The sequence below is a fragment of the Carcharodon carcharias genome, chromosome 16, assembly GCF_017639515.1.
Source record: "Carcharodon carcharias isolate sCarCar2 chromosome 16, sCarCar2.pri, whole genome shotgun sequence".
NCBI lineage: Eukaryota > Metazoa > Chordata > Chondrichthyes > Lamniformes > Lamnidae > Carcharodon > Carcharodon carcharias.
The window spans coordinates 57,654,357-57,798,535 of record NC_054482.1 but is presented as its reverse complement, the minus strand read 5'-3'; the positions used below and the strand labels follow the sequence as shown (position 1 = coordinate 57,798,535).

General features: G+C 45.1%; 1 protein-coding gene across 2 annotated transcripts; it reads right to left on the bottom strand.

Annotated features, from left to right (window-relative positions):
* Positions 1–30,138: 30,138 nt before the first annotated feature.
* Positions 30,139–143,810, bottom strand: LOC121289239 (interleukin-23 receptor-like). 2 transcript variants are annotated; one of them, XM_041208471.1, is made up of 16 exons: positions 143,641–143,810; positions 123,104–123,193; positions 121,371–121,664; positions 119,633–119,750; positions 109,990–110,159; positions 108,734–108,885; positions 101,038–101,197; positions 99,481–99,563; positions 84,759–84,966; positions 83,599–83,829; positions 82,981–83,082; positions 74,505–74,660; positions 57,125–57,256; positions 45,948–46,047; positions 43,090–43,180; positions 30,139–31,929 (listed from the first exon to the last, which is right to left on the bottom strand). In XM_041208471.1, the coding sequence occupies exons 2-16, from the start codon at positions 123,171–123,173 to the stop codon at positions 31,291–31,293; spliced, it is 2,706 nt and encodes a 901-aa protein (XP_041064405.1). In that variant the 5' UTR covers positions 123,174–123,193; positions 143,641–143,810; the 3' UTR covers positions 30,139–31,290. The 2 variants fall into 2 exon arrangements, with proteins under 2 accessions (XP_041064405.1, XP_041064406.1); XM_041208472.1 differs by lacking the exon at positions 123,104–123,193.
* Positions 143,811–144,179: the final 369 nt, after the last annotated feature.

Below are 144,179 nucleotides of genomic sequence, written 5' to 3'. Positions count from 1 at the left end.
GATTAACCACATGAGCCCTTCTCAGGCAGGTCTATTCCCCTAGGAGGATGGAGGTTTGCAGCATTGAGTTGGCTGCCATTCATCCGCATGCCCCTTCGTATGCATCCACCTCCCTCCCACCCTTCTTCCTTAACTCTGAATGGGGCCAATGCCAAATGGCTCAGTGTGAAGGGCAGGTGTACACCTTGCTGGGATCTCGCTGTAATGAGAACCCTCTGGGTCAGACCTGCTGCCATGTGGGCTTCACCAGACAGTGAGCATTTTAAAAGAGAAAAGCTCTCAGACAGTCTCCACATGATTATTAGGGTTTCCATTTCATTGTCCAGTCGTGCTGATGTTCAGCTCCAACCACCTGAGAAGATCCTCCCCACACCTCGCTGTTTTGCAGTTGGACATCGAGGGTGTTGTCTTGTTGGTGAACTGCCTTTCTGCCGTGACTGTTCGTGTGACTTTTCAAACTGTCTCCACCTTCCCCCTATCACACATCAACCTCCCCCTATCACCATTGATTCCCCCTTCCCTTGTTCTTTCAACCTCCCCCCTCATGCCTTCAACTTCCCTCCCCTCGTGCCTTCAATGCCCCCCTCCCATTGTTCCTTCAAACCCCACCTCGTGCCTTCAACCCCCTCCCCTTGTGTGTTCAACTACCCCCTCGTACCTTCAACCCCTCTCCCCCCATCCCTTCAAGACCCCCCTCTCCCCTATTCTTTATACCTTCAACCACTACACCCCCCCCCACCCCACCCAACACTCCACCCTTGCTTACCATCTCCTGTGGTCCTCATCAATGGTTAAGACAGTGTCGACTGACCGGTAGACCTAGAAGTCTCTCTCCCTCACCGGATGCACGCCACATATGTCAGGTTGGGTAAGTGAACAATGTAAGTTACTGCTGGCGGGGCAGTAGATTTGATGACGTGATGTACAGGATTCCGATCTGTTGCCCTGTCAATGAGCATTCATTAGATGCAAAATGCGTCCTGACTTTCACCAGCGGGAATGGCGACCAGCCATGAAAGTTGGGTGAGGAAGATTCTCACCTGATTTCCTGATGTCGGGAAACTGATTTTTGTCCTCCCGCCACACTTTCCACTGCCACCAACCACAATTCCTGCTGCTAGTGGGAGGGGAAGATTCTGCCCAATGATAGGGAGCGGAAATTATAGTGTGATAGGTAGATTGATAGAACCCTCCATATAATGCTGACATTTCTAACGCTCCCTTTATTTAAGCTGATGGAAAGGAATAGTACAATATTCAGCATGGCTCGAGTACTCGTTCTTCTCCATACCCTCAAATAGCTCTTACACACTCAGCTGGTAGTATATGTTACAAGTCTCCCATCTACACAGGAGGATCCTATGTCAGTTTCTGATTTCCAGTGCTAGAGGCAGGCCTCCCAGCATTGCCCACTACTGAAGTTTGTCTGCAATGTTAGGCAGCACAGGTGATCTAAGAACCTACTAGATGACTTGTAAGGAAAAATAAGGAGGCAAATTTCTACAGTAATTATATAAAATCCATATCTCTCAATGTTTATGGCAAACTTCCTCAGTGATGAGCTTGGATAAAATTCTGAATCAGAAGGGATTTGCTGGCTTATGGACCGGGCAATGGTTTTGCACCTCTGTAAATCCTGCCAGATTGATGGGCTGAGCGTCTCTTAGGTCTGTTGGCTAAAGAGTGCTATGAAATACTTCTGGACAGTCTCAATCAAATCCTGGTGGGCATGTGACCAGAATTGAAACTAATGAGAAGTTCAGCTTGTAGCTGCTTGTGAAATAGCGGACTGGAAATGCTAGACAAATGTATTCTACCCACATCACTAATAAACTTCACTTTGACAAGTGAAACTTTCCTCTCAAAATGAAGAGGCAAAAATAATATGGTTCTATATTTTCATTAGATACATAAATTTGGAGAAAAATATTTAATTTGTTGAGGATGTGATTAAATCTTCCAAGGTATCATTCAAAGGAAAAAAATTGTTATTGGCAGCGACTATGACTGCCAGTGTGACTGAGGGTGGAGAATGTGTCAGATGACAAACTGTCCAGCTCTGTGAGGCCCAGGAGATTTTAACTCCCAGGCTTCACCTACATGGGTGCTGTGAGTCTCTGATCTAAACACGGTGAGAACCATGGGACTCATCAGATACTGAATCAGTCTATGTCCAAGTGCAGCAAGATCTGGACAATGGGCTGAATTTTCTAAGAATGCACTATGAGTGGTAGCGGGAGGGTAAAATGGAGTCCTACGCACCGGTGAAAATGGTGGGTTTTCACGGCATATCTTCCTGAGCCCGCCTCATTATATATTCACTCCCATGAAACACGCTGTATCCATGGCGGGCGGGCTCTCATTCGCCCGCATGCCATCACCCCGCTGTTGCATCACGCCGACTGCTATCTTTAAAAGGCAGCTGCCAAAACGCTCGTCGCCACCAGCTCACCACCGCTGCCTGGGAGACATGGCTTGCAAAGGAATAAAGACTGCAGCCCCCCCACTTCAACGATGCGTCCCTCGAGCGACTGCTGGATGCCGTGGAGGCTCCACCGGGATGTGGTCTACTTCAGCTCTGGCCGCAGGATGGGCAGCAAAGTCACCAACAAGGCTTGGGAAGTGGTGGCAGTGGTGGTCAGCGCCAGTGCCCTGCAGGGGAGGACAGCTACCCAGTGCCACAAAAGGATGAATGATTTCCTCCAATCCGCCAGGGTAAGTCACTCTTTTCATCCTAACTCACACACTCACAAACCCATCACATACCCACAGGGCCCTGACTCACTGCCATTGCAATGGACATCACCATTCACTCTCTCTCTCACACACAGCGTCATTGTCCTCATCCCATCCATGGGACCACTCACCACCCTCACAGGCCAGGCATACTTATCATCTGGCCTGGCAGGTGTCCTGATACATTCTCCCCAACTCTATCCATGTAGGACAAACTGGCTCACAACAGGAGGGAAAGGCTGCAGACAGGAGGAGGGATGCTGGAATTCAAAGTTCTGAAAGAATTTGAAAACAGAGCTATCCAGCTGACCGGTGATGACTGGGACCGGTCCTATGCTGATAGTGAGGTCGGCGCTGCTCTACCAAGTGAGGGTCCAGCAGTTTGCTTTCACAGGCACATCTGGGAAGAAGCAGACAGAGCGCACAACCCAGGGCTTCACCATCTGCAAGCTCTGAAGAAACCTCCGAAGAGAAATCTGAAGACACCCTCCCTGAAGTCCCATCACAGTGCTCACCCACACCCTCCAACAGCACAGAGACATGCACCTCAGTGGTACCTAGCTTTAGAGTACCCTCAGGATCACAATCTGGTGAGCACATTGCACTGCCTGATCCACAGCAGGCGGAGGCAGGGACTTCCAACGTCCCCGGCACTCGCTGGAGGCCAGAACGTTGCTGAGTCTGAGTCAGATGACAGCCTCTAGATTCAGTCATGTCACAGTTGCTGGAGCTGCAAAGGCAAGCTACGGACAGGAAGGGATGTCCGCTGCACTCCTCAGATTGCAAGGCACGATGGAGGAGTCCGTCCGTCTTCAGGTTGATGTGATAGTGCCGGCATTGCAACGCACCGAGGTCAACACTGGCAGGATGGTACCCACCATGGAGATCTTGGTCCAGGACATTGCTCCTTCACTGCAGCATGTGCTTAACTCCATCACTGATGCCATAGTTGGCCTCTAACAGTGTGTACACGAGAGGGGTGCAGGGCAGCTGAATCGCACCTCAGCTACCCCTTCCGCTCACAGAGTCAGCCTCGGGCAACCATAGGGAGGAGGATCATCAGGTGCACACACCAGGGCCATCCAACCAGGTGACTCTGGGAGTGTCCGACCCATCTGACTCCCCTCTTCCTGTGACCTGCACAGATCCAGCTTCACAGGCCAAGGAGGGTGCCACTGCCACACAGCAGGACCCCGAAAGCAGGCCGGAGCCCTCCAAGTCTCAGCCCTCCAGAGGACGCCAGCCAAAGCCACCACAGACATGCTGTCACAGTCAGGAAGCTGCCTCCATCTCCACTGTGGATGTCCAGGGAGCACCAAGACATAGCAGCGGGATTAGGACAGTTAAGGAGAATTAACTCTTTTGAGTCAAACCAAATAAACTAAATTAACAAAATGAGGGATAAAATAAAACACAGCCCCTGAATTAGGATAGCTGTAAAACCAAAGACAAAGTTTAAAGAAAACTTACAAACATCAAACCAAATTGTGATTATCAGGGTTGATAAAGCACCCTAGACTCCGCGATGCCCACTGGGCACGGAAGGCCTCGAGAGTGCCGGCAGACACCGCATGCTCCCTCTCCAGGGACACCCGGCCATTAACATAGCTGCAGAAGAGGGGCAGACAGTCGGGTTGGACAACCCACTCGATCACCCGCTGTCTGGACCTGTTAATGGCCAACTTGGCCAGGCCCAGGAGCAGGTTCACGAGGAGGTTCCCCTCCCTCCCAGCCCCCCTCTGCACCGGGTGCTCATAGATCAGGAGCATGAGACTGAAGTGTAAACAAAACAACAGCAAAAGGTTTTTCATGAAACTAAAAAGCAGGTGCAGCCTACAACAACCAACATATACGTAGTCCACAGTCTCCACAAGGCTGCAAAAGACGCAGGCATCTTAGGAGTCTGTGAAGCGACCCAACCTACGGTTGTACGGGACTGCTGCAAGTAATACCCTCCACTCCAGGTCCCCGATGGAAAGTGGGAGGACACCTCCGTAGAGGGCCATCCACTGCTGGATGGCAACAAGGCACGCCAGGGCATGTCCAGGCGGCGGGCGAGGGCAAGGAAATGAAGGGTGTGCAGCAGCAGCCCATACAGGAAACCCCTCCACACCGTGCCAAAGGACACGGAGGGCATTCCTGCGAGGCTATTCAGGTTGCGGAGCACCATCCCTCGAGGAGGGCTGGAAGCCAATGTGGAATACCATCTGAGTAGGGGTACGCTTGGACGGAAGACCACCACGCACCTGAGCCATCGCAAGAATGAGATCAGGGCTGAGCACAACCATCCTAAGGTCTTGAATGGCATTGGCCGTGAGCCGATGCCCACTGACGCGCAGTGCGCCAACTCCTGAGGAAGCATCCAGCCCACTCCTCCGCCACCCAGCATGTCCCTGGTCCTGGTCACCCCGACAGCCACAGCTCTCCTCTCCACCAGCCACTGAAAAGGGCGGAGGTGTGGATTCCTGAGCAGCGGCTCTCTGATGATAGCCGCTATTCCTGACGGGGGAGAGCCGTGCTGTGAGGCGACCATGTTCCAGACTTTGATCAGGCCTTGGTAAAAGATGGGCAATGCCTGTAAGGAGCCACGAAGGCCCCTCTGCTCTATAAACAGGAGCTGCACGTAATTCAGGCCGTGCACCTGGCAGAAGAAATATGTCGGCAGGGCACAGCATCTCGGAGGGGGCTCGACGTAAAGAGCCGGAAGGCAAAAAGTCACCACCTGTGTGCGTAGGCACTCCAGCGCCTGACCACCCTCCCTAAGCTGGAGACTCAGAACCTCAGCAGCGACCCAGCGCAGCCTTTTGTCCCAGAAGAAGTCGACGAGCATTCTCTAGATTTTTGTGACAAAATCCAGGGGAGGGATCAAAGTGACCAGCCGGTACCACAACATGGCGGCAATCAGCTGGTTTATAACCAACACTGGACCCCAGTAAGACAGCACTCGGAGCAGTCCTGTCCAGCGCCACAGGCAAGTGTTGACTTTGGCCTCCAGCTCCTGCCAGTTCGCCGGCCAGGATTCCTCAGCAGGGCAGAGATGGACACCCAGGTAGAGGAGGCTGGTCCTGCTCCAGGTGAAAGGCCTGAGCTCCTTGGGTAGGGGATCTATCTGCCACTGACTGACCAGGAGTCCAGAACATTTACCCCAGTTGATCCTGGAAGAGGATGCAGCAGAGTAGACCTCCTGACACTCGCGTATGCTCTGCAGGTCAGCCGGGTCGCTAAACATGAGGAGCACGTCATCGGCATAAGCCATAAAGACCACCCCGATGCCCAGACCACGCAGAACCAATCCCAACAACCTCCTCCGCAAGAGGCACAGGAAAGGCTCCATGGAGATAGAGTACAATTGGCCAGACAGGGGGCAGCCCTGACGTACCCCTCTCCCAAAGCAAAGGGGCGCATCAGGGTCCTGTTAACCTTAACTAGACAGTTTGCGGCAGCGTACAGAAGTGGGATCCGGGCAACGAAATGTGTCCTGAACCTGAATGCTCACAGAGTCCCGAATAAATATTCATGATCCACCTTATCAAACACCTTCTCCTGGTCAAGTGACAGGAAGGCGCTCAACAGACCAGTCCTCTGGGAAAAGTGGATCACATCCTGGACCAGATGAATGTTGTCACAGATGGTACGGCCCGGGATCATGCAGGACTGGTCAGGGTGGATCATGTGGTCCAGCAGGAAGCCAAGGCGAGAAGACATTGCCCTGGCAAAGGTCTTGTAATCCGTGTTGAGGAGGAAGACCAGGCACCAGTGCTTAATTAGGCGGAGATCCCTTTTCTTAGGCAGCAGGGCAATGATGGCCCTGTGCCACGAGAGGGGCATCTCCCCGGTCATGATACTCTCCCCCAGGACCCCCGTGTAGTCGTTCTCCAGGACGTCCCAGAACACCCTGGGTCAGCCCATCCAGTCCCAGGGATTTGCCCCTGGAGAGGCTGTCGAGGGCGCCGGTCAGCTCCCCCAGACTTATAGGGGAGTCAAGCTTTGCGGCGCCCTCCAGGCCAACCTGTGGCAGGTCCTTCCACAAAACTCTGCAAGCATCCTCGCTGGATGGATCCGGAGAGAACAGGACAGTGTAATAGTCTCGGGTGATGGCCCTCTTGCCCTCCACATCGAAGGCAAGGGATTCTTCGTCGGCCAGCAGCGTAAGGAGCTGCTGATGGACTTCCCAGAAAGTAGAAGAAGGGGGAGTCACAGTCCAGGTCCCGGAGGAACTGGATCCGTGACCTCACAAATGCACCCCGGGACCCAACGAGTTTGCAGGTCCCGCAGCGCGCCCTTCTTCTTATCGTACACCAGCCGCAGGCCCAGGTCTGCATCGGGCTGAGGGAGACGTGTCTCCAGGTCGAGCACCTCCTTCTCCAACTCCTCGACCCTAGATTTCTGCCTCTTTGTTGACCCCCTCGCGTACTCTTGATAGAAGATGCGGATGTGAGTCTTTCCCACATCCCACCACAGCCTCAAGGAGGGGAGGCCTCCCCGCCTCCTTCTCCAGCCAACCCAGAAACAATGGAATGAGTCCAGGAACTGCTTGTCCTCCAGCAGGAGGTTGTTAAAGTGCCAGTACGCAGACCCCGTCTGAGCGCAGAACAAAGTGAGCTCCGCCCACACCAGACGGTGGTCCGAGCACGACACCCACCGCACAGAAGTACAGAAGTCGGGATGGAGATGTTGCCGGACGCCCACCAAGTCGAAGGACCCAACCAGGTCCTGCAACTTACTCATACCTAGCAAGCGGTGCTGGGCACCAAGACGGCCCCAGGCCTTGAGGGTACAGTTGAAATCCCCCCTGAGGATGATGCACTCGCCCACATCAATGAAGCCTAGATGAGTGGACACTACCTCAAAGAAGCTCGGTTGCTGCTGTGTGCCCAGGAGAGCGTACACATTCACAAAGTGAAGCGCTGCACCCCTTGGCGCACAGTAAGGCGCAGCAACTGGCCTGGCACCAGCTCCATGACCCCCAACATCCCTGGCTGAAAATGTGGGGCTAACAGGACAGCACCCCGCCAGAATTGGAGGCTAGGTAACTCATGTAGACCCTCCCTCGTCACTCCAGGAGCCACGTAGCTTTGTCTCCCGGAACGGTATGGGTTTCCTGCAGGAAGCACACCGCATACTCCCTGTCCCGGAGGAATTCCGGAACCTGCATTGTGTCCCCCTGCTGCCGTTGATGTTGAGGCTGGCTATGTTAGTCTTCATTGCCAGAAGTAAGTGCTGCCATCACCCAGAATAAGTGTGAGAAGGAGAAGACTTTTTTAAGTCTTCCTCGTGTGGACCTTCCGCTCGGCGTTCTGGTCCAGCTTGGGGGCTTTTAGGACCTCGTGGGCAGACCAGAACACCAGCGGATACAAATTCCACCGGTCCATGGCCAACTGGACCCTGTCTCGGTGTCCGCGATTGCTCCCAAGAAAGTCCTGGACCTCCCCAATGGGGATGAGGGGGGAGTCGACAGCGGGCACCAAACAGCTCACCTGGCTCCAATGACTCAAGGTTGTCAGTGGTGCTCTACCGAAACCCCATCCTCCTCCTCCCCAACATCGTCGCCTCCGGCATCCGACCCCTCCCCCGCATTGAGTGCGGGGGCTGATCCAGAGCCGCCAGCTGGGTCTACCCCACCTCGATCCCACCTCCAGGTTCAAGGCCAGAGGGGTCCTCTCTGGTTTCCTCTTAGGACTCTGGGTCAGAGGGTGGCAGCGGCTCAGAGACCCGCTCCACCTCAGGCACCACAACACCTGGCGAATCCGGAAAATGTTCCAGGCCCAAAACAGTAACGCCCGGCGCCAAAGGCTGAGACAGAGAGGGGAGGCCCTCCTCACCACCACCACCCAATGACCCAATTGTAGGGGCCATGAAGGGGCTGCTGCAGTCCCCAGGCGGGCCTGATGGCATCTCAGGGGTACAAGTTGGCTGGGGGTGGGGCACCACCGCAAGGGTGATACCCTCACTGACCCCCGAGGGGCCCTGCTCAGGGGACCGCAGCAAGAGAACAGGGGTTTGGGCTCCCCCCAGAGGGCAGAGTGAGGACTTACAGGCAGTGATGCAACCACCTCTTCACTCATGAGTTGGAAGGTCCTCCCCCTCCGAGGGGTGACTTCTCTTTTGGGGTAGGCTGGGGGGGTTGGAAGACCTCCATTTGTGAGGTCCCCACTGCCTCATCCAGCACCCCTGGATGCTCCACCCTCTGGGGTTTGGGCAGGTCTGCCCTTTCTAATAATACCACTGGCGTGGGGTTGCGCGCCCCATTGCCACCGGACCTGGGAATCCGGGTAGGGACGTCGCTGAAGCGCGGACACGTCACCGGGGCCGGGGCTGGATAATTTCTCTCCCGCTGAACTGGTGTCTTCTGGCAGTTTTTAGATCAATGGGGTTTTGGGAGGCTGCCCCCAGGTGATGGGTCTTCCTTCGCTCCTTCTTATGGCACGGGGGCTCTCCCTCTGTGTCGCCAGCAGCCCAGATGGTGGTAACTACCAGCAGCAGCTCCCCTTGTAAGGAGGGAGATGGAGTGGTGGCGGGGGGAGGAGCGGCAGTGCCAGTTGTGGCTGCCTGGATGGTGCTGACGACCTTGGAGGTGGAGCAGTTCTTGTGAACGTGCCCCACCTCCTTGCAGGCATGGCACTGCACGCCATCCACGGTCCAAAAGACCCTGTAGGCGGCCCCCTCGAGCTCCAGATTAAAGGCCCCCTCCAGGCACTCCTCCTGGGCCAGGTGGATGAATACCTGGCCGCGGAAGGAGTAGATGTGTCAGAGGGCCGCATCCTTGAGGCCGAGCAGGATCGGCTCAGCCCCTGACCTAACCTCATCCAGTTGATGGAGGTGGGGGAGGAGGAGCTCACTGGGGAAAAAGGCCGCAACATTAGAAATGGTGATCCTCTGGGCCTCCAAGGGTTCCACCGCCAGAACCAGACCACCCACAGTGAGCCCCTTTTAATTGGCGTCAGGTGCACCGCCCGATTTTTGAGGCTGCGACGATGGTTGAGGGGCCGACAACCCCAGCATCACCTTCCCGCAGGCCTCGATTGTCATATCGGGGTAGGTGTAACTCTTCACCCCCAGGGCCTTAGTCAGAAGGTGGAAAGGTGACGGGGCCGCAGGCGCAGCTGCTCCCGCGTAGGTTTCCTCAGGGGGCCCCATCACCGGTGTCAGCACCGCCTCCACATTCATCCGAGAAGGCCCGGTTACAGGTGACTGTGTCACAGCCATAGGGGCCGAGCCACATTCACCCCGAGAAATATAGTTAACAATATCCCTCCCTGGGGAGAGGGGGAAAGGATGGTGTAACCTCCCACTCCAGGATGACAAAAAGGAGGAGAGAGAGGGGTAAAGGAAAGGGAGACACAGGAGGGAAAGGGTAAAGAGTAGGTGGGTGTCGCTCAGTGGAGTGGAGTGTGTTTGGGGGCCTCAACATTCTTCCCGTAGGGGGAGGGTGATGTCTTCATCAGGCAGCTGATATTGCCTGGCACACAGGAATCAGTCCTGTCCCTCTTCACCAGGCAGCACCAGCTACCTGGACTCAGACTCGGCTGAAGTGAGGAGGGGTGGTGGCAGAGGTGGTGGTGGCAAGATTTCAAATCACACACCCACACACCCACACCCACACACACGCCCACACTCACTCACACACACACACACACACACACACACACACACACACACACACACCCCCCCAACACCCACACACACACATACACATACACACACACACACACCCACACATGCACACACACCCACACACACGCCCACACTCACCCACACACACACACCCACACACACGCCCACACTCACTCACACACACACACACACACACACACACACACACAGACACACACACACACACACACACACCCCCCCAACACCCACACACACACATACACATACACACACACACACACACACACGCACACACACCCACACACACGCCCACACTCACCCACACACACACCCCAACACCCACACACACACCCACACACACGCCCACACACCCCCCAACACCCACACACACTCATATACACACACACACACCCACACACACGCCCACACTCACCCACACACACACACACACCCCAACACCCACACACATACACACACACACACACCCACACACATGCACACACACACACCCACACACACGCCCACACTCACCCACACACACACACCAACACCCACACACACACAGAGACACCCACACACACACATACTCACACACACCCACACACACCTGCACCCACACACACACACCAACACCCACACACACACCCACACCCACCCACACACACACAGAGACACCCACACACACACATACTCACACACACCCACACACACCTGCACCCACACACACACACACACCCACACACCCTTTCTCCCCCAAGTCTCTGCATTGGTCTTCTCCCCTCCTCCTGTAAAATACACAGCTGTCTTCAGCCCCCAGTGAACAAAAGTCCAGACACCCACCTCGGATGTTAAACCAAAACAATCTTTGCCTCCTGGCCTCCCTGTCCTGCAGCAGTAGCAGCAGCACCCCCGGTCTCTCTCCTCAGGCGTCAGGCCCTGCAGGCTCCAGGTCCCCAGCAACATAGAAGGCTTGAGGGAAGGCAGCAACACAATAACAGGAACAGCAGCAAGACCAGCCACCAGGAAATCCCACAGCCACAGGAAAACAGCCACTGGAAAACCAGCTACTGGGAACCCCACAGCAGCAGACAAAAAGCTACCAGTCAGCAACACACCCAACTCTCAACTGCAACAGAGGTGCTGAAGGTGGACACAATATCAGATGCATCTAAAGTTTCATGCCTGCGTCTCTAAGATGGCCCTGATCACAGAGCACAAGTGAGCTACCCTCGGCCAGACAGGAGTCAGACATTCTCAAAGATTATGTGAAGATCTATGGAGTGTCCTTGCTGCATGTCATCATCATCCTCCTGCGATCGAGCGACTGTTGCGGCCTCCACTGCTTCTCCATGACAGGAGGATTCTCTCAGAGGGTATTGGCGCTGAGATAAACCAGACTGGATTCAAACGTTCCCAACTGTGATGTAAGGATCTATGGGGACACCTCACCCGTATGTCATCATCATCCTCCACAAATCTGGCAGTTATGAGGGCCTCCCAAGCACGCCTGCCTCATCTAGCCAGTGTGAGAGCCTCATCCCCGTCATCGTCACCACCAAGGACCCCCTCACCCTCATCCCTGTCAGCGTCCTCTTCATCGGAGGAGACATGCAGCTTCTCCATCTCCTCCTCAGCCAGCTCCTCTCCCCGTTGCAGAGCCAGGTTGTAAAGCATGCAGCAGACGATGATGATATGTGACACCCTCTGTGGACTGTATTGCAGGGATCCACCAGACTGGTCCAGGCACTGGAACCTCATTTCCATCATCCCGCTGGTCTGCTCCACCACGTTGTGAGCTGCTGCATGAGCCTCATTATACCATCGCTCTGCTGCAGGCTGAGGCCGCCGCATGGGTGTCATCAGCCACGGCCTCTGTGGGTAGCCCTTGTCCCCAAGAAGCCAACCCTGCAGCCTCTGTGGACCCTGGAAGACTGCAGGGATTCGTGACTGACTCAGGATGTAGGCGTTGTGCACACTCCCTGGAAACCGTGCGCACACCTGCAGGATGTGTTTCTGGTGTTCGCACGCCAGCTGTACACTCAGTGAGTGGAAGACCTTGCGATTAATGAAGTCCACCGAGTGTAGCGATGGAGACCTGAGTGCCAGTGCAGTCAAATACACCCTGCACCTGTGGGAATCCACAACGAATCCAATGGCCCTTGCATCCTGGCTGCCCCGGTCCTGGGCGAAATACACAAAGTTGTGTGCCATGGAGAAGATGGCATCTGTGACCTCATGGGTGCATTTGTGGGTGGCGGATTGTGAAATCCCACAGAGGTCACCTGTGGAGCCCTGAAAGGAGCTACTGGCATAGAGCGCTTGGTGGCCCTTTGGTGCCTCCGTGATGCTTGCCTGGGCGGGCAGGCTAGGAACCTAACCCCAATTATATCACTGTGGCTGTGCCTGATCTGTCTCAGTTGCAGAAACATGGTCAGTTTATACAGGTGTCCCTAATGCGTGGCCATTTCCCTCGCCTAACCTGCCCCCCACCTCGATTGCCTGTGGCAGCACTTGACCCCTCCCCACCCTCAGCAGTTGCTTCCGAGGCTGGCCAGCACTTGTCTCCAGATACTCCCCATCCCTCAGCAGTCGCTTGCAAGGCCGGGCATCAGTTTCCCCCACCCCTCGGCATTCCTGATGCCTGTAAACAACAGGCAAGCTGTGGAGAATGCTGCTGCTCACTCACCTCAGTTCCCCCAAAGTGAAGGCTGCCAAGTGCACGTCACCTGCGTGCTGTTGTGAAACATGTCGGCGTGCTTTCTGCTGACGTGGATGGACAATACGGCGGGGTTCCAAGAGCCTGGCGGGATGGCCTTTTAATTATATGCTAATGTATTACAATTAGCTCCCTGCCAACCGATGGCAGGAAACGTGGCCCTCCGTCAGCGGTCTGAGCGGAAGACCGTGACCTGCCTTCACACCGGCATGAAGTAGATCCTACCATATTTGCCAGTGGGCTCGGAGAATTCCTTCCACTATCCAGGCTTAGGCTGACAAGTGGCAAGTAACATTTGTGCCACAGTAGTGTCAGGCAATGACCATCTCCAACAAGAGAGAATCCAACCATTGCCCCTTGAGTCCACCACTATCACCATCCTGGGGGTTACCATTGACCAGAAACTGAATTGGACTAACCATATAAATACTGTGGCTACAAGAGCAGGTCAGAGGTTGGGAATCCTGTAGTGAGCAACTCACCTCCTGACTCCCCAAAGCCTGTCCACAAGGCACAAGTCAGGAGTGTGATGTAATACTCCCCACTTGCCTGGATGAGTGCAGCTCCCACAACACTCAAGATGCTTGACACTGTCCAGGACAAACCAGCCAACTTGATTGGCACCACATCCACAAACATTCACTCCCTCCACCACCAACACACAGTAACAGCAGTGTGTACCTTCGCAAGATGTACTGCAGGAATTCACCAAGGCTCCTTCGACATCACCTTGCAAACCCATCACCACTACCATCTAGTAGGACAAGGATGGCAGATACATGGGAACACCACCACCTGGAAGTCCCCCTCCAAGTAACTCACCATCCTGACTTGGAAATATATCACCGTTCCTTCATTGTTGCTGGGTCAAAATCCTGGAACTCCTTCCCTAACAGCACTGTGGGTGTACCTAAACCACAGGGGCTGCAATGGTTCAAGAAGGCAGCTCACCACCACCTTCTCAAGGGCAACTGGGGATGGGCAATAAATGGTGGCCTAGCCAGCGAAGCCCACATCTGGTGAATGAATAAAAAAAAATTTTGAAAGATGATCCTTGGCAGTCAGTTATATGTTTGAGTGGGTGGTGGGACCATAATGAAGATTGTGATGGCTACATTGTCCTTGAAGTGTAGCCTAGGTCTGGGACTCAGAGGATCACTCTCACTCTGCCCGACTCTCAAAAGAACAAAAAACTTTGGGTGGGATTTTCCAGCCCCACCCCCTGCTGGGATCATCCTGTCAATGGAGTTTTGACTGAGCTGTCGAACATCCTGTGGCAGGTCCCACCATGATGGGGCTGGAAAATCCCGATCTGTATCTTTCTGGACCTCTTTTGGATTTGGATTCTCTTGCTGCATGGTTAACTCTCCCCTATTTCTTCCACTTCTGTCTCTAACAATAAATGCAAGGAGCTCATGGACATCTTTGTCACTAAGGTTGAGACCATCTGATCAGCTGCCTCTGCTGCATGCCTACTTTCCACTAGCCCATTGGGCCAAACTTCCTCTCATGTTTCTCTCTGCCCTAATTCTGAACTTCCATTGTTCTTCAGTTTCCTTCCCTTCTCCCTTTATGCCCACTCCAAGCTCACCTTGTGTATGAGGCTGACATTCTGCTCTTTTGACACTACTCCCACTAAACTGGTGACGGTCTACTTTCTCTTCCCGGCTTCCATATTAGCTAATATTGTTGATGGTTCTCTTTCCTCAGGCAGTATACCTCTGGCATCCAAATCTGCTGTCATCACGCCTCTCCTCAAAAAAACCCTTAACCTCTGTGTCTGTGCTATCTACTGTTCTAACTCCAACCTTCGTTTCCCCTCCAAAGCCCTTGAACCCTTTGTCACCTCTCAAACCTGTGACCATCTTTTACAGGACTTCATGTTTGAATCCATCCAATCATGTTTCCGCCCCTGCCACAATACCAAAATCATTCTTAGCAAAGTGACAGATGATATTTTAAGAAAAAGGCAAACAATCCCTTCTCGGCCTTCTTCACCTGAATGCAGCCTCCAAGATAGTTTACCGCCCAATTCTCCTCCAATGCCTCTCCACTGTCACAAAGCTGGGTGGGCCTGTCTCCTTTTTTACCTCACAGCCAGAAAAACATCTTCAGTGGCTTCTCATTCCATTCCCACATAGTTACATCTGGTGTCCCACAAAGAATCTATCCTTGGCCCTGTCCTATTTCTCATCTACATACTGCCCCTTAGCAACACCATCTGAAACACAATGTCAGTTTCCACATGTATGCTGACGACATCCAGCCTTACCTCACCTGTCTTCACCCCTTCATTTGTCTAATTGTCACACTGTTGCTTAATATTGTATCCAGTACTGAATGAACAGAAATTTCCTTCAACTAAATATCCAGAAGACTGAAACCCTTGTCTTGGGTCTCTCCCCAAAATCTCCAATCCCTAACTACAGACTCTATTCCTCTCCCTGCAATCGTCTGAGGCTGAACCGGGCAGTTTGCAAGTGTCATATTTGATCCTGAGATTCCAAACGCTAAGCCATCCTTAAGACTGCCTATTTCCACCCCATAACATTGTCCAACTGCACCCCAATTTAGATCATCTGCTGCTGAAACATTCATATGTCCCTTTGTTACCGCTAGACTTGACTATTCCAACGTACTCCTGGTCAGCCTTCCATTTTATACCTTCTGTAAATTTGAGGTCATCTAAAACTCTGCTGCCCATGTGCTAACTTGCAGCAAGTCCTATTTATCTATCACACCTCTGCTCGCTGACTTACATTGGGTCCGCATTAATCAACATTTCAATCTTAAAAATTTCATCCATGTTTTCAAACCTCTCCATGCCTCAGGGAATTTCTTCCCTGAACACCCCTGTCCCTCTACTTTTCTTTCCTCCTTTTGATGCTCCTTAAAACTTACCTCTTTGATAAGCTTTTGTTCATTTGTCCTAATATCTCTTTATCTGGCTTGGTGTCAAAATTTGTTTGATAATGCTCTGGTGAAGTGCCTTAGGATGTTTTACTATTTTAAAGCTGCTGTATTAATACAGTAGGGGTTATTGTCTGGAAGGATATGCAGGTAGAGTTAGATGTAGGGTGGAAAAAGACTCATGTGGAGCATAAATATTGATCAAATAGCCCGTTTATATATTGTAAATTCTATGTAATTCTATGCCTATCAGAGACTTGATGATGTTACTAGAGCCTGATCTGCATATTTAAAACAGGACTGCGCAGTCTTTAAGCAGGTGTCCACATCAGCAGGTCAAAAACACAACCTGTGGAAGGCAGCAGGCCAGCATGGGATAAGTCACCGCCTTGGTTGTCACAAATCATCCATCTGGGGCAGAAATTTTTGCTTGGTGGGCGGGCATGCGCCTGGCCCGCTCGAGTGTGAAATGACGCACATTGACGTCGACCGAGCATGCCCTCATCAATGTGCAGTTGAGCAATAGTTCGGTCAGTGGGCGCGTGCTGGAACCCGCAGCATACCCGCTGACAAAGAAATGGCCTGTTAAGGCCATTAGGTTATCAATTAACGTAAATTTTTCATTGCTCATCCAACCTAACTGTTGGCGGGCAGGCACAAAGCCAAGTTTGTTTGGAAACCTCATCTATAGGCAGGATGAGGTTTCCAAAAGCAAATAAAAATAAAATAAAAACTTTAATTTTTCATTAGGAACATGTCCCTACTCATGTGAGAGTCATATGAGGGGACATGTTTCATTACATTTTTATTTTCTTTTTTTAAATATCTCTTCATCTCCCTGAGGCAGCTCTGTGCCTCAAGGAGATTATGCAGCGCTCACTCGCACACATGCGCAAAGTTCGCGTTCAGCAGGCTCGCACTCCCTCCCCCTCCTGCTCAGTGCTGCTGCTTGTGTTTCACACTGGAAGGCCCACCAGCGTGAAATCGCAGTGCAGTGCCCATTGCGGGCAGCAGTCGTTTTCCAGAACACACCCAACCCCCCACCCCCCCCACCGCCCCCACACCCCCAGCTGCTGAGCTCACCCGCCAAGGGAAAAATTCTGCCCCTAGTTTTCTGACAAGTAGACAGGGTTAAAATTGGGGCTATTAGTTTACATATTGGCTACAACATCCTTCACATTGATTAAACTGAGAACAATAGATAGTTATTCAACTGGATGGTCACATTCATTGTCAAGCAGTTTAGCCCATTAGAGATCACTTCTATTTAATATTGAAGAATAATTGTGTTGGTTAACTTAGTCATAAGCGATATGTTGTTTAAGTGTCAACTTTGCCTCATGTGTTTTACTCTCTCCTCTAAGTAAGAAGGTTTGGAGATAAGCTCCAGTCCAGAGGGGTACTTAATCTTGGCTGACACTCCAGTGCAGAACTGAAGGGTTACTGCACTGTCAAATGTGCTGTCTTTTGGATTAGGCATTAAGCCAAGATGTTTCTGGTTCTGAAAAGCGCTTTATAAATGCAAGCTCTTTTCTCTTTTCTTCTGCCTGTTGCCTTGGTTTCTGGAGGGTTGGAGAAGCGTATGCTTCAATTTGCTCAAATTGCAATACAGACCCTATAGACCCTATCTCGAATGGTGAATTCCATTGCTAACTAGTTCTGAGTCCTTCGAAAACCGTCCACTGGTTAATTGGAGCCTCCTGATTGACAGTTCAGTGAGCAGAGACTTTGCCTCATTGATATTAGCAGTTCTCTGTAAAAAAGCTAATATATATAAGCTGTGAGGTTCTTTGTGTAAGGCTTCATGTTATTTTAATTAATGAATTCAGCTAGTTTGAGATTGTGGTCAGGAAGCATTTGGTTACAGAAAATGGGGGTGAAGTTCATGTTTGGTTGTAGGCCAAAATGGACAATAATCAGTGGCCTTTAAGGTCTCTTGCCCCAGGTGCTCCATGCTCAGATCAACTGGGCAGAGTCCAGCGGAACATCACGGAATAGGATTGCCAACTTTGGTTAAACATATTCCTGGAGGTGTCATCACATGACCTCCACCCCACACTCCCGCCATTGGTTACCCTAGTATCCAACCTTGAGCTGATTGGAAAGTGAACACATTTACCTGATTGGATAAGTCTTGACTGTCAGTCAAACAGGTTTTTTTCTCATGTCCAATAACAATAGCAGTAAACAAAAGCGTTCAAAGGAAATATTTAAAAGGGTGCAACCTTTTTCAACATTTGTATGAATTTTCTTTTCTGTTGCAGGTAACAGTGTCTTGTAGATTAGTCTTTAACTCCTGGAGACTCCAGGGTAATCATTGTTTGCAGATTTCAGTAGGTGTCACCAGTTTCAGGCGGGAATATTACTCGTTTGTATCCTGAGACATTCCAAAATCATGATGGGCTGGATGTCAGAGGGAACAAGGCAACAAGTGTGCCATGATTTTTGACACATTATTGCTCCATTCAACTGAAAAATTAGGATGAAAATTGACCCCAACATTTTGTATCTATAGAGCCTCTAATGAAGATAAATGTCAAAAGGACATTGGGGAAAAAATGGACAACGGGGCAAAGAAAGAGATATTAGGAGGGGTGAATAAAAGATAGTCAAAGTTTTAAGGAGGCTCTTAAAGGAAACTTCACTCTGCTTCTAACTCATTCTTACATTTCTATTACATGAGATCTTTTCTGAAGTCTAACAAACCCTAATATGTGACATAAATGTGCCGCCCACCTAGAGAATCTTTAAAATGAACTGAATGGTTTGATGCTGGATTTTTTGAGATAGGATCTCAATGATTCTTGTGGTTGTGATGCAATTCCTGCTTTGCACAGTAAACACCACATGTGCCTCTATCTTAGCTCTCAATCTTTTCTACTGCAAAGCACAGCCATAGTTAAAGGGATTAGAAATGAGTGGAAAATGTTGATAAATATTATAGGGATTTTTTGCAAAACGTGAAGAAACTGGAAAATTCTTCTCATTTTCACATTCACGTCAATAAAACCTGGTTAACTATTTTTTCGAAAGTATATGCAAGATGAAGTCAGCAGATTTAACAAACCATTGATGTAGACACCAGTTTAAGGGCCAATCATAATGTTTAAGCTCTTCTGAAATTTGAAATAAAACTGAAAATAGTCATTTTGCAGTATAAAACTTGAATGTGGTTGAAAAAAGAGACATGTTGAAGCTTTTTGTCTTGCATCAGGACACTTTGCAAGAATATCAATATAAGGGGGAAGCATCAATTTATACTGTATGAAAAGAAAGTGCTGTTGGTTGGCAAGTAGACTCTGATTGGTAGAAGGTTGCCATGCAAAATGCACCAGTGATGGTGACTGACAATTAACTTCTTGCAAAGTGTCCTGATGAATGCAAGATGAAATAAGTTCATGAAACTCTTGGCAAGATCCCAGCACTCTCAGATCCTGGGACCCTTTTCAATTTCACTCAGGAGACTCTCCCCCTCCCCCTGCAATACTATCAGACCCAAAGAGTTCCCTCTGGTGCTACTGAATCCCAGGATCCACCTCTCAGCTCAAGCAACACTCAAGAAGGTCAACACCATCCAGGATATAGCAGCCCACTTGATTGGCATCCCATCCACAAACGTTCAGTGCCTCCACTACCGATGCACAGTGGCAGCAGTGTGCACCATCTACAAGATGCACTGCAGTACATACACTACATGGAGTGCAGTAGTTCAAGAAGGCAGCTCACCACCACCTTCTCAAGGGCAGTTAGGGATGGGCAATAAATGCTGGCCTAGCATTTATCCTGTGAATGAATTTTTTAAAAGTTTTCAGTTACCAATTTTACCAGCACCTGAATTTTTCAGGTGGCGGGCGAGCTTGATGGGAGCGGGCAGGGGTGGTCATGGAGCCAATCGCCGCGCCGCCATTTTATGCAGGCGGGCCGATTAAGACTCACCCAGCATAAGGCGTGAGTCATAGTGCTCAGCGGTACCTGTGCGGGCAGGTGGAGGAGAGAGAGTCGGGACATGAGATGGGACATGTTTTTATATTCGGGAAATTTTTCAAATTTAATTAATAAAAGCTTTAGGAAACCTCAACCCGCTCGTGGATGAGGTTTCCTAAAAAAACACAAAGGCCGCTTGGCCTTTTTACCTGCCCACCATCATTAAGGTTGGACAGGCAGTGTTAACAATTACCTTAATCACTTCCTTTTTGGCCTTAATAGGCTGTTTACATATCGGCGGGCATGCAGCCGACTCTGGCTTGCACCCATCGAACAAAACATCGTGATGACATCGGGACGCACGCCTGACATCATTGCTCGTCATTTTATGTGTCAACGCTTCGAGCCTGCCCCCACTTGCCAACTGAAAAATCCTGCCCCAGATCTCTGGGCGGAATTTTGCTCCTGGCGTGCAGGCTCAGCGGGGGGCAGTCAGGAAGGCGACCACCGCCCACGATCAGGAACGGGCCACAATTTAAAGCTGGCGGGCCAATTAAGGCCCACCCAGCATGAAAGGCAGCTGGGGAAGCTCCGAGAAAGGGTGGGCAGGGGCAGGGGCATGATGTCTACTGGGTCCAATGGTGACCCGGCGGCTGATTCAAAAGCGACCCAGGCAGCCCCCGGTAGGCTGCCACGGAAGAACGCTGAAGTCTCCATAGATTCCAGTGTGGCTGGACACGGCAGGCCGGAGGGAAGCCCTTGCCCCAGAGACGGGAGGAGGAGGCCCTCACACCTCACCAAAAAGGCCTGGGAGGAGGTGGCATCCAGGGTGAGCAGTCATGACGTGGTGAGGCGCACATGGGGCCAGTGCTGGTTGCGCTTCAACGATCAGCTGTGATCAGGAAGGGTGAGTACCATGTTGGCATGGGTCAGTGGGCAGAACAGTTAAGGGCTGGCCATCCCCTCTTGGACCTCAGGGGTGTTAGAGTGTGAGTGGCAAGTGTCAATGACGCCGGAGCTGGCCAAAGGGGTGAGCCCTGGCTGCTTGGACTGAGTGCCTTGTGGCTCGAGGGTCACGAATCGGCTGAGTCCTGCGAGATATTCCTCAGGTGGGGTTGGCCATGGTGCAATGGCGCTGCAGGTAGAGGGTGGACTAATCAATGCTCTCCTATCCTTTCAGGAGAAGACATCCCATAACAATATTGAGAGGTCATGGACTGGCAGGGGACTCCCACACCTCCTCATCCTCACGCATTACGAGCAGGAGGCATTGGAGCTTGAGAGGCGCCATGCACCTCGGTTAACCGGCTGAGGTGAGGTTGGGGTGCCAGAGGAAGGTAAGATGCAGCGCACTGAAGTGAGAATGTCAGCTATTGCAATCAATCTAGTGTAGTTTCTATATTGATGTGAGCCTCGAAACTGGAATCCCCATTGATAATTGAAAGACAAGGGCACCATGATGCATATCTCTGTCTCACCAGGGGGTCTGGCATACACAGTGACAGCATCATGACTTAGATTAATGATATGTCCTTCTTCTCCCTTTTAGGTTCACTAGCAGGCAGTTACAATAAGGACCCTGAAGGGCCACCCCTGACCCCGGAGGACCAATATGCTCCCCATGCACCTGTGTCATGCCCACTATGTCAAGCAGGCACCAGCGCAGATACCAGCACCTCGGTGAGCATTAGATCGCCGTCTAGTATCTCAGTGCACATTAGTGAGGGCACTTCACACTCGCTTGAGGTGCAGGCAGAAGCAGGACTGCTGGAGACCAGGACGATGCTCAGTCAATGGCTGACGATGAGCCTCTGGAGTCGGCCATTAGGCGGCAGAGGCTCAAAGTCCAGCGGGGTGTGCGGGTGGATATGGCGGAGATACATGAGGGAATGCGTGCCACTGCATTGACCCTCATGGCCAAGCACAATGCCTCCTCCATTGAGAGAGTGGCGGCTCTCATGGAGAGGCAGCTCCAGGAACAGAATCAGACGTTCCTGGGGTTGCACTCGAATCTGCAAGCTCTCACAGAGGCACTGACCTCATGTGGTCAGTGCCAGTGTGGGAGATGGACGTGGCACCCAATATTCCGGCTAGGTGCCCGTCCATAAATGGTGAGCAAGGAAGTCCAAAGTGACCTCACGTTGGTGCACAAGCTACTTGTTGTCTCTGTGGGCTCCTCTCAGGGCACTCTGGATGACGGCAACAGCTCTTCCGCCCCTCTGCCAGTGACTGTGGCTTCTGATGAGGCTGCAATGACTGGGGAGATGCCAGCCGTGGCACTGGCTGCTCCCTCCCAGGCAGGGCCAGCACAGGCTCCATGAGCCAGAGAATGACCGCCAAGGTCATTAAGGCCAACAGAGTCAGCAGGCTGTCTCCAATGCCAGTGCCAGCGAGGGGGGAGCACCTAGACGTAGCACCTGGAAACATAAATGTAAAGGACCTTAAGCGCAAGATGGCCTTATCAGGAATGATATTTTGTTCCCCTATTTTGCTTTAACTTTTTTAATGGTGTGATAAACAACACCGGTTAATGTTCAGTTCAGCTATGTTTCACATGCACAATTAAATGAGATTTTATTTTGTGCTGTTGGCCTCTGAATGCTTCATTTGTTCTGTAGGTGCAGGGAAGTCCATTTTGTAATGATGGGCGTGTGTCTCCTTTGCAAAGGCACAGAGTGTATATTGTTGGCCAAGGAAATGGTCCTGTCAGGAATTGGGTATGGAGCCTGCAGCCCTGGCATGTGGTGGTGGTTCTTATTTGGTAGGCTAGCTGAAAGAGCATTGGATCAAAGTGTCCCAGATTTCCCTGCTTCCCTGGAGGTTACCCAGGTCAGCCTCCATCCTCTCAGCATTCTCCTCACCATGCTCATCCTCGGATTCACTACTGGACCTGTGGCATGTGCAGCTGTGTCAAGATCTTCTTCCTCCACTGTGTCCCCCCTTTTCAGTGCCAGCATGTAACTAATATCAGTGACATACTTTCTGGGAGGTATTGGAGTGCGCCCCCGAACGGTCCAGGCATCGGAAGCGCATCTTGAGAAGTCCGATAGTTATCTCTACCACCGCCCTTGTGGAGGCGTGGCTCCTATTGTAACACTGCTCAGCCTCTGCTCTTGGATGGCGGAGAGGGGTCATGAGCCACCTTTTGAGGGGATAATGCTTGTCACCCAGCAGCCATCCATCCAGCCAGGCTGGAGCACTGAAGAGCCGCGGCACCTGGGAATGTCTGAGGATGTAGGCGTCATGGGAGCTGCCTGGGTACCTTGCACAGACTTGTAGAATCTGCATCCTGTGATCACACACTATCTACACGCTCATGGAGTGGAAGCCCTTCCTGTTGACAAAGGCACTGGGCCACCTGCTGGCGCCTTGATGGCCACATATATGCAGTCGATGGCACCCTGGATGCGGGGGAACCTGGAAATCTCTGCAAAGCCTCGGGCTCGCTCTGCTTGGCTAGCCTCGTCCATATGGAAATGAATGAAAGTCAATGCACACCTGAACAGAGCTTCTGTCACCAGTTTGACGCAACTGTGGACAGCTGATTGGGAGATTCCACACAGATCCCCCACTGACACCTGGAATGAGCCAGAGGCATAGAAGTTGAGGGCCACCGTGACCTTCAGAGCCACTGGCATGGGGTTTCCACCCACACAGTCAAAGCTGATATCAGGCCCAATCCTCTGACAAATGGAGGTCACTGTCTCCCTTGAGAGGTGGGGCCTCCCTTGTCATTACCTCAGACATATTGAGGTAGCTGCATCGCTGCCTGTAAACCCTGGCAGCAGGATAGTGGCATCCTCTGTGGCCCCTTCTGCCTTGGACTTCCTGTTGGCCCTGAGCCCCTTGTGCCTGCGCCCCTCCTCCCACAGGACACTCCCCTGCAAGCTGCATTGGGAAACCTGGCCTCCTCTCCCTTCCGTCCCACTCCTCCTCAGAGGAGGAGGAAGTGCCACCAGCAGAGGTCACACTCCCCACTGCCAGGGTTATGGAAGGCTGACTGATACCTGGGTGGACCCACATAGTCTGAATCCTCCGGGGGCCTGGAAGACAACTATGGGTCTGAAATTAAGCCTAGAAACGCTCAGGATACAGCTCTGAAGCGAGGTGAAGCTGTCCAGTTTAAATAAGCAACCAGCAGCACACGGTCTCCACAACTCTTCACAACTCACATTGACAATGCTGCTGACCCGTCTTATCCCGCCCGTGGATGAGCTTTTGCAAATTATGGCCTGCCCGTTTTTCCCATGCAGCGACCGAGAAATCACACGAGCTACATAAAATCGCCAACTATTGGCGTATCAAGGGCCTTAACTGGCCTCTTAATTAATGGCGGGTGCACCTCCATCTCCCACGCGCGCCCGCCCGCCCAGCGAAATATCGCAAGATGATGCGGTGACGTCGGCAAGCTCGGCCGATATCAACATACATTATTTCACGCTCAAGTAGGTCAGGTGCGTGACCGCCCTCCAAGCAAAAAATTCTGCCCCTAGACCTTCCTCAGTGCCACCAAAACCAAAATGTTCCTTTGCCAGTGCTGCCATAACTCAGGCACACGCCAACAAATGACTAAGACCCAGTTACCTCCCAGGGCTGCTAAATCCGATTATGATACCATGCTCCAGAGCAGCAGGAACTTCCAACTGGTACCTTGTACCAACTGCAATATCACCACAATAGGGCAAGAGATAAAAATTGAACACACTCCTAAAAGACAGTATAATTATGATCAAGTTCACTGAATGGAGGAGTCCTAGCTTTATGCAATGTATACAATTAATTTCCAGTTGCAAAGCAGAGGAAAAGACATGGAGACCCATGACATACAGGTTCTAGGGGTCTTCCAGAGGGTGGTGGAGTTCTTGCTGCTAGAGCAGAATTTAAATGAATTGTTCTTAGGGTTGTGTGACATCACCTTCCGTCTCATTTTCCTGGGTCTTTGTATCAGAGCAGCATCCATAGCAAGACTTGAAAAGGAGCAGGTCTTAAACACATAGGGCAGAATTTTATGTCTGGGGGTGGGCATGCGCCCGACCAAATCAGGCATAAAATAGCGCGCGATGACATCAGGTGAGGCCACTTAAGGCCATTAAAAAACCAACTGACAGCGATTTTTCGTTGCCCGTGCGATTTCGCACTCGTCACACGGGCAAAATGGGCAGGCAGCCAGCTGACATTTTCAAAAACATCATCCATGAGCGGGATAATAAGGGTCAGCACCATTGCCAGTGTGAGTAGTGAGGAGATTTGGAGATAGTTTGCTGCTGGTGACTTATTGGTACTTGGCAGCTTCGTCTATGTTTGGGGCTTCGTTACTAGCTTTTCCATGCTTCATTTCAGGACTTATGGGTGTCTCCAAGGCCCCGGAAAGATTCCGACTGTGTGAACCCTTCTAAGTATCAGACAGCCTTCTAAAACCCTGGTAATGGGGATTGTGGATTCCACTGGTGGCATCTCCTTCGAGGAGGAAGAGAGGCAGAAGGGAGAGGAGGCCACATCTCCCTATGCAGCTTCCAGAGGAGCAACCTGTGGGAGGAGAGGCACAGGTACAGGGGGGCAGGGCAACAGGAAGCCCAAGGCAGAAGGGGCTGCAGAAGACGCCATTATCCTGCTGCCAGGGTTTACAGGCAGCGATGCAGCTACCTCAATATGTCCAAGGTGAAATGCTGAAGGAGGCTCCACCTCTCAAGGGAGAGCGTGACTTCCATTTGTCAGATGATTGGGCCTGAGATCAGCTCCAATTATGTGGGTGAACAACCCATGCCAGTGACTCTGAAGGTCACAGAGCAACTTCTATGCCTCCAGCTCTTTCCAGGGCTCAATGGGGAGTATGTGTTGAGTTTCCCAATCAGGCGTCCACAGTTGCATCAAGCTAGTGACAGAAGCTCTGATCAGGCGGGTACTGAACTGTATTCTTTACCATATGGACGAGGCCAGCAATTTCTGGGGTCTCCCGCGTCCAGGGTGCAATCGACTGCACACATGTGGCCATCAAGGCACCAGCAGATCAGCCTTCATCAACAGGAAGGGATTCCACTCCATGAACATGCAAATAGTGTGTGATCACAGGATGCAGATTCTGCAAGTCTATGCAAGGTACCCTGGCAGCTCCCATGACCTTATATCCTAAGGCATTCCCAGGTGCCAAGGCTCTTCAGTGCTCCAGCTCGACTGGATGGATGGCTCCTGGATGACAAGGGCTATCTGTTGAAGAGGTTGCTCATGACGCCTCTCTGCCATCCAGGAACAGAGTCAGAGAAGTGTTATAATAGGAATCATGCCTCCACAAGGTCGGTGGTAGAGAGTACCATAGGTCTTCTCAAGATGTGCTTCCGATGCCTGGACCATTCAGGGGGAGCACTACAATACCCCCCCGAGTGGGTGTCACTGATAGTGTTTGCATGCTGCGCTCTCCACAATCTGGCACAAGCAAGGGAGAGGATCGTGATACAGCTGCAGAGGCCCCAGATGATCGCTCCAGTAGTGGGTCAGAAGAGGAGCATAGTGAGGAGAATGCTGAGGGCGTGGAGGCAGACCTCTGTAACCTGCAGGGAGGCGGCGACACCAGGGATGCCTTGATCAAACACTCCTTCAGCTAGGCTACCAAAGATCAGCTTCAACCTCATGCCTGGGCTGTCACCTCCATCCCAGATGTCTGAAATGACCCTTTCATTTGAACCCAAAGAACACTCAATACCTGTGCAATAAAGTTTAGAGCCACTCATGTCCAGCCTTACATACTGGCGTACCCTGCAACAAAAAAATTAAAAAGGTGAAGCATACTCAGGCCATTACGACAAAAACAAAATTTATCTCATTTTGACAAACCACAAAAAATTACATAACCTTCTCTGGTCTTCATTCCCAGACCAGTAAAGATAAACCAAACATAAATGAACAGAAAATGAACTGTCCCTCGTGTGCTCTTGTTCCTTTAACTTATGCTTGCGAATGCTACGTCTTGGTGCCCCCTCCTCACTGACACCGGCATTGGGGACAGCCTGCTGGCTCTGGTGTCTTGTTGGCCTTGATGACCTTGCTGCTCGTCCTCTGGGCAAAGGAGCCTGTGCTGGCCCTGCCTGGGAGGAAGCAGCCAGTGCCGTCACCCAGAACGCCCTGAGAGGAGCCCACAGAGACAACAAGTAGCTTGTGTGCCAACGTGAGGTCGCTCTGGACCTCCCTGCTCACCATTGATAGAGGGGCACCTGGCTGGGATACTGGGTGCCTCATCCATCTTCCACACGGCACTGACTACCTGAGGTCAATGCCTCTGTGAGAGCTTGCAGGTCCGAATGCAACCCCAGGAACCCCTGATTCTGTCCCTGTAGCTGCCTTTCCATGAGAGTCGCCACTCTCTCAATGGAGGAGGCAGTGTGCTCGGCCATGAGGGCCAACACAGTGGTCATGCTCCACATGGACTCCTCCACAACAAAGACCATGGCATTAAGACCCTCATGGATTTCCACCTGATCGTCCCACATATCTTGCTGGGCATCCCGCATCTGCTGCCTAATGGACGACTCCAGACACTCACCATCTGCCTTCAACTGAGCATTGTCCTGGTCCCCAGATGTCCTCCAATTGCCGGCGCCCTGGGAACTCTCTGCCTCCGCCTGCACCTCAAGCGCATGTGAAGTGCCCTCATCAATGTGCACTGACATTCTAGCCGCCAATCTAAAGCCCACGAGTTGCTGGTATTTGCACTGGTGCCTGCTTCAGAGAGCTGGTGTGACGCAGATGCAAGTGAAGCCCAGTGGTCCTCTGGCGTCAGGAGTGGCCCTTTGGGGTCCACAGAGCGAGTGTGTGCTGGTAAACCTAAAAGGGAGAACAAGGACATGTCATTACTTAAATTCACCACACTGTCACTTTGCATGCCAGACACCCTGGTGAGACAATGGAGATCTGTGTCACAGTGCCATCGTCTTTCAATGATCAATGGGGATTCCAGGTTTAAGTCTCCCATCAATGAAGGGACTACACTAGACAGGTTGCACAATCCGAAACTCTCGCCTTTGCGCACTGCGCTCTTAGCTTCATCTGGCACCCCCGCCTCTCCATGCCTCCGTGCCGGCTCTCCAGTTTGAGGTCATCCTGCTCGAACCTGCTGAGCAGAAGGAGGTTGGGCAGGCCTCCGCCCATACGTGCCCCCTCTGCTTGGTTATGGCTCATCTTCTCCTGAAAGGACAGAGGAGCATTGTTTAGCCCACTCTCTACCTGCAGCACCATTGCAGCCTGGTCAAACCCAGCTGAGGACAACCTTGCAGGACACATCCGAGTCGTGGCCCTCGAGCCGCAAGGTACTCAGCCCAAGCAGCTAGGGCTCATCCCCTTGGCCAGCTCTGGCGTGATTGACAGTTGGCATTCAGACTTTAACACCCCTGAGGTCCAGAGGGGCATGGCCAGACCTTAACAATTCTGCACACTGACCCATGCCAACGTGGCACTCACCCTTCCTGAGCACAGTAGGTCTTCGAACCGCTTCCGGCACTGAACCCATGTGCCCCACATGGCATCTCACCAGCGCTGCTGTCTCCTCCCATGCCCTCTTGGTGAGGTGTGGTGACCTCCTCCTCCCATCTCTGGGGACAGGAATGTCCCTCCTGGAAGTCACTTCTTCCAGCAGGACCACGACGCACTCATCCGAAAAGCAGGGGGGGGCCGAGTGCCCACCCGACCTACCCTCCCACCTGGCATCTCCAGCCACACTCGACTCCATAACTTGAATATTGGAGGCACAGAGGAGATGTTCTTCCGTGGCAGCCTTGCAGGGGCTGGCTGGGCCGTGTTTAAATCAGCCACTGGGACCTGCTGCACTCAGGAAGGGTGAGAACCGTATTGGCATGGGTCAGTGTGAAGAAGTGTTAAGGTCTGGCCGTCCCCCTGTGGAGCTCAGGGGTTTAGAGTCTGAGTTCCAATTGTCAATGACACTGGAGCTGGCCAAGGGGGTGAGCCCTGGCTGCTTGGACTGAGTGCCTTGCAGCTCGAGAGCCACGACTCGATGTGCCCCGCGAGGTGTTCCTCAGGTACGGTTGGCCAGGCTGCAGATAGAGAGGGGACTAATCAATGCTCCTCTGTCCTTTCAGGAGAAGATGAGCCATAACCAAGCAGAACGCTGCCTCGGCTTGGCCCACCCAACCTTCTTCTGCTCAGCAGGTTCGAGCAGGCTCCTGCCCCCGCATGGCCCTTCCCAACCAGTGATGAGCCACGTTTCACGCTGGGCGGGCCCGCCTGCGTGAAAACATGGTCAGGGCTGACTGCGGGCGACGGAACGTTTCCTGGCCACTCCTGGGCCTACCCACCGCACCCACCCGACTACCTCAAAATCCTACCCATAGAGGCATGGTATATCATTTACTTTCAAGTGTACCACTCAGAATCTTTGGGGGAGAGGCCTTCTAGCTGCTGATTTAGAACGTTAGGGATAAGGTACCAATAGGCTGGTGACCATTGTACCTGTAGCTATTGCTGGCATTGCAGACCTGCAGTGGAGGTAGACTAGCCTCCTCTGCAACTTTGGGGTGTAACCCTTTTTTAAGGGGCATTCGTAGCTTGCAGCCAGGTGTGTTTGTAGGGAGTGGAGTTGGTTGTTTGAACTCATCACCATTCACCATAAATCAGTAGGCCTGATAATAATACCTTCCAGTAATTGCCTGCAATAATAATTCCAAAGTTATAAAAGTTAGATCACAGAAGAGTATTCTGACCAACATACAAACATACAAATAACATTGGACAGGAAAAGACCCCCTGGGTCATCAAGGCTGCCCCACACAGTTATGTTGCCTTGTGCATCACAATTCTATAGATACAGTCTGCACCCCAACCAAAACCATGCAATCTGCTGGGAGGGGCATAAAACTAGATAATTACCCAAGTCAATTATAGGGGAATAATTTACCAAGTACCTTCTCTGAAGGAGCTTAATGAGTTAGTTATGTCTTTACAACAATCTAAGAGCTTCTGTGAAAGGCATTGGGCTACCATAACCTCTCAGACTTACCCCTTTAAATGCAGGAGAGTACAATAGTTTTTACTATGGTAGTTTTCGGTGAACCAGAAGCCATAATTAAACAGATTTAGTGCAACATAAAAGACATTTATTAAATTGCTGGCTAGAATTTGTCACAATCAAATAATAGACGGGATTTTCCAACCCTGCCCGCTGCCAGGATCGTCCAGGTCCCGTCAAAAGTCAATGGATTATTGGCTGGGCTGCCAGATCTCCCACGGCGGATCCCACCGTGATGCAGTCAGAAAATCCTGGCCAAAGATTCCAATTAAGTTGTGTATAATACTATATTCCTTTTTTAAATCTGAAGGCTCTAAATACTACAAACAGACTGCAAGTTGAAACAAGAAATTCGGAAACCATTTAACTATTGACAGTCTGGGTATAAACCTTTTGTATTATTTAAACATTTTCAAACTTAATTTTTAATAAAGGGAAAATACATACATTAGTTTTTAAATTGTTACCGTGGTGACATTCATTCTCAAATTGGCATCTCTAAGACTGGACGTTGAGAGCATTAAGAGTTGTGTGGTGTGAAAAAAAAGTAACCTTTCTGAAATCAGTATTTTCAGATATATTGGTAAATTTGGTAATTGTATATTATTTATGTTTAATTGTATGGAGGTGGTGGGTATTAATGAGTGATTCAACTGAATCCCTACAAACAGTGGATATTGGTTGGGAAAGTATACGCTTGTAATGTGTAACTCTGTATATAAGTATAACAGTGTTAAAGATTGACTCCAGTTCTATCCTTTGCAAACTGGCTCTCTGGCGTATACTAACAATAGCATGAAACAATATCATAAGTTGTCACAATCTTCAAACTAACAACCTTGACTTTGCTCTCTTAGATTCAGAAGGATGATCCAATTTAAAGGCATATTTTAATTTGTTTGAGAATGGTTATATTAATATATCAAATTCCAGGTAATTAGACAAAATTTCAGGGATTCTAATCCAACTATACAACCAAAAATATTTAACTGGTTACATTCACATTTAACTCACTCATGGACCCAAAAGCACAGTAGGCATCACATTCTTCAGAAATCTTGACCACTTATTTCTTTCCTGAACCTTAAAATCTTCAATTCTGGTCCAAGTCAGACAAATTTTCTACTTTTTTTAATACAAGGGTTAATATAACATTAATTGCTTTTGTTAGCAGCTCATTCCACATATTCATTCTGTGGGGAAAAAAATCAACTCTTGTTGGTAATTTATAGTTTTCTTGAGGCTTGGTGATTTTATACTCAAGCCCCTACTTTTGTGAGCACAGCCGGAATCAAATAGCATGTGTGTATCTCACAAACTTACAGAACTTCTGAAGATTTGAAAAGCCGAGAAACAGATGTTGGCATCTGCTAAAGCAGTGTCACTGAATGGCCACAATCTGGGGGAAATAAGATTTTATATCAATGGAGTCTTCTTCTAAGTGCAGTAAACAATCAACAAGTTCATCCGGTAGTAGAGTTTGTTCTTGAAACAGTCCCTCTGTTACATATATTCTGTGATGCTCATCGACTGGGAACTGATCTTCTTTCTTCTTAAGGAGATACTTGTCAGAATCGTCTTGTATCCCACTCTGGCTAGATGCCAAACCTGTGTTCATATCTAAGATTACACCAATAGTGGAAATATCAGCAATCCTGTCAAAAGTTGGGATGCTGAATCCTTTGCATTCTCTAGCTTGATTACTTCCAGCCTTTTGAATTGATTGTTCATCATTATGTGATAAATTTGCCAGTTGGCAGCTGCTGGAGATTTGAGGCTTGTAACCAACGGTTTCTGCATCTTCGTTGGGTTGAGACAGATCAGAATTATGAGCTTCTGGAGTATCTGGAATTGAGTTCTCAAACCCTAATTGTTCTAATTGTTGTTTAGAATTTCTATGCACAGTCTGGATCAAACTTCTGTTGTTTTTTGGCAGCAAAGTATCTTCTACTTCTGTTATTGGCGGATCTTTGTACATCAAGAGCACTGCAGTGTGTAGAAAGGGAACTTCATCCTTCTTCTACAATGAAAATAAATGCAACACTTGATGACTATCATGAAAATATCGTAGGTCTTTCAAAAGGTTTGCTGAATAAGATATTTAAAAACCCCTCGTATCTTCTCTGTGGGTATGCTTCATTTACTGAATAGCTGACAATTTTCCACTCATGAATTCAATAGTTTCATTTTCATTTCACTTTTTCAAACAACATCAAACATTTTATAACAGGGAGGCTGCTTAAGGTTGCTACTCCAAGAATTTTTTATTTTTTACTTTAGATCAATTGAAACCAGTAACATGCCAGCAAGTAGCAAAATCCCTTGAGATTGGATGGAATAATCATGGGTACTGGGGTAGTGCAGTAGATTTGCAAGTTGTCTAGAATGTGGATTAAAGCTAGCTCAGACTGATGGGCTGAATGCTTCCCCACTCTCTTGTCTATTCCTGTGCCAACATGCTACACCATAATTAAGCTGCAAGTTTGTGCCTACATCATTGTGTATTCCCACTATCAGCTGAGTCTACCTACGGGAAGTGCTGAGCACCTAAGCAGATAAGTGTCAGAAAATGTTCCTTAAGAGTAAAGCAGATTTTCTTCTAACCTTTAGCTGTAAAAAATCAACTGGGCATATTAAATAGCATAATGAATTGTCAGCTTGGATTTCCAAAGCAAAAGTCTTCCTAAACAAAAACAAAAATACCTGGAAAAACTCAGCAGGTCTGACAGCATCTGCGGAGAGGAATACAGTTAACATTTCGAGTCCAAATGACTCTTCATCAGAACTTACTGATTGAATTCATGCTTGATTCATTGAATTCTTGGAAGAGGTAACAGAGAGATGATGAGTGTAATGTAGTAGTTGTAATATATTTAGATTTCCAAAATACCTTTGATAATGTAGCACTTAATAAATTAATGGATAAGGTCAGAACATATGGGATCAGGGAACAGGTAGTACAAGTAGCTGCAAGACACATTGCAGTGAGAGGAGCAAAGGGTAGCTTTTCCTGGTGGCAGAAGGTGGGAAGTAGGCCCCCCACAAAGGTCAGTGGTGAGAGACTTGCTGTTCACTATTTATATTAATGATTTAGGCTTTAGAATCAAAAATGCAATTTCTAATTTTGCAGAGGACACCAAATTGGAAGTAGGGTGAGTGGTTGGTGGAATAGTCAATAAGGAGGACTGCAACAAACTAGAAAAGTACATTAATACACTTGTAAAATGAGCAAATTAATTTCAATATAGATAAATGTGAGGTATATATTCATAACAAATAAAAGAGATCACAATTTACTTGGAAAATGAAAATCTAATTTCAGCAGAGGAGCAAAGGGATCTGGGAGTACAGATAAACCATTAAACACAGGTTAATGCAACCATACAAAAGCAAACCAAGCACTATTTCTAGAAGAATAGAATTGAAAAACAGAGAAGTTTTGTTAAACTCAAAAACAAAAACACTGGAGATATTGCAAATGCTCAATAAAGAGAGAAATTTTTGGAAATACTCAGTAGGTCTGGCAGCATTTATTGAGAGAGAAACAAAGTTACCATTTCATCAGAACCGTAGAGATATAACAGGTTTTAAATGAGTACAGAGGACAAGAAAGGAAGAAGGGAATATCTGTGAAAGGGATGATGATGCAAGACCAAAAAGAGATGCTGTTGGGGCAATAAACAAACAAAGATTGGTCTAAAGGCAGTGTAAAAGGGGAACGATGAATCAATAGTTCTTGTCCAATAAAATATTGCAGATGTTATAATCTGATGCTGTTAAACTCAAAGTGTGTCTGGAAGGCTGGAAAGTACATAATTGAAATATGAGGTGCTGTTTCTTGATCTTACGTTGAACTTCATTGGAATAATGTAGGAAACCAAAGACAAAGGGATCAAAGTGAGAATGGAAATAACAGGTGACCAGGATCATAGTGTCGCACTTGCAGGGAGGGTGGAGGTGCTCCACAAAGCAGTCAGCTAATGAGAGTTTGGTCCCTTCAATGTGGAGGTGACCACATTGTGAGCAGCGAATATAGTATACTAAATTGAAAGAAGTACAAATAAATTGCTGTTCACCTGGAAGAAGTGTTTGGAAACTTGGACGGTGAGAAGGGAGGATGTAAAAAAGGGAGGTGTTGTGTCTCCTGCAGTTGCATGGGAAGGTACTTTGGAAAGGGAGGGGGTGTTGGTAGTGACTGAGGAGAGAACCAGGGTGTCATAGAAGGAATGGTCACTTTGGAAAATTGAAAGAGGATAGGGGATAAGGCATTAGGCAAACTTGTATCAAACCTTGGTTAGGTAATAGTTCTGGTCCCAATTTTATAAAAATAATATAGAGGGACTAAAAAGGGTGCAGAAAAGATTTACAAGGATGATACCAGGAATGCAAAGTTATACCTAGCAAGAAAGAATGAACAAGCTGGATGTTCTTTCTTTTAAAAAGAGATGGCTGAGAGGTGATTTAATAGAGATCTTTAAAATTATTAAAAGTTTTGAGAGTGGGCACAGAGAAAGGGTTTCCACTTGTGAGGAAGAGCACATCTATAGGCCATCAATATAAGATAGTCATCAACAGGAGGTCATCAATATAAGATAGTTATCAAGAAATCCAATAGGGAATTCAGAAGAAAGTATTTTACTCAGATGTTGTTGGAGATGTGAACTCAATACCAGAGGGAGTAGTTGAGGCAAATATTATAGATTTATTTAAGGAGAAGCTAGATAAGCATATGAGGTAAAAAGGAATAGAGGATGTTAATAGAATTAGATGAAGAAGGATGGAAGGAGGCTTAAGTGGGCATAAACGCTGACATGGACTGGTTGAGCTGAATGGCCTATTTCTGGACTGTATATTCTATGTAAGTGCATAAATGAAAATAGAATGGGAAGGATTACAGACCCTTTACTAGCCCATCTGATTTAAATGCATCAGTTTATACCAGAGGTCATAAGCCAATGTTGAATTGATTACATGACCCGATGCCTTTCTAACTGAATATTAATGCCCAATCAACACACATACTGCTAACACAGATTAATCCTCTGTTGTGGATGAAGCAAAGAGTATGAGCACAAATTATCAAATAATATAAGTTACTTATAAGTGAAAAAGTTGATTTGTGTTCATCTTCTTTTCTCAACCCAGTTAGAAGGTACTATTTGATACAATAAAAAAACATAACTTTGCACCTTGCAACCATTATTTGTGAAGCACCAGGTTTCATTTTCTCCTAAGAGGACATTAACACCAAACTGTTTCACTTTGTCACATGCTCTTCTGCCTGAAGTGTGCAACATTTGAGCCTGTTCTTTTAGGGGGCTAAGGTGCTATCATTGAGCTGTTGGCTTAAGTAGTTTAAAACCCAACAATGTCCAATATTTTAATGCGGAAACAAATATCAACGGTAAATGTTGAGAGTTCTAAATAACACTACTTGAGGAGGGATTTCATCACAGGAGAAAACAACATATGTATATGTCTTTTGTCAGCTAATACAAAAAGTAACATTCATGTAAGCTCTTGGAACACCACCACCTGGAAGTTCCCCTCCAAGCCACTCATCATCCTGACCTGGAAATATATCGCCATTCCTTCACTGTCGCTGGGTCAAAATCCTGGAACTCCCTTCCTAACAGCACTATAACTATACCACATAGACTGCAGCAGTTCAAGAAGGCAGCTCACCACCACTTTCTCAAGGGCAATTAGGGGTGGGCAATAAATGCTGGCCCAGCCAGCAAAGCCCACATCCCATGAATGAATTAAAAAATATATATAATTATGCTTTACTAGCCATAAAAGGGTGGTAATTGAAGTATGGAAGTTGACAAAAAAGATAGATGATGGGGATTACACTTCAGACATGATAAATTATACCCTTATTCCAATGGTTGACTGTGAGTATAACGACAGCAATTTGTATTTGTATAGCACCTGTAACATGGTAAACATCCCAAAATGCTACACATTAGTGTAACCAGACAAAAAAATGACATCCATTGACAACCTTTTCTGTTTGGTCAAGGACAAACATGCCAAAGACTGACCCAGTTACATGGAGGACACAACAAGGTCATTCTTACAATCTTTGCCATTCAATTGGCTGATTCATCGACCTTTATTAGCCAATCAAATAACACTTTTTTCACTATTACTGCTATTTTCAAAATGGACAGTAGGGGCAGGGAACTGAAAGATGCAATGCCAGTAAATGACTTTAAATTTTACAAAAATGGGGAAAAGCTACAATAGATAGAATTGAGTATGGAGTAAATGTTTTGACTCCTTGCTTGTGGTGAAGTACTTTTGCCTGCGCAGATTGGAAAATTGCATACATGCTGTCTATGATTGTCCAGTCTGTGCTTGGGCACACCAGATGCTTCATTGTGGTCTAGAAAAATCTAGAATTATACATTAATTAATAGTAAAATTGAAGTTTAAAAAAGGAAAGGAGAGAAAATTGGATACAAAATTATTCCAGTGTAAACAAAAATGCTTACTTCTGCAATTTTAGTTTATTTTTTGTCATACAGGGTTTAAGACGTAATTATAATATTAGTCACAAGAGTATAGGGATATTCACAATATTTGAAATAAGACCACAAAACGCTAGCACAAAACAGGTAAGCTAGCATCTGTAGAGAGAAAAGATGGGTCATAGCCATTTATATGTGCACTCTTCGCTAGACTTAAGTGTCAGCCATGGCTCGGTTGGTAGCACTCTTGCTTCTGGCTTTCAAGTTTCTGCATTCAAGTACCACTCCAAGGCTTGAGCAAAAAATCGAGGCTGATGCTAAGTGCTGCAATGTTGGAGGCGCTATCTTTCGGATGAGGTGTTAAACAGAGGCCCCATGACACTCTTTCAAAGAAGAGCATTGGTTGTCCTGACCAGTCCTTATCCTTCAATCAACATCGCAAAAACAGGTTATCTGTTCATGATCAGATTGCTAACTGTGGGAGTTTGTTGCGCTCAAATTAGCTTCTGCATTTCCTTCATTACATTTCAGAAGTACTTCACCGGTTGTAAAGTGCGTTGAAATATCCTGTGGTCATAAAAAGGGATAAATAAATGCAAGTCTTTCTTTTCTTTTAGCCTGGAGGCTGAAAGGTGAACAGGCATTTAGTAGGGTTAGAAAAATAGAAAGAAAAAGGAAGGTTGAGGGTCAAAGAGGAACCACCAAGTACTCAATCACAAAGAGGGAGTTAATATGTTAAATAGCCTGTAAACTGCTGAATGGAAAATGTGTGATGTAAAAGATCAATAGTGAGATCATGCTGGCATAAAGATCAAAAGAATATGTAAAGAAAAGAGAAAGAAAAATCAAATCCTCTATCTAATTTTATACCATTTAATCCCTTCTTATAATATATTCATGGTACCTTGTCAAAAGCTCTGCTAAAGTCTGCTGCTACTCATAGTGGTCATTAGGATATGTCACTCATATTCAATCTGTTGACATGATTTTCTTTCTTGAAGAGGTTGAAGAGGGCCACATTTTGAAAGGCTGAAGGCATTGTGACACTCTCTCACATTTCTTTTGAATGCTGTATTATACAATCTGTACATTCCAGAAGTGGAAGCCTTTCTTGTTGAGGCAGTTGAGGGGGTTTGCTGTACAAGTTTGCAAAGCAAAATGGGTGACATTTACTGCCCCCTGGACCTCGGGAAAGTCAGAAACTCAGTAAAACTGGATGACTCTCTTTCGCCACTGTCTTTCAGTGATCCCGAAGGTGATGACTTTTCCAGTTCTCGTGCAATGTATGCCCGTCACCTGGTGAATGCACGTCCATACTGTAGCTATAATACTGCACTCTATAAAGAGTGGCCAGGCAGCCTGCTTGAAGCTGTGCATCGTGACCACTCAGAGATCAAAAAATGTTGCATGGAGGGCAGAGGAGGAGGAGATGGAGGAGGAGGAGGGCAGGCTGCGGGAGAAGCCAGCAGGGGCCCACTGTGCACCCAGATTTTCGGACTCATGCCTTGCTGTCCTCCTGGAAGAGGTGGGCCAGAGATGTGATGTTCTGTATCCTGAGGATGGGAGGAGGACAGCCCCCCATGTTACCAGCCTTGCGTGGGAGGAGGTGGGCGAGGCTATAAGTGCCCCTGATGACGTCAGACGCACTGGCACTCAGTGCAGAAAACGATTCAATGATTTGCTGTGTTCCGGATGGGTGAGTACTATGTCTGCCTGGCTATTTGAGGCAGAAGGCAGCCTTAGCCTTTGCCCCCCCCACTGCCCCCCCACCATGTCTTGCTGTCGTTACTGCAAAGGCATCTGTCGCACACTGGGTGGGCAAATGGATACTGATAATGCTTATATCAACCTTAGTAGTTGAGGAGAAGAAGGGCTTTGTGAGCAGCATATGTTGGTTTCTGTGGCATTTGAGTAGTCTGGGGACAACCTGAAGGGGAGGCCTGTAGACACATACTCAGAACTCTAACACATGTCATATTGATGGTAATGACATGGTGCAAGGGGTGCCTCAAGGTCTTTTGGGCAAGTCCCATCTGCTGGCATTGGCGCCGCACCTATTTGATCCTCCTTTCCATGGGCACTAGGACCTGTGTGCTCTTCAAAATGATGGACGCCGAAGGTGGCCATTGGGGGAAGGGGTTGGGACCAGCCGTACTATCTTCTGGGGACTGATCACCAGTAGTGTGGACAGGAACCGCTGGGCCTCAGATGGGCCACTGAGGTTGGGGTGCGGCATGTGCGTGCAGAGTACATGAGTGATCTGCCCCAATAAATCCTCTTATGTGTTTTGCAGGCAAAAAGTAACCATAATTCCTGGGAGCACCTGAGGACTGGAGGTGGGTGCGCCGTCCTCCAGCGCCTCACCCCATTCGAGGAGCAGGCCATGGAGCTGGGCAGGAGTCAGGAGGCCAGGGCGGCCAGGGGCGGTGAGGCTGGGGTCCGGCGGCCACATATTGAGGTCCACAGTCCCATTCACTCAGTGTGTCCACCATCCAAACCACTGATGTTTGCTGCAATTGTTAATGCTGAAACAATGCTCATTCACAGACTGAGACATTCTGACGTCTTAGTCATACAGGAGGGACCCTCATCCCCTTGAGGAATAGCCTATCCACCACCTTCCAAAGTCACCTTACCCCATTTGTGACCCCTATCACCATGGTCTAACATGCCATTGGATCACTGCTGCACAGCCAAAGACTTATTCCATTTTCGAGGGTTTGGGACCTCCTGCACCCTTTCAGCCAGTGCTTTGTCCAAAAGGTCCTCAGCACCTCAGCTGTGAACCTCATGGCACTCAACTTAGATAAATGCCACCACGTTACTCATCCCGTCACAAGGGGAAATGTTGCCTTCTGGCCACCCGGTCTATGCCCCTCCTTACAGAATGAAGGGCAATAATATGACCTCTCAATCTCCTGAGTTCGGCGGAAACTGACACAACTGTTTGAAGTGTTTCCTCAGCCGCGCAACTATCCAGGCAACAATGCATCCACATCAGATACCCCTGCACTCTCCCCACTCCTCTGCTTCTTTACAAGCCCATGTGGCATTCCTGAGGCCATCTAACCAGCCTGTTTGCATGTGTGTTTAATGCTTGGGGCTCGTCTTGACTTATTTGGACCTCACCAATGTTCTTTTAAGGGTCTTTAAGGGTGAGCGACTTATGAGGCTGGGGGGGAAAGGGATGAAAGGTTGAACTGATTGTACGCTAACTGATGCACTGTCCTTGTTGTTAATTTCAGCATCACCACAGAGCGACCCGCACCTCGACCCTGCAGCCCCCCTCCCCCCCGCCCCTCCACCTCCACACCTGAGGGGCAACAAGTGCAACTTGCGGCACATCATTTCAGCCAGCCAGGCACCAGCGCAGACACACACACCACACACCTCGGTGGGGACTTTACCGTCGGCTAGTGCCCCGGGTCACAGTGGAAAGGGTACATCAGGATCGCTGGAGGAGATGGTAGGGGCAGAGAGTGCCGATGGCACCAGCAGCCGGAGTACTGCAGGGGACGAGGTACACGCTGAGTCCGGCACTGATGACTTGCCTCTGGAGTTGTCCCCAATGCAGCAGCTGCAGGAAAGGCGGCAGGAAGTGCGTTTGCATCTGACAGGGTTGCATGAGAGAACGCTTCAGTTGCTCTCTGCGACGGAGGAGTCCAGGCAGAGTGCACATGAAGGTTTGGCCCTCAGGGCAGAGCATCAGGATTCCTTCAATGAGAGATTGGCGACTCTTCTAGAGAGGGGCTTCCACCAATGGATCAAAATATGATTGGGTTATGCTCTGACCTGCAAGCCCTCACAGCCGTTCTAGCCACAGGTGGTGTTTTCCATTGTGGGGGATGTTGTGGACACCAAGCGCTGGTGCTCGGTGTTCATGCATTTGTGGTGAGCAGGGAGGTAGATTTGGACCTTACGTCGGTGCAGTAGCTGCCTGCTGTTGCCGTGAGCTCCTCTCAGGGCGCTCCGGATGAGGGTAGCAGCTCCTCTGCCCCTCTGCCAGTCAACGTTTCTTCCATTGAGGCTGCTACAACTGGGGAGTTGCCAGTTCAGGAACTGGCCATTCCCTCCCAGGCGGGGCCATCACAGGCTCCATGGGCCAAAGGACGCCCGCCAAGGTCATCGAGCCTAATAGGACAGCAGAGTCAGCAGGTTTCTCTCAAGCCACTCCAATTGATGGGGCGGCACCTAGACATAGCACCCAAAAACGTAAGCATAAGGCACCTTAGGCACTTCCTGGGTATGTCACTGGTGATTTTGTGTTGGCCTTAGATAGGGACCCCTTTTTGTAACATTGTTGAATAATCATGGGCTCTAATTGTGGACAGAATAAAGTCCACCTTTGTTACCATGGCTGAGCGTCTTTTCATTGTGATGCTTTTTTCATTTTCACAGACATATCATGAGTGTTAGAGTGAAGATTGATGTTTCTGTACTAAGTCCTTATTTACAGCTGATCAGGTGGAAGAGGTAGCACCTAAGTGCCACATGTGGAAGTGCCAGGCAATGCTGCTCCTGCTGATCCATGTGTGTGGAACTAGCTGAAGTTTCTTTGGATTAAATTGTCCCGGGTGTCCCTGCCTCCTTGGTGTAATAGCGGGTCGTCATTGTGGCTCTCATTATCGCCCTGTGCTTCCTCATCCTCTGAGGCACTGCTGGATTCATCATATGCAGCCTCATCCAAGGCGTCAAAGTCAAATGCATTCCCTCCTTTCCAGCGCAAGATTGTGCAGGGCCCAGCAGACTACCACGATCAGGGAGACGCAATCTGGCGGGTACTGGAGTGCGCTCCCTGAGCAGTCCAGGCAATGGAAGAACATCTTGAGAAGACCGATGGCTCTCTCCACCACAGCCCTTGTGATGTCATGGCTCCTATTGTAGAGCTGCTCAGCTTCTGTTCTTGGACGACTTAGTGGTGTCATGAGCCACCTTCGCAGGGGATACACCTTGTCACCCAGCAGCCAACCATCCAGCCGAGCCGGAGCACTGAAGACCCCCAGCACCTGGGAGTGTCTGAGGATGTATTTATCGTGGGAGCTGCCTGGGTACCTTGCACAGACTTGTAAAATCTGGATCCTCCTGTATGTTCGTGGAGTGGAAGCCCTTCCTGTTGACGAAGGCACTGGGCTCACCTGCTGGTGCCTTGATGGCCACAGTCTATTGCACCCTGGATGTGGGGGAAGCCAGCAATGGCCCCGAAGCCTCTGGCTCGCTATGTCTGACTTGCCTGGTCGCAGCGGAAGTGGATAAAGGTAGATACCTGTCTGAACAGAACGTCTGTGACCTGCTTGACACAAGTGAGGACAGCTGATTGGGAGATACCGCAAAGATCACCCACTGAGCCCTGGAAGGAGCCAGAGGCATAGAAGCGGAGGGCAACTGTGAGCTTCAGAGCCGCTGGCATGGGGTGTCCACCCACACAGTTAGGGGAGATCTCAGGGCCAATCATCTGACAGAGATAGTTGACTGTCTCCCTTGAGAGTCAGAGCCTCCTTCGGCACTGCACCTCAGTCATATTGAGGTAGCTGCTTCGCCGCCTGTATACTCTGGCAGCAGGATAGTGGCGTCATCTGCGGCCCCTTGCACCTTGGATAACTTCTTGGCCCTGTGCCCCTTGTGCCTGTGCCTGTGCCTGGCCTCCCAAAGATGCCTCTCTTGGAGGCTGATTGTCTAGTCCTGGCCTCCTCCTGATTCTATCCCTCCCTTCCTCCTCAGGGGAGCTGCCTCCACTGGAGAGGTCAGAATCCATGGCCCCAGGCTAAATGGAGGCCTCCGGAAAGCTGCGAGGCCAACAAAGAATGCTGTCTGCAGAATGCTTTCACTTTACACAAAAACCTCTTGGACTTCGATGAGAACTACTAACAATCACACAGGTATGTTTTAAACACTTTCATCAATTATAACTTTGTGAAAAACATGAACAACCCCTCTGAGTCTACATATCCCGAAATTGCAGAAGTTTTCTTAAATAATCTCCTACCCACCTTCCCATTGGGCCTGTGCGCCGACCCAACATTCACACGGGCCCCTCAAAATTGTACACAATTAGCAAGTTAAGGGGCTTAACGAGTCCTTCAATTAATGGCGGGCGAACTGAGCGCAGCTGCCCACCGAAAGATCATGATGGCGTGCGCTGATGTCAGCACGCTCGCACAACATCAGTGTGGGTCATTTTACGTGCTGACGTGTGGGCTACGTCATCCATAGGTCAGCCGGAAAATTCTGGCCAGTGTCACATGAGCTGGGACACGTTTGTGATGTTTGGAAAATTTATTTAATTATTTTATACAGGCTTCAGGATGAGGTTTCCTGAAAAACGTGAAGACTGCTTGGGCTCCTCGCCTGCCCACCAACCTTAAGGTTGGATGGGAAGCATTCTAAACAGGTTTAATTATTTTTTTATTGGCCTTAATAGGCCGTTGACAGTTTGGCGGGCACACAGCCGCCTCCGGCGCGTGCCCACTGGATGAAATGTCGAAATGACGCGCGATTACATTGGGGTGCATGCCCAATGTCATCGTGCGTCATTTTACGCTTCTGAATACCAACAGCAATATTCTGCCCTATTTCTCTTGAAATAAATTTTGTTGCTAAGTTTAACTTCCCTGGGAATGCGCTGGTTACTGCACTTCTTTAAAATGAATGGGATAACCATTGTGTTAAAATGATGAACAGAGGAAATTCAGCCCCTGATATTTTACCTGCAGTTCTTTAGCCACATTGCTGTTTTCCACATTGGGAAATTCTTCATGAGTCCAGCCAGGTAAAAACATCTTGCACGTTGTTTTAATTCTAAAAGGAAAGTAAATAATTCACATGGATACAGAAAGCATTAATCTGAAAAAAGTTAAATTACACTTTGTTTCATTATTCGTTAACTGGAATAAAAGCAAAATACTGCGGATGCTGGAAATCTGAAACAGCAATTTTCCAGCAATTTTTGGTTTTGTTTCATTAACTGGAAGTTGTGACCTAAATTGTAATACTATAAGAATGAGAAAAGGCTATTCATCTTATCCCACTCACTCCAGCTTCCAATTTTCCGCCTGAAACCTCAAAAATCCCCTGTAAGTATTGTAGGTGATTGTGAATTCCTTAAGCCAACATAAATCATAAAGAACTTAAACTTGTAGCTTCTTTAGCTGATAGTCATGTCCTTACTTATCCATGCACCAATTGTGCATAAAATCTCTTCCTCCATCCAGTGTATTTCCAGACTGATAGTAAAAGCTTGAGTTATATCTGTCTCTCTAGTTTTTTTTCTCTTTCCTTCAATGGGAATGGATTTGGCTTCCTTTGCCTATTCATGCCCTAATATAACCTTTGTGCAGACACAAGCATTGCCCATGTAATCAGCAACACACTGTAAAGTGTAATGTTAGGAGGTTCTTTCTCAATACATATTATTATTATTCCCCCATTTTGTCCCCTTCCTTTCCTGAAAGTATTAACTCATGTTGGGATATGGTGCTGGGGTTAGACACTGGCCTGTTATCTGTGGAAATGGCTTCAAATCAACTCACACTGATGAGTTGAAAGGCCTATTTGTCTGTTATCTGTAAACTTATGTCTTCTATGGAGTGATAGCCCAAATAAAAAGAAAAAAAAATCAAGAATACTGGAAGTCTGAAATAAAACAGTGGGTCAGTCAGTGTTCAAAAGAGAAAAAAGGTTAGTGATTCAAAAGAAGCCTTTCATCAGAAGTGTTCCTAAATCCAACTGGCAATCCCACTTGGGCATGTGAGGTAGAATTGTCCCAGCCCCAGGCTGGTAGACTTGAAGGCTGGGGAAAAAAAAGGGAGATGGCTTCCCAATGCATTCCCAATGCTGGGGGAATTTCCCAGGGGTGGGCAGGAATGTGGATTTAATTTAAATAATTAAGGCCCCAGCTAGGGGTGATTTAAAGGGCCTGCTAGCAAGTTGTTGGCTGCAGACCATCCCCCAGTCACATGTGGAGACTACAAGCTTAATGGAGGCTGCCTCCCTGTAGCAGGTTGGGGAGCCATTGGTACCACTGCCTCCAACCCCAAAAAAGGGGCTGCAGGCATCAAAGGACAACTTTGCACCTCCGATGATCAAAGTAGAGGGGTTTCCCCTCCAATTGTAGGGCTCTGCCTTTTTCTCTCCTCTTCAATAATTATTTATTTTGACGTTGAGGTGCCTTTTTGTTCTCCTACCTGCTCCAGTAGAACCCACCTCTCACATTGGGGCTATCAAGGTTCTAGAGTGTCGGCCCTGTGATTGGGCCTTGCAGCATCAAGAGCCCACCCATTGTCCTTATTAAGAGGGTGCTTCCAGGAAAATAGCTCTCCCAGTCTGGCTCCTCTCAAGTGCAGGCTCACGACTTCCATTTGGTCCCACCATCAGGGTTTCGAAGCCTGTGGGAAAATCCTGCCCATGATGTAAGAATTGATGTGGACAATGGAACTGTCACATAGATACAGAACAGATGTTCTCAGGTTCAGGGTAAAATAACCTTTACTCTGTATATAGGCACCAGTAAGTGCTTGCTGTAGTCCTGGAATGGCTAAGATAGGGAAAATTTCCATTTCTGCTCACACTTCTCACCTTCATGAAGAAAAGATTTAAAAAAAAAGTTGAGAACTAATAACTTCCATTGTTGCTAAGTATCTTATTGAATTTCCTGTTTCCTGTTGCGCTTCCCGTCCCCAGTGCTCTTTGATACTGATAACAGAACCCACAATAAACAGACAAACATTTAAGGTAGCACATTCCATTATTTTAGGTTTTAATGAATTGTAATGTTGCTCTGGAAAATATAGTACACCAGTTATAGATAGTCAGAGTTAAGTATTTGGAATAATCATCCACTGATTTAATACTTTCCCTGTCTAATGTGCAAGCCCTTGATGAAGTACGATCCCTAGATACTGGGTGTAATCTGGTTTCTTGTCTGAGCCACCATTTTTAATGGCAGGCCTGGGTAATAAATTTTACTGAGGACAATCACAGCTGAGCCCATTACTCCTGGTCCCATAAAGGTGGAACTTGAGAGATTTGCAAAGAAAGTATAGAGCATTTGTTTCTGGAAATGACAAAGACTTGGGCCAGGGGAGAAATGGGAGAGGGGGGTGAAATTTAAACTTTTCCACCTTGTGGGAAACATTTGGGATTGGGTTGAAATCATTGAAAATTAAAATCAAGTTGGGTGTAAAACAGGTATTCCATCCAATCCCATTTGCTTCTTGCCTGCTGAGTCAGGTTAACGTTGCACCCACTTCCCCATTCCCTCCACCTCCCCAAATTTCGGTGGCAGTAGGTGTGGGATAGGGATGGAGGAGGTCAATGTTGCAGAGTAGAATTATGGTTTCTAGACTGCAGTTAGGATGCTGGTTTCTAGCTCAGCCAAGCAGTGGTACCATCATCCCAGCTGAGATCAACTAACTTAGCACTGATTGAGGATGTCGTCTTTAAACTTCTTGGTCTATATGGCTCAGTTTCAACTGAGCTAGAAGGAAATATTTTCTAAACAGAACAATTTTTCTTTTAATACCTTGTTCAAGTTAAAGATTCTGTCTGATCAAAGCAAGTAACTTACCTTCTCCTGATCGACTTTGCAAACGTCAGAGTTAAAAGAAAGGCTGACGGAATGGTTATCCCCATGCTTAGCTGCAGTGGAAGAGCAATGCTGTAATAGTCTAAAAGTTCCAACAATGAAGAAAGCAATTCAAAATAAAGAATAGTTCTCATGTTCCATAAGTATCATTATTGCATTTTTAAAAAATAAATTTAGGTAGAATAAAACTCATCTATCAGAAGATTCATTTCAATGAGATTAAAGATACTAAATGACAACAGCAGAATATGTTGGAGACACACAGTGGGTCAGTCAGCAACTAAAAAGGAAATAAAAGCAAAATACTGTTGATGCTGGAAACCTGAAATAAAACAAAGTCTTTGAAGAAGAGTCATGTTCGACTCAAAGCGTGAACTCCATTTCTCTCTCCAAAGATGCCGCCACATCTGCTGAGTATTTTCAGCACTCTCTGTTTTTATTTCTAAAAGAGGAAAACAGCTTAACATATTGAGTGAGAGTCTTCTTCAGAGCTACAACTAAAACATATTTCTTTTCTCTTTCAGGTGTTTATCAACTCATTGTGTCTTTCCTTCGCTGTTTGCATTTATTTCTGATTTACTAGTATTTTCATTTAAAAAAAATCTCTCATAATTTAGAATTTCAGTCTGCCAGCTTGGATTTTGTCTGTAGTATTACACTTTCAAAATGTTGGGTTAAAGAGAGAGGACTGCAATCCTGTGAACTGATGGTAACTCATCTTGGCTCCTATTTTTTTAATTTGCAGTTGCAACCTACCATATCAATGGTCTTTTTGTCATCTTCTGAGGGATTGACAGTTACCATCCTCCATCCTCCTAACACCACACACACACTTTTTAGACAGATCGTATTGGAGGTATCATTGGGAATTCCCTACTATCTTCCATTCTTGGTAAAGAGTAGAGGCCACAAATGCAGGCCAGACTGGTGAGGTTATAGTGCAGGCTCATGACACCCAGTTACCAATAACCCCAAACTCAGGTACATCAGCAAAAGCTCCTACCTCCACTTGCAAGAGGACCATAAGATTTGCTTTCAAAACAAAGCAGTTACTGGTATGTCAAATGCTGTGGGTGGACAAAGGCCCCAAGGGGAGCAAAAAGCATCTGAGCCATTTACCTAATAATATGGAAAATTACCCAGTTATGTCCTAGTTACAAAACAAATTCTAATCTTGATCATTTTGCTCTCTTCTGGATCAGCAGCAAGGTGATGCAAAAAGTAATAGTGCTGTCAAGTAGAACTATTGCCCATTAACCTCCTTGTCAATACTCAGTTCAGTTTCTACCAAAACAATTTGGTTCCTGATCTTGTCAAAATCTTAATCCAGACAGGAACAAGAGACCTGCCAGAAGAAAGGTAAGATTTGCTGCTCTTAACAACAAAGCAACACTCGCTCAGATGGATGCAGTCACAAAAATATTAAAGAGATTGACACGTTCAAGAATAAACAGTCTGTCTGATTGGTATCCCAGCCTTTGACCAAATATACATTCCCTTCATGCTGATGCATATGACTGCATGGTGTACTATGCAATAGGGGATACAACAGCAACTTGCCATGTCTGCTTTGATATCATCTCCCAGGCCTGCAATTCCCACCACCGAGAAGATCAAGAACAGTAATGTTAATGGAACACCACCTACTCCAAGTTCCTCTTCGAGTCACACACCACCCTGACTTGTGCATACCACAAAGCCCGTAATGATTCTAGGAGGACACCACCACCACCACCACCTGCACCCCCCCATCATTTTAGGGAAACTAATTGGGAATAAATATGACCTGGCAAAGTTTATCCAAGAACAAATGCAAAACATTGTTTGCCTGTGTCCCTACATTACCCCCACTGCCACTGAAACCCCTTTTCACACCTCTGTCACCTCTAGCCTTGCCATCTCTAACATCTTCCTTGCTGACCTTCTAAACTCCATTCCAAACCATTCAAAATTTCACTGCCCACATGCTGTCATACACTATGACCTGCTTGACCATCATACTGGACACCAAGGTGATCCAGAGCAAAACACATTAGTAGTAAGTGTTTGGAGCTCGAGGAACTTTGGATCAGAGTTGAGCAGCTGGATTCTGAGCTGCAGACATTGCTCCACATCAGGGAGGGGGAAAGTTACCTGGACACTTTGCTCCAGGAGACGGTCACACCCCTCAGATTAGGTAATTCAAATTTGGAGGGTATGACTGCAGGTGAAGCAGGTATGGGTATCCAGGGGGTGGCGTTCGAGAAGTAACTGTCCAACAGTTACAAGGTCCCTGCAAGTTGTGTGGATGAGAGTGAGGACTGTATGGAGGATGAGCAAACTGATCTCGGCACCATGGTACAGGGAGCCGTTCAAGTAGGGGAGGAAATGGGAGTGTAGTAGTGGTAGGGAACAGTATAATTAGGGGGATAGATACTGTTCTCTGCAACGATGAGCATGAATCCCGAAGGCTGTGTTGCCTGTCCAGTGCCAGGGTTAAGGACATCTCCTCAGTGATAGAGAGGAACTTGGAATTGGAGGGGAGGATCCAGTTGTCGCCGTCCACGTTGGAACCAACAACATTGATAAGCTTAGAAAGGAGGTTCTGCTGAAAGAATTTGAACAGTTAGGAGCTAAATTAAAAAGCAGAACATTCAAGGTATTAATCTCAGGATTACTATCTGAGCCATGGGCAAGCTGGCATAAAGTAAATAAAGTCAAGGAGTTAAATGCATAGCAAAAAGATTGGTGCAGGAGGAATGGGCTTCAATTCACGGGGCACTGGCACCAATACTGGAGTAGAAGGGAACTGTTCCAGTGGGTTGGGCTTCACTTGAACCAGGAACTGCTGGGACCAGTGTTCTGGCAAATTGAATAACTAGGACTGTAGAGAGGGCTTTAAACTAAATAGAAGGGGGATGGTTCTGGAGAGAGGTTATGTAGGCTTACAAAACAAAAGGATGTGGCAGCATTGCAGGGCAACTATTTAGGTAATGATACCCAGGGCGTGACAGGAAGGGACAGAGTGTACAAACATGAAAAATACAACAGCAAATAGGGTCAAAGGGGGAAAAAATGGTAAAAAGACAAAACTAATCACCCTTTACTTAAATGTGCATAGCATTCGGAACAAGATAAATGAATTAACGGTACGAATAGAGGTTAATGGGTATGATCTTATAGCCATTACAGAGGAATTGTTACAAGGAGATCAAAGCTGGGAACTAAATATTCAGGGGTATGTGACTTTACGAAAGGACAGGCAGGAAGGAAAGGTTGTTGGGTATCTTTGTTAGTATGAGATGGAAGTACAATAGCAACAAATTACCATGGATTGGAAAATGTAGAATCCATATGGATGGAGCTAAGAAATAACAAGAGGAAGAAGACACTGGTGGAAGTAGTCTATAGGCCACCTAACAGTAGCTATATTGTAGAACAGAGAATAAATCAGGAGATAATGAGGGCATGTAAAAAAGGCAGCACATTAATCATGGGTGACTTTAATCTTCATGTAGATTGGGAAAATCAAATTGGCAGAGGAAGCCATGAGCAAAAATTCATGTGGTGTATTCGGGACAGTTTCCTAGAACAATATGTTGTGGATCCAACCAGGGATCAGGCTATTTTGGATCTGATAAAGTGCAATGAGGCAGGTTTAATAAATGGTTTCAGAGTAAAAAATCCCCTAGGAAACATGGTGGAATTTAGCATTCAGTTTGAGAGTGAGAAACTTGGGTCCGAAACAACTGTGCTAAACTTAAATAAGATTAATTACAAAGGAATGAGGGAAGGGTTGGCTGGAGTGGACTGGGAAAGGAGTTTAGCAAAAAAGACAGTTGATGAACAATGGCAGACGTTTAAGAAAATAGTGCATGACTCACAACAAAGATACATCCCAGTGAGGAAGAAGGATTCTAGGAAGGGGATAAACCAACCCTGGTTAACCAAGGAAGTTAAGGATGGTATCAAATTGAAAGCTAAAATATACAATGTGGCAAAGATTAGTGGTAAGCCAGAGGATTGGGAAAGTTTTAAAAATCACCAAAAGATGACCAAAAAAATAATAAAGAGGGAGAAAATAAACTTTGAGGGTAAACTGAAATAGGGTAATATGAAAACGGATAGTAAGAGCTTCTTTAAATATATAAAAAGATAGAAAGAGGCCAAGGTGAATATAGGCCCCTTAGAGAACAAGGCTGAGGAAATAATAATGGGGAACCAGAGGAGTTGAATAAATACTTTGCATCAGTTTTCATGGTAGAAGACACAAATAGCATTCCAAAAATACTAAATAAATGAGGGACAAAAGGGGGGAAGGAAGTAAGTACAATAACTATCACTAAAGAAAAGGTACTAGGAAACTAATGGGACTAAAGGCCGATAAGTCCCCTGGACCTGATGGGTTGCATCCTAGGATATTAAAGGAGATAGCTACACAGATAATGGATGCACTGGTAGTAATCTTCCAAGAATCCTTAGATTTTGGAAAAGACCCAGAAGATTGGAAAACTGCCATTATTCAAAAAGGGAGGGAAACAAAAAACTGGTAACTATAGGCCAATTAGCTTAACATCCATCATTTGGTAAATGCTACAGTTTACTATAAAGGGTGTATTGGCAGAGCATTGAGAAATGCATGAAATAACCAAACAGAGTCAGCATGGCTTCATGAAGGGGAAATCATGCCTGACAAACTTATTAGAATTCTTTGAGGAAGTAACAAGCGGAATAGATAAAGGGGAACCAGTAGATGCAGTATATTTGGATTTCCAAAAGGCGTTTGATAAGGTACTGCCCATAAGGCTACTTAATAATATAAGAGCCCATGGTGTTGGATAGAAGACTGGCTAACTAATAGGAGATAGAGAGTTGGGATAAGGGGGGCATTTTTAGGATGGCAGCCTGTAACTAGTGGAGTGCCTCAGGGATCAGTGCTGGGGCCACAATTATTTACAATATATTAATGACTTAGATGAGGGCAGTGAATGTGCTATCGCCAAATTTGCAGATGACACAAAAATAGGTAGGAAGGCAAATGGTGAGGATGACACAAAGATTCTACAGAGGGATTTGGACCAGGCTAAGCGAGTGGGCAAAAACTTGACTAATGGAATATAATGTGGGAAAATGCGAGGTTATGCACTTTGGCAGCAAGAATAGAGGAGCTGAATATTATTTAAATGGAGAAAGCTGCAGCACTGAGGGATTTGGGAGTCCTTGTGCATGAATCCCAAAAAACTAGCGTACAAGTTCAGCAGGTAATAGAGGAGGAAAATGGAATGTTGGCCTTTATTTCGAAGGGAATGGAGTATAAAAATAGGGATGTCTTGCTAAAATTAGACAAGGCACTAGTTAGACCATACCTCGATTACTGTGAACAGTTTTGGTTCCCTTATCTAAGGAAAGATATACTGGCATTGGAGGCAGCCCAAAGAAAATTCACTAGCTTGATCCTGGGTATGGAGGGATTTTCTTCTGAGGAGAAGTTGAGTCGTTTGGGCCTGTACTCATTGGAGTTTAAAAGAATGAGAGACAACCTTATTGAAACTTATAAGATTCTTAGGGGGCTTGACAGGGTAGATGCTGAAAGCTTGTTTCCGCTTGTGGGGGAGTCTAGGACCAGAGGACATAATCTCAATGTAACGGGTTGCCAATTTAAAACAGATGAAGAGGAATTTCTTCTCTCAGAGGGTAGTGAATCTTTGGAATCCTTTACCATAGAGGGCTGTAGAGGCTGGGCTATTAAGTTTATTCAAGGCTGAGAAAGACAGGAAGGGAAGGCAGGAAAGTGGAGTTGAGGATTATCAGATCAGCAATTATCTCACTGAATGGTGGAGCAGACTTGATGGGCCAAATGGCCTACTTCTACTCCTACATCTTACGGTCTTATGCCAATCCTTGCTGATATTGTTCTGCTGGAAGGGGTTTCAGCATCTCCAATTGGCTAGCTAGCTTTTGTCAGTGTTTCCAGTGTTTTTAGCTGGGGCTGGCGCAGACTTCCTCAGGAAACCTATGAACTTCAGCAGGTCAGCAATGGAGTTCCAAGGCAGGTGCAATCCAGATCTGGCTGTCAGGTCACCTTGTCTGTTACTGGCAGCAGATCAAAACTAGAGATCAAATATTAAAAACTTCCTTCTGTTCAACTTTAAAAAGAAGCCTACAGTATTTTCCAACAACTTTATTTTTGTAGCAATACGACAGACCTGGTTGAGGCTTTGGTCTTGGATGGTGGAGTTCACTGTCTTTTCTGGGAATGCATCATCAGGCTGCAACTAGTGACTGATCCATAGGCATCACTACAGAAATATAGGGCCCTGATATTAATTGGGAGGCAGGGTGGGAACGGGGATAGCTTTCAATGGAGAGGGAGCTTGGAAAGTCCAGGGATGCAGATGTCCCATAACGGATCCCAAATCCCACAAGCCGGCTGGCCAGATTGACAGATTCACCAGCCGCTGGACATGAGAGGCAATGGCAGGAAGCTGCAACTGTAGACCACTGAGACCATTTGCTGGCAATTGGGAAAGATTGTGGCCTGGTGTGTTGTGGAATGGCAGCCCAGCAATCAGGAGGGAGAATTAGGGCCCAGGGCCAGGATTTGGAGGGTGGTTGTGGGAGCGGGGGACAGGGGCTGGAGTAGTGTGGTAGAGTAGAAGGGTGAATAAATAAATCCCTGCAGGAGACTTGAGCTCAAATCTTGGTGAATGGACTTCGTGATCAGGAGTCATGAGAACTATGATCAGTGGAAACAAAAGCAAAGGCTTCCTGGCCCATAAAGAGAGCTTTAAAACGATTTGCCTTTGGAGCTCTTGCCTTTATTTCACTGCTGGGTTTCCCAGGCACTCGGAAACCCAAACAGCTGTTAAATTTAATTTACACTCCCAATTACACTGTTGATTTAAATATGACAATGAAATGTTCCACTTTTCCAAGACAGGGCACATGCCGACTGGAAAAATGGGGTCACGTGTGTTTGTGAGGGTTGGACATATGTTCTCTGTTTATTAATTTTTGAACTGCCCACAGGCCCTCTCCTGCCTATCATGGAGGGTCAGGGAGGGGGTGGTTAATTTCCAGATCAGGGAGTCCAAGAGACAATATGTTCAATAAGTTTTTTGATAAGATAACAAAGAGTTGATGAAGGTAATGCAATTCATGTGGCATATATGAAGTTCCAAGAGGCATTTCATAAAGTGCCACATAACAGGCTTATCAGCAAAGTTAAAGCTCATGGAACAAAAGGAACAGTAATGGATATAAAACTGAATGACAGGAAACAGAGAGTAGTAGTGAATGGTTGTTTTTTGGACTGGAGGGTGGTTCATAGTGGAGTTTGCCGGGGTCAGTATTAAGATCCCTGCTTTTCTTGATATATATTGATGGCCTAGACTTGGGTGTACTTGGAATACACTGTCTGGAAATGTGGTAGAGGCAGATTCAATCAAGGCCAACAATACAGAATTAGATAATTACCTCAAGAGAGAAAAAAAATCCAGGGCCACAAGGAAAAGCTGGGACAATGGGACTAGATGACTTGCTTTTGCTGAGAATGGCATGGACACAAGGGGCTGAATGGCCTCCTCTTGTGTTGTATCCATTCTGTTATTCTACTCTATGATAAAGAAAAGTGATTTTAAAAATTTTCTCTTGTACTTCACCTTTTTAGACATTTTGAGGAAGTGAAGAGTTGCACTTTATTGTTCTATTTGGTTGCATGATCGATGTTGTGATATTTTGTGTATTACTTTCCTGAATCTATCTCATCAGAGATAAAAAACAATTTGTGTTAGCAGTGTCTTATATTTTTTTAAATGAATTATTACATCAGTTGTCATTCTTTAATTATGAAGATATTAGGCAGTTTGGTGTTACTAGAAAAAGACTGTAGATAAAAATGGATCCCTAAGGTTTTCTTTCATGTGAAAGCACTTTAAAACAACCTCAGTATGCAAATTGTGATATTAACAGAGGTCCCTGCACACATTTGCTTTTGACCACAGACCAGCACAGCACAGGCAGTTCTGTCCTCATCCAATGCACATATTACTGCAACGTTCACTGGGTTGTTGTCAAGTGCATGAACTGTGATCATCTTACAAGTTTACATGGCTCAGTTCTGCACCAAGCAGTGTATTAACCAAATTATCTTTTGGAGGAGCTAGCAAAATAACCACTTCACTGTATTTGATTTATACATTGTACACTTACTAGCTCTGATATTGATCAGAAGGCGTTTTGAGCTGATTGGTGGATGGGGTGGTGAGAGTGGAATTGCATGGGGAAAACCCAGAGGCCAACTTGGTGTGTCGAACTTTGCCATCACAACTCAGTTATACCAATTAAAGCTGACTTCTGGGTTTTGCATCTCCAAGCAGTGTTATGGGCACACCCACATGACGCGATCTCAGCTCTAGTTAAGGCATAGCCCACAAATGGAAATTGCAGAATGGGTGGTGAACATGGAACAAGGTCAACACCCAGATTCAATGATGCCTCACTGGAATTAGTGCTGAATGCAGTCAGGAGAAGGAGGGATACTCTTTTCTCCAGCAATGAGAAGAAGAACCTGCAGCTCTCGCCAAGCTAGTGTGGCTGGAGGCTGAGGAGACGAGTAACAGGAACGTTGTACCCAGGTATTAGATGCAATGTTGGAAGCAGTTTAATGGCTTACCCAGGTCAGGAAAAGTCAGCACATTTGCTGATTCAAGTATATTGTATGGTTTAAGCCCCCCCACTTCATTCTATCTTACTAAGCGTTTTTCATCACATCAATCTCAGTCAACTTGCAGCAGCACCCAGACTTCACTTTTTATGCACTTCATTACCTTCATATTTATCCATCCATCTTTTACATTCTGCCAAATCTTTTCCAACACATGTCTCATAGTCACCCTCACTGAATGCACTATATCCATTTGGTGAATACCTCACCTTCACTCATTTACAAGTCTGTTTTTTTCACCCCTTGTAGAAGAGAGTGCAAAACAAAAGGCAGTGAGTGAAGACTGAAAGTGAACTGTCGGAAATAGTCTGTTTACAGATGCAGAGTAAGGTGCCCTGGAAATAAGTGGTCCACTTGCATGCTCTCATTCTCAGATGGAGGGACAGGAACATTCAGTTTACTGGAGAAAAGAATTACAGACATCTCTGACATGCATGTGATGACTTCATTTCATCAATGGCTGAACTGTAAGCATGGATTGTCAAAATTGTGTTGCAACACACTACTGTTATTTTGGAGACTCTTACTGGTTGAGTATTGAGGGGCGCCTCCAGACCAATCTAGGTACCTGAAGCACAGCTTCAACACGTGAATGATTTGATGGGTGACAAACCTCGTGTCATATAGTTCTTATTGAAGTGCTCCTGTGTCTCATTGACAGAATTCCTCACAGATATCATGTGCAAAGTTTCTCCTGTGGTTGCCATGGCCACAATATGAGCTGGCCCTGAAGTCTGCTCCCTGGAACAAAAAGGTCTGGGATTTTGGTTGGGTGCAGTTTGAAAGCATCTTGGCAGCTCCTAAGGAATCTGCTACAAATTTGCATGAACCTCTTCTTGTGTTTGCATTACAGCTGTGACAAACAAATATCCCTTGTGGTTTATAAAAGCACCAAGGCCAGAATCTTCGGGCTGGTGAGCGGGGGCGGGGCCTATTCGTCGATACATAAAATGACGCACGGTCATGTAGGGCGTGAGTCCCGACATCACCGCACGTCATTCAGAACTTGAGCTTGGCAGGCGCGCAATGGAGTCGGCTGTGTGCCCGCCAAACTGTCAAAGGCCTATTAAGGCCACTTAAACAACAATTAAACTAATTAACTGAGCTGCCCATCCAACCTTAAGGTTGGTGGGCAGGCGAAGAGCCCAGGCATTTATCATGAAACCTCATCCACGGGCGAGATGAGTTTCATGAAAGGTTTTAAAGTTTAATAAAAATTTTTAATAAAATCCATTGACATGTCCCAGCTTATGTGACACTATCACATGAGGGGACATGTCTTAAAATTTTTTTTTTCTTTTATTAAAATTTTCAAGAATCAAACTAACCTCTCTGAGGCAGCTCTGTGCATGGGCGAAAGAGCGCAGGCCCTGACTCAGCCTACTCCACCCGCCCGCACAGGAAGCACACAGTGCTTCCGGGTGCACGTCACGCTGGGCAGGCCTTAATTGACCCACCCATGTAAAATGGCAGCGTGCCTGCCTGCGCCCACTCCCAACCAACCCCCCTGACCCTGTACATGTGGGAATCTAACCAGAGAGGTCTATCCTGGTTATTGCCATCAGAAGGGAAGTTTACATAACACCAAGACCTGGCAAACAATCTATCCTTTAGCTACCTTATGTATTTATGTTCAGCTGGCTGTGAGACCCTCAGAATGTCCCCGAACCATCCTGGAAGGAACCAGAAGCAAACAAATTGAGTGTGGTGGTGATGTTCACAGTCATTGGCAGTATGTGTATGGCAGGTCTGGCAGGCCTTCTTGAGGCTGCAGATGTCTGTCACCACCTGATGTGAAAACCTCAGCTTACAGAAGCAGTGCACTTCTGAGAGGTCAAGGAACTGAAGCCTCTGTCTGTAAACCCTGTGATGTGCATAGTGTCTCCTGCAACCTTTGCCCCCTTTTGTGCAATTACTGATCCCACCACAGCACAGCATCACTGCCATGGATAGCAATGGTCTTCCTCTTGTAGTGCACTGTCAAACACCTTACACCTAACACACCTCTCATCCTGATCTTGACAATTTGAAAACCTCCAAAGTTGAGAAGAAGCTGCATCTACACAAGATGTCTGCCAAATGTTTACTTGAGGGAACTGAGACACCAGCTGGAATAAGTAAGGCAATGCAGATGGGGCAACCACAAATTTAAATATGCACCTGAACTGTGGCTCAATCTGACCCCTGGGGAATCAAGGCTGGAGATGCTGGAATTTAAGCCTGTTAAATTCAGTTTAAAACACATAATTAATGTCACCAAGGGATGCTGTTTACAGCAATAACTACCCACTGCCTGCACCAATTAAAACCCTGACTTTGGTCAGGAGGTTATTTGCAGCCATCCAAAGGTGCCTGTTAAAAAAGTGAGCGCGTTGGAGCCAGGTTGAGAACCAAAATCTTATCTCCTCACCCATCAGTTCTTAGGGGTTAAATGTTCCTGCAATGAGTTACTTACCTAGTTTGATGGCTGTCTCTGCTCCCTTTGCCCCTTCTCCAGCAGCTGTTGTGGCAGTCATATGTACCATGTAAACTGTGTCAAATTCAAGCGTCAGCCAATAAGTTCTCACAGTGGCATTTGTGACATTATCTAACAAAATAAAAATAAATCTTTTAATATACAATATAGCACTGTTTGATCAGTGCAAAATACAATTCTATATTCATTGTTTCCAATTAATTCTGATAATGTTTGTGCCAAGAAAGCTGCCAAATCTCTTGGAATATTGAGTAATACTGAATGCTGCAATCATTCACTCCTCCTCTGGACCTATCTTTTCTTCCTACTCTTGTGTCATCATCACTTTTGTCATGTAATCATTCTTGCCACCCATCCTATCAGAGACATCTTTTTATTCCTTTCCAGCCCCCATGTCCCAGGCTCTTTTCTTGCTTAAAAGCTGTTGCATTGACCTTAAATGTTGAGGGCAATTTTCACCTCCTCCCCACCAAAATATATGTTTTTGAGTGGGGTGGGTGGGAAATTAAAGTATAAAAAATTTCAAACTCAAACCCAACCTGTCTCGAATCTGCTGACTTCCAGTTTAGACATAAGACAATAAAAAATAGGAGCAGGAGTGGACCATCTGACCCCTTGAGCCTGCTCTGTCATTCAATACAATCACGGCTGATCTTCAGCCTCAATTCCCTTTCCTGCCTGCTCCCCATATTCCTTGATTCCCTGAGTGTGTACAGTATACAAGATGGACTTTAATAACTCACCAAGGCTCCTTCGATTGCACTGGATGGGGTGCAGAGGAGATTCACCAGGATGTTGCCTGGGATGAAGCATTTAAGTTATGAGGAGAGGTTGGATAGACTTGGGTTGTTTTCGTTGGAGCAGAGAAGACTGAGGGGGAACCTGGTCGTGGTGTACAAGATTATGAGGGGCATGGACAGGGTGGATAGGGAGCAGATGTTCCCCTCAGTTGAAGGGTCAGTCTTGAGGGGACATAAGTTCAAGGTGACAGGCAGAAGGTTTAGGAGAGATGTGAGGAAAAACTTTTTTACCCAGAGGGTGGTGACAGTCTGGAATGCACTGCCTGGGAGGGTGGTGGAGGCAGGTTGCCTCATATCCTTTAAAAAGTACCTGGATGAGCACTTGGCACGTCATAACATTCAAGGCTATGGGCCAAATGCTGGTAAATGGGTTTAGGTAGGTAGGTCAGGTGTTTCTCATGTGTCGGTGCAGACTCAATGGGCCGAAGACCCTCTTCTGCACTGTATGATTCTGTGACAGCACCTTCCAAATCCATGACCTCTACCAACCAGAAGGGCAAGGCTAGCAAATGAATGGGAACACCACTATCTGCAAGTTTCCCTCCAAGCCACATGTTACCCTAACTTGGAACTATATCACCATTCCTTCACTATTGCTTGGTCAAAATCCTGGGGAACTCCCGTTCTAACAGCATCCGAGATATGGACTGCAGCGGTTCAAGATGGCACCTCAATATCACCTTCTCAAGACCAACCAGAAATGAACAACAAATGCTGGCCCTGCCAGTGACACACACATCCCATTAAAGAATAAAAGAAGTCCAAAAATTTACTCAATGATGGAACATCCGCAACCCTCTAAAGGAGACAATTCCAAACATTTACAACCCTCTGAGTGAAGAAATTTCCGTTCATCTTAAGTTCTGAATGATCAACCCCTTATCCTGAGACTGTGCTCCCATGTTCTAGATTCTTCAGCCAAGCAAAACAACCTCACTGTGTCTACCTTGTTAAGCCCCTTCAGTTCAATGAAATCACCTCTCATTAATTTAAATTCCAAATTACTCAAATTCTCATTATAGGACAATCCATTCATTTGCACTGCCTCCAATGCAAGTATATCCTTCCTTAGATACAGAGAATAAAACTGCATACAATTCTCCAGGTGTGGTCTAACAAAGCCCCATACAATTGTAACAAGACTTCCTTATTCTTGTACTCCAAACCCCATGCAATAAAAGTCAGCATGGCATATTACCTTCCTGATTGCTGGAATACATTTTTGTTATTCGTTCATTGAATGTGGGTGTTTCTGGCTAGGCCAACATTTATTGCCCTTGAGAAGGTGCTTGTGAGCTGCCTTCTTGAACTGCTGAAGTCTATGTGGTGTAGGTACACCCACAATGTTATTAGGGAGGGAGTTCCAGGATTTTGACTCAGGGACAGTAAAGGAACGGTGATATATTTCCAAGTCAGGATGGTGTGTGACTTGGAGGGGAACTTGCAGGTGGTGGTGGTGTTCCCATGTATGTGCTGCCCTTGTCCTTCTAGGCAGTAGAAGTCACAGGTTTAGAAGGTATTGTTGAAAGAGCCTTGGTGAGTTGCTGCAGTGCATCTTGTAGACGATACACACTACTGCCATTGTGTGTTGATGGTGGAGGAAGTGAATGTTGAAGGTGGCGGATGGGGTGTCAATTAAGTAGGCTGCTTTTTCCTGGACGGTGTTGAGCTTCTTGAGTGTTGCTGGAGATGCATTCATCCAGGAAAGTGGAGAGTATTCTATCACACTCCTGACTTGTGACTTGTAGATGGTGGACAGGCTTTGGGGAGTCAGGAGGTGAGTCACTCGCCACATAATTCCCAGGTTCAATTCCTTCCTCACAATTCCTTACACACTAACTCTCTATGTCCCTTGTACGAGTACATCCAAGTCTCTTTGAACATCAATATTGAAAAGTTTCATGCCATTTAAAAAATATTCTGCTTTTCTATTATTACAACCAAAGTGAATAATGACACACTTTCCCATAGTGTCCTGCATCTGCCACCTTGTTGCTCACTCACTTAACCTATCCATATTTCTTTGCAGCCTCTTTGTGTCCTTCTTACGGCTAATATCACCACCTTTGTATTATCAGCAAATTTAGATACACATCACTCTCGGGCTCTTCTAAATCATTAATATAGATTGTAAATAGCTGAGGCTCTAGCACTGACTCTTGTGACATTCCACTAGTTAATGACTGCCAACTTGAAATGCCCTGTTTATCCTTCTTTTCTGCTTCCTGTCTGATAATCAGTCCTCCATACATGATTATAAATTTCTCTCAACTGCATGAGCCCTTATCTTATGTATCAATCTCTTGTGTGGTAACCTTCCCACAAACCCCTCAATCTAATTGGCTGCAGTCAGGAGACAGATCCCATGAATTGTACACAGGTCCTGCCATTAACTTCAGCGGGAGGTGGTTTTCCAACCACTAAACATCCTCCCCCACTCCCCAACATCCCTTCCTCACAAATATCGGTGTCATTAACACTGTTTTTCTCACTACATAGAGCCTGACTGGTTAAGTGTTTTCAACGTTTTCTGTTTTGACCAGCATCCATGGTATTTTGCTTATTTTTTTTATTAGAAAGGCATGTTGCCCAACAATACTTCAAAATAAATGCTGCCTGTGCTCTCCAGAGCTGTATATAAGTCACAATCAATTGCTTCATTAGTAGAGTATGCTAGCTATGACCACAAGAGTAGCTAACAATTACGCCAGGCCTTCAGTGTTATATCAACAACTGGCAGCCGCACCTCAGCATTCTGAATTAGTTTAAATCATGTCCACAGAAAGTCTCTCACACAAACATTTTCTCTGTTAGTAAACATCACGGCAAAAAACTGTCAAGTATCAGCTTGGGTCAGGTGGGAAAATTTGTGATTCAGAAGTCAGGAATATCATAGGTTCAAAACACTCTCTGTGATTTGCATTGGTAATCACATCAGTGCTGCGCTGAAGGAATGTATTGTCAAAGGTGTTACCTTTATTGAGATAATTTAAACATGAATCTGCTTGCCTATTTTTATGAATATAACAAATTCCATTTCACCTGACTGCAGTGGTTGCGGGTGCAGCGATGTAAACTGCACATAAATGAAGATCAGATTCTTGAACTCTCAGATTTCCATGTGCAATTCAGGAACAAACCGCTCCCAGAAAAACCTGGCATCACAACTTCCAGGAGCTAAAGTTTCAGTGCTATGGCTGTCTTAAAGAATAGGTTGGTCTGGCCAAGAAAGGTCTTCATTTTTGGAGTTAAAAATTTGATAGTGCCAGTTTTGGGGGGAGGTGGGGAGAATTACCCTGTGCTTGGTTGAGATGATGCAGGCAGCACATAAACTTTTTGCTGCTTGCTCATCAGCAAGATTGTGATGCCATGGATGCACCTGAACATCCTGCTGCATGTGCAGACCAGCATCAAACACCATGTTTAGTGGCTGCACATTCAGCAGGGCATTCAGATGTGTGCATGGCAAGCACAAGTTACAGCTATAAAAGCAAAGAACTGCGGATGCTGGAAATCCAAAACAAAAACAGAAACAGAAATACCTGGAAAAACTCAGCAGGTCTGGCAGCATTGGTGGAGAAGAGCACAGTTGTCGTTTCGAGTCCTCATAACCCTTCAGCAGAACTGTAGGGTCATGAGGACTCGAAACGTCAACTGTGCTCTTCTCCACCGACGCTGCCAGACCTGACAAGTTACAGCTAGCCTGCACTACTTAAAGGCAGCCTGCACCTCTGAAAGATGTGGTGCATTCAGGCTGCAACAGTTGGTGGAACTATCAGAGAAGGAGTTAAAGTACCAACAGAGCAACAGGCCAGAGAGAGGGCTCCCAAGTTTTTTGATGTGACATTGAAGGCCATAGTCCAGGAGACAGAAAGCAGGAGTGAGGTCATATTTCCACAGGGGGCCAGGAGGCCTTCGAGGCACTTACTGTGAATGGAATAGGAGCAGACAGCCACAAGATCAATTGAAGAAGTAACCCAGAGGACTTGGCTGCAGTGTCAGAAAAGCTCAGTGACATCACGCGAATGGTCAAGGTCAGTGAAAACATCTTCAGATGCTACCTCCTACCCATCCAACAGGAAGTCTTGTGGCACAGTGGGTAATGTCCCTGCCTCTAAGCCAGAAGTTCTGGGTTCAAGTCCCACCCAGGACTTGATGGCCAAGAAAGGTGTATTCATAATGCAGCCGAACAAGTAGAGTACCAACCTGCAGATTCTTCCAATACACACAAATGGCAGGTGGTAAGAGTGGGAGAGATTTCTGGTCAGCTATATGATGGAAAGAAAGTTGGAGCCCAGACTATAACATTTATGTAAAAATGCATGGTGCTAGAGCAATGCGGACTCCAAGAGTGAACTATAACATACCCATCACAAACCTCAAACACTGATCAAAGCATCCTATGGCTCACCCATCGCAATCTCTTAACAATCAGTACTTGTGCCTAACATTCAGATGCTCAGTTCCTAAGCTTACCAATGCCTTACACCCAAATCTTGCAGCTTCCACCCATTTCCAGCTAGTCAGCTATGACAGGCAATCACTGAAACACATTGCAACACACTCACTGACACTCTTCCCTCTCTCTTGCATGACAAGGTCGCAGATAACAGAAGACAACAACAGAGAGCCAATGGTGGACATGCAGGCCGTCATCTGTTGAGCCTCTTGGAGGAAAAGGCGCTGTGAATTATTGGTATGGCAGTGCCTGAGCAACTGGTGTCACTGTGAACATTCAAGATGACAGAATGTTCCTGCCTTATGCACCTCCTCAAATCCCACTTCACCCTCATTCAGCTATCCAGCATGAAGTGTAAGACATACATGGTATGACCATGGATCTCCTGCTTTCCACCCAATGCCTCCCTACCCTTACCCAAACTTTCCCTTCTGCATTTATGTTTTCTGATATCCAAGAACTGCCGCCTGACCAGCCAGTGCAGCCTCACTGTGAAGGGTGTAAGAAAGGACACATGTCTGATGAAGAAGCACTGTCACTTGATCTGACACTCACAGCCACCTTCTCAGGTACTGGCACTGTACATACTGTAGAGGGTAGTATAGAGATGGGATCAAAAGGTGATGAGTTTCTGCGCACAAGTGGGCTAAACAAGGGCAAGGGGAATGAATAGCGTATATGCTAACTCCCCAGAAGGCGAGGTCGCAGACAGATTCTGCAGTAGAGTATTCAGATGAGGACTTCAATGGGGTGGGGTACAGGCAAAGGCTGATGGGCATGCACACTGTGTTGCTTGGTGCTCTGGCAGGTCTGCCACAGAGCCTGCTGTTACTGTCAAGGAGCATGAAGAAGTCAGGTTCCAACCTAGCATAGGGCGCAGCACAGGGCTCGCAGTCTACCCTTTCCAGGGTGGAAGTGGTGTCCAATTCAGTGACAGTACTTGCGGATCCAGCAGTGATTCCGTTTCTGACCGCCGAAGTCCCAACTTCCACTGCAGCACAAGCAGAATGCATGCAATGTGACAGATCCTGAGATCTCTGCACATTGCAATGCAAGCTCAGCTCGCTGCCGTGCAGACACAGACTACTACCATCATGGTTGCAGATAACAGAGCTCGATGGGGCAAGCAGCGTGTCATACTACTACAGTAATCTGTGCCCCATGTGATCACCAGGATTGCTGAGGTGCACCCTATGGGTGTGGCAGCAGTTCTGCGGCACACAAATCTGCTGTCCACTCCCAGGATGATTGCATTCCTCCTTCCACCACTGCCACTCTGCCAGTGCCCTTGCTGTTGCCTGTCAGCCAGCCAGTCCAGACTGCTACCACCCACGCCCAGTTGGTGCAGTCTGAAGCTGGGCCCTTAAGGGCCAGAGCTGCTCAAAGTCATCCTGCAAGGCCAGCTGCAGCCTACCCCACTGAAAGTCAGCAGCCTTCCACCAGCCTTGCTGCAGCCACTGGGGTAGCACTGTGAAGGAACACTAGGACAAGCAAAGGTACCTGCTAGAGAGGAACTAAGGGGAGGCACAAGGGCAGATGGTTCAGTTTTGTGTGTATTATTTGAAACATTGTTGGATAAAGTTGCTATGAATTGTTTTTTGTGGTATCTTTTATTTCAGGATTTTGGCCAAGAGGATGCGATGATTTTTAAAAAGGGGCGAAGAGTGGCGGAGCCTTCATTTTAAAAAGAGCACGGAGAACTAGCCAGTCTGAGAACCGACTGGGTTCTGAGAAATATCAAAGTCTCACGTCACAGGAAACAGGGGAGTGATGGGTTGGTGATGATTTTGCTCATTTATTTTTTTAAAACTCAGGTAATTTATTAGTAATTGTAAGGTTTTTATTAATATTATTGGCCTTAATTGGCCCGCCCACTTAAAATGACGGCGGGGCCCATTTCGCCGCCGAGCTGGTGGGGCCCGCCCATCAAGGGCAAAATTCTGCCCATGGTTACATGGTGACCAAGACTGAGAATTGAGTATTCAAGGATATTCGTCATTTAGGAAAGATAGGCAAAAAGGAAAAGCAGGTGGGGTAGCACTGTTAATAAGGGACCAGATCAGTATATTAATGAGAGATGATCTTTGCTTGAAGGATCAAGATGTACAATCAGTTTGAACGTAGCTAAGAAACATCAAGGAACAGCAAACATTGGCCGGAGCTATTTATAGGCCACGAAAGTGTAGTGGCAATATTGGGCACAGTATAAATCAAGAAATTAGAACTCCATTTAGCATGGATAATACATAATAATGGGCAACTTCAATTTATATATATACTGGATAAACCTAACTGGCACTAATGCTGTGCAGGGTGAATTTCAGGAGTGTGTATGAGATCAGTTTCTGAAGTAGTACATTGAAGGACCAGCTGGAGATCAGGCAAGTTTAGATTTAATATCATGTAATAAGAAGAGCTAATTGATAACCCTGCTGTTAAGGAACCTTTAGAAAATAGTGGCCATAATATGATAGAATTTCACATTGGGCAGAATTTCCCCCCCTACCCCCGTCAGGTGAAGAGCGGGTGCGCGGAGGCCGCCTCTGTACAGTGCCCCTAATTGGGGGCGCTCCACCATTTTATGTGGGTGGGCCAATTATGGTCGCTTAGCGTGATGTCCACACGGAAGCTCTATGTGCTCCCTGTGCGGGCGGGGGGGTGCTGGGTGGTATTCCCTCAGCCGAGAGTGCGCTCTTCCGTGCATGCGCACGAAAGAGTGCACTCATCTCCCTGAGGTTAAGTGCTGCCTCAGGGAGATCGGCTCCACAGTACAAAATCTTAAAAATAGAAAAAAAAGTTCCCCAATATGTCTCCTCATGTGACATGAGTTGGGACATGTCCATCACTTTTAAATACAGTTTAATTACATTTTTTAAAACCTACATGAAACCTGATCCCGCCCCTAGGTGAGGTTTCATGCTTTTTCTAATGCCTGCCAGGGCTCCTGGCCTGCCTGCCAAACTTAAGGTTGGATGGGCAGGTCTATTATTTACTTTAATGACTCTGTCAATGGCCTCAATTGGCCATTGACAAGTCGGTGGGTGCACAGCTGATTCTGCTGAGCCCCACCTATCTGAAAATTGAAATGATGTGGGGTGACATCGGGAGTTTCACCCGATGTCATCCTGCTTCATTTTACATGTTGGCAAGCGGGCCCCCGCCCCCTGCTCGCCAACCGGGAAATCCTGGCTATTAAGTTTGAAAGTGAAATAGTTCATTCTGAAACTAGGGTCTTAAATCGGAACAAAGGAAACTATGGAAGTATGAAAGACAAGTTGGCTATGGTGGACTGGGAAAATACATTAAAAGGTTTGATGGTAGACATGCAATGGCTAGTATTTAAAGAAGTATTACATGATCTACAACAAATATACATTCCTCTAAGACATAAAAACCCAACAGGAAAGGTGAATAAACCTTGGCTAACAAAAAAAGTTAAAGATTACATTAGATCAAAGGCTTATAAGGTTGCCAAAAAAAAGTGGTAAGCCCGAGGATTGGGAAGAATTTAGAATCTGGCAAAGGAGGACCAAGAAACTGATAAAGAAAGGAAAAAGAGAATACGAATGCAAGCTAGCAAGCAACATAAAGACGGACTGTAATACCTTCTTTACATATGTGAAAAGGAAAACATTAGCAAGGACAAATGTGGGTCCATTGCTGGTGGAGACAGGAGAATTTGTAATGGAGGATAGGGAAATGGCCATGACTTTTTGTCAGTCTTCTCGGAGGAAGATCCTTAAAATCTCCCAGAAATACTAGGTAACCAAGGGGCTTGTGGAAATAAGGAACTGAAAGAAATTAGTATTAATAAAGAGGTAGTACTTGAAAATTTAATGCACTAAAGGTTGATGGTGCTGAAGGAGGTCGCTATAGAGATAGTGGATGAATTATTGGTTATCTTTTAAAATTCAACGGATTCTGGAAGGGTTCCTGCAGACTAGGAAGTAGCAAATGTAATCCCACTATTTAAGAAGTGAAAGAGAGAGAAAACAGAACTACAGACCTGTTAGTAGTGGGGAAAATGTTAGAATCTATTTTAAAGGATGTGATAACTGGACACTTAGAAAATAATGATATGATTGGGCAGAGTCAACGTGGATTTATGAAAGAGAAATCGTGTTTGACAAACCTGTTGGAGTCTTTTCGGGATGTTACTTGTAGCATAGATAAAGGAAAGCCAGCGGATGTGAATAAGTGTGAAGTTAACCGCTTTGGTAGAAAAAACAGAAAGGCAAAGCACTTCTTAAATGGTGAGAGGTTGGGAAGTGTTGATGTCTAAAGGGACCTCGGTGTCCTTGTTCAAAAGTCACTAAAAGCTAGCCTGCAGGTGCAGCAGGAAATTAATAAGTCAAATGGTATGTTGGCCTTCATCGCAAGGGGGTTTGAGTACAGGAGTCTTCTATCGTATGGCGATATTTTGAGAACATCTATAATTTTACATCAAGATGTTCAAGCTAGGGTATTATGTCAGGAATGGCAGCTGCAATTGTATAGAGCCTTGGTGAGACTGCACCTGCAGTACTTGTGTACAGTTTTGGTCTCCTTATCTAAGGACGGATACTTGCCGCAGAGGGAGTGAAACGGAGGTTCAGCAGACTAATCCCTGGGCTGGTGGGATTATTTTATGAGGAGAGATTGAGGAAACTGGGCCTGTATTCACTAGAATTTTGAAGAATGAGAGATAATCTCACTGAAACTTATACAATTCTTACGGGGCATGACAGGGTAGATGTAGATAGAATGTTTCCCCTCGCTGATGTAGTAGTAGGGTCTGGTACATACAGGGTTAATGTGGGACTGAGTACAGTACCACCCACACAGAGATGTAAGAAGGCACATGATTCAGAGCTAGGGTCAGTCTAGAGATGAACAGAGATGTGTAAGGACTTAGGATAGAGTCAGCTCCATACCTGTACCCTCTACTGTAAATATGTATATAGTTATGAGTTGTTAATAAAGACTTGCTGTTAATATACTCAAGACTACAAAGTTTACTTCACGGTGTCTGAAGCAGGATTCTTCAGCTGGTGAGTCTAGGATTAGGGAACACAGCCTCAGAATAAGGGGCAGGCTATTTAAGACTGAGATGAGGAGGAATTTCTTCACTCAGAGGGTGGTGAATCAGCTTTAGGAGCTGAGTGACATCATCATCTGCCCACTCCGCATATTTTCAGCTCATGCACGCATGCCCATGTTGGCACCTTCCATGCATGGAGCTCTGTGCAGGTCATGCCAGAAGTGGCCAGATATGGGTCGACCACCATTTTCAGGACTCCAGGCTCATGTGGCGTCAACACCAGCACCCAATTTTGCAGCCTGGGATTTTGAATTTAAAAAATGGTTTTGCAGCTTCAGTACTTGTTTCAAAATGCTGTTGGTATTTTACACTCACTGATAAAGGCTGTGCTCACCATTATGCAACTTCCTTCCCCACCCCCAACTTGCAGATAGTTGATAAGAATCAATCATCAGCACCTCAACAATTGCTGAAGACTTTCATTGGGCCTCTCCTGAGCCTCTAACAACTGTTTTTCTACTATGGAGTAGGAAAACCCCCCACCCCCAATTATACAACTGCTTCTGCATCCCCCACCTGAGTAGCAATGCGAAGACTCACAGCACTGCTCTTTTTCAGTCCCAAAAGTCTCCTGTTACTCCAGCTATTGCTTGACACCACAGCGGCATAGAACACTAAATCAAGGAAGTTATGCAACTTTTACCAAACTCTGGTTGGGCCTCAGCTGGAGTATTGTGTTTAATTCTGGGCACTACCCTTCAGGAAGGATGTTCAGGCCTTCAAAAGAGTGTAGAAAGAAATTTGTGAGAATGGTACCAGGATGTGGAACTTCATTTATATTGGAGAGACTTGGAGAAGCTGGGATTGTTCTCCCTAGAACACAGAGGAGTGACAGGAGATTTAATAGAGGTGTTCAAAATCATGAAGGTTTTTATAGAATAAAAGTTCTGGTTAGAGAGCAGCAATGCTCATTGAATTATAGCATGATACAGCAAGAAAGGCAGAAACAGTTCTCATGGCAGAAGGGTCAGTAACCAGACATCATAGGTTGAAGGTGAGGCAAGGTGAGGAAATTTATTTCAAACAGCGAGCTGTTAATCTGGAATGCACTGCCTGAAATGATGATGGAAGCAAATTCAATAATAACTCCAAAAGGGGAAGATAAATACTGGAAAAGGAAACATCTGTTGGGCTATGGGGAAGGAGCACTGGTATGGGACTAATTAAGTACCTCTTTCAAAGAGCTGTCACAGGTATGATGGGCCAAATAGCCATTTTCTGTGCTGTAATATTCTATGATTTTATGAACAGGGCTGCTCTCAACTCTCTGCAAGGCAGACTGAAGGGACGCTTAGACTGTTGCATGGGTGCTGCTGCCATCTCAGCCATGTGCTGTGATCTATAGTTATATTTTGTGTATTTTGTATCACCTCATGTAGTTGTACTTTATATTTTTTTAAATATTATTGAATTAATTAAAGCCAGATATAAACTATAAAAATGAGAGCTGGTACTCTTTGTACTGCATTCAAGAATTCACAAAACTGCTAACTCTAACGAAATAAAAAACTTTTTAGAAACAACATTGGAAATTAACAAAGCTGTGAATTCAATTCATGAGAAAAACTAACAAGGAATAAGAGTAAAAACTCAAAATGTTGGAAACAGTGGTCAGGAATTATCTATGGAGCGGTGTACGTTTTTAAAATTCATTTATGGGATGTGGCGCCACTGGCTAGGCCAGCATTTATTGCACATCCCTAATTGCCCTTGAGAAGGTGGCGGTGAGCTGCCTTCTTGAATCACTGCAGTCCCTGTGATGTAGGTACACCCACAGTGCTGATAGGGAGGGAGTTCTAGGATTTTGACTCAGCAACAGCGAAGGAACGGTGATATATTTCCAAGTCAGGATGGTAAGTGGCTTGGAGGGGAATTCCAGGTGGTGGTGTTCCCATCTATCTGCTGCCCTTGTCCCTCTAGATGGTAGTGGTCGTGGGTTTGGAAGGTGCTGTCTCAGGAGGGTTGGTGGGTTCTTGCAGTGTATCTTATAGATGGTACACACTGCTGCCACTTTATAGTCCCTATGTCAACAGTGCCAACTCAATCCAAACTATGTCCCCCACATCCCCATGGTCCCGCATACCCTCCATACCAACTCATGCCCCCCACATTCCCATGGTCTTTTATAGCCCTATGCCAACTTAGTGCCAACTTATGCCAACCCATGCCCCTTTCCACCACCCTTTGCCCTCACACCCTCCATGCCAACTCACCCAGTATTCATCATGGCAGAAGCCATGGTGAGATGAAATAAAATAAAATTCTAAGAATTCTAAGTGCTTATTGCAGACAACTGTATTTAAAAAAACATTCTCAATGATATCATTTAAATCCCTTTTAAATCTTCCTTCAGTGTTAGACAGCTGTCTCCTTTCATATTACTGAATCCTTGAATATCCTTCAGAGATATGGAACTTAGCTACCCTCCAGTTGGATGGTTATCTCTAATTATGGTCCATCTTTTTATTACAAAGTTCTGCCAAACTGGACAGTCTTGCCTGATCTTGGTGAAAATTATTATGTACTAATTTATCATTTTCAACATGGGAATCAACTTAACTCAGATATTTCCATGTGATATGACGAACATTGGCAGCAGTGTGTACCATCTACAGGATGCACTGCAGAAATTCACTGTATTTTAAAAGCCCTCTCACTGATAACATTTAAATCTCTTCAAGTACTCAATCCCATATGCAAACAAACATTTCCCTCAAATATTTAATCCCTTTATGAAGGCAAATATTTGTATTCATAGCCCCTTATCAAAGACCACTAGTCTCTTTATAACCGTTTGGAGCTGTCAATCGATCTGTGAATTTATAGAACCCCCCCCCCCCCCCCCCCCCCCCCCCCCCCACCACTGCCCCCCGCCCCCTCAACGCTGTGACAATGATGTTCGGAAAGCAGTCAAGCAACACTAATCCTATAATGACAGCATTAGGGTTTATGTCAATGAACAGTAAAATAGCAAGCGCCCTTTCTTTCCATTGCAGGCTGGACTTTTTTTTTAATTTAAAGGGCAGTTGGATTTAAATGACTTGACAGTTCTACACAGCTTATCCACTTTTTATGCACATTCATGTCTACTCTTAGCAATCCCAAAAGGATACCTAACCTCTCCCAAAGAGCAGTTGGCCTCTCCCAAAGAGTAACCTTACCTCTCCAAATAATTCTGGCAGCTTTTTACATTTTCCTCAAATGCCTAAAGCCCACAAGTCATGTTTTGGAATTCCCATTAATGAAAATTGGATTGTTTGAAGACAGCTTCACTTTCACATGTGCAGCTGCCTCAGTGAACCATGGATGTGTGAAGGACAACCCTCCCCCATTCCCTCCCTCCCCACACCTCTCCCTGGGCAAAAATGGTTGGGGCCAGGTTCAGGAGCAGGACTTCCTGAATTGGGGCTCTGGCGCCGATTTGGCAAAGGTGCGTAGCCCTTCTGGCTTTATGAAAATTCAGGCCATAGAGTCTACAGAAGAATTTAGATAGGTTAAGTGGGTGGGCAAAAAATTGGCCGATGGAGTATAATGTGGGAAAATGTAAATTGTCCACTTTGGCAGGAAGAATAGAAAAGCAGTATACTTATTGAATGGGGAGAGATTGCAGAATTCTACAGGACAGAAGGATCTGGGTGTCCTGGTGCATGAATCACAAAAAGTTGATAAGCAGATGCAGCAAGTGAAGGCATATGGTATGTTGGCATTTATTGAAAGGGGAATCAAATATACAAGTTGGGAAATGTTGTTGTAGCTGTATAGGGGATTAGTGAGACCGCATCTGGAATACTGTGTACAGTTTTGGTCTCCTTACTAAGGAAGGATATAACTACATTAGAAGTAGTTCAGAAAAGGTTCACTTGACTGATTCCTGGGTTGAAGGGGTTACCTTATGAAGAAAGGTTGAGCAGGTTAGATCTATACCCATTGGAGTTTAGAAGAATGAGTGGTGATTGTGTTGAAACATATACAACCTTGAGGGGACTTGACAAGGTGGATGCTAGGAGGATGTTTCCCCTTGTGGGGGAGTCTAGAACCATGGGACACAGTTTAAAAATTAGGGGTCTCCTGATTATGAGAAATTTTTTTCACTCAGAGGGTTACATGTCTGCGAAATTCTTTTCCCCAGGTAGCAGTAAAGGCTGGGTCATTGAATATACTCAAGGCTGTGTTAGGTAGATTTTTGATCAACAAGGGAGTCAAGGGTCATGGGGGGTAGACAGGAAAGCAAAGTTGAGGCCATAATCAGATCAGCCATGATCTTATCGAATGGCAGAGCAGACCCAAGGGTCTGAATATTTCTGCTCCTAATTCTTGTGCTCTTGTGATTTTAATGCTGTGATTATTAACCCTCCAAATAATTTTAAAAAATTAAATGTCTTAAAATTCTGCGAACACAGCAGGTCAATGGAGAAAGTTAGGCCCTTGTTTCTGAAGTGTACCCTTCCTCAAATAAAAACTGAAAGACAAAGAAAGGCTTTTTAGATTGGAAGAGAAAATGGTGATGGAGAAGGACAAAAAAGACAATAGCTACTCCAATTAGAGAGAGAAAGTTTTAAAAATATTTGTTTTGGGATGTGGGCATTGCTGAGAATGCCAGTGTTTATTGCCTATGCATAATTACCTTTGAGAAGAAAGTGGTGAGTTACCGCCTTGAATCGCTGCAGTCTATTTGGTGTAGGTATAACCACTGTGCTGTTAGGGTTTTGACCCAGTGATAGTAAAGGAACAACGAGGTATTTCCAAGTCAGGATGGTATGTGGCTTGGAGGAAAGCTTTAGGTGGTGGTGTTCCCATAAACCTGCTGCCTTTGTTCTTCCAAGTGTTAGAGGCCATGGGTTTGGAAGATGCTGCCAAAGGAGCCTTGGCAAGTTGCTGTAATGCAACTTGTAGATGGTATACACTGCAGCCATGGTTCAGAGTTGATGGAGGGTATGAATTTTGAAGGTCATGGATAGGGTGTCAATCAAATAAACTGCTTTGTCCTGGATGTTGTTGAGCTCCTTGAGTGTTGTTGGAGCTGCACTCATCCATGCAAGCGGAGAGTATTTCATCACATTCCTGACTTGTGCCTTGTAGATAGTGGACAAGCTTTGGGAGTCAGCAGCTAAGTTACTTGCCACGGAATTCCCATCCTCTGATCTGCTCTTGTAGCCACGGCATTTATATGACGGATGAGGTAAATTTCTGTTCAATACTGATTCCCAGAATGAATATAATGGGAGATACAGCAATGGTAACGTTGTTGAATGGCAATGAGAGGTTGTTAGATTCTCTCCTGTTGGAAATTATTATTTCCTAGCACTGGTGTGGCATAAATATTACTTTTGGGTTGAAATGAACTGCAAACTACTTACAGGAAAAACAGGAAAGTTTGATAATATAAAAGATTATCTCAAAGATGTATTGAAAAGACAAAGGAAAAACAACAGAACAAAACAAATAAATAAAACAGCGGAAATTGTGGGAAATGCCTAAATTGGAATATGTGAAGAAAATGAGGAGATTGCAAATAAAAATACTGAAAAACTAAATGAAGTGTAAAATCTAAACAGTATAAGAATACAGACACCTGGCTCTCACCTTCGACCATTTGAGAGGTGCAATTTGCTGCGTTTAGTCACAGAAATGTTTTTGCTGTGAGTTGCCACATATGGTTGCTGCTCACAATGCAATCTTACATCTGGCCTGTTACCGTCTCTGTTTAAAAATCCTAGGTCAAGAAACTACATTTTGATGAGATGTAAACAGAGGATCTCTGACATAACCACCACAAAGGTCTTGACTGCCTGGCAGAAGCTTAGCTCTACTTTATGTTACCTTCTCCTTTGATGCAGTTAGCATGGTTAACACCAGGCAGAAGGTGCAGAATGCAACAGCTACAAACGAAAGTAGAATGTCATTGTTGCACTGAGAGGACTCACTGCTGAAGTTCTCAGAGGATAAAATTACACATAAAGAGCAAACCCTGAGTCATCATAAGCATCAGCTTACAACTGAAAAAAGAGAAAAATCTAAATTATTATCAGTAGTGCTTCTTACATGCTCATGAAAATTGAACTTTTTATTGTTTACTCCTGTGCACTGGTCTCAGAATATGTAACAAAAGAACAATCTTGCTAGCAGCTAGCAGAACTCAGCTGAAATAGTATTCTATTCTTTCCTTCCTTCCTGTTCTGATCTCTTCTCTTAGAAAATAAATTAATTTTAGATCTTGGCTGGTGTATCATAAGCTCTGTAAACAAACTGTTTACTTCTGCTAATTTTTTCCCTTGTTTTCTTGGAGACATCAACTCAGGTTTCACAACTGGTTGAGCTCCAAAACCCCTCCTAAATGACCATTTTGCATGAAGCTAAACAATGAGGTTGGCTTATAGTGTAAAACATGCGATATTCATTCCACTGCCCACCATATGTCTCTTCCAATCTTCATTTTCACTGTGAAAATGCTACTCACAATCACTCAAAAATATTGCCGCCCGCTGCAGTTTATCTGCCTTCCGCTCTCGCAACCTTGCAATTATCTCTCCCTTACCATTAGCCCATTACTCCCTGCCCACCATCACTGGTGAGCTGCCTGTGAGCACTGCTTCAATGCTAGCAGCTTGCAAATAAGGGCTGGTGCTCAAACCTTGGCCTCTGGCCAAGCACATTGGGCTGGCTGTGCAAAAAAGTTAAAATTGACCCCACTGTTTGGCAGGAGCTCTAGAGAGTGGGAATCCTGTTTGATATTTTATTCTGTGCCTAGTTTTGGAATGCTGAGTCCAGTTATGGAGCTTCTGCTGCCATTTACTCACACCCTCACTGAGCTATGATAATTTCTCACGAACAGGAGGTAAGAACTAAATCAACTTCACTCTAAGCAAAGAATGTACCCGTTTCTTGTGTTTTTTTCTTTCTGCAGGGTCATAAAAATCAACATCTTTTTAAATCTGATGTATCGCCGATTGATTTGTATTATGATCGGCAGCTTTTTATAACCTTGTTATAAAGGAAAATTAATAAAATAATTATACTCACGTGGAACAAGGTAAGACCCATCAGCACCTTTCTTCAGATATATGGTATAGTTGGTGATAAATCCTTGCTGTTTTTCAAGTGGAATTTCTCCCCATTTTAGTTGTACTTGCTGTCGAGTGAATTTCATCACTGAAACACTTGGTCCTGTTGTGGGTTCTGAAAACAGAAATATGGAACACTCTATGTAAAGAAGGAGATCTCAGGGTTACAATTACCCATGGTGCAGCCACAACTGTACTAACGTTTTCTATGACAAGCCCTTCTGTTCCCTAGAATAGATTCCATTTGCATGGAATATTTTTTAAATTCATTTATGGGATGTGGGCGTCGCTGGCTGGGCCAGCATTTATTGCCCATTCCTAATTGCCCTAAAGAAGGTGGTGGTGAGCTGCCTTCTTGAACCACTGCTTAGATAATCAAACCTGTAAACTGGCTGGTTAGAATAATTGTGTGAGCTGGAAGCTTATATTTGGTTGATTGAAATATCTCACTAAAAGAACTTTCCTATTCTCAACGCCCTTCCTAACTCTTCATTGAAAAATGTGTCTTCCTTCACATGCTGAACTGGTGGTCTATCATGTTGGCTTGGCTTTTCTTGTTTGAGAGATATCGAGACAGAAGTAGTTCACTCTGTTGCTTCCCTCCTTTGACAAGATCACCTTTTGTTCACTGCCGAGAGGTTCTTTGACATATAAACCCCACCCTTTCTTTTATCTCCAGTCTGTATTTGCTAAACATTCAGGCCCCAATATTTACAGGGCGGCAGGAAGAGAGTGGGTAAGCTTGTTTGGGCAAAAACTTGAGAATGCCGGGAATTGCAGAGGTGCTGCCACATTTAATGGCAGGACTGTCTTATCTTCTTTTTGGCTATGTTTGCCATTCAGAAGCCAACACATTGACAGGCTGACTGGCTGCTGGGCGGGAAAGCCAATTATGGAAAGCTCAGGGTCCCCGCTAAGTAGGAAACATTGTGGATGGGTCGGGGGATCGGAGGTCAGGCCAGCAATCAGGAAAGAAGGGAAACCTAGAGAGGTCATGGATTTGGGTTGTGAGACAGGCAATCAGCAGGGAGAGAGACCAAGAGAGACCCTGGGTTTGATGAAGCGTGGAGGTTGGCCAATGACCGCATATGATTTGCCTGAGGGGCCAGGAGAGACACTCCTGCTCCTCCTGATGCATAGGCAGTGCTTTAAAAAGCACTTACCTATGGGATCTGCTGCTCTATCTAGTTGACAGAATTCCTGAGCCCTAGGAAACCCGTGCAGTAAACGCTAAATTCAAATCACTGCCAAACTATTAGAAACAGAGCTTCATTTTAGTACTATAATTATGGAGCCACTTTTCCAGGGGCCCAGCACAGTAGGAGGCACAGTCAGTGGGTTGGGTTCAGGTTTCACAGATTTGCTGATTTAACTCTTGCCTGCCCATTATTGGGAGGGAGAGGGGTTACAATTGTCCAGTGTACATCCCATCATTATAGTTAATGTTTGGTATCTATTTAATACAGGCACAGGAGCAGGTCACTTAGCCCCCTGTTTTGCCGTTTAATGAGATCATGGCTGATCTGTGACTGAACTCCATATACCATTTGCCCCATGTCTCTTTATACCTTTGGATAACAAAAATCTATCAATCTCAAATTTAAAACTGATCTAGCATCAACTGCCTTTTGTGGAAGAGAGCTTCAAACTTTTATCAACCTTTGTGCATAGAAGTGCCTCCTAACTTCGTTTCTGAAAGGTCTGGCTCTAATTGCTAAACTAGGTTCCCTAGTCCTAATCTACTACTAGTGGAAGTAGTTTCTCTCTATCGACCCTTTCTATTCACCTGAATATCTTGAAATCTTCAATCAAATCTCCCCTTAGTGGTCTAAATTCCAGTTTATAGAACCCTAGTTTGTGTAATCTCTCTTTGCAATTAAACCCTTGGAGTACAGGTATTAATTACCCCGATAAATCTATGCTGCGCTCCCTCCAAAGTAACAATATCCTTCTTAAGGTGTGGCCCGGAACTGTTCATAGTACTACAGGTATGGTCTAACCAGGGCTTTGTATAGCCGAAGCATGACTTCTACCTCTTTGCATTTTAGTCCTCTAGCTATAAAGGCCTGTATTCCATTTGTCCTTTTAATTGTTTTCTGTACCTGTTCATGACATTCTAATAATTTGGACGTCATCTTTTGGGAAGTATGCTGATCTATCAATTTTAGGTCCAAAGTGGACAACCTCAGATTTGCCTACATTGAAATCCATTTGCCACAGTTTGGCCCCTTTACTTCAACATTTCAATGTATCAATGTTTCTTTTGCTTCCATTTACAATGCTTACAATACCATCTATTTTTGTGCCACTGGCAAATTTGGATATATGACTTTCTATTCCATCATCCAAGTCATTAACAAATGTGGTAAATAGTTGAGAACCCAACACAGATCCTTGTGGGACACATCTTGCCTATTAAAGTACCTGCCCAGTATCTTTCTGAAGAAGGTAAGTGTGGAAGAGAGTTGTAGGTGGTGAATGGTTAAAGGAAGTGATCAGAGATGGGCTTATCTGTGATTTATATAATAAGAGTGGTCAGGCCACAGGCAATGGCAAGGTCAAGGGGGCAACCATGAATATGGTTTAAGGAGTTTACATGGAGGAAGAGACTTAGGGGGGATAAGATGGCAGTAAGCTCAGGAGGAGAGAAAACTAGATGAGTTGAGATGGAGACTGAAATTGTCCAGGATGAAGTAATTGGCGGAGATTTTCTGGCCCTACAGTGGTGGGATCCACATCAGGGGATGCAGTGGGCAACCAAAAACTCATTGGCTGGGAACAGAAGAAAATCTCAGCAGCAGGCAGGGCCTGAAGACCTGCCCATTGGATGCAAAGGCTGAGGAAGGAAAGCAGTGAAGATATTTCAGTGACACCACCTTTATCATACTCGAGTGGACAGTAGAGAATGAGAATTTTAGATGGGAGGTGAGAGGGGTGGAACAAGGTGAGATGCTTAAAGGAGGAGAATGTGCCAGAGTAGGGGGTCAGGTAAAGGTGTGAATTTATGATAAGAGCCTCACCACTACCATGATGGTCTTAGCAGAGTGAATGGTAGAAAATAAAGCCAGGTGGGGAGGCTTCATGAAGGGGAAAGGTATCATGCCCCTCAGCCAGGTTTCTGTTAAGTTCATGATTTTGATGCAATCATCCACAATAATTTCATGGATGATAAGGGCCTTGTTTGCAAGTGAACAAACATTCTGGAGGGAGATGCATAGAGGCACAGTGACAGCAGACTCCTCAGGTCAGGAGTAGGAGGGGTGAGTTGGACAGGAAGGAGATTGGCAAGATCAGCCCTCAGTGGGGTCATTGGGTGGGAAAGTTGATGAAAGAGTGGGATGAACAGTTAGGGTTGCTGCTTATAATGAAACAGCACAAAGTGCCACGATGAGCCCTATGGAGGATGCTGAGAGGCACAAGAGGGAAGCTATAGACTTATCTAAGAGAGAACCATGCCTGGAGAGCAGCAAAAGGGCTGAAAGGTCAAGGAGTACTGAAAGGGTGGAGCAGGAATTTGGGAGGCAGAGTACCAGGGAGGGGAGAAGTGAAAGGAGGTTTGATGATAGAAGAGAGGGGTCTAGGAGCGGTACAGAGAAAGGAAGTTTAAAAAAGGGAAGAAAATATGGAAATAGAAATGGCAGGCTGGGGTCTTGATCAGCAGCGAAAATAGGCATGTAGCAAATGAACACAGGGAAAACTCAAGTTACATTGAAATTATTACATAGTGATTATTAGGATACATGAGAACCTGATAGTAAATGGCAAATAGATAGGAGGGGGTCCAGAGTTAAGGTTAGAGGTCCTGTGGTAAGATAATGCTGATGTAGGCAGAGTGGAGTCATGAAATGTTGTCCAAGTTTGGAGACAGGTGTAGTAATTGAAGTTCAGGAGCTATTTGAGGATAGAGTAGAGTGGGACATACTGTTGAAGGTATTTCCGAGAGAACAAAGAGCCAGGTGGTGTACAGAATCAGCTGCGGCGCAGAAATGTGATGGCGAGCTTGGGGGTCACCATAAAATCCAGAAGCGGCAGAGGTTTGTACTTTATCACAAGTGGATTAGATCCTGGTCAGGAACTGATTCTTCTGAAAGGCCGTATAAATAACATCCATAGCCATAGGATACTTTAGTCACCTCTTCAAAAAGCTCAATCAGGTTCGTCAGACATGACATTACACTTTACAAATCCATGCTGTCTCTCTCTGATCAGATAAAATATTTCCAAGGTGCTCAGTCACTCTATCCTTAAAATGGGCAATGGTGATCTCCACAGTTATTGGGAGGGCCTTCTTGTTCCTGGTTTGAGGCTCCAGGGCTTGGTGCACACAAGTCTGTCTTTGGTGTCTTTGGTGAAGCAAAGCCACCTGAGTTATTACTTCTAGCTCATCCCAACATAGGACTGATAATCCTGGAAAATCCTCACAGCATGAGGCAATTTAAAGAAATTCCTCCTTCTCCTCCCTCCTAGTAGAGGTTTCTCCTTTCTGCCTCCTCCTCTGCCTGCCCTATTCATTTTGCAGAGCAAGTAGCACTGCAGTTACTGCCCCCATGCTCTGTAATTCTCTCGAGCTGTCTGTGTTCAGCAGAAATCTTTACAATCCTCTAACAACTCACGTCAATGTTTCCACCAACTTGGCCCAAGCACAAGTAAGTTGAAAGCACTTCAGCTGCAAATTCTTGAGTTACCCTTTAAACAGGTCCAGAAGAAGGTCCATCTTTTCTTCTAACGCTTGTCGCCTTAGGAGTGAATAATGAAGGAGTTCTCTGAACATTCATTGGTCGATATTACTATTCGTGTGTTGCATCACACAAATTATCTCACTCTTACAACCTCTTCGGGCTCAAATGGGGATGCACTTGCATGCAACTTTCTAGTGGCCTGACACCATGCAACCCACACAAGAACTAGCCATCAGCATCTATCGCACAACAAACATGAAGGTATGGTGACACTACGCAATCGGACTTGTCACCCTCATCTTTCTTATAAAACAGAATGATATACATAATTTTGCAATCTAAAGGACTTGTTCATGAATTGAGAGAATTTTGGAAAATTAAGTTAGAGCATCTGCAAAGTTCTCACCGACTCTCTTTAACCAAGGACATGGAAAATTTGTAAATAGTATGCAAAATGGGAAAGGAAATCTCTTGTGAAGATTGAAAGAAAGTGAATCAATCAGAAAACAAAGTCTTGTTTGCAAGAAAATTGGGATGTTAAAAACCCATGCAAGCTAAACTTTAAAACCTAACTGTCACATCCAGTTGATTTTGTAACGGATTAAGCCTAAAGTGTTGCCATTGCAACATGATTAAATGTAAAACATGCCCAGGGAAAAACATTACCTGTAAAGTGTATGCTAAGTTAGTTGTTAAAATATTTACTATGTAAAAGTGTATTTTATTTTAAGTAAAGGTTTTTCCATTCAATGGGAGAAGGCGTAATGATCCTTGCGCTTTGGGAAAAGCTTGAATTTTCTTTTTGCGAAATATCCCTTCAATTCCATAGTGAAACTGGGAAGTATTCTGAAAAGGATGCAATTGGTAAGCATTTTAGCTCCAAGAAATGTCCTTGTGACCTGAGGTTGTTATGGGGATGAAAGTTAAAAAGCAAAGGGTAAATAGAAAGCTAACTGGATATCGAATTACTGGTCTAAACAAGCACAGTTTAAAACAGATCCTGGTGTAGAAGCAGGGAGAAAACTCTGAGAATAGAGCAGAGACTGTGTTACTGTGTAGTATAGTTTAAAAAAGACAGAAAGTTAAAGACAATAAGAGCAGGAGTTGTGGATTAGACAAGACCACTGCTGCTGTGTCAGTTTTGCCAGACCCAATCAGAATGTTTAGATGGATGGGGAAAGGAGTCCCTGGGGATTCTGTGCCTTCAAGACTGTTATGAACCTAGCTAAGAGATTCTGTAGGGGATACTGTTTGGATGTTGACTGTATCTAGGAACCTCAGATAGAATAAGGCTGCTGGTGAAAGTGACTCAAGGGCCAAATCCATTGAGTGGGAAGTGAGAATATCTAACGTACAAGAGGCTGAGTTGAAAAGACTGACATTGCACGTGGTAACACTTGTGCGGGAAGTGATGCGACTATGTGAGGCATATCTTTGTTGTATAGACTATTTAAAGTGAAATTTACCTTTTTAATTTGAAAAATCATTCGTCTGTTAGCTAATCTTTGAATTATATTAATTTTAGTTGGTTTACTACAGTAAAAGTTTTAAAAAGTAAAACTTTGTCCAGCCATTTTCTTTCCTTGGCATCATGGGGATTCCTTCCTTAAAAACCTGATCGGTCTCTACAGGGTTCATAACACGTGACACAGAATAATTTCCTTATTTTCATTGACAATATTATTGTTATCTGTTTTTATGGAGCCCACGTTTCTCCTGACCAGCATCTTTTTTTTTACAATTATGTTAGAAAAATCTGTGCTGCTTTCGATATCCAAAGCAAGTTTCTTTACACACTCATGATTTTTTTAGCTCTTACTATCTGCTTTGGTGCTCTTTGTATCACTGCCATTTGCCAGGATCTGTGCTATTATCTCTTCATAACCCACAAGCTTTCTTTCTTTTCTTACTATCCTCATTTCTTTGGGTGCCATTAGGGAGTCCCTGAATATAGATGATATCAAGTATGTTTATTTGTTGAGCTCATCCAACTATGTTCACCATAGATTGTGGAGATGTACTCATTTGCTTGTAACCAATGTCCTGGGCTGGAGTCCTGATTCTAAAAGTTACGAGGGAGGGGCTCATTTCACCTTGTGAAATGAACCTCCAAAAAATTGGGAAGGACACTGTTAACAGGGGTTGTAAAGTGGTCCATACCCTGTCTTGCTGTTCCAACTGGAGGAGAGCAACATGGACATGGGAAAGCAGTGAAACGGGAACATAGGGGACAATTTATTCAATGGTTTACCAGGCAGGTAGCAAATTTTTGCTGATTTAGCTGACATTATCCGGAGTGGCAGCTGAGATACTACAGAGAGCTTTGGTAATCTTGGATTTGGACTAGAAAGAAGAATTACAGGGATTCCCGATGTGATCACTATTTAGTGATTTCTATGGGAAAGTGAAAGTATGTGACCATTGGTTGAGGACAAAATTGGGCTCATTGCAATGTTCACTGACATTCACATGTAAAGAGTGACCTCTTCCACAAGCTAATGGAGTCTAACCAATGTTCATAGAACACCATCAGAAAAGAAAAGAGGTGATGAACAAAAGAGCTGAACTCCCGAGGTGAGGCGAGAGTGACTGCCCTTGACATCTAGACAGCAGTTGACTGAGTGTGGCATCAAGGACCCCTAGCAAAACTAGAGTCAATGGGAATAAGGGGGAAAACTCTCTGCCGGTTGGAGTCATACCTAACACAAAGAAAGGTGCTTGTGGTTGTTGGAGATCAATCATCTAAGTTCCAGGACATCACTGCAGGAGTTCCTCAGGGTAGTATCCTAGGCCCAACTATCTTCAGCTGCTTCCTCAATGACCCTCCTTCCATCACAAGGTCAAAAGTGAGGATGTTCACTGATGGTTGCACAATGTTCAGCACCATTAGCAACTTTTCAGATAGCGAAGCAGCAAGACCTGAACAATATCCAGCCTTCGGCTGACAAGTGGCAAGTAACATTCGCGCCACGCAAGTACCAGGCAATGACCATCTCCAACACGAGAGTATCTAACCATCTTCCCTTGACATTCAATGACATTGCCATTACTGAATCCCCCACTATCAACATCCTGGGGGATACCATTGACCAGAAACTGAACTGGACTAGCCATATAAATACTGTGGCTACAAGAGCAGGACTGAGGATAGGGATTGTACAATGAATAACTCACCTCCTGACTCCCCAAAGCCTGTCCGCCATCTATAAAGCACAAGTCAGAAGTGTGATGGAATACTCTCCACTTGCCCGGATGAGTGCCGCTGCAGCAACACACAAGAAGCTGGACACAATCCAAGACAAAGCAGCCTGCTTCATTAGCACCCTTTCCACAAACATTCATTCCCTCCATCATCAACGAACAGTGGCAGCAGTGTGTACCATTTACAAGATGAACTGCAGAAGCTCACCAAGGCTCCTTAGGCAGCACCTTCCAAACCCACAACTGCTAGCATTTAGAAGGACAAGGGCAACAGATACATGGGAACACCACCACCTGGAAGTTGACCTCCAAGTCACTTACCATCCTGACTTGGAAATACATCACCTTTTCTTCACCGTTGCTGGGTCAGTGTACCTACACCACATGGACTGCAGTGATTCAAGGAGGTAGCTCACAACCACCTTCTCAAGGACAATTAGAGATGGACAATAAATGCTGGCCTAGCCATTGACAGCCACACATCGTAAATGAATAAGAAAACAAATTTGAAAAAGTGGTGGAGGATTTGATTAAAAAATCATACTAAATACTTACTTCCTTCCACTGAATATCCCTGCACCGAGGAAGATCTTCCTTGTCCCTTTTGGTACATTGCAGTGACCGAAATATTGTAACGTCTTCTTGGTATAATGCTTCCTAAATAAGATGATAGAAATAATTTGTCACAGTAAAATAACTTGCTTTATTATGACAAGCAAAAAGCATAAGAAAGCATAAACTAACCATTGTGTATAAATTCATTCCAACTGCAGAGTATGTCTAATCTACCCTATTTGGACCTCTAACCCATATAGTTAATGCCACAAAATTTCTCTCTGATCCACAAAATTGTTAAATAATTCACATTTACACCTCCATTTAAGTTTCCTTTGTGCAGGTAACATTTCCATGATTTCAATAGCATGTGAATTAATTGTCTTTCACCGAGGATTTGATCCTATCTGCCCATATTGATATCTATAGCATACATAGTTACACCAATCTACATGCATTGAAACTTTATTAACTACTTTTGGACTGTAGTGGGGAAAAAAACTTCCAATCATGTTTGTAATATAATATAGTGAAGCAGGTGGCCATAGTTTATAGAGTTGGAAGACTTCACTCTGAGATGGAGCAAGCAATGACAGTGGTGGTTTATGGCAAACTTACTTCCTTCTGCTAGATATTCCTGAAGTGAAGAGATTTTTCCTATAAACAAAGAATGATTATCCCTGGGAAGTCTTTTCCAAGCAAGTAGCTGTTTGTTGTTGTCAATTGCTTCTGTCCAGTCGACTACATAACCCAGAACTGGCTCATTGGCTTCATCTGGTGGTTCCCATTTGACATAAATTCCAGAGTCTCCCGCTGGTGCCACCTTAAGGTTTCTGGGAGCCATCAAATCTGCATGTGATAGATATAGTCCAAAGATATTTCACAATGAAACTAGGCTACATTCAATATTCTGCAAATATACATGTATCAAACTGATGTTGTACCTGAGTTCAGAATGCCCCTAACTAGAATTCTTTCATAATTGACTCCTTCTTGGGGAGGTTTGTTCAAGCACCAACTGAACTGAATACTCTCAGGTTAGATAACAGACAGGCAGAGAAAAGTTCCCTCTATTCTGATGCAATGACATATCTCAGCCCTGACCCCAAAGTGTCAGTGTGACAATTTAGTTCCAGTTGGCTTATGGCCTCTCTGCTGGGTGTCAAGGTGCAGTTGTGTGCTGTAGGAAGTGCCCTCCCACACTATCAGTAGTTGTGTTATTTGTTTTTGCCTGTTGAGAAAGGTAAGAATGAAATGTGGCTTTCATACAATTGATCTACAGAACTGGATCATAATCAATAGTGGAGCTGAGAAGTTCTATAGCCAAGATCTGAAGCAAGCCTCCCAACTATTGTGCCACAATAATTGCGCTGTCAGACTGATTATTATCTATTTTGGGGGCATCAAGGAAAATTGGCCATTTTGTTTTTATACTTTAATCCCCAAAACTGGCTCACAGGGAGTGGGTGAGGGGCCTGATCTTTATCAAAACCTCATGTAACTATTTTCTGGTAGATCTTAGAGTGCCCAAGTAAGATTCTTGCCTCTTGTTTTCACTCCCCCTGATGTGAGATGGCACAGTCTCCAGTCAACAACTTTCAGTTCAAAGAGGCTTATTCTAAGAATTGGGTGGGAGTAGAATCTGCACCTTCCCCCATCCTGTAACAGGAAGTATCAGTCCTTATATATTTTTTACTTTTATTGAGGTAAAACTAAATTTTAAATCCCTTTCATAAAGATTCAAAAAGGAAAGGTCTCCTGTAAATAATAGGAATTACTTGCTTCTCCTATGTGGAGGACTGCAGGTGTAGAGTTTCCTTTGGAGTTAAATGCAGTAACAAAGATGCGGTCTGGTGCCCAAAATGTTCGCCAGCTGAACCAAGTCTCTGATACACCACACACTCGGATGGTCATTTCAAGCCCATTTTGTTGATAAAATATATGATAACCAAGAATAATGCCCCTGATTTCCTGAGGGCGGAGAGGCTAGGAATGGAAAAAAAAATTACCCAACAGAAAAATATCAGCAAAGAAGAACATAACCTTTTAGCCTCCTTAACCAAGGATTACATTTCTGGAACATCGCTAGTTCTTCAGATATTTTCCCTCTCATCACTAATAGAACTGCTATACATTTTGATGCATCAAATCAAGCCATTTGCTCCTTCTCTAAATCCCAATTGCTGGCCTTGAAAGGTAATGGAAAATCTAATTACAGCTGTTGAAATAACCCTAAATGTTGAGTCTTAGACATAGCATTCTGATTATTGCACTGGAAAGATTATATTGCATGTACAAGGGGAGACATTTCAGTAATATACACAGCTTTTAAAAATGTCAGTCCTCAGTGGAATGGATTTTTGTGCGATCATTTCCATTGAATGGGTGTTGGGTGGAGCAATTCCAATAAAAGTGGTCCAATGCCCAATCAATTTTCACCCCTCGAGTCCCTTTACTATTCTTTCTGCTAGCTGCTTACATGTTTGGAACAGCTCTCTGATGGGAGGAGATACAAAGAATGTAGCTCTTGTAGCCTAATTAAGTTAAAGAGTGGAGGAAAGCGATCCCAAGGGAGGGCAGGAGAAGATCGAGCTTTGCAGGGGTCCTTTGTGGGGTCTGCATTAATGCTCACCCTGGTCCAATAAAAATCATTTACAAATCTGTCTTTCCTCTTTTTCTGGGCAGCCTATTGACATTTAAATATCACTCATTGGGCCACTCAATCACAACTACCAACTGGATGCTGCCCTCCTCTATCCACTTTAAAATTGCATCAGGGTCCTATTGACCTTACAGTAGCCATATTTGCTAATGTCAATATGCATGCTTCCAGCAGATGCTTGGGCTGATCAATTTCAAGCCTCAACCAAACTGGCACAGGCCCAGATATAAGTGGGAAGGAGGTAATTTGTCCTACATGGCACCATTCTTCCCTGGTGGACCATGGATTAATGTTGAAGCTATGTTGAAGCATGCCTCATCCTGATCTCTGCCTTCTATCCCATGCTTAATTGATTTTGAATTGGGCAAAAAACGGTGCGCCTACTGCCTTCAGGATAAGAATTGAGAAAGGGAGCAGGGAAATCTGAAATAAAAAAATGGAATGTATACATGTAATCACACAGTCGGTCTCGAGGGGGCGCTATTGGAAAACTAGTCACTAAATTGGTTAGGAAAAGTCATTGAGTTCACAAACTTATTTCACAGGAAGTCACTGAGTATAATATTACATTGACTTATTGCCTATATTGAAATGTTACCCTCATCTTCCCATGCCAATCCAGATACAGAGACTTTACGGATGTGCAAAACTAATACCAGGTCAGATACCAATATTTTCACTCCCAAAATAATATCACTCATGTGTTCACAGCAAACGTTACCAAAACCATCATCACTCCCACTAATACACTGAAGAAGTTAGTCCAGGTCATAAGCTTTTCATTGTCTGAGTTTATCTATCAGCCACAAAATGTTCAGAGTTGTGTTACGACTTGTGAAGGGATTTTTTTTTGGGAGGGATTAAAGATGTGAGTGATGTTGTATTTTGGGCATCAAGATCTGCCAGAATCACACACAGCACCAGCTAGCAGTAAAGTAAAAAATGTATTTTCTAACACCATTCTTTCTTCCAAATCTTAGGAAAAAAATCTCTGAATGCAATTGTGTAAATGCTTCAATTTCACCATTAATTATATGCATAATTAATACATATTCTCACATGGAGAATACTGATTTAGTGCTGAGTTCATCTTCAAATATGATATACAGATTAGAGGGGCTTTGGTGTGCAATGCATAAAGTCACAAACATGACAAGTAGTATCTTTGGTTTTGTATTGAGAGCCACAGAATACAAAACCTAAAAAATAGTGTTAATCTTTTGCAAGATCTTAGGATACAGCTGGAATATTCCATACAGTTTTGCGCACTTCATTGTAGAAAAGATATAAAAGTTACAGAAAAGGATTTTATAAAATTCCCCATGGATCATGGGTTCTAGTTATCAAGGAGATCTTGATAGACTAATGCCTTTTTACTAAAACTGAGGAAGTCTTCAAGGTTAAGAAGGTTTGTGTTAAGGTAAGGACTGATGCATTGTTTCCATTGGTTGGCGAGGTGGTCACAAGAGGGCACATATTTAATATGGTCAAGTAAAGAACGCAAGGGAAAGTAACTTTATACAAAGCATGGTTAGAACTTAGATTTCTTTTTGCCCCAAATCCTTGTTGACATGGTCTGTGAAAAAAATTAAACATTGTAACCATCTTTTGCTTGAGTCAGTTCTAAAACATATGAGGTGGGATTTTCCTGGGTGTAATGTTGCTTCACTAGAAGTAATGGCGAAGGCAAGGATGAGATATCGAGCAGGGATCCATGGCACCTGGATCCTCACTCATTTTAAAGATTCATGGACAAAAGCTGCCACCTAAGTATGGATGGATATCTTGTAATGACTAAGTGGCGCCACACATTATATTTTTCAGCACTGGGCGAGTTTAGCAGCCTGAGCGGACAATATGGCGAGAGGGCCAAAAATCAGTTTTATGATGTTGTGAAACGAGCTCGCAATCATCCACTCAGCCTGTCGATGCTGGGCCGCGTTCCCCACCAATGGATGTCAGGAACCTCATTGTAATACATCAGCATATCATTATAAGGCCAGCCCACCGGAATCATTCCCGCACCGCACCACCGCCCCCCCCCCACCCCCACCGCCCCCCACCACCCCGCCCCACCACCCCCCGCTAGATTGAGTGCCCACATCAACAGGAAAACACGCCGGTGCAGAACACGCCTTGACAACAGTGATGTGCAGAAGTTGGGACTTACCCACCAGGGCCCTGCTCATATCGTGGACATCGAGCAGCAGGAGATGCTGGAGCCCGACAGCAACGGGACCCTGGAGGAACGTCCATGACATGTGGATTCTCATGGACGTGGCCCTGCTGTGAAGCAGCTCACGGAAGTTGGAAAGTCACTGTCGATGCTCACAATGGACGATGGTTGAGGGGGTGGGTGAAGGTGGTCTAGGATCGACTGGAAGAGGAAGAGATGTCGGGGAGGGTGAGGTTGGGAGGATGGGAATGATGGTGTCGGGAGGGAGAGAATGAAGGTGCTGAGGGGAGGGGGTGAGGTTGTGGGGGGGAAGTGAGTACAGGGAGCAAGGAGTGGATAACACAGGAGAAGATGGCAACTGGGGACATAGGTGTAAGGTAGGGTGGAAGCTGTAAGGGAAGGAGGTCAGTGGGGGAAGGAGTGCAGAGAGGGTAGGGAGTCCGGGTGGAGGAAGGAATGAGGAGAGGTGAGGAAGAGAGCAGGAAGAGGAAGGAGTGCAGAGAGGGCAGGGAGTAAGGCTGGAACATGAGGTAAGGCTGGAGGAAGGAGTCGGGAAAGGGGAAGGAGTAAAGCTGGAGGAAGAAGTGAGGGCATCTGAGGCACACAGGAAGGGGAAGGGACTAAGCGGGGGCGGTGGGAGGCTGTCTGGGGGTGTGGGTGGACTAAGTGAGGGAGTATTTCCGGTGTGGGAAGGGGTCCAGTAGGGGGAAGGGGTTCTGGGGGGGAAGGTTCCAGAGGGGGAAAGGGTTCCGGGGTGGGGGAACCAGAGGGGAAAGGGACTCCGGGGGGGAAGGGGTCCGGAGGAGGGAAGGGGTTTTGAGGGGAAGGGGTTTTGGGGGCAAGAGGTCCGGAGGGGGAATGTCTAGGTGAACATGCAAGTCTGATAAGAACATGACTGCCCCCTGGGGAACGAATTGAGGTGGACGTGGTATGAGGGAATGTTGAGAATGACTGAGGGCAGGGTGAGGCAGTATGGTGGGAGGGTGAGGGTTTAATGAAGGGACGGCAGGCATATAAGGTAGATGGAACCTCAGTTTGATTTTTCATTCAAAGGATGCAGCACTCTGACAATGCTGCACTCCTTCACTACTGCACAGAAATGTCAGCCTGGATTATGTGCTCATGTTTCTGGTTTTTGGCTGAGTTGCAGCCTAATGGAGTGGCTGTTCAACATCCGTGGATATTGACAGTTCATCAGATAAAAGAAATTTCTACTTACCTTTGACCCTGCCTTCCCCTTTAAGGTGCCATAAGCATTCCATCTCCTGTAGCTGCAATGATATTCCATCAGCCTCAGCAGCAGGTTCCCATGCAGTGCTGGGAATTCTGCTAGGGATCCCCCATGAAAAAATAAGTAAATCTAACCCAGGAAACTTTTCCAGGGTCAGCAGTGAGCTAGAAAGACCATCCTGCCACAATTAAACTGGGGATCAGATTATGAGGGTGACATCAGTCAAGCACATTAAAAAAGCTGGCTGCCAGAATGCAGCCTTACCCAATACTGATGTCAGCTCTCCAAAATATGAGGTAGAAATTAAACAACTTTCTCTGGATTTTTTGGATGGTGGAGTTTCCCACCTCGCCACCAAAAGTTTCAATGGGGAACACGTCCCCCTGAAACCAGCAGCCCCGCAGCCATTTAATGCTCTGCGGGGCGCTAATTGGCTAAGGACGAGACTTCCACCCGATTTGGGGAGAAGTCCCGCCATAGAGATCTGCCGGATAATCCAACTGGCTGGCAGCTCTGCAGTCCCAGCAACACCAAGTTCGAGCGGTGTTCACTACAGGGACTACAGCCGTCCGTGTAGAAGAGGAGCTAATGGAGGCCGGACTTCAGTTAAGTCTGAGGTTTCAGCAGGGTCTGGCTGGCAGACCCCCCCCCACTTTCCTGACACCAGCTCACCCAGTAAAAGGTGCCGGACTACCCAACTGTCGTGGGCCTCCCCCCTGTTGCTGGTAAAATCGCAGCAGGATGAGATGAATTGGCCATTTAACAGCCTCAATAGGCTGAAGGGCTGGAAGGCCATAAAACGGGAGACAGTTTGGGGGGTGGGCAAGTAGGCAGTGGGCAGGCCATGTGCTGCATTTTACAAACCCTACCCCGCCTTCAAACCTGCCAATGGGAGTCCGTAAAACTCTGCCCACTGTGCGATTTGTTCAGTTACACGTGTGACTGACAAGTACTTTTGAATATAGCTGACAGTGATTAAATGCGGGAAGCCCCACTATCATTCTCAGGGCATTTAATGAGCTGAAGCAGTTCCACAAGCTGAGGTAAGTTGAATAGAACGTTTAGAAAGATAGATTAAGTCATGTTCATTCCTGCAAGTGAAAAGATCATAGCAAGAAAGAAACATTGAAGACACAGACTTAACTATAAAATAACAGACAAAGCAACTATGTGCATTTGGTGAAATGCTTGCTAATACCAATACCATTTCTTTGCACTGAATAAAGTTGGCACTTTGTGAATAAATGTTTTGTCAGCAGGATGCAAATCACAATCAAAGGCTATTTTGCAAAATGTCTGAACTTAATGTTATGCAGCATGTACCGTGCTGATGACTTGATTGTGTACATTTTAATCATTGCTGTTTGGTGGCTTTGATATTTTGTAGCATTTAAGTGTTTGTATAGTATATTCATCTTATAATTTGATTTTTTTCACACCAAAAAGAACCATCAAATTAGCCTGAAAATGATTAATATTGACAGGCATGGGGACTGACCAGGAGAGTTGGGTTACCCTAGATGGTTCATATAGAAAATAGAACCATTGCAGACTTGTTGGGTAAAATCCTGTGCCCTCTGCTGTCATGGGTTTGGTGGTGTGAGAGGCATCTAATCAGGTGGGAGGGTGTGGGGAGGGGGAACCCGCCAGTTTCTCACTTCCATCCCATTAAGCCCATGGTGGCAAACCAAGCACCACCACCAATTGAGGCCATTAATTGGCCAATAATTGCCCATTTAATGGCCTAATCCTACTGCCACTGGTATTAGTCCAACGGCGAGCAGGGGGCTTGCCACACAGGGACCACGACAGCAAACCCTGGTATCTTAACTTGCAGGCTCCCATGGGAGGGTCCCTCGTTCAAAGGCACTCAGTTCCTGTCTGAGGAGCCCGGCATTGAGAACGGGGCTGCCGCTGAGAACTAAACTCCACCCTTGCCCCCGAACCCCCTCTCCACATCTCTCCTGCAACCCCCTTCCTGCAATCCCTCTCCCACCATCACTCATGTGTGGCCTGGGATCCCACTGCGCAGGTGCCATGTAGTAGAGCTGCCAGCCTCTGATTGGCTGAAGCTCTTGGCGGGCAGGACTTCCACACCCAGGGCCCTTGATCCCATGGGAGTGACCACGACTTGCTTGTCAAATGCCTAATTAGCACATTATGCATTGGGCCTTCCCAAAAAGAGGCGATGCAGGCTCTTGGCAGCTCTCCAGCTGGCAGCCAAGACCTCAGTTACATCCACAAGATTCCTCCCACTGAGCCAAATGTCCAGTTTCTGTGCTGTAACATTTATAATTCAATGCTGTTTTAAATTGCTTCAAGAGTATATTTACATTAAAGTACAAACATAATTTGGGTGAAAGGAATGCCAATTAGATTCTAATTTTTCAAAGTAAAGCTTTGGATCTCAGACAACCCTTTGGACACTCAGCTAAGAACATTAAGGGAGTATCGAGAAGCAGGGGCTGGGACAGGTAGTAGCTCACCTCATGGCGGGCCGCCAACTAATTAGATTCTAACTTACTGCTCTTTTGTCTGCTAGCTTATAATAAATATTTAGATGGTTTTCAAGTCAAAAAGATCTTAAGGAATTACAATTGTTGCTAATCTTTTTGGGAGTGGAGTGTAGCTCATTTGTGCTAGGAAATGCATATATTAGTATCTCATTTGTTGGTGTAGGTGTTCTAAGGACAGATTCGTTTGTATTAAAATGACTGGAATTTAATGAGAGCTGTTTATATGTTACCTGGTTGCAGACTCAGTGGGACCACAATGCAACGTACGCATTTTGGGCAAGTACTGTTGATGAAGCAGCCTTGGTGAGATGCTACAATGCATCTTGTAGATGATACACACTGTTGCTACTGTGTGTCAGTGGTGTAGGGAGTGAATGTTTAAGGTGGTGGATGGGATGCAAATCAAGTGAACTGTTTTGTCCTGGTTGGTGTCAAGCTTCATGAACCTGGCAGGGGAGAGACCTTCATCGCGTTTCTGCCAGGGAAAGAGCAATGGCTATAACCAGTCAAACCCCTTACCATGGGGTACCTAACACCATCCGAGTCATGGTGAAGGGTAGCGAGCAAGGAACAGGAATGGATAGAACCTTCTTCACGAAGAGGATCTTATTCAAGCTGTGTGGTTTTGAGGCTGCGGATATCTACCGCCTACAGGATTTCCCCAGAGCTGGTTTCTTTGATGTGACCTTCAAGCATGTGGCAGCTTGTGTCAAACTCCTGAAGGTGTTTGAGGAAAAGAAAGACCTGCCAGAAATGAAGATCCTGACGGCGGAGCCGCTCTTTGTTCTACCGTTGCATCATGAACGGGTTGCGACGGTGCATCTGTACAACCCCTACGTCCCTGTCGCTGACATGCTCACCTTCCTTACCAGGTACTTCGATAATGTTGGGAGCTGCACTGAAGTTAAAGATAATTTGGGGATCTGGACATGTAAACGCTAGGTTAAGGTAACGCTCAAGACCGACGGTAAGGGAGCCGTTTTCCACCCCCCTTCCAGATTCGCTATCGGGGGAAGCCATGGTCACCTTGTCTACGCTGGGCAACCCAAACTTTGTCGCTCATGCGGCAAGTCTGGTCATGTGGCGGCCAATTGCAGTGCTGTCCTCTGCAAGAACTGCAAAAAGGAAGGGCACCAGACAAAAGATTGTAAACAGGCTAAGTGCTGCAACCTGTGTGGCGAGGCAAGTCACCTCTACAAGACCTGCCCCAAACGTTGCCGTACTCATGCACAGGCAGCTAAAGCCAACGAGGGGGAAGCAGAAGAAATGCCTCGTGTCACACCAACCACCAAGGCCCCCAGGGAAAACATCGGGACAAAGGAGGACACAGAGAAAGACAAGGTGGAGGAAAAAATTGAGGCAGCAGACAGCCAAACAACAGCACTGCCCCCTGAACCTCCCACTCCTCAGGAGAGCGAATCAACGGAGGAGGAGGAGGCAGCAGTGGGAAAGCAGCAGGGGGAGTGGCAGCTGGTGAAGAGAGCCAAAAGGAAGAAGGGGCTAAAAAGAAACCAAGCCACTTCCCAGACAAGAGTCAAGAGGCGTCTCCTATCCGACACGGATAACAAGAGCAGCAGCTCTTCGGATGAAGAAGGGCCAGGGCGGCGCCAACAGAAGAAGCGGCAAAACGCTAGGGAGTTGGAGGACGAGTCACCCAAGCTCCAGAACATTGGTGACAATGAGGAGACCAGCGCACCCCAACTTGGCCCACAACCCAAAGAGGCCAGTGCACCACAACACCAGGAATCTGGGAGCAGTGAGGCGCTCAGCGCACCCCAGCTCCAGGAAGCCGGGAGCAGCAACGCCCCAGAGGGGGAGAGGATTGGAGAAGCTTCTCCAACACAGGACATTTCAAACCCCACTCTCTGCACGGACCCCCAGATGCCACCCGAGCAGAACACAGCCAATGGGGAGGTTCAGGACGCTTTCCTCAGCCCATCCCAAGTGAAGCAATTTGAGCACACCACGGGCATGAAGGAACTCTCAGAGACAACAGGTTTGGTAAGCGACTAACTGCTTTAAAATGGGTGTAAAGATTGTATCCATAAATATGCGTAGCATTAAATCTACTACGCGATGTGTTGCGACCTTGGACTACCCTGCCAAGGTCAAAGCTGACCTGTTGTTTCTGCAGGAGTGTGCGATACCGCACCTCAGCTCCTACAGGCAATGGTCACGATGGTGGTCCCACGGGCCATCGATCTGGTCGGGAGGAAACGACTCTCATTCCTCCGGCCTGGGGATTCTGCTGCGGGGAGGCAGCTTCACCGTCTCCCAGGTTAAGGAGGTGGTGGGTGGGTGCCTCCTCGTAGCAGACGTAATGTATAAGAATGCTCCACTCCGGTTAATTAACGTCTACGCCCCATCACAAGGGGCTGAGCGGCTGGAGGTTTTTCAGCAGCTCCCACAGCTGCAGGCAACCTCCAGGCTGGTCATTCTGGGCGGTGACTTCAACTGCATCATCGATGCGGCTGGACAATCTGGCAGGGCCGACAGCAGATTGGACGCTACATCCAGATCCCTGATGGAAACAGTAAAGGATGCCAAGCTGCACGACGTCTTCAGCAACCCTGCAGATGGAGCGCAGCGTAGATACACCTGGTCGCAGCCTGACAGGTCTGTCTGTTCCAGAATAGACTTCCTGTTTGTGTCCGGCGCATTTGCAGTCAGATCCACCGACGTCAAGCCAGTGTTCTTCTCTGACCACTGCCTCCTACTGGCTGACTGCCACTTAGAGAAGGACCAGAGGGTTGGCAGGGGGTATGGAAGCTAAACGTGCAACTGCTGACCCCAGAGAACATTGAGGAGCTCAAGAGGGATTACAAAGGTTGGAGAACCATGAAACCCCACTTTGAGTCCCTGACACACTGGTGGGAAGTGATCAAGGGAAACATCAAGAGGTTTTTTGTCCTCAAAGGCACCCAGAAAGCTAGAAAGGAACAGAGGGAAATGTCCCGACTCCAGAAAAACATGCAGAATCTGCTCTGGCTGCGGTCGATGGGGGTGGATATCAAGGAGGAACTCCAAGAGGTGAAGAGCCAGCAAGCCTCGCTCTTTGCCTCGGAGGCCTCCAAGATCATCTTCCATTCCAGAGTCCGCTCTGTAGAGCAGGATGAGACGTGTTCACGTTTCTTCTTCCAGAAGGTACACAGAGAGAGCTCTGTGATCAGCAGCCTGAAGGAAGAAGATGGCTCAGTTAAATCATTGCAATCTGACATTTTGAGGGTTAGCAAATCCTTCTATGCCGGATTGTATGACGTAAAGCCCACAGACAGCACGGCCTCCCAGTCCTTCCTGTCCTCTATCACGGAGGTCTTAGATGACAGTACACGGGAGAGTCTGGACAAAGCGCTAACTCCTGATGAACTGACTGAGGCCCTTGAGTCCTTCGAGAAGAGTAAAACTCCCAGAAGCGGCGGCTTGCCGGCGGAGTTGTATTCGGCTCTGTGGGACTGGATCGGCCCAGACCTGCTAGAAGTGTACGAGAGTATGCTCCTGGCCGGCAGTATGTCAGAATCCATGAGGAAAGGCATTATCACCCTCATCTACAAGCACAAGGAGGAAAGGGAGGAAATTAGAAATTGGCGACCCATTTCACTGTTGAATGTGGACTATAAAATTCTGTCCAAGGTCATCGCAAATCGGGTCAAATCCGCTCTGGAATTGGTGATCCATCCTGACCAGACCTGCACTGTGCCAGGCAGGAAGATCTCTGACAGCCTCGTGCTGCTCAGGGATACGATTGCCTATGTACAGGACAGGGGTGTGGATATCTGCCTCATCAGCCTGGATCAGGAGACGGCCTTTGACAGAATATCGCACACCTATATGGTGGATGTGCTCTCCAAAATGGGGTTTGGGGAGGGAATTCGCAATTGGATCCAACTGCTCTACACTAACATCAGTAGTGCAGTCTCAATCAATGGGTGGGAATCAGATAGCTTTCCTATTAAATCTGGAGTCAGGCAGGGCTGCCCTCTCTCGCCTGTTCTTTCCGTGTGTTGCATAGAACCCTTTGCTGAGTCCATCAGGAAGGATCCGGGCATAAGAGGAGTGACGATCCCAGGTAGTGGAGGCACTCAGATCAAAGTCTCCCTGTACATGGACGATGTCGCCATCTTCTGCTCTGATCCGCTGTCGGTGCACAGACTGATCCACATCTGCGACAGGTTCGAACTGGCCTCGGGAGCCAAGGTAAATCGTGGGAAGAGCGAGGCCATGTTCTTTGGGAAATGGGCTGACAGATCCTTTGTCCCCTACACTGTCAGGGCTGATGGCCTGAAGGTGCTGGGGATATGGTTCGGAGGGACCAGGGCACGCTTTAGAAACTGGAAGGAGCGAGTGTCTATGGTGAAAAGGAAACTGGGCATGTGGGAGCGACGCTCCCTCTCCATTGCGGGTAAGAACCTGGTCATCAGGTGTGAGGCACTCTCGCTGTTGCTGTACGTGGCGCAGGTCTGGCCCATTCCACACTCCTGTGTGGTGCCGATCACCCGAGCCATCTTCCGCTTTATCTGGAGGTCGAAAATGGATCGTGTCCACAGGGACATGATGTACAAGCCTCTAGATAAAGGGGGAAAATACGTGCCCAACGTCGCCCTCATACTGATGGCCACCTTTGTGTGCGGTTGCATCAAGCGGTGCGTAGACCCTCAGTATGCAAACACCAAGTGTCACTACATGCTGAGGTTCTACCTGTCCCCGGTGTTGCAAAGGATGGGTCTGACCACAATGCCGCGGAACGCTTCAAGTAGTTAGACCGTGCCGTACCACCTGTCCCTCGTGGGAAAATTTATGCAGAGAAACACCTTCGACCACAAGTCCGTCAGGCAGTGGTCGGCACGTAACATCTTAAAGGCCCTGAGGGAAAAGGAGAGGGTGGATCCTGTGGGATGGTTCCCTGAGCACACTGACAAAGTAATTTGGCAGAATGCCTCATCACCAGAACTTTCCAACAAACACCAAGATGTAGCTTGGCTGGTGGTGAGAAAGGTCCTCCCTGTAAGATCCTTCCTACACCCCAGGAGTCTCACCCCCTCTGCACGTTGCCCTCGAGGAGGCTGTGGTGGGGAAGAGACCATTGTTCACCTCCTTGTAGATTGTGTCTTTGCAAAGAAGGTCTGGAGAGAGATGCAGTGGTTGCTGTCGAGGTTCATCCCGAGCAGTTCTGTGACAGAGGACTCTGTGCTCTACGGGCTGTTCCCAGGGACACACACCGAGACAAACATCAACTGCAGCTGGAGGATCATCAACTCAGTGAAAGACGCTCTTTGGTCTGTCCGAAACTTGTTGGTTTTCCAGCGCAAAGAGTTGTCCCCGACCGAGTGTAGCAGACTAGCACTTTCCAAGGTCCAGGACTACGTGCTGAGGGACACAGTTAAGCTTGGGGCAGCCGCCGCAAAGGCGCAATGGGGAAGGGTCGCTGCCTAAGACCTTTCTGCCACAGTGCACTGGGGGGCTGGGAACTGTAAATAGCCCCTCAGTCTGTACAGATTAAAATGTATGTCTGCCAATGATTGAAATATTCATTGTTTTTTTCTAATACACCTTGTGTTTCAGTTTGTAAAAGTTGAACCTGTTTGTATTTTTGTAATGGTGATTTAAAATGTTCGAAATGTTTTTGAAGATTTATGAATAAGGTATATTTTTGCAAAAAAAAAGTCAAGCTTCATGAATGTTGTGGGAGCTGCACTCATCCAGGCAAGTGGAGAGTATTCCATCACACTCCTGACTCGTGCATTGTAGATGGTGGACAGGCTTTGGGAAATCAGGAGGTGAGTTATTTGCCACAGAATTCCCAGCCTCTGACATCTGCCCTTGTAGCCACAGTATTTATGTGGCTAGTCCAGTTGTTTCTGGTCCGTGGTAACACCCAGGATGTTGATAGTGGGTATTCAGCAATGGTAATGCCATGAAGGTCAAGGGGCGATGGTTAGATTCTCTCTTGTTGGAGATGGTAATTGCTTGGCATTTGTGTGGTGTGAATGTTACTTGCCACTTATCAGTCCAAGCCTGAATGTTGTCCAGGTCTTGCTGAATATGGAAATGGACTGCTTCACTATCTGAGGAGTCATGAATGAGATGCTGAACATTATGAAATCATCAGCAAACATCCCCACCTTTGACCTTATGATGGAAGACAGATCATTGATGAAGCAGCTGAAAATGGTTGGGACTAGGACACCACCTTGAGGAACACCTATAATGATATCCTGGGACTGAGATGATTGACTTCCAATGACCACAGCCATCTTCCTTTGTGCTCGGTATGACTCCAAACACTGGAGTGTTTTCCCCCTGATTTCCATGGCTCCAGTTTTGATTGGGCTTTTTGATGCCACACTTGGGGCAGAATTTTATGTTCAGAGGGCAGGCACACTCCTGACACACCCGAGTGTAATATGACATGTGATGACATCGTCCGTTGAAAGGCCTATTAAGGCCATTAACAAGCTAATTAAAGTCAAATTAATGCTGCCTGTCCAACCTTATGGTTGGTGGGCAGGCGAAAAGACCAAGCAGCCTTTACATTTTTTAGGGAACTTCATCCATGAGCGGGTTGAGGTTTCCTAAAGAAATAAACATTAACTGAAAACTTTATTTTTGAATTAAAAACATGTCCCAGCTCATGACAGAGTCACATGAGGGGACATTTTTTTTTAATGTCTTTAATACTTTAAAAAAAGTGCTTCAATCTCCCTGAGGCAGCTCCATGTCTCAGGGAGATTGAAGCATTTTTTCGCGCACATGCACGAACTGCACACCAGGCCCGCTCTCCCTCCTCCCACCACCCGCACAGGTAGCGCTGAGCACTGCCACTCGCAATCCACTCAGTGTGGGCCTTAATTGGCCCACCGGCGTGAAAATGTGGAGCGGAGCCGATCGCGGGCAGTCGGCTTCCCGATTGCCCCAGCCTGCTCTCAACGAGCCCGCCCGACGAGGGAAAAACACTTTCCTTGGTCTAATGCTGTCTTGATGTCAAGGGCTGTCACTCTCAACTCACCTCATGAACTCAGCTCTTTTGTCCATGTTTGGATTAAGGCTGTAACGAGGTCAGGAGATGAGTGACCCTGGAGAACCCAAACTGAGCATCAGTGAGCAGGTTATTACTAAGTAAATGTCGCTTGATAGCACTGTCAATGACCACTTCCATCACTTTGCTAATATAAATATGAATATTTTAAAATGACTGACTAGAGGAATTAACAAATTACTTGTGACAGATCTAGGGAAAGGGTTAGTATCTTAATTAAACTGAGAAACTGAAATGAAAGGCTGAGGCCTATATAGTGTTGGACTAGACATTGCTGAAGTTAAAAAGAGGAGGAGAGAAAATGAAACAAATAAAGAAATAATGACTATGTGATGCCAGATTTGGGTTTTAATAGCCTGTATGTTGCAGAAGGAGGGGATGGTCAGAAGTTCCACACTTAGGAATTTCTAGGAAATGGTAATTAAGTATGGAACAAAGCAGTGAGTTTTGATTTAGATAAAGTAAGGCTACAAATTAGAAGCTTAGGGGAACAAGAAGGAAAGTTTGACAGATTTTACTATTAAATTGTTGCAGTTAAAACAAACGAACAATAGCTTCCTGAAATGGCCTGCTAATTGATTGGTGGAGTTAAGAGAAACTTGCAATATGGTTCATAAATTATATCAGATAATTTTGTTGCCAGCTGAGGATTTGTTTTTCTTAAGAGCCACTAAATGATATTGTTTCAGGACCAGCTCAGGGGGAGGTATACATTGATCTTTCATCTTAACTGCCTACATTAGGAAGGTCACATTGCTTTACAGAACTTTACTTCTCCGATCTCCACTGCTATCATGTGAAAAACATTGCTATTGATGGCTTTGTATCCCTAGGAGTATACAGCTGATTAACAAAATGGAAGGCATAAGGTGTTCAACATACCTTCCAGTAGATGATTATCTTTCTATGTTTGTTTGGATCAACTGGCTCACTTAAACTCCACACATCTAAAATTCCAGCAGGCACTGCAAACATTCATTAGGGAAGAGAAAGGATTTTAGTGTTTAACAGTAACATCACTTATTGATAACTATATGAAGCATTTGAAATATTTTTCACTACCACAGTGCGCACTGCTCTCAAATTGTTTATTGACTAACTATACTATGCATATTGTTTTGTATGGCTTTTGTCAGGTTAACCAGGCAGCAAACCTGATTGCATGACCTCTCATTAACCTAACCAATAGTTGCGCAGGTTTAAGGGGTTGGACACAAAAATCTTCCCTGAATTTAATGTTGAGGATGAAATGCACCCAAAGGCTGGGATTTTGTCAGGGCATTGGGAGCCCTGACATTGGACTGAAAAGTCAGGGGCAATCTCACCTCAGCCATTTAGGTGAGCGAGGCCACAGTTTAGGCCCACTACACAACTAGTTATCTGCTGCCAGGGCTCTGATCCCTTTAAAAATCATGAGCCCAGGTCTAAGAGAGCTGCCAGCCATTGGATAATCCCAACAGTATCACTGGGAGCAGTGGCCACTGCTGGGGCTGCACACAGCCGATAGCAGGCAGTGATGGACACTGCCCTCACAACAAGGTGGGTGGGGTCAGTAGTTGCTTGGACCAGTCAGGCAGGCCCGGCTAGATGTGGGAGAGATTGGAGTGGGTTGGTGAGGGTCGGGAGGTATTACCACAGAGGCGGCCTTTGCCGCTGGGGGCCCCTTGGTGGGCCATGGGGCGCCCAATTAGGAGAGCCCCCATGAGCCTGTAGGAAGCCAGCTAAGGTTCTCCAGCTGGTCTCCCCACACGGTAAATGGCCCACATACCACTGGTGATATCCCAATGGCAGTAAGAGGCTTTTAGTTGGCCACTTAAGGCCTCTGGGTGGGAGGGACATCCAGCCCAATTAATGTATCGACCCTGACCCATAACCTCTCATTTGACGATTACAAATTTGGGTGAGAATAAATCAAGGGTTTAAGCAGGGCTCCTTTATTTTCTCTCTCTATGTTATAGCTCTGCAGATTTAAGCCAATCTTGCAAAACTATCAGAAAGATTCCTGCACACATGAGGCATCTGTCAAAGCAACAGCAGGCAGGAGGAAACAGTGGTTTGGAGGGGGGAAGAGAGCAAGGAGAGCACCAGGTTTGGAAAGTAACAGGAGTAACGGAGGACTTGGCTTTTAGATCCTGAAGAAAAAAAGCCACCAGGCCACCTGAACATCTAATCTAGGCACTTGGAAGGAGGTTGCCCTGACAGTGAATATCATCTCATTTGCATAACAAATCCCTTCTGCAGCAATTGGAAGAAAAGCATACAATTTTAAATTTACTTCTACTTGCTTCTTCCCTTCCACACATACACACATCTTCCAGCAGAATTTTGCTCAAGGAACACCTTTGTGCAATATACATTTAAGATGCTAGGTGTGGCTGAGTACATAACAGTTGATTTCCAATATCCCACTATTTAAAAACATGTCAGAATTGCACTCACCTGCCTCAGGTGTTTTGCTTATAAATGACTTGCTCCAGTCACTCCAGTAGTTATTGCCTTTTATGAAGCTGCAGCGAATCTGAAACTCGTATTCATTGAAAGGCTCCCAGTTGTAAAAATGACCTGAATTTCCATTCATGCTAAACATATTTTTACCAATCTAAAATAAATAACAGAAATATTTCTCCCATATTGGCTCACTCTTCTCTTTTCGCAAGTTTACTTTTCAATCAACTTTCAATCAGGCGACAGCATTTGCAATGCAAAACAACATCAAAGCAACAGTGTTTTCATAGTTTTCATGATAGTAAATATCCACATTATTCAATTATCTGTATCTTTGTCATTATTCAAAGGAGCATGATTATTCAAATGAAATTTTACTCAGTGTTCAGACTTACAGTTCAGTGCAATGCTATATTTTTTTAGAGGTACTACACTTTGGCTAATACATTAAACCAAGATCCAGTCAAATAGATGTTTACAGCACTTGATATTCTGTCCATTCTATTGCACAATTTGAGGAAGAATAGGAGGCTTTCTCTGTACTGATAAGAGTTGTGGCCGGAGATGCCACTACTTAAGGTCTCGGGAATAAGCTGACCTTACTTCATAACTGACTTAAGGCAAGACTTACGTCCCCATGATGGAGGAAGTCCCACCTCAGAGAGCTGCGGGTGAATCAAATGGCTGGCTGGTCATTTATCTGGTCCGGGGTCTCACCAAGCCCAACCTGGGAGTGGGGACAAGGGGTTGGGTGGCCGGGGTAGACAGGACACTGGGTGAGGGGAAAAGTGGGATGGGGGGGGTGCTTCAAGTGGCATGAAAAGGAAGCTTTATCTGCTTTACCGACCACCAGCCTGTCAGGTTTCATTGGGCAGTGGCATTGGCATCCTCCCGACACAGAGAAAATCCCAGCAGCGGCAAGAGGCGGCCCTTAAGTGGCCACTTACGGGCCTTAGTTGGCCCATGGTAGGCCAAGCCTCCCATACCTCCCCATCTGCTGGTTAGATTGCAGAGTGAGGTGAGGGCAGGAGGATAGGTGCCATGAACAGCGCAGCTGGCATGGTGCCCAATTTTATGGAGCCTCCCCCATCCCATCCCAGGGATGGCGGTAAAATTCAGCCCTTTATTTACATCAGTCAATCAACAGTTCATCACTGCATTACAGACATAACCACTCCAAGTCCAATGAGTTCCAAATATATTGAGCAAAGGAAAAGAGAGAGTCATTTGCCTGGATGATGCTATAAAAATAAACAGAGAGACTATCAGGACTGTTATTAAAGAGTAGATTGGACAGCAACTGCACAAGTGCGGAACGGAGAAATCCAGAAGTTGTTGTCTGAGTACCCTATTCCTCCAAAAGATTTCCTATAACAACATCTTGCCAAGTGGCTTGACATTCATATACATAAAACAGCATGAAGTTGGACATCCACTCCAGAATACATTAGAAAAAACTAGGGCTTGTCTTTTCAAGTATGTGAATTTTTAATGGTGTGATAAATCCTAATCACTATCAAACAACCTCTCTGACACTGAAAACATACTTATATAAGTATGGAGTCCCATTCCTTCAGATTTTAATTATTGTTAGAGATTTTAAAATAATCAAAAAACATCTTTATTATACCTCTTTTCTGTCTCATTTATTTCTCCCTTAATCCCATATAACTGTCCCTCCCTTTATTTCACTTTCAGTACACAATTTGGCATTGACTATTCCAAATTCTATATCCTTGTTCAGACTCCGCCTGTCTTAGTGGTCTTCAATCTGATTGGTTAAGGAGACATGCAGTTGTGTTCATACAGATCCCAAAACCCTTTAGAGGCCGATGAACTGTTGAATTTCTAGTAATCATAAGATCCAGTACAAAAGCCTGCAGAAAGCAAGCATAAGAATAGATAATGCATGAGTTTGCTGCTGGCAGCTAAATCTGGGCCATTAGCTTTCTCTGAATGGCTGGGTTCCTCCAAATGCAGAGAGCTACTGATGCCACCTTTGTACATCTAAAAGCTCTATCTGAAAGCCCTGTCAACTTCATGAACAGGAAAGGATTTAATTCCTGATTGTGCAGATAGTGGTTGATGCTGACCACTTTAAGAGTGTTAGGGAGTAAACATAATTTGTTTATTCTCAGGAAATCCAGCATATTGACAATGCTTAGCCACAGCAGTTGGATGGAATAACTAATGGGAGTCAAGGAAACCTGGTTCAGCCGTGGCTGGTAACACTTATTTGGAATGCGAGTAAGTCCATGATGCCTTGGGCACTACCAGAATCAATATGGAACATTTCATTAGAATTTTCAAGCTCCTTTTGCGGGACTTGTACAGGTTAAGGGAAGCCCTGCAATACAGCCTAGCAAAGGTTTCCAGAATTGTAGTGTTTTGCTTTATACTCTAATTTGACGATTTGACCTTCTTCACAGAAGGTGAAGAAAAAAATGTCACCACTTTGCATGCATGAGAACCTTGCTTCTGAAAGATAGATTTTTTTCAAAATGGACCTCCAGAGATCTTGGTCCTTGATTCCGCAGCCAACAGTAGCTGTGAATGCTGTGAGAAGAGACTGCTGTTTCCAGCTCCTCCTATTCAGTGGTGCTGTATGATTCATTCAGTGATAGGCCCTTTTTCCCAAGTGATTTAACATTTAACATTCTATGGGCCAAGTGCTGGTAAATGGGATTAGGTAGGTAGGTCAGGTGTTTCTTACAAATCGGTGCAGACTTGATGGGCCGAAGGGCCTTTTCTGCACTGTGTGATTCTGTAATTCTGTGATTTCCTAAGTGACTGTGACTTTGCTAAGTAAAGCACCATGGCAGAATGGGCAAATTGCATGGAGAATGCCAGGTTGCTGTTCAGGTAACTCTTTATGTTAAATACTGAGCGCCGCTGAGGGATACAATGGGTATTCATCATAGGAAGAAGTTCTCTGACTGATAAATCAGGAATTGTGACTGAACAGGAGACCTTCTAAGTCACCAGAACATCTAGACTGCAAAATACTCACAGTTCTGTAAATGCTGTAACTCATTACCAATCAAAACCTAGCTGCCCTAAGACAACTTCTCCATTTCCCCCAGTGTGTAGCACAGCCCACTCCTCATATCCATTGGAGGGCCTCAATTCTAGTTGTATACATATTTCCCTTTTGCAAATAACATAGAGATTTAGACATGGAACAGATTAACTCCCAACGTTTCTTCACCTAGGTGTCTGCCAAAAGTCCCCTGTACAGATGTGTTCAGGTGCAGGCATTACAACAGTCTCTTAATTTTCCAGTTAAACATTGCAGGAAATGTGATATATATGGGGCCGAGGAATTGTAAAAGAGAAAGCCTACATGTGGGAGGGGTACTGAGAGATTCTTCTTCCTATTCAGGGTCTCATTCATTTCTTCTTTCATATTATATTGTCCTGAATGTTGCTGAGATCAGTCATGCTTCCAGCAGTATCTCTGCATGGAAACTCATGTGGTCACTTGGCCAGGCTGGTAAGGTCATCAAGTCATTTCCAGTAGTTAATGGGGCAACAGAGTTGGCACTGATTACCAGTTTGCCCTCTCTCCAGACTGCCTGAAAATCACTTTTGGGAGACATAGGGCAGCATCGTCCAAAATTTGCACTAAGTGTGGTAACGGGCAGATAAAACGTTTTACCTGCCGGCCGCAATAGCGGATTTTCACACCGTATTGTCCCAAATCCGCCACATTAATTATGCATTCCCGGGAAACACGCCATTTCCATGGCAGGTGGGCTCTCATTCGCCCGCTACGCCATCGCCTCGCTGCTTCAGCATGCCAGGAGCCATATTTAAAGTCCAGCCATGCGCAGGCCTCTCAGTGCTTCCAGCCCATGACTGCTGCAAAAAAGACAAGGCCCTGAAAGGCAAAAAGACTGCAGCCCCGAGGTTCAATGACGTGTCCCTCGAGCGCCTTTTGGATGCAGTGGCGGCCTGCTGTGAAGTTCTCTACCCGCGCTCTGGCTTCAGGATGGGCAGCAAACTCACTAATCCAGTTTGGGAGGGGGAGGCAGTGTTGGTCAGCGCCATCGCCCTTCAAAAGAGGACAGCCACCCAGTACTGCAAGAGGATGAATGATCTCCTCTGTTCCGCCAGGGTAAGTCTCTCTTCTCATCACTCACAACTCACACACTCACAAACCGATCACACATCCACATGCCTTCACTCACTGTCAGTTCAAGGAACATCACCATTCACTCTCTCACACACACAGCTTCGTTGTCCTCATCCCGTCCATGGGACCACTCACAACCCACACAGGCCAGGCATACTTATCATCTATTTTGTTTCAGATTTCCAGCACCCGCAGTATTTTGCTTTTATACTTATCATCTGACCTGGCAGGCATCCTGTTTACACTCTCTCCATCCCTATTCATGCACGACAGGCTGGCACACAACAAGAGGGAGAGGTCGCAGACCAGTGGAGGAATGCCTGAAATCAAGGTCCTTACGGACTTTGAAAACAGAGCTACACAGCTGGCTGGCTTTGATCTGGACCGGTCCTCTGCTGACAGTGAGGTCGGCAGTGCTCTAACAAGTGAGGGTCCAGCAGTGCAACATCTATCAGACAACCATGCTGTGAGTGATGTGTCCTGTTTCAGAAGCCACGGCCATGCACTAATTATCTCCTCTTTCTTCTGCAGGCTAATCTGGGAAAAAGCCGATGGAGTCCATGACCCAGGGCCTCCAATCAAGCCCCAAAGAAACCTCTGAAGGGGAATCTGGAGGCACCCTTCCTGAAGTTCCATCACAGCGCTCACCCACACCCTCCACCAGCACAGAGACCCACACCTCGATGGGACCAAGCTTTAGAGTAGCCTTGAGATCACAATCTGGTGAGCACATTGCACTGTTTGATCCACAGCATGCAGAGACAGGGACTTCCCAGATGTCTGGCACTCGGAGGCCAGAAATTTTTTGAGTCCAAGTCAAATGACGAGCCTCTGGACTGTCACAGTTGCTGGAGGTGCAAAGGCAAGCTCGGAAACCTCAGGAAGGGATGGCTGCTGTGCTCCTCAGATTGTAAGACAGAATGGAGGAGTATGTCCACCTTCAGGCTGAGGCGAAAGCGCTGGAATGCCAATGTACCGAGATCAACACTGGTAGGATGGCGGCCGCCATGGAGACCTTGGTCCAGGAAATCAGTCCTGCTGTGTGGGCTCAACTCCAATGCTGATGCCATAGTTGGCCTTCAACGGTGTGTACCCAAGAGGGGTGCGGGGCAGCTCGATCTCACCCTAGTTACCCCTTCTCCCCGAGGAGTCAGCCTGGGGCCCCTGGACACCCATAGGGAGGAGGATCAGCAAGTGTACCCCCCAGGGCCATCAATCCAGGTGACTCCAGGAGTGTCCGACCCCCTTGGACCTCAGCAGCTCCAGCTCCACAGGCCGAGGAGGGTGCTACTGTCACACAGCAGGATCCCAAAAGCAGCCTGGGGCCCTCCAGGTCTTGGCCCTCCAGAGGATGCTTGTCAAAGTCATGCAGTCAGCAGGCTGCCTTCACTTCCACTGTGGATGGCTAGGGAGCATCAAAACATAGCGTCAGGGTTAGGAAGTTAAGAAGATGTAGTTGCACAGACTGGGCATGGGTGTTAATCACTTGTACATAATGTTCACTATTGTTAATAAACTCCCAAGAATGTCTCCCTGCCTATAGCTCCTTGTTCTGATGAGCAGTGTTCGTGTCACTCAGATGTGAAACCTTTCTGCACAAGATAAAGGCAGGTGTCTCAGTCCAGGGCCTCTTCCCTGTGTATTGTGCAGCCTTCAGACCAAAGGGATGGTCCAGCCTCACACTCCCTGGACACATTACTGATGCCTGCACCTCAACGGTGCTTGTCATTGCTGCCAAAATGTTGTGGGCAGGCTTCTCAGAGCTCCACCATTCTTTCTTAGTGCTCTCAGCACCTTTAAGGTGGGGCTGGCCATCTCTTCAGCATCTATGACCAGTGATGCTGTGCTCCTGAAGGGGTCAGGTGCTGAAGGCGGACAAAGGATCAGGTGCTTTTAATGTTTCACGGCTGCGTCTGTATGACACGTCCCTGATCACAGAGCACATGCAAGCTGCCCTTGGCCAGACAGGAGTCAGACATTGACAGAGGCTACGTGAAGACCTATGGAGTGTCCTCACTGCACGTCGACATCATCCTCCTGCAATCGAGCAACTTTTATGATCTCTAATGCGTCTCCATGACAGGAGCATTATCACAGAGTGTATGCACACTGCCATAAGCCAGATGGGAGTCAAACGTTCATAGATGCAACGTGAGGATCTATGGTGTCTCCCCACTGCATGTCGTCATCATCCTCCACAAAGCTAACAGCTATGAGGGCATCCCAAGCCCGCCTGCTTCGTCCAAGGGCCTCATCCCTGTCATCATTGCCTTCGAGGACCTCCTCACCCTCATACCTGTCGATGTCCTCCTTATCAGAAGAGACCTCCAGCTCCTCCATCTTCTCCACAGCCAGCTCCTCTCCCCGTTCACTGCAGACCCCTTAGATGATATATCGCTTTCTGCTGTTGCTTTTTGACATTCAAGCTGGCTCTAACTCTTATCCCTTCATGTTCTGGATCTGAGCATTTCAGCAGAAACAACCCTTTAACTTCTGTGTCATGCCCTGGTTTCTGTTGCCCCTGATGGTGGAGATGCAATCAGGAGTGAGATTCTCACTGAAATCCTACCTGCTGTCCTCCATACAAAGAAAATGCGATCCGATGCCAGTGGAATCACATGGGTGGGTGAAAGTCTTGCCACCATTCACTGATAATCCAAACCTATCACCAAGTTTACAACAGCAAAGTTTAATGGGCACTGGGAGCCTCCTGTGGCCTATGTTTAGTAATTTAAGAAAGGCTGCATTAATGTACTTTATTGAATATGACAAGAAGATAGGTAGGGATTGTCGAAAGCAGCGAAAAAGGCGGGGCCATTGCTGGAGTAAGAGAGGTTAGTTACAGACGTGTTATTAACTCAATTGCAGCCACATTTTCCATTCTACTTATGAATATTAGGCCTAAATGCTCAAAACCAGGGCCTGAATTTTTTGGATTGCGGGGTCTCCCCTTCTGCCAACCAAAGAGTTGGCAGGGAACACATCCCTACTGACTCCAAGTGCCCTACAGCTATTTCACGCTCGAATGAGTATAAGTGGCTGCAGGCGGTACTTCTGCCCCTCACTCGTGAGGAAGACCCGCCTTAGAGAGTTGCTGGCCAAATTGATTGACTGGCAGCTCTCCCGTCCTGCAGGGACTTCTGATGGAGGTGCCCTGCACCTGGGCCCCCACCCTTTCCTGCCCAAGATCTAAGCCCGTTCTTGTTTGGGCTTCCCCCATGGCAGGTAAATCCTCCCACCCACCTTAAAATTGAGGCAAGGGCGGGCTTTGCATCTGAGGCCTTGCCCGCCCTAGCGTAAAATCGTTGCGAGGTTGGGTTAGGAGGGAGCACAGAGGGAATCCCATTCCTTCAATTTCAAGTTTGCCTAAAAAGCTGCTGGCGGGAGAGTGTGAAATTCTGGCCCGGGGGTGGCTCGCAATGTAAATGGAGTGTGGGTTCATTTTGTGTATACCAGAAGGATAAAGAGAAACAGAGTGAGGATGATGCTTATATCTTAGTCAGGAAATAATGCATACTTCATAAAACAGCATTCTGCAGTAAGTCTGGAACTTACCAGAGTCCAGCTGATACCAGGATCGGACGTTATTCTATACCTCAGTTCAAACCAACATCTTGCACTTGTTGAATTTCTCCAGTGAATGATGGTCTTGGCAATTGAATTTTTTATAAATTCAACTTTAGTGATGTTTGGTGCATCAGGCTTAGCTATTTAAACAAAAATATTGTTACAAATTGGCATTAGAATTAGAATAACATTTCTCCCAAGATTTTCCCTTATCACTAAAAGATGGTCACTGGGAATTTCCTTTGGGGCTCTTCTGAATGGTTATCATCACTTCAGGGGAGAATCAGAAACCCATGTATGCAGGTTAACCAGCCTTCTCGTTAATCTCCTGCAACGCTGGTCAAGTGGGAGTAGCCCTGAGGGAAATGACTGTGGGTGATTTATATTGGATATAATTCCACAGGTACTTTCAGTGCTTCATTTTCTTGCCCAAGTGATTTTACTTCATCACTAGACTTTTAGGCCCTAAAAATCCTAAGGATACTGGAATCTCAGCAGTTGCTCCAAGCTCACTCCCAAAGGTGAAATTCGCCACTGACCCTACCAAAGTCTGCAGGCTCAGAGAGAGGACCTTTAATTTGGAGAGAGTTAGAAGGTGTTCACACTTCTTGGGGCCCAACTAGGTATTCACCTTGAAAATTTCAATAAAGGGTCAGAAAGTTAGTGGAGCTCCAGTTTGGATATTTCTTAATATTCCTGCAGGGGGGCTGCTCTGAAAATATGTTTTCTAAAAACACAGCTTTTCTCCTGTTCAGTGGGGTAGACATTAATCCCAGTTCCCCAGGGGGACTGCTACTGTATTGGCCATCATGCCATCAGCTGTTCCAGTGCCAACTCCAGATATATAGAATCATCACCCAGACTCCCCTATCCCACGTTGATGGCCATGTTTGGCATGAGTAGAAGCTCCATGACCATTATTGATACCATAATGCTTGGCTAGGACCCCAACCTAATATACAAAGTCTTAGCAGTACCCCAGAAAGTCCCAAGCTTTTCAGCCCCTTTGTCTGTTCAATGGTGGGGTTAAATACACACGAGTCCAAACTTGTCCGCACCCCAGCATCCATAAAAAGATGTTTTCCAGCAGGATTGTGGCAATATGGACTCGTGATAAAATGTTGGGCCTTCCTAATCTGTTTTAACTAGGCTAATTGTTTGCTTACTGATTCATCAGAGGAGTTTGAACACAGGACCGAAAAGGTCAAGTACAATTGGAACCACTAGAAATTGTAATACCGTACCTATATCGTGGATCGAAAAAGTTAGGTCCTTAGATGTTGCATTTCCTAGTGCATTCGCGGCTTGTACCCAAACTTTGTATAGAGAGGCTTTTTCAAGATGATCTCCAGAAACAGTGACATTGCTAGTTCCAAATTTTGTAGGAAATATCTGTTCTTTACCTGTTCCCTCACTGTAACGATAAGATAACACAGAACTCATAATACAGAAGTGTGAGAATGAAAAGCACAAACAAAAAGGAACAAAGTTTTTTCTAATGAATGTAAAAAAATACAACAATCCTATACCATAAATTTAGTATCTCGTTGAGTTCTGCATCATGAGATCCACATCATGAAGGGCATTTTTTTATTATAGCTTAGGTTGGGCATGCAAAGAAAAGGGCATCTTCTAGGCCCATCTGATAATGCCAGCAAGTGGCCAGATCCATTTTCATGATCTGGCTTTATTTTAATACTTAAGGTTATTTGCCAGTGCTTTGCTTAAAGGTGAGAAAGACTTGCATTTATATATTGATGTCAGAAAATCCCAAAGTGCTTTACAACCAAACATGTACTTTAGAAGCAGAAACTAAATACTGTGGATACCAGAAATCTGAAAAAAGGAGAGCCTGTCAAAAACGCTCAATAGGTCTGGCTGTATCTGGAGAGACATTTCAGGTCAATGGCCTTTTATCAGGACTGGGAAAAGTTGGAGATGTAAAAGGCTTTAATAAAGTGAAGGGGGGAGGGTGGGAGAAAGAACAAAAGTTAAGGTCTGTGATAGGTTGGAAGGCAGGATTAAATGACAAGAGAGTTCATGGTGCAAGGCCAGAGGGAGTGGTAATGGGACAAGTCAAGAAACAAAAGAGGAGGTGTGAATGGCACAATAATGAATAACTGCCATCAAAAAATCAAAAAGGAGAAAAAACAAGAGAGACAAACACAAACCAGCAAAAAAAAAGGAAACAACATGGGGCAGAGGTTACAGTCTAAAATTGTTGAACTCCATGTTAAATCTGGAAGGCTATGAAATGCCTAAACAAAAAATGAGATGTTGTGCTTCAAACTTACATTGAGCTTCATCAGAACACTACAGGGCACTGAAGATAGGGAGGGGGCCTGAGTCAGAACAAAGAATGCACCACATATCTCACAAAAAGGCAGGTGTAACTAGGACACATACTGGCCCCCTAAAACACCTTTTATTTGGAGGAAGTGAGTGGAATTAAAAAAGAAAGAATTCAATGTGAGAACAAGTTCAGCCATGGTGGCAAGGGTGGTGGTGGGTGGTGACTGATTGGACCTCCATTCAAGGAAGAAGCGGAGAGCCCTAAGACCAGCCTAGTGGTGAATGGAGGTGTAAGGAGATTGGACGTCTGTGGTGAAGAGATGGTTAGGGTCAGGAAACTGGAAACTGTTAAAGTGACAGAAGGCACTGGAAGGGTCACAGATATAGGCGAGAAGAGACTAGAAAAGGGAGACGAAAAAGAATCAAGATAGAATAAATCAGTTCATTGGGGCTGGAACAGTGAAATTATGAGTCTATCCAGGCAGTCTTGTTTATAGATCTTGGAAAGGAGATAGGGGTGTGCTGTTCAGGGTTGGGGGACTATGAGATTGGAGGCCAGGGGTATGAGGTCAGTGACAATCTTGGAAATGGTGGTTTGATGTTCGGTGGTGGAGTCATTGTTGGGGGTGGCAGGAGGAAGTGTCAGAGAATTGGCATTTGGCCTCTGCTAGGTAGGCTTGAGTGAAAAGGTCCACTGTGTGGCAGAGGACTTCTGGCTAAAGAAGTGGTCACAGAGGCAAAGATTTTGGAAGAAGAGCTCAGCATCATGTTGAGCTCAAAATTCATTGGGGTGGGTAACTAAAAAGATGAGCTAAAGCATTTACTAAAGACAACTCATTCAGGGTCAGAGAGGGGAAGGTCAGAGAGTACCGTGAATACACAGCAGGGGGTGAGGTTAGAGGAAGGATTAAGCTCAGAGTGGAGTGGACGGGAAGAATGATCAAGAGGATGTTGATATCCATTAGCTGATGAAACTTGCAATCCTTCACACCTCAAATGAAGGAAAAAAGTTTTTTGTTGAAGTGTTAGATGAGACAAATGATGAAGACCAGGACAGCTTTGAGATAGAGTAAGTTGGTGCTCCTGAAGAGAGAGATTGAGAGCATGCACATGACAACGCAAGGCACTGAGTGTGGATCTCAGGATGTAGCGAGAACAGCGATTTGAGAGATGCTGAACATCAAGGAGGTAGCTCGTGAGTGGATCTGAAACACGATGGGTGGAATTTCAATTGAAATCCATAAGATTTATGTCGGAGCCAAAGGCTGTTGCTGAGGAAGACAATCTGGCTGTGAAAGCAAGTTTTGGTAGTTACATGATTTAACTCAAAAAGGGAAATAAAAAGCAATGAAGGTGAACAAGGTAGAAGAGGCAAACAGAAATCCTGTCAGAGAGAAGAACAGGATCTTCAATGTGGCACTCCTGGAAGAGATGTGACAGTGAGTTAAACACTAATACAATATTTGTGGGTGCTGGAAATCTGAAATAAAAACAGTAAATTCTGGAATTACTCAATAGATCTGGCAGCATCTGCGGAGAAAGAAACAGAGTTAGCGTTTCAGGTCGGTGACCTTACATCAGAACTGGGGAAAGTTACAGTTGTAACTGGTTTTAAGCAAGTGCTTTCAAAGTGTAGTTACTGTTATAATGTAGGAAATGGGGCAATTACTTTGGACACAGTAAGCTCCCACAACAATGTGATAATGACCAGATATCCTGTTCTTAAATAATGTTGCTTGAGCAATAAATATCAAGGGCATTGAAAAGAACTCCTCTGCTCTTCTCCAAATAGCACCTCCAGGACCTTTCACATCCAGATGAGGGGGGCAAATGTCTCATCCAAAAGTCAGCATCTCCAACAGTGTAGCACTCCCTCTGTACTGCACTGGAGTGTCAACCTAGATTATGTGTCAAGTCTCTGAAGTGAGACTTGAACCTACAACTTGCTGAATCAGAGGGCAGAGTTCTGCCCTCTAAGACGTGGCTGACACCTGAAAATGGGGAGCTTATCATGCTCCTTTTAGGCAGCTTGTCCATTGGAAGTGTAGAAAACCTAACGGGTTTGCCAATATTTGAAGGAAGTCTGTATCTCTGAAAGGATTGGTGAACTGGAACTGTCCTCACAGTCTACTAATAGGACAGGATTCAGGGCCCAGAGCGTTTTAAATAGGGCCACATAGAAATCAGCAGCTGGAAAGACATTTTCTTCCCTCGTGATCAGAAGCAATGCTCAACTGTAGTGGAGACAGCTGGCTGAACACAAGCATTGCTCCAGGAACCAAGCAATAATGCTAGAAGTAATTTAACGACCTTACCAGAGTTGCTGGGATTCCCTTTCACATCTCTCCGACTCTCTTCACAACTCTGCAACACTGTGTTGGAGCCACAGCAGCGCCAATATATAAGAATTATGAATATGTTTTTATTTTGCTTTTGTTTTTAATAGTGACTCAATTAAAACGTGAAAAGGATTTATTTAAATCATGCTCTCAAAAAAAACCTGCCTTTCCCTGTCCTGTTCTCAAACACTCTTCTCAAAGCTATTGATATGAAACTTTTTTGAAACCTAGGTTTTGATCACAGCAACTGGGGTGGGGGGGGGTGGGGGGATGGGGGGATGGCTGTCACGACTACATCCACTCGAAGATTGTTTACATCAGAGGATAGTTCAGAGGGTGATAAATAACCGCCTGGAGTGAAAAAGATATGAGGCATCTCATCTCTTTTTGGGGTCACCAATGACCAGAAACTTAATTGGAGCACTAACAAGAGCAGATCAGAAACTGGGTATTCTAAAGTGACTGACCTACCTCCTAACTCCCCAGCATCTACAAGGCACAAGAAGGAATATAATGGAATACTCTCCGCTATGCCTGGATGTGTGCAACTCCAAGAACATTCAGTACTGTCCAGGACAAAGCAGCTCCCTTGACTTACACCCATCTCACCTTAAATACTTACTCCCTCCAACACCAGCACATGGTAGCTACGGTGTGTACCATACATAAGATACACTAAAGCACCTCCCAACTTCTACCAATCTCTGTTTTGCAATTTTCAATTGATCTAGCCTCAACAGTTTTTTGGTGAATTGTAGAACCACAGAATGGTTACAGCACAGAAAGAAGCCATTTGGCCCATCCTGTCTGTTCTGGTTCTCTGAAGAAGCAATTTACCCAGTGCCTGCCTTGTCCCCATAGCCCTGCACATTCTTCCTTTCCAGATAATAATCCAATTCCCTCTCGAATGCCTCGATTGAACCTGCCTCCACCATACACACAGGTAGTGCATTCCAGATCCTAATGACTCGCTGCATTAAAAGATTTTTCCTCATGTCGCTATTGCTTCTTTTGTCAATTACCTTAGATCTGTGCCCTCTGGTTCTCGATCCTTCCACCAATGGGAACCATGTCTCCTTATCTACTCTGTCTGAACCCCTCATGATTTTGAATACCTCTATCAAATCTCTTCTCAACCTTCTCCAAGGAAAACAATCCCAACTTCTCCAATATTTCTTCATAACTGAAATTTCTCATTCCTGAAACCATTGTTGTGAATCTTTTCTGCACTCTCCTAATGCCTTCACATCCTTCCTAAAGTGCAGTACCAAGAATTGGATGTAATATTCCAGTTGAGGCAGTGTTTTGTACAGGTTGAACGTAACCTCCTTGCTTTTGTACTCTCTATCCTTATTGATAAAGCCCAGGATGCTGTACGCTTTATTAACCACTCTCTCAGCCTGTCCTGCCACGTTCAATGCTTTATGCACATATTACATTTCCTCTGCTCCTGAGCCCTCTTTGGAATTGTACCCTTTTATATTGTCTCTCCACATTTTATCACTAAAATGAATCACTTCACACTTTTGGAGAGAATTGCTCTATTCTGCTCTATTCCCTGAATATTCCCCTCTGGATCACTTGCTTTCTCATTCTCACACACCACCTCAAATACTTTCACATGAGGAATGTAGATAGTGTAAGTGGTAGCTGCCCCAGCCATTCCTTGTGCCAGTCTGTTCTAAGGACTCACTGCATGAAACAAACCTAATATGTTCTGCCTTGATTACAAAAGTTCACCAAATAATGCAGCACCTTTGCTCACAGTGATACATTAAAATAAATCAAAGTTACCATTTTAAGAGCTTCTGTTTCAGCTCAATGAGCCAGTAACTGAGGTTAATTACCAGAGGAACTCATGGTTTTACACTTCATCAGTTCTTATTGCAATCAGTACTTCAAATGCAACTGACATGTTCAGTGACCAAATTACCACCTGTGAATGCAAAATATTATTCGGGTTTTGTGGGTAGAATTTCTCCGACCACAAAGAACATTTCCGCAGAACAGTACTTTAAGTGTTGGTAATAAGGAAAGTTTCTGTTTAAAAACAAGACACGTGCAAAATGTAAAAGAACAGCTAGAATTTAATTCAAATTCTAATTCCTTGTGAAGTATGCATATTATTGGTCAACTAAAGGAAAACTTGATAACACTTAAGGGTGCTAGTAGACATTGCAATGGACTACCAAAAACTGAAACATAATTAATGCTGTGTGTAACTCCTTGCATAGCAGATTTCAATTATAATTAAGAAATAGATAAGCGAATGAATCAACACGTGAGTAGTTGAAACACGTTGTACAAGATTGAACCATGGCCACTATTGGAAGGTCCTGTGTTTGATCATTAGTTTGTGGTGAGTTCATTGACCCTGATGGGCCAGTGGTGAGGGCTGCCACATATGTGCTCCGTACTACTGCCTAAGAAGGGGAAAACACAACTTAGATTTCCCCCTCCCAGCACTTTCCTGTGGCTGTTACTGAAAAATCTACATGTCAGCAAGGACAGGAATGGGCACAGCTCAGTGATTCCCCATATGGTCAAGAAGCCTGCTGAGATTCATCATTCAGGTTCACACAGACCACAACATTTAGCATGGGATAGGTGATGGTCGAGGGCAGGGGGGTTGATAATAATTAAAAATAAATGTTAAGAACAGTGGGATTCGTTGTTATGTTAATTGTGTGTAAGGGCAATCAAAACACAGAATCACAGAATCACACAGTGCAGAAGAGGCCCTTCGGCCCATCGAGTCTGCCCCGACATGTGAGAAACGCCTGACCTACCTACCTAATCCCATTTACTAGCGCTTGGCCCATAGCCTTGAATGTTATGACGTGCCAAGTGCTCATCCAGGTACTTTTTAAAGGATGTGAGGCAACCCACCTCCACCACCATCCCAGGCAGTGCATTCCAGACCGTCACCACCCTCTGGCTAAAAATGTTTTTCCTCACATCCCCCCTAAACCTCCTGCCCCTCACCTTGAACTTATATCCCCTTCTGACTGACCCTTCAACTAAGGGGAACAGCTGCTCCCTATCCACCCTGTCCATGCCCCTCATAATCTTGTACACCTCAATCAGGTTGCCCCTCAGTCTTCTCTGTTCCAACGAAAACAACCCAAATCTATCTAACCTCTCTTCATAACTTAAATCTTTCATCCCAGGCAACATCCTGGTGAATCTTCTCTGCACCCCATCCAGTGCAATCACATCCTTCCTATAATGTGGCAACCAGAACTGCACGCACTACTCCAGCTGTGGCCTCACCATGGTTCTATACAACTCCAACATGATTTCCCTACTTTTGTAATCTATGCCTCATTTGATAAAGGAAAGTGTCCCATATGCCTTTTTCACCACCCCACTGACATGCCCTTCTGCCTTCAGAGATCTATGGACACACACGCCAAGGTTCCTTTGTTCCTCAGAACTTCCTAGTGTCATGCCGTTCATTGAATACTTCCTTGTCAAATTATTCCACTTATCTGTCCATTTGACCAACCCATCTATATCTTCCTGTAGCCCAAAACACACAACATCACTGTTAACCATCCAGCCAATCTTTGTGTCATCTGCAAACTTACTAATCCTACCCCCCCCGACATAGTCATCTATGTTTTTTATATAAATGACCCAGCACAGATCCCTGTGGTATACCACTGGACACTGGTTTCCAGTTAATAAAGCAGCCTTCTGTCATCACCCTCTGTCTCCTACAACTAAGCCAATTTTGAATCCACCTTATCAAATTACCCTGTATCCCATGTGCATTTGCCTTCTTTATAAGTCTCCCATGTGGGACCTTGTCAAAGGCTTTGCTGAAATCCATTTAAACTACATTAACTACACTATCCTCATCTACACACCTGGTCACCTCCTCAAAAAATTCAATAAAATTTGTTAGGCATGACCTCCCTCTGACAAAGCCATGCTGACTATCCCTGATCAAACCTTACCTCTCCAAGTGGAGAGAGATTCTCTCCTTCAGAATTTTCTCCATAGTTTCCCTGCTACTGACGTGAGACTCACTGGTCTGTAGTTCCCTGGCTTATCTCTCTGACCCTTCTTAAATAGTGGAACCACATAAGCTGTTCTCCAGTCCTCTGGCACCTCCCCCGTGGCCAGAGAGGAATTAAAAATTTGGGTCAGAGCCCCTTCGATCTCCTTCCTTGCCTCCCTCAGCAGTCTGGGACACAAATCATCTGGATCTGGAGATTTATCCACTTTTAGGCCTGCCAACACCTCCAATACCTTGTCACTCCCTATATCAATTTGCTCAAGAACTTTGCAGTCTCTCTCCCCGAGCTCGATGCCTTCATCCTCATTCTCTTGGGTGAAGACGGATGTGAAGTAATCATTCAACACTCTACTGATGACCCATGGCTCCAGTTTTTCCACAAAGTCTGCACCTATAGGCCCTGAAGTTCCATGCATTGCTTTTATACCAAATGAATTGTGTCTATCTGGAGAGCTGGATCAGTTCATTATTATCCATTGCATCGTTCATTGACATAAATATTGAGGGAAGTGGGAGTGATTTGCTTGAAAATTGAGAGAAAAGCATTTAAAAAGTCAGTTCTGGCTAAAGATTGCTGCAGCAGTGGAACTTTCCTGGGTGGCACTTAGCTTCTTCTGGGCCACTTTATAAGAATGTTTAACATAGGGCAACCTGGCAGAGGCAGGTAAAGAAGAGGAGAAGGCATTACACAAAGGTGGAGAAGTTGTCAATAGAAAACAGAGTCTGAACTGCAAATATACAAGCAAAATACTGCAGATGCTGGAAATCTGAAATAAAAACAGGAAGTGCTGGAAAAACTCAGCAGGTCTGGCAACATCTGTGAAGAGACAGAGTTAACGTTTTGAGTCCAATATGACTCACTTTGGAACTTCGAAGAAATCATATCGGACGTGAAATGTTAACTTTGTTTATATCTGAGTTGCAAACCCTCACAGACCACACAACTGTCCTCCAATACCTCATCTCCTGGTCCAGGCACAGTGAGATTGCCTTCACTTGGCTCTATTCTTCCTTATCCAGACATAGCCAGAGCTTTAGCAATAGAGATTCTCTTCTCGCCACTGCACCATTACCTCTGAGTTTCCCAAAGGTATAGCTTTGACCTGTCCCTCTACAGGCTGCCTCTTGGTGATATAATTCACAGACATGACATTGGCTCCCACACGTACATTGATAACATCCTGATCCGAACTCTCAACCCATCCAATGATTTTGTCAGACTGCTTGCCAACATCCAGTCTTGGCTAAATTATTTTTTTGCTCCATTTGGGAAATCTGAACCCTCGCCACCAATTCTATCCCCCTCCCCAATCACTGTCTTAGGTTGAAGCGGACTGTTCACAGCCTTAGAATTCTATACAACCTGAGTTGAGCTTCAAATTCCACATACTTAATGTTACAAAAGAAAATCCAACTCCCATATCTCTGCCAGTTGAATAAATATAGGGATGAAATGATAAAATATTGCATGGAACACAGTTTTGGGCTTTCGTTTGATCACCATTGAGAATTAAGGAGTATTCATGGAGTATTATTTGTCCAATACTTTCTTAAGACTCAGAAATTTACCTGCACGAGACCTGTTCTTAGGAGCTAAATGGTCTCCTAGGTCTCCAATATGGCGGCAGGAAGCCCATGCTCATTAAGAGCCAGAAGTGCAATGCTTACATTATTGTTAAGGACCCAAAAAAAATAGTATACAGTGTAATACAAGGGACTGTAATGCAAGGGAGGTCACTGAGGGTCTCTATTCAATGAGAGCTAACTACACTTCATTCCCAGCACCCAAACAAGGCTATTGACATGGAATCAGCAGAGATACTGGGGCAGGATAGGTGATCCCAGACAGCGCCCATCTCAACCTGACCACTAACACTATATTATGTAAGATCAGGATACACCACCACCTGGGAGTTTCTCTCCAAGCCACACACCATCCTGATTTGGAAATATATTGCAGTTCCTTTACTGCCGCCAGGACAAAATCCTGGAATTCCCTCCCTAACAGCGCTGTGGATGTACCTACACCACATGGACTGCAGCAGTTCAAGAAGACAGCTGACCGCCATCTTCTCAAGGGCAATTAGGCGATGAACAATAAATGCTGGCCTAGCCAGCAATGCCCACATCTCATAAATGAATGTAAAAAAAAGGAACAGGCAGGTACCCAATATAAGCTAGAATTGCTAACTTGCACATTTTCAGGTCTAGAATGTCTAAATTCTCACTCACGTTTGGATATGGAAGGTGTAATATGTTTCCAGCAATGTCTGTTTTCCTGCTATCCACGTGCATATCATATTGTTATGTCTCCAAATACAGATCAGGTCTTTTGGCTGGTCTGGTGGATCTAACAATAAAAATCACAGCAATATTAAAATGCTGACATAATTTGAGATAACAAAAATACAAAACACAAGAAACAGGAGCAGGAGTAGCCTATCCAGCCCCTCGCGCCTACTCTGTCATTTGATAAGATCATGGCTGATCTGATTGGCTTCAACTCCACTTTTCTGTCTACACCCCATAACCCTTGACTCCCTTGTCGATCAAATATCTGCCTAACTCAAGCCTTGAATATATTCAGTGACCCAGCCTCCACTGCTTCTGGGGAAGAGAATTCCACATACTAATGACCCTCAAGAGAAAAAAATTCTCTTTGTTTCAGTCTTAAATGAAAGACCCCTAATTTTTAACTATGTCCCCTAGTCCTAGACTCCGCAACAAGGGAAACATCCTCTTAGTACCCAGCCTATCAAATCCCCTCAGTATGTTAATGAGAGCCTCTCATTTCAGTTGCAGTGTTGGAATATAAATCAGAGGTAGTCTTCTGCGGCTCCTTTTGACCAGCAGTATTGTTTTGGTATTGCTGATCTTGATGAACTTGCTCCAGCGTTGGGAAAATCCACATCCAGAGTCAAAGACCAGAGTCAGAAGCTCTTGCACTTTAATTGTGCAATATGAAGGAGGCATAAAGTAATTTCCAATGTTTTTAGTCATAACCTACAGAGTTTCATTTTTCTCATCAATGATTTCATACTGACAGGATATGTTACTTTTAAACAGCATGAAAAAGGAATAATTCATCAGGAAGTTGTGTTTGGTGATTTAGTAATATGCAACAGCTGATTTTAACTCTACACTTCCAGTGAAAATGGGATAGTAGTGGATTTAAAATCATTCTGTGCTATTTACCAGCCTATTACCACTACACCATTATATTTACTGGGCGCTTTCACTGGAAGCTCAGGAACCTGTCTGGATCAGGCTGGAGCCTCATTACAGTACAAAGCTCAGCTTTCTAAGATTATTTTGATGGGTGTTGGGACAGACCATGGTCCTTGTGCAATCCACCAAGTTAAAAGACAAGCTGAAAAGGAAAACATAAATAAATCAATAGTTTTGTGGCACAAGGAGGTGCAGGAGTATTTATCTGGGCTCCATAAGTAGAATGTAAGCTGTTGCTGCCCCAGAAATACCCCTACCCTCCATGATTGGCTCTACCCAGGCCTACTTGTTGTACTGTGGGCTGCCAGATATTGTACTGGTCAGGAGCCAGTAAGTGACAGCAAGATGCCCAATCGGGTGGCTGCATGGCAATGAAACCCAACCTTCAAAATGAACTGGCCTCCTGCTAGTGGAAACAGACTGCCTTTTATCCACAATCCACCCGTTCCATTCCTGGAGTTAAAGTCTACCACATTTCCTGCATTTACTGTCCTGTTCCAGCTTGGATTCCTCCCACCATATTGCACAGTGCCTTCAACTTGCTGGCCCAAGTGCCTGCCTGGATCAAGTGCAAGCATCATTATTGCATTCAAATTGGGGTCCTAAGACTTAAAATTACCAATATCTGTTATACTACTGAGTGCTTCATCCCAGGCAGAAAAGGAAATGTAAAGGGAGAGTCATCTTGTGCATAACTATGAGATCACATTAGGCAATGGTATTTTTTGGGACAAATACTTACAGCCAGGTTGAAGACTTGCTACACACACTAACTCTTTAGCCCCATCCACACACTCAATGTAACAGTATATTGTGGAGTCTTGAGTTGTAACATTGATCATCAAATGGTGTGCAGCAGTTTTATTAAAGCGCTCCATTTGTATTTGTTTCTTATTTCTATGCAGTTCAAATTCATTGATGTCGCAGTTCTGTCCCATAGACACACAGGTGATCGAAATGTTGGAGCCAACCAGGAAAACAGGAGCAGGCTTTACCAGGACTTTACCAGGACACTGTATAACAGACAGACCTGAAACTAAAAGAAATTACAGTAAAACACTTAAGGTTTGACCTTTCTGAATAAGATCTATAAGTAAGTCGAGATCATTGCAGGTTTTCTTTCTTGTGTTTGTTTCAGTTCTTTAAGGCACTAAGTGATAGGATTATGTAAGGGGAAATTTTTCTACTCAACAATCAGATGACAAGCTTATATCATATGTGTTAAAAAGAGCTCCACTTGGCTCTCCTAATAAATCATCTTAATCCAAGAACAAGTGCCCTTTACTCATCATTGCGAGTTTTCTGTTTCCAGTCTCAGAAAGAGAGAACTATAAATTACTAACTGGTTCAAGTGTGTTTGTAGTATAATTCTTGTCATTTGTTAGGCTAGTCTCATTGTGGAGTGGTTTAATCTTACTGGTCCACTCGATATTAATTAAAGAAAGAGTTCTGTAGCTGGACAAGATATAGTTTTAGTAACATACTTAAACATAAATATCACCACCAACTACAGGTAACGCACTAACACATATGTATAACATACACAAGTATAAGCCAGACAACTTCAGTATGTGCACCCAGGATGCAAAGCTGATCAATCTTCCTATCAATGTCATCGGTGTCACAAATCGCCCTGAAAATTCTAAGCTCTGCCTAAATTAAGCTTGGCTTTCCTTCTATTGGGTTATTTTTTGCACCTCTTGCACAATTATCTTGCAGCCATCTGCAGTAGTATTCAATGCTAGATAGAGAGATGTTTGCCTTAGTTCTTATCATATCTCAGACGGACATTCTGCATGCTGGGTCTGGAAATATGCTGATCTCACATACCAGATTCTTATGATCCTAAGACTGTCACAAGATGCTTAACTTACTGAGCAGATAGTGAAGCAGAAAACACACTCACCCTCCCTTTTTCCCCTTTAGTTGCTGTGGTTGCAGTTTTCCGCCTTTTGTGCTGGTACTTCTAATCGTCAACAACCTTTGCTTTCCAACTTGACCTATATTCCCAAAATAGCTAGATACAGCTAGATTTCTTTCTCACAATCATTTCATATCACTGGCTGAGGAGAAATTACAGGTCATGGCTCAGTGGTAGCACTTCCCCTTGAGTAGGAGGTTGTGTTTTCAAGCCCCACTCTCGTAATTTCGGCATATAATCCAGTTTAGTAACAAGAGACTATTGTGCCATTTATGGTGCTCATCTTTCAGTGAGTTGTTAAACTGTTGGATGCAAAAGATCCCCTATACACTATTCAAAGTAATGTAGGGGATGTGTCTTGCCCAATGTGAGTGAAACAGGTAATCTAGCTATTTGCTCTCATTGCTGTTTGTGGGATCATTATGTGTGATTACCCTAAATTAAACAGCAACTACACCTTAAAAGTTCCATTGTGATGTGTTATGCAAGTTTGTTCTTTCATAAATATTTAAGTAAAAGGTTATTAATAAATAATCAATGTGCAATAGACTCACCGTTCGATCTGACACATAACATCATGGTAGTTATAGCAGTTACTGTCCCCATTATATTGGCTAGACCCATGGTGAATTCATGAAGCTTCCCTGTAAAGAGTTTTTTGAAACAACAGACGTCAGCAATAGGTTAATAGAAGGGAAATTTTAACTGAATATGTGTCACAAACTATAAAGTTTGTGCTGTTTTGCTTTTATTTATTAAAACAGCAGTTATTTAAAATTTAATTAAGAAGATTTCATTTAAAGTTTCCAAAGACTTCTTGAAATTACTTCAAAGGGTCTTAAATACATCCCTCTAATTACCATAATTAATTCTCAGTGAAATTGTCTTCATCAGTGTGAAATCTTGTGATAATTAACAAATAATGTGCCTACAGTTTTGTTTATAGGAACAAGTTAGTTATACTTGACGTTTAGGGTTTAACATTCAATAGGAAAATGATAAAACAAAAAAATTGTTGTGCTCTTAAATGAAAAGGAAAAACTACAAATGTCAACACCTAAAATAAAAACAAAAAAATACTTAAGTACTCTGCAGGCCAGTTAGCATTTGAAAAGAGAAAAATCTACTGAAAACTGTGAGATAAGCAGGCATTTCAATAAAAGGGGGATGGAGAAAAAACCAACTGATACAGCAATCTCAGAGAGGAAATTAATAAAATAGACCTGTGACTTGATGCAATATATAAAAAGGACTAAAGAATGTCCAAACTATAGGTGGGTGTAGGTGAACACAGGATAGGTCAACATACGCAAAAAAGAAACTGTTAAAGTATAGAAAAACAGAGAAAGAGGCAACATCATGGTAACCCTGATCTTGGTTTCTCCAAACCAAAATTGGACCCTAACGACATGTTATATTACCTAACTCTTTATCTGCGTGTGAACTAAGTTGTGACCTGCCAGAGGTGGCTGTCAGCAAATTCGGGATATTTTTCTGAAGGGAAAGCACTTGATTAACTGAATCAAATAAATGACCTTGAGACAAAAACAAAAAATGCTGGAAAAACTCAGCAGGTCTCGACAGCATCTGTGGAGAGAGAAACAGATTTGACGTTTCGAGTCCATATGACTCTTCTTCAGAGCTTAAGACCTTGGGACCTTGAGCAATTATGTGGGAGGAGGTAATGGACAGGTATTTCATTTCCTGTGTTGCATGGGAAAGCATTGGGGAAGGATAGCTGGAAGCTAGAAGAGTGAATAAAGGTATCATAAAGGGATTGGTCCCTTAGGAACGAAGAAAGGGAGAAAAAACGTGTTTAGTAGCAGGAATCATATTGAAAGCAATAGATATGATGCAGTAGAGAACAAAGGAACCCTGATTTTTTAAGAATGGGGGATGAGACAGGGTCAAAGTTTGAGAAATGGAACAGACATAGTCAACAGACACTGCAGAGGGGAAACTTTGGCTGAAGAGAAAGGAAGACATTTCAAAAAGTTTGATGTAGAAAGTAGAGTCACTAGAGAAAATGTGGCAGAGATGGAGAAAGCAGGATGAAGCGATTGAGTTCTTATAAGAGGCAGGGTGAGAAAAAACATAGGGCGGTATTTTATCTGTGGCACACCATTCCAGTGGCTGAACTGGAAGTGGGCACCACATCCACTCTCTAGCTTTTTGCTGGTTCCCATATGATTACACTAAAATTTAAAGTGTCGGCAGCTTGCGGGGAGACACGTGATCACGTGGCAAGGGAAACCTTTCAGTGGCGAAGCCTGCCACCAGCTGACAATGCAGTAGGTATAAGCAGGCTATAAAACAGTCCCCTGGAGAAACAGGGTGGTTCTGCATCATGGCCACAACTTTCCTGCCCAGCTCCATTGCCATTAACATAATGTTTATTAGTAGCACAAAATTTTTCAAATTTAAATTTCACTTGTAAATATTTCATATCACATTGTTTTCACTTTATTCATTTGTGCACCATCAATATTTGTTGAGATTAGCTTTGTCTGAGAGCTACATGGATTGGAATACCCCATGTTTGGCATGCATTGATTGTTACAGGGCAATTACAGACATTTCTTTATTTGGAAGAAACAATGTTGTGTTTTTGTGTTCACTCTTTGTTGAACATTTATGTTAGTGTCCAGTGTTGTACTCACTACTCTGTGGGACATGGCTGAAGTTGCAGGCTCAGCAGGCCATCGATTCTATGCAGTGTAAACAACATTGTCTGAAATCACTTTCAGCAGGGTAATTGAAATGTTGTAGATGAACTCAAAGCCCTCTAAGGAATCTGCCAGCCAATACCATAGATGGACACACATTTGGACAGTACTGACACTGCCCTTTAGGTCCTTCATTTTCTTGGTGAATCGCATAACTAGCACTGGAGATAGGGCTTTAAACTAAATAGTGGGGGGTGGGGGGGAGGGTTCAGTTGCATGGAAATATAAAAAATCAAAGTTTAAGGAGAGGGAAAGAGTGCAGGTTAGTGACGAGGCTGATTGTTACCAAAAAGTGAAAGGAAGGGACAGAATGTGTGAACGCCATATTGCACCAAAGAATCATATAAGAGTAGGGAAAATTGACAATAGGGCAAACTTAAAGGCTTTGTATCTGAATGTGCGTAGCATTTGGAATAAAACTAATGAATTAACAGAGCAAATAGAGATAAATAAGTATGATTTGGTGGTGATTACTGGTTACGGGGAGAACAGGTTCGGGAATTGAATATCCAAGGGTACTCATGTTTCAGAAGGATAGGCAGGAAGGAAAAGGAGGTGATGTAGCTTTGTTAGTAATGGAAGACATCAGTGCTATAGTGAAAGGATGATATAGGGACTGGAGAGCAAGACATAGAGTCAGTCTGGGTAGAAATAAGAAATAGCAAGGGAAGGAAGTCCCTGGTGGGAGTAATCTATTGGTCCCCAAACAGTAGTTCAGCAGTAGGGCACAGTATAAACCAGGAAATACTGGGAACATGTAAGAAAGGCACGGCAATAATCATGGGTGATTTAAATATGCATATAGACGGGACTAATCAAATTGGTAAGGGTAGCCTCGAGGGAGAGTTCATAGAGTGTATTAGAGATTGTTTCTTGGAGAAATATGTTGTGGAACAAACCAGGAGCAGGCTATTCTGGATTTGGTTTTGTGTAATGAGATGGGATTAATTAAGGATCTCAGTGTAAAGGATCCCTTAGGGAAGAGTGATCACAGTTTGCTAGAATTTCAAGTTCAGTTTGAGAGCGAGAAGCTTGAGTCCCACACTAGTGTTTTGGAGTTAAACAAAGATGACAATAAGATTGGAGGCGTTGTGGACAGAGAGGAAGGCTTTCAAAGCTTGCAGAGGGATCTGCACCAACTGGAAAAATGGGCAAGAAAATGGCAGATGGAGCTTAATGCAGAAAAGTGTGAGGTGTTGCATTTTGGAAGGACAAACCAAGGTAGACATACACAGTAAATGGTAGGGCACTGAGGAGTGCAGAGGAACAAAGGGATCTGGGAGTTCAGATACATAATTCCCTGAAAGTGGTGTCACAGGTAGACAGGGTTGTAAAGAAAGCTTTTGGCATACTGGCCTTCATAAATCAAAGTTTTGAGTATAGGAGTTGGGATGTTATGGTGAGGTTGTATAAGACATTGGTGAGGCCAACTTTGGAGTATTGTGTGCAGTTCTGGTTGCCTAACTACAGGAAGTATATCAGCAAGATTGAAAGAGTACAGAGAAGATTTACTAGGATGTTGTCAGGTCTTCAGGAGTTGAGTTACAGGGAAAGATTAAACAAGTTAGGACTTTATTCCTTGAAGCGTAGAAGAATGAGGGGAGATTTGATAGAAGTTTACAAAATTATGAAGGGTATAGACACAGTAAATGCGAGTAGCCTCTTTCCACTTAGATTAGGAGAGATAAACATGAGAGGACATGACTTTAGGATGAAAGGGGAAAGGTTTAGGGGGAACTTCTTCACTCAGAGAGTGGTGGGAGTGTGGAACGAGCTGCCATCTGACGTGGTAAATGCGGGCTCACTCTTAAGTTTTAAGAATAAATTGGATAGATACATGGATGGGAGAGGTCTGGAGGGTTATGGACTGGGTGCAGGTCAATGGGACTAGCGGAATAATATTTCAGCACAGACTAGAAGGGCCGAATGGCCTGTTTTTCTGTGCTGTAGTGTTCTATGGTTCTATGGTTCTAAAGGTAACTACATAGGCATGAGGGCAGATTTTGCCCGAGTGGATTTGGCAGGAAGACTACAAGGTAGGACAGTTGATGAACAGTGGCAGTTATTGAAGGAGATATTCAATTCCTCCCAAGTAAAAAAATATGTTCCAAAGAGGAAGAAAGATGGTAAGAGGGAAAAAAGCATCCATGGCTAAGCAAAGAAGCTAAAGATAGCATAAAGGCAAAAACGAAGGCATACCAAATTGCGAAGGTCAGTAGCAGGCTGGAAGATTGGAAAACTTTTAAAAATCAACAAAGGGTTGCTAAAAAAAAAAGCAAAGGTAAATCATGAAAGAAAACTAGTGCAAGATGTAAAAACTGATAGCAAAAGCTTCTACAAGTATATAAAAGGAAAGAGAATAGCTAAAGTGAATGTTGATCCCTTGAAGGATGAGACAGGGGAGTTAATAGTGGGGAATGCAGGAATGGCAGAGATGCTTAATATTTTGCCTCAGTTTTCACGGTGGAGGACATTAGTACCACCCCAATAGTAAAAGGTAGTGCAGAGGGTATAGATAAGGAGGAACTTAGAAAATTGCACCATCACTAGAGAAAAAGTACTAAGCAAATATTGGGATTAAAGGGTGGCAAGTCTCCAGGAGCTGATGGCCTACATCCCAAGGTCTTAAAGGAAGTGGCAGCGGAGATAGTGGGTGCATTGGCTGTAATATTCCAAAATTCCCTGGATTCTGGAAAGGTTCCAGAAATTGGAAAATGCTAATATGATGCCCTTATTCATAAAGGGGGGAGGCAGAAAGTAGGGAACTATAGACCAGTTAGTTTAACATCTGTCATTGGGAAATTGTTGGAGTCCATAATTAAGGAAGTAGTAATGGGGCATTTGGAAAGTCAAAATGCAATCCATCAGAGTCAGCATGGTTTTATGAAGAGTAAATTGTGTTTCACTAATTTGCTAGAGTTCTTTGAAGATGCGACAAGCAAAGTGGAGAATGGGGATCCTGTAGATGTAGTATATCTGGACTTCTAGGAGGCCTTTGATAAGGTGCCACACAAAAGATCAATACACAAGATAAGATCACATGGAGTTAGGGATAATAAGTTAACTTGGATATAGGATTGGCTAACCAACAGAAAGCAGAGAGTTGGGATAAATGGGTCTTTTTCTGGATGGCAAGCTGTAATTAATGGGGTGCCACAGGGTTCGGTCCTTGGGCCCCAACTATTTACAATCTATATCAATGACTTGGATTCCAGGATAGAAGGTACTATAGCTAAATTTGCAGATGACACCAAAATAGGTGGGAAAGTAAGTTGCAATGAAGAAATAAGGAATTTAAAAAGGGATATGGATAGGTTAGGTGAATGTGCCAAAACTTGGCAGATGGAGTTTAACGTGGATAAGTGTGAGGTTTTCCATTTTGGTCGGAAGAATGAAAAGGTGACTTATTATTTAAATGGAGAGAAACTTCAGAATGCTTCAGTGCAGAGGGGTCTGGGTGTCCTCGTGCATGAATCACTGAAAGCTAGTATGCAGGTACAGAAGGTAATAAGGAAAGCAAATGTAATTTTGGCATTTATTGCTGAAGGAACAGAGTATAAAAATAAGGAAGTGTTGTTGCAACTGTACAAGGCATTGGTGAGACTGTACCTGGAGTACTATGCACAGTTTTGGTCCCCTTCCTTGAGGAAGGATGTAGTTGCATTGGAGGTGGTTCAGAGGAGGTTCACTAGATTGGTTCCAGGGGTGGGGGCTTGTTTTATGAGGAGAGATTGAGCAGTTTAGGCCTATACTCGCTAGAATTTAGAAGGATGAGAGGAGATTTAATTGAGGTACGTAAGATGCTAAAGGGGATAGATAAAGTAGACGTGGAATAGATATTTCCCCTTGTGGGGCATTCTAGAATGAGGGACCATAGTTTTAGGCTAAGGGGTGGTAGATTTAAATCAGAGATGAGGAGGAATTATTTTTCTCAAAGGGCCGTGAATTCACTGCCTCAGAGTGCAGTGGATGCTGGGACGCTGAATAAATTTAAGGAGGAGACAGACTTTTAATTAGTAATGGGTTGAAAGGTTGTGGGGGAGGCGGGAAATTGGAGTTGAGGCTGAAATGAGATCAGCCATGATCGTATTGAACGGTGGGGCAGGCTCCAGGGGCTGAATCGCTTACTCCTGCTCCTAGTTTTTATGTTCTTATGTTATATTGACCGACTGTTCCCACCACCAAACCCAGGACACCAGGCCCTCCTGTCTTCCACTCCTCCATGCCCCTGACCCCATCATCTGTCCTCCCTTGGATTCCTCTTCCACTGCTCCATGCCCCGACTCCACTCCACACCATATCCCCACCCCCGCCACCCAAAACTGCTTACCCTTGCCGGTCCTGAGCCTCCATGCAAAATGCCTATCTCCTGCTCACTTCCCTTGTACTTCATGGCTCAGCAAGGGAAACTCTTGATCTCAGACACAACCACACAAAGCTGACCATTGCACGCCACCTTTAAACGCACCAGCGAAAAGATTCTCATATGCCACTTACTTTATCTTGAAGATAAATTTTAATCTATGGCACACCATTTCCGATGGTTGAACTGGAAGTGGGCACCACGTCCACTCCCTTGCTTTTTGCGGGTTCCCATGTAATTACAATTATGATTTAAAGTGTTGGCCGCATGCGGGGAGACACATGAGATCATGTGGCAAGGGAAGATTTTCATTGGCGAAACCCAACACCAGCTGATAATGCAGTAGGTACAAACAGGCTATAAAACATTCCCTGGAAAAACAGGGTGATTCTGCATCACGGCCACAACTTTCCTGCCCAGCTCCATTGCCATTAACATAAGATTTATTAGTAGCACAAAGGTTTTCAAATTTAAATTTCACATGTAAATATTTCATATTACATTGTTACATTTAAAAGTAATTTTAAAAAGTTTTACGCTAATGACCATCCATGGCATATAAATGAGTTACAAGTGGGAACCCGCCATAGGACTGTGTGAGGTCCAACACATCACAGACATGCAGCTGACTTAATATCTGCATCTCAACCCAATATCAGGAAATTGAAATTTTGTCTCCTACCTAATTCAATCACCCTGCATACCATGTTTCCTGCTCTTTCAGGCTCCATAAAATCCTCCCCATAATTAATATAGCAATGTCAGTCATTGTGTTTGTAATGGATGTCTGTAGAAAGTCAATTACAAAAAATTGAGAGAAAGAAGTTCTCTTTGCTGCCAGATCCAATAAATGGCTAAAACAGACAGGTGAGCAGAAAGGGTAGGAGACTGGAACTTTCCACCAACCTGCCATCCAAAAATTAAACATACCCCAATGTGTATTTACCTCCTCATTAGCATTCAATGCTTGCTTCTTCATTACATTATTGTGTAATTTTACAGACATTTCAAAAACATTCCTTCTACTATGAAGTGTCAAAGTACAACTTTTGCTCTGAGCTTCAGCAGAATTAAGGATATATAAAGCATGGATATGTGCATGTTCTTTATTAAAACAACTTTTGGAAGTATGTGGAATTTTGGGATCACTTAGTGATTGTGGACGAAGGAGGCATAATGGCTTGTGAGGATGGCATTCAAAAAGTCAAATCTTAATTAAAGTAAGGATGACTGTTTCAGCATGGGCTGGGGTGGGGGGCATGATGTAGTAGAGCTGGTGGGCAATATTACAGAGATCGAAGTATTCCACCTTGGTGTTAAATGAGATATCAAATTGGAGGAGATTTCTTTGAATCTTTGAAAGATATTCAAAATAGAGAATTGTAATTACAGTAAACTCATCGTGGATCTATTCATAATGAAGATTAACTATTACTCAGCAAACGAAAATGTTCAAAAGCAACTGTTGCTCAGTACTTATGCATTTTGGGCAGACTGTTGTAGACTATATTTTCCCTCTGTATTTTTCTTCAAATGAAAAAAGACCTTTCAGATCATTACATCCATTCCTGCAAATTGCACTAAAAGGCAAAAATGCCTGTTTTCATTTTGATTAATGATCAACTAGTGAAGTTGCTGGAATTTGTTGTTTTGAAAAGCTTATTGCTGTTGGTAGTAATGAATAATCATGACATGCCTGTAACAATAAACCATTCATACTACTGTTAGTCACAGAATCATAGAATGGTCACAGTACAGGAAGCAGTATCTTTGCTGGTTCTCTGCAAGGGCAATTCACTTGACGTTGGTCCTCTGTCTTTTCTTTGTAGCTCTGCAAATTTTCCCTTTTCAGATAATGATCCAATTCTCCTTTGAAAGCCATGACTGAATATGCCTCCACCATACTCTCAAGTAGTGCATTCCAGATCCGAGCCAATCACTGCATAAAAAAGCTTTTCCTCATGTTGCCATTGCTTCTTTTGCCCTTCACCTTAAAACAGGGTGTCCCCTGTTTCCCGATCCTTCCACCAATGGGAACATTTCTCCCTATTTACCTAGCCCAGATCCCTCACGATTTTGAATACCTCTATCAAATCTCCTCTCAACCTTCTCTTCTTCAAGGAGAATAGTCCCAGATTCTCTAATCTATCTAATAGAAGTTCATCATCCCTGGAACCATTCTGATGAATCTTTTCTGTACCCTCTCCGATGCCTTCACATCCTTCCTAAAGTGTGGTGCCCAGAAATGGACACAATGTTCCAGTTGAAGTCAAACCAGTGTTTTATAATAAAACGTTAATGGCAATTCACTTAACAGTTTATTTTGCTTACTGGTTCAACAACAATTGAGAAAAATCCACTTTACCGACCAGAATCCAATACAATTAGTGGTGAAATGAGAGGAGATAGCAATCTCCAAAATGTGTAAACAAGGTGGCTTTATGTCAGTGAAAGAGCCAATGTGGTGTTAGCTGCTTGGAGGACATTGTTGGAGGTTCGGAAGAGGTTGCATGACTTAAAGATGGTTATAAAGATATGCTATGAATGTTATTTTTAAGTAGCAGGTCATGGAATATATGGACCTGAAGGAACAGTTTTTAAAGATATCACATGATTAGTAGACAAATGTTCACGTAGATATAGCAAATAAGTTCATAGAAATTGAATGATTATGGATATGCAACTTACATTATGCATTTCTTGATGAAAAACCAATTCATTCAGGAAAGAATTTCCATGCATTGAATCACCCGAGCTTAACCTTGCCCATTTTTAAATTTAAAGGCAAAACTGAGACACAGTAGGAAAGCAGAATGTGAAACAGGTGCTGAAGTCAATGGCACATGGAGGATGTGACTCAATTTGTAAAACAGTAGCTGATTTATATCAGAAGGGGAGCCAAATGGTTTTGGTGCTGTGCAGAACTAGTGATGTGTACCATTTTAATAATGAAATTTATCATTTACATTTAAGTTATATCGAAGTGTCCATGTGCACAAAACACGTAATGATAAATGGATAATTTTTCTTATGTAATCATAATGTCCTTATAATTTGTTCTCTTCGTAGAGCAAGGAGGACCTAATTGGTCAACTAAATAACATGAACTCTCATTATCCAGAACCCAGAAAGTCACAAGCTCTATAGGATAAAAACATACCGATGTTAAAGGTGAGGTGTTGAATACTGGTGATGAAAAAAATGGTAGGTGCTGATTGGGAGCAGCTATCATATGACAAAAGTCCAGTCTGCTGACTGTCCCTCCTTAGTTATGTGGAGATATTGGTCTAACTGAACTTATTTTTGAATGAGGGATAATATGAGTCATGATCTTCCTATACTTGCTAAATTCTTGGGATGTGTTAGTCTCTTGTTACACTACAATTATCCAATAATTGCTACAGTTAAACCCATGGGCATAAACTCCCCTTTTTTGCCTGTTAGGGTGCTACTTCAAAATCTAGCCCTTTATTAAACCCATTGGGGAAATATGTTGGTTGCTTTGAGTTACCAAAATCAGGTAGAGTCAATCCTGTCAACTTTTCTAGGGTCATCCTGTAAACGCTTGATGGTGAGAGTTTATTAAATGAAGTAGGGGAGGTAATGGAAAATTAACAACCAGATGAAGGGGCTAAGCAGCCAAAGCCTTCTAACTGATGGTTGAATAGGAGAGGCTGCATAATGAGGTAGATGAGAAGAGAATTGCCAAATTTGGCACTCTCCCAATGGTGCACATGTTTGTCAGGGGCTGATCAACACTATGCACTTCCAGTACAACCTGAAATAGATCAGATGTGGAAGATGTCAAACTTTAATAAGCTTTTAAGGTGAAACTATCCAGCAGTTTCCTTTACAAGATAGAGGGTCTAATACACCAATCAGTAAGTATTGCCAGTCAATCTGTTACATGTTTACTCCTGGTCCAAGCCAAGCAATGCTGTAACAGTCTATTATTATTGTTTTCCTGTATAAGGCCAGGAAGTGCAACCTGACTACACTGACTCTAACCTAACAATGCTGACAACTACCTGACAACACTGTCGTGGCCCAGAACAAAACCCCTCACAGAACCCCACAACTCTCACTACAATTGAAAGCACCACCACAACTATGGGCCAGCACAACCTGGAGGGTGCAGTTAGTGAGGTTCCCCATTTATCATGATATGTGAGCAGAACCACGAGCAGGACTTTTACCTTGTCAGACGGGTGCAGGTGGCCGGGTCCGGGAGCAGTCGCGAAACTGACCGCTGCCGACCCCGACCACAATTTTATGCTGGTTGGCTAATTAATGGGCAGCCAGCGTGAATGGCGTGCTGCAACACTGAGGGCTGCCAGGGTGGGGGCAGGAGGGCACGGAGGTTTGCGCATGTAGCGGGTGCCCGCACTGAAAGGTCCCTGAAGGCACAGAGCTACCTCAGGGTGCTGAAGATTTTTTAAAAATAAATAATTTTAAAATGTTAAAAACATGTCCCCTCATGTGATTCTGTCACATGAGCAGGATCATGTTATAAATGAGATTCAAACATTTGTATTTTATTTTTAATTCCTGTTGGTAACCTCATCCTGCCCATGGAATACGTTTCATAAAAAATCCGAAGGCCGCCCAGCCAATTCTCCTGCCCGCCAACTGTAAGGTTGGACGGCAGCAAAATATTGCATTTGATTATGACTTTAATGGCCTTAATAGGCCTGTTAATTGTTGGTGGGCGTGCCTGCTGACCGAACTATTGCGTGAATGCGTAGAGATGTCGGGACGCTCGCCTAGTGTCATAACGCGTCATTTTAGGCTTCAGCAGGTCGGGTGCGTGCCTGCCCGCTGAGCAAAAAATTCTGGCCCATGTGTGTGTTCAGATACAAGCAGCAGAGTTTTGGAGGATCTCAAGCTTGTGGAGGGCACAAGATGGGAGAACAACAAGCATCGCATTAGAATAGCTTACTGGAGGTAACAAAACCACGAATGAGAGTTTCAGTAGCAGATGCAGTCAGGCAGGGCCAGAGATGAGTTGTACCACGGAGCTGGGAGAAGGTGGTGTTTGTAATGAAGTGATTATGCGGTTGGAAAGTACAATGGACGGCCCATCTGTTTTCCCCTGAACAAGTTAGATTAGAACTATGTCCAGATTGGAGCGCTTGATGTCACAGTGAGTATATGAAATGGAGAGGGTTCTAATCTCCAGTACTAACATCCCTCACCTTGAATCCCCAGAAAAAAATGGTGGGATTTAAAACTGCATTTTTACCATGTTCTAATGGAAGCACATGCTGCCAAAGTCATGGTGAAAGAGGAGGTAGTTGAGATACTGGAAGGGCTAAAAAGAGGAGCTACTAGAAAAGCTGGCAGTACTTAAAGTTAATAAATCACCAGAGCCAGATGGGATTCTTCCAACGATACCGTGAGAAGTAAGGATGGAAACTGTAGAGGTACTAGCCATAATCTTCCAGTCCTCTTTGGATACAGGGGACCGAAGAATTGCAAATGTTACACCCTTGTTCAAAAAGAGTATAAGGATAAATCCAGCAACTACAGGCCAGTCAGTTTAACCTCAGTAGCAGAAAAACTTTTAGAAATGAAAATCTGGGATAAAATTAACATTTAGTAGGACAAGGGTAAATTAATTGAGGACAGCCAGCATGGATTTGTGAAAGGCAAATTAACTAACTTGTTTGAGTTTTTTGATAAGTTAACAAAGAGGTTGATGAAAGTAATACAGTTATGGACTTCCGAAAAGTGTTTGATAAAAAGCCACATAGTAAACTTGCCAGTAAGTTGAAGTCCATAGAATTAAAAGGACAGTAGCAGGATAAATATGAAGTTGACTAAATGACAGGAAACAGAGTAATGGTGAACAGTTGATTTTCAGACTGGAGTAAAGTACACAATAGGGTTCCCTGGATTGGTGCTATGACCATGCTTTTCTTCATATATAAATTAAAACTTGGACTTGGGTGTAATGGGCAAAATTTCAAACATTGCAGGTGACACAAAACTGGATGTATATGAACTGTGAGAAGGATAGTGGTGGACTTCAAGAAGACATGGACAGGCTGGTGATATGGGCACACACGGGGAAGATGAAGTGTAATACAGAGAAGCGTTAAGTGTTACATTTTGATAGGAAGAACTAGGAGAGGCAATATAAAATAAAAAGCCCAATTCTAAAGGGTGTTCAGGAAAAGACAAACATGGGGTGATATTTTCACACATCACTGATGGTTGAGAAAGTGGCTGAAAAGACATATGGGAGTCTAGGCTTTATTATTAGAGGCAGTGAGTACAAAAACAAGGCAGTTATGATGAACCTTAATAAAACATTAGCTCTGCCTCAACTGGAGTATTGTGTCCAATTCTGGGCATTACATTTTGGGAAGGATCTAAAGGTTTATGACTTAAAGATTTACAAGAATGATTCTAGGTCTGAGAGATTACCGTTATGTGGATAAATTGGAGGATCTGAGTTGTTCACCTTAGAGAAGGTTCAGAGGAGATTTGATAGAATGGTTCAAAATCATGAGGGGTATAGGCAGAGTAGCTAGAGAGAAACTGTTCCCATTGATGGAAGGGCCCAGAACTAGAGGACACAGATTTAAATGATTGGCAAAAGAACTAGAGTGACATGAGGAAAATAATTTTCAGCTGTGTGTGTTTATGACCTGGTTTATATCCTAGCGTGTAAAATTAAAGCACATGGGATTGGGGTTAATGTATTGAGATGGATTTATATAAACGACATAGATGACTATGTGAGAGGTAGGATTAGTAAGTTTGCGGATGACACAAAGATTGGCCGGGTGGTTAACAGTGAGGTTGAGTGTCTTGGGCTACAGGAAGATATAGATCGGATGGTCAAATGGGCAGAAAAGTGGCAGATGGAATTTAACCCTGAAAAGTGTGAGGTGATACACTTTGGAAGGAGTAATTTGACAAGGAAGTATTCAATGAACGGCATGACACTAGGAAGTTCTGAGGAACAAAGGGACCTTGGCGTGTGTGTCCATAGAAGGCAGAGGGGCATGTTAGTGGGGTGCTGAAAAAGGCATATGGGACACTTGCCTTTATCAAAGGAGGCATAGATTACAAAAGTAGGGAGGTCATGTTGGAGTTGCATAGAACCTTGGTGAGGCCACACTTGGAGTACTGTATGCAGTTCTGGTCACCACATTATTGGGAGGATGTGATTGCACTGGATGGGGTGCAGAGGAGATTCACCAGAATGTTGCCTGGGATGAAACACTTAAGTTATGAAAAGATGTTGGATAGACTTGGGTTGTTTTTGTAGGAGCAGAGAAGACTGATCGAGGTGTACAAGATTATGAGGGGCATGGACAGGGTGGATAGGGAGCAGTTGTTCCCCTTAGTTGAAGGGTCAATCATGAGGGGACATAAGTTCAAGGTGAGGGGCAGGAGGTTTAGGGGGGATGTGAGGAAAAACTTTTATAGCCAGAGGGTGGTGACGGTCTGGAATGCACTGCCTGGGAGAGTGGTGGAGGCGGGTTGCCTCACATCTTTTAAAAAGTACCTGGATGAGCACTTGGCATGCCATAACATTCAAGGCTATGGGTCAAATGCTAGTAAATGGGATTAGGTAGGTAGGTCAGGTGTTTCTCATGTGTCGGTGCAGACTCGATGGGCTGAAGGGCCTCTTCTGCACTGTGTGATTCTGGATAGAAAACTGGTTGGCAGACAGGAAACAAAGAGTAGGAATAAACGGGTCTTTTTCCAAATGGCAGGCAGTGACTAGTGGGGTACTGCCAGGATCGGTGCCGGGACCCCAGCTATTCACAATATATATTAATGATTCAGATGAGGGAACTAAATGTAATATCTCCAAATTTGCAGATGACACAAAGCTGGATGGGAGGGTGAGCTGTGAGGAGGATGCAGAGATGCTTCAGAGTGATTTGGACAAGCTGAATGAGTGGGCAAATGCATGACAGATGCAATATAATGTGGATAAAAATGAGGTTATCCACTTTGGTAGTAAAAACAGGAAGGCAGGTTATTATCTGAATGGCTATAAATTGAGAGAGGGGAATGTGCAACGAGACCTGGGTGTCCCCGTACACCAGTCGCTGAAGATAAGCATGGAGGTGCAGCAGGCGGTAAAGAAGGAAAATGGTACGTTGGCCTTCATAACCAGAGGATTCGAGGACAGGAACAGGGATGTCTTGCTGCAATTATCCAGGGCCTTGGTGAGACCACACTTGGAATATTGTGTGCAGTTTTGGTCTCCTTATCCGAGGAAGGATGTTCTTGCTATAGAGGGAGTGCAGCGAAGGTTTACTAGACTGATTCCTGGGATGGCAGGACTGACATATGAGGAGAGATTGAGTCAGTTAGAGTTATATTCGCTGGAGTTCAGAAGAATGAGGGGGGATCTAGTAGAAACATATAAAATTCTAACAGGTCTAGACAGGGTAGGTGCCGGAAGGATGTTCCCGATGGTGGGGGAGTCCAGAACCAGCGGTCTTAGTCTGAGGATACAGGGTAGGCCATTTAGGACTGAGATGAGGAGAAATTTCTTCACCCAGAGAGTGGTGAGCCTGTGGAATTCGCTACCACAGAAAGCAATTGAGACCAAAACATTGAATGTTTTCCAGAAGGAGTTGGATATAGCTTTTGGGGCAAAAGGGATCAAAGGGTATGGGGAGAAAGCGGGAGCAGGCTATTGAGTTGGATGATCAGCCATGATCATAATGAAATGCGGAGCAGGCTCGAAGGGCTGAATGGCCTACTCCTGCTCCTATTTTCTATGTTTCTATGGAATGCACTGCATGAGAGAGTGGTATAGGCAGATTTAATCATGGCTTTCAAAATAGAACTGGATAAGCACCTGAAGAGGAAAAGCATTGCAGGGTGTAGATCTAGCTAAACTGTACACGCAGAGAGCAGGCATAGGCTTAATGGGACAAATGGCTAGCTCCTGTGTCATAACCATTCTATGATTTTAATGTATTATGCCACTTTTCCCCTTGAAAAAAGAACTTTCAAAAATATCTCAATGCAACTTCCACAACTAGAGTACAAGAGGGTAGCAGTCTTGCTTCAGCCCTACAAAGCCCTGATTAGACCACACCTGGAGGACTGTAAGCAGTTCTGGGCACCACACCTTAGGAAGGATATACTAGTCTTGGAGCGGATGCAGCATAGGTTTACCAGAATGATACCTGGACTCCAAGGTTAAATTATGAGGAGTCATTACATAAATAAGAACATAAGAACTAGGAGCAGGAGTAGGCGATTCAGCCCCTGGAGCCTGTCCCACCATTCAATATGATCGTGGCTGATCTCATTTCGGCCTGAACTCCAATTTCCTGCCCTCTCTCCATTACCTTCCAACCCATTACTAATTAAAAATATGTCTACCTCATCCTTAAATTTATTCAACGTCCCGGCATCCAGTTCACTCTGAGGTAGTGAATTCCATAGATTCACGACTCTTTGAGAAAAGTAATTCCTCCTCACCTTTGATTTAAATCTACCACCCCTTAGCCTAAAACTATGGCCTCTCATTCTTGAATACCCCACAAGAGGAAACATCCACTCCACGTCTACTTTGTCTATCCTCTTTAGCGTCTTATATACCTCAATTAGATCTCCTCTCATTCTTCTAAACTCTAGCGCGTATAGGCCTAAGCTACTCAATCTCTCCTCATAAGACAAAGCCCACATCTCTGGAATCAATCTAGTGAACCTCTTCTGAACCGCCTCCAGTGCAACTACATCCTTCTTCAAGTAAGGGGGCCAAAGCTGTGCATAGTACTCCAGGTGCGGTCTCACCAATGCCTTGTACAGTTGCAACAAAACTCCCCTATTTTTATGCTCTATTCCTTTAGCAATAAATACCAAAATTACATTTGCCTTCCCTATTACCTTCTGTACTTGCATACTAGCTTTCAGCGAATCATGCATGAGGCCACCCAGATCTCTATGCACTGAAGCATTCTGAGGTTTCCCTCCATTTAAATAATAAGTCGCCTTTTTATTCTTCCAACCAAAATGGATACTCTCACATTTATCCACGTTAAACTCCATCTGCCAAATTTTGGCACATTCAACTAACCTATCCATATCCATTTGTAAATTTCTTATTTCTTCATTGCAACTTACTTTCCCACCTATTTTGGTGTCAGCTGCAAATTTAGCTGTAGTACCTTCTATCTTGGAATCCAAGTCATTGATATAGATTGTAAATAGTTGGGGCCCAAGGATCGAAGCCTGTGGCAAGTTACAGCTTGCCATCCAGAAAATGACCCATTTATCCCAACTCTCTGCTTTCTGTTGGTTAGCCAATCCTCTATCCAAGCTAATTTATTACCCCTAACTCCATGTGATCTTATCTTGTGTATTAATCTTTTGTGCGGTACCTTATCAAAGGCCTCCTAGAAGTCCAGATATACTACATTTACAGCATCCCCATTATCCACTATGCTTGTCACATCTTCAAAGAATTCTAGCAAATTAGTGAAACACAATTTACTCTTCATAAAACCATGCTGACTCTGATGGATTGCATTTTGACTTTCCAAATGCCCCATTACTACTTCCTTAATAATGGATTCCAACAATTTCCCAACGACACATTAAACTAACTGGTCTATAGTTTCCTACTTTCTGCCTCCCCACTTTTTGAATAAGCATTTTTGAATAGTATTTTTCCAATCCACTGGAACCTTTCCAGAATTCCGGGAACTTTGGAATACTATAACCAATGCGTCCACTATCGCCGCTGTCACTTCCTTTAAGGCCCTAGGATATAGGCCATCAGCTCCTGGGGACTTGTCACCCTTTAATCCCAATAGTTTGCTCAGTACTTTTTCTCTAGACACAGAATAATAGAATCATAGAGTGCAGAAGACGCCCTTCAGCCCATCGAGTCTGCACCGACACGTGAGAAACACCTGACCCACCTAATCCCATTTACCAGCACTTAGCCCACAGCCTTGAATGTTATGATGTGGCAAGTGCTCATCCAGCTACCTTTTAACAGATGTGAGGCAACCTGCCTCCACCACCCTCCTAGGTAGCGCATTCCAAACCATCACCACCCTCTGGCTAAAAAAGTTTTTTCCTCACATCCCCGCTAAACCTCCTGCCCCTCACCTTGAACTTAAGTCACCTCATGACTGACTCTTCAAATAAGGGGAACAGCTGCTCCCTACCAACTCTGTCCATGCCCCTCATAATCTTGTACACATCGATCAGGTCGCCCCTCAGTCTTCCCTGCTCCAACGAAAATAACCCAAGTCTATCCAACCTCTCTTCATAACTTAAATGTTTCATCCCAGGCAACATCCTGGTGAATCTCCTCTGTACCCCATCCAGTGCAATCACATCCTTCCTATAATGTGGCAACCAGACTGCACACAGCACTCCAGCTGTGGCCTCACCAAGGTTCTATACAACTCCAACATGACCTCCCTACTTTTGTAATCTATGTCTCGATTGATAAAGGCAATTGTCCCATTTGCCTTTTTCACCACCCCACTAACATGCCCCTCCGCTTTCAGAGATCTGTGGACACACACGCCAAGGTCCCTTTGTTCCTCATAACTTCCTGGTGTCATGCCGTTCATTGAATACTTCCTTGTCAAATTACTCCTTCCAAAATGTATCACCTCACTTTCAAATTCCATCTGCCACTTACCCTTATCTGCTCATTTGACCATCCGATCTATATCCTCCTATAGCCCAAGACACTCAACCTCACTGTTAACCACCCAGCCAATCTTTGTGTCATCTGCAAACTTACTAATCCTACCCCCCACACAGTCATCTACGTTGTTTATATAAATGACGAATAATAGGGGACCCAGCACAGATTCCTGTGGTATGCCACTGGACACTGACTTCCAGTTAATAAAGCAGCCTTCTGTCATCACCCTCTGCCTCCTACAACTAAGCCAATTTTGAATCCATCTTATCAAATTACCCTGTTTCCCATGTGCATTTGCCTTCTTTATAAGTCTCCCATGTGGGACCTTGTCAAAGGCTTTGCTGAAATCCATAAAAACTACATCAACTGCACTACCCTCATCTACACACCTGGTCACCTCCTCAAAAAATTCAATCAAATTTGTTAGGAATGACTTCCCTCTGACAAAGCCATGCTGACTATCCCTGATCAAACCTTACCTCTCCGAGTGGAGATAGATTCTCTCCTTCAGAATTTTCTCCAATAGTTTCTCTACCACTGACGTGAGACTCACTGGCCTGTAGTTCCCTGGCTTATCTCTATGACCCTTCTTAAATAGCGAAACCACATTAGCCGTTCTCCAGGCCTCTGGCACCTCCCCCGTGAGGAGAGGAATTAAAAATTTGGGTCAGAGCCTCTGCGATCTCCTCCCTTGCCTCCCTCAGCAGTCTGGGACACAAATCATCCGAACCTGGGGATTTGTTCACTTTTAACCCTGCCAACACCTACAATACCTTGCCACTCCCTATATCAAGAACCTCATCTATACACCTAGTCACCTCCTCAAAAAATTCAATCAATTTGTTAGGCATGACCTCCCTCTGATAAAGCTATGCTGACTATCCCTGATCAAACCTTGCCTCTCCCTCGCAGAACCTCACAGTCTCTCTCCCCGAGTTCAATATCTTCATCCTTATTCTCTTGGGTGAAGACGGATGTGAAGTATTCATTCAACACTCTACCGATGACCTCTGGCTCTACTTAGATAGTGATGGTGATTGTTCTAAGTTCCTCCTTCTCTATACCTTCTGCACTACCTGTTACTATTGGGGTGGTACTAGTGTCCTCCAACATGAAAACTGAGGCAAAATATTGATTAAGCGTCTCTGCCATTTCTGTGTACTGTGTTCCCCATCATTAACTCCCCAGTCCCATCCTCATTTGCTTTAGCTACTCTCTTTTCTTTTATATACTTGTAGAAGTTCTTGCTATCAGTTTTTACATTTTGTGTTAGTTTTCTTTCATGATTTCCCTTTGTTCGTTTTATTATTTTTTTAGTAACTTTTTGTTGATCTTTAAAAGTTTCCCAATCTTCCAGCCTGCCACTGACCTTTGCAATTTGGTATGCCTTCGTTTTTGCCTTTATATTATCTTGAACTTCCTTGCTTAGTCATGGATGCTTTTTTCCCCTCTTACCATCTTTCTTCCTCTTTGGAATATATTTTTTTACTTGGGAGGAATTGAATATCTCCTTCAATATCTGCCACTGTTCCTCAACTGTCCTACCTTGTAGTCTTCCTGCCCAGTCAACTCGGGCCAAATCTGCCCTCATGCCTATGTAGTTACCTTTGTTTAACTCCAGAACACTAGTGTGGGACTCAAGCTTCTTGCTCTCAAACTGAACTTGAAACTCTAGCATCTCTAGCATATAGATCACTCTTCCCTAGAGGATCCTTTACTCTGAGATCTTTAATTAATCCCATCTCATTACACAAAACCAAATCCACAATAACCTGCTCTCTAGTTGGTTCCACAACATATTGCTCCAAGAAACAATCTCTAATACACTCTATGAACTCTCCCTCAAGGCTACCCTTGCCAATTTGATTAGTCCAGTCTATATGCATATTAAAATCACTCATGATTATTGCTGTTTCTTACATGCTCCCTTTTTGCATTTTTCACTTTGAAATATTTATCCACTTTTCTTTTGAAGTTGTTCGGTATTCTGCTTCAACCATTGTTTCTAGTTCTATACTCTAACAACGTTGTCACAAAAAAAGATATTCCCCACCCTTTCCTTTTGGTGATAATCTTAAATTTGTGCCTTACAGTTACCAATTCATCGAGCGATAGATTCTCCCTGATTAACTTTAAGCAGAGTGGAGAATTTAAAATAAAGCTATGGATTTTTCTCCAAAACCAGGGTAGCTATTCCTAAAGAATAAAATTTTAAGTGAATCTAGAACTGTCTTTAATAGTTTTAAAAGTTATGTATTCTTTTAGTTTTAGTGATAAAATAATAACCCTAACTTTTGTGACTCAAACAGCAATAATGATCTAAAGAGAGTAGTCAGTTTGAATTACCTTGTTCTCCATTAAGAAGACTTTTCTTTCCACAGATTGTATTGTACTCCTCCCTGAGCCGTTGTTTCTGTGCAGTCTTCCTACCTGCTTGTTTTCCCAACAAATGACTCCTTTATCCACACAGATTTTGGCAGGAGGAGGTGCTGAATGAACACCTAAGCTGGCACTAAGCATAGTCTTAGCTTTTCCATTTAAGTACTAAATGAATCACATGGCTCATTGGGAAAGCCCCTTCAGTGGGCTGAATTCTCTGATTCTTCTGGGCTCTCGCTGACATCTGGCAATACACTTCCTTCAAATGCAAGAGACCTACCCTGATGCTGATTGACAATCAGCTACCAGACATTGTTATGAGAATATTTTTGATGTTTAAAAATACATGAATAGCAAGTCGGATATATTTTAAATTGTCACAAATTTCCATTACAGTTCTTCAAGAGAAGGCAAATTATTTCAAAATTTGAAATCATAAATGTAGAAAAATGTCACACAAAATAACAGGGTGCTGAAATGACACAGAAGATTTTAACTTTTCATCT

Excerpts from the sequence above, each read along its gene's own strand:
- LOC121289239 (XM_041208471.1), bottom strand. The coding sequence starts at position 123,173 with ATGGGTCTAGCCAATATAATGGGGACAGTAACTGCTATAACTACCATG. Across the intron at positions 121,665-123,103 it reads GTTATGTGTCAGATCGAACG|TTTCAGGTCTGTCTGTTATA; the intron begins GTGAGTCTATTG and ends AATTTCTTTTAG. Across the intron at positions 74,661-82,980 it reads GGGATATTCAGTGGAAGGAA|AACCCACAACAGGACCAAGT; the intron begins GTAAGTATTTAG and ends TTCTGTTTTCAG.